The sequence below is a fragment of the Gymnogyps californianus genome, chromosome 2 (assembly GCF_018139145.2).
Source record: "Gymnogyps californianus isolate 813 chromosome 2, ASM1813914v2, whole genome shotgun sequence".
Classification (NCBI taxonomy): Eukaryota; Metazoa; Chordata; class Aves; order Accipitriformes; family Cathartidae; genus Gymnogyps; species Gymnogyps californianus.
This window is the reverse complement of record NC_059472.1, coordinates 150,272,926-150,417,104: the sequence shown is the minus strand read 5'-3', so window position 1 is coordinate 150,417,104 and position 144,179 is coordinate 150,272,926. Positions and strand designations below refer to the sequence as shown.

The 144,179-nt window shown below is 37.5% G+C and overlaps 1 protein-coding gene across 1 annotated transcript; it reads left to right on the top strand.

The window, feature by feature from the left end:
• Positions 1 to 24,695: 24,695 nt before the first annotated feature.
• MPP7 (MAGUK p55 scaffold protein 7) lies at positions 24,696 to 143,813 on the top strand. Its single transcript, XM_050892318.1, has 17 exons — positions 24,696 to 24,742; positions 27,155 to 27,321; positions 41,038 to 41,156; positions 73,031 to 73,108; positions 77,640 to 77,720; positions 96,008 to 96,139; positions 104,541 to 104,622; positions 105,564 to 105,649; positions 107,477 to 107,551; positions 108,166 to 108,362; positions 108,889 to 108,953; positions 127,564 to 127,734; positions 134,625 to 134,705; positions 136,553 to 136,646; positions 137,721 to 137,829; positions 139,358 to 139,501; positions 140,891 to 143,813. Exons 2-17 carry the CDS (start codon positions 27,285 to 27,287, stop codon positions 141,068 to 141,070), a joined length of 1,731 nt encoding a protein of 576 aa, XP_050748275.1. The 5' UTR covers positions 24,696 to 24,742; positions 27,155 to 27,284; the 3' UTR covers positions 141,071 to 143,813.
• Positions 143,814 to 144,179: the final 366 nt, after the last annotated feature.

Below are 144,179 nucleotides of genomic sequence, written 5' to 3'. Positions count from 1 at the left end.
AAAATGCAGTGGAAGGTTTTATATCCCAGGTTTAAAAAGGAACTTACGCTTTCTAATGTTCAACACCGCAGCTCATAAAGATTAGGCTCCTGGCTAAGAAAGTATGGAGGCCGGCACCTAAGGACCATGTGCTGATGAGATTCTGATTTCCTGGCTAGAATTTGAAATCCATAATGTGGAGCGCTGGTGCAGTGAAGCTGGTTGGTAGGAAACTAGGATATACCTTAGACTTTCATATAACTCTTACATTAATCAGAAAATAAATTCTATACCACTTTCTGCAGTTTTCTCTTAGGAAGATGCTTTTGATACTCATCTTATATATAGCAGACTCGCAGTTAATTAGCTTATTTGTCCAAGAAGTAGGAGGCCTTGATTCCAGGTCCTTCGCAACCTGAGGGAGCTCAAGCCCACATTTTTCTCTTCTTACGAGAGTGCCATAACTCAGTTGTTTGTGCTTAGGTAAGTGACCTAACCACCAGACTGCAAATTCAAACTTCTTACCTACTGTCTTGCATCCATCAGCTTGTGTTTCTGGCTGTATTAGGGTCAACTTCATCAGGAAGGATGGGGCAGTCCTGTGCAAAGTACCCTGCAGGCTGATGAGTTAGGTATTCTCTTGGAACACGCATTCATTTCTTCTGTTTTCTTTCCAGAAGAGGAAATTCTACTACTGGAGAGTAGTAGAATCTACATCTAAATAATTTGGTTTTATTCTAATTTAATATTCTTAGCAATTGTTTGAGTACTGTTTTCTCCTTAATATTTGACCAGAAAAGATGTTAACAACCTGAGATACTGTAATAAGGAAATGGAATAATAATGGCTGTCATTGATCTCATCACTTCTGGGGATGAAGTTTTAGTGTTTCAGTTCAGCGCTTTTTTTTTTCTTTTAAAACTCGTATGCATTTTTTTTCTAAGACAGACATTGTGATGGCATAACATCACAATGGCATAAATGGTGGCATAACACTTGTGCAAAAAAATCCTTCTCTCTTCAGATAAAGAAGGCAAGATTACAGAAAATGGGAGATCTTAGAAGGGGATAACCTAGTTGGGAAACTTACTGGCGGTTAAACTTCCAAAGCATTAAAAAATAAACTTGCTCTATGTGTTTCCATGTTGCTTGCTCCCTCTGTGATAACCCTCAAAAGTTGTGCTTCTGCCTGGGCAAAGTTGTAAAAGAATGAAATCTAGCCCACTTTGGCTCTTAATGAGTGAGTTACCTTGAAAGTGAAAAAACAGTGAAAAATTTTACTCAAGGAAACAACGAAAATAATTATATTAACTGTTGCTTTTTAGCTTCAGCCTGCTAAATCTTCTGGGTTTCTCAGTGTGAGACAATGGTTGCCTTCACACGTGAATGACTTCTTTAGATATACAATTCCTGGGTGCTGTTGCACCCTTTTGGGGTTGGCTGCAAAGCGGAAGGAAAATATGTGTGCACAGAGGGCCATTGTGGGATTGTTTTTTGTGCCCTGTATTGTCTGGAATATGAAGTACGTTCAGACCATACATCTGATCTACAAGACATCTTACCTTAAAGTGGTTTAGTTTTCATAGTTGGCACAGTTCACTGCAAGGAGCACATGTGCAATGTCTTAGATACCTCAACACGTTAGCTTCTGCCAAATTTCACTCATGTTTCCAAATGTAATATTATGCTTATGTCCTATCCGCTCTTTGGCACTGAATTCAAACAGCACCTGTTAACATTAAGAATAAATGAAGTTACTGTAATGTTGAGGATAAAGAGGTTTTGGTGAAAGAAAATTGGATATGAGATTTAGATTTCCTGCCTAATTAAATATTTCAAGTGGAGGTGTTCTACTTCAGTTTTATTTAGAAGTCAGAAAGCAATATTATAATGTTAGCACATGCCTTTTTACTAAAATCTTCTTTCATGAGCTGGTATTTACTGATATTCAGTTCAAATGCTTTTAAGTACTAACCTGAAACACACTGGAACATCACTTTTTTTGCTGGGAGATAAGTGGTTTTTTCCGGAAGCTTGTAATGCTTCTGCATGTTGGCTGATTTTCATTTGCCTTTAAATCAGCTTTTAGAGAGTGGTGTAGCTTATTGGTATTCCTCTTCAGTTTGACAGCTGAAGAATAGCAGCCGTAAGTATGAGCATTAGGCTAAGGCTTACATTATGTAGCCAACAATCATTTGTTCTGGTACTCTGCAGTAGAAAGGTAAAACACATTTCTTGCTGCTTCAACCAGCGAACATTACTGAGCTTGCCGTGTTCAGTACTGCTTTTGGACAGCATTGAAACTACTAAAAGCAGTGAACATCTGTTCTGTGAATGTTACTTCTATGGGCAATGTAGGGTGATGTTATAGATGCATAATTGTTTTCCTAACACCATAGCTGTCTTTTCAGAATATTGTTTCAAAATAATGTGTTTTCTTTAAGACTGAAGAATATCTGGGGAGGGGAAAAAATCTGTTCTGGACTCTATAACTGAATTTCTCTGAAGAGCGGTAGATAAAGGACCATGATGATTTAAGCACTTCTATTTCTAATGGGAAGAAAGAAGTGTGGGGTGAAGGAGATGGTGGTACCCTTATTAGGATGTAAGCAAGGAGATGACTGGGGAAAGGAATCCTCTGTATTGCTGCTCAAAATGTACGGTGTGCAGCTCCTTGGATGGGAAAGGAGGAGTAGCTGGTTGTCAAGGACCAAGAGATCTAAAGGGATCATAAAGAAGTTGGGCGGTGTCTACCTTGCACTGAGAAATGTGATTAACATGACAGGTTCTCCAGTAGATTAATTGTGGAGGAAGTTGTCTGGGGAGAACTGAGATAATGGAGGAGAGCCGATTGTGTTCCTTAATATGACAGTTCAATACCTTCATCTCTTAATAACCATAATGAAAAGCACTTGAAACTATCAGAAAAGGAGTAGGAGAACTAGTGATTTTAGTTGAAGAACATTGTTTTAGAAGCTCTTGTGAATGTGCATTCCTTTCATTAGAATCAATGGAGTAGAATAAACCTGTCTCTCCCAAATTTTATGTGATGATAGAAGTACCCTTCTTGTCTTCATCGAAAACTAGGCTTACTTCAGTTTGATTTACTCATGCCTGGTTGTGTCTTGTTCAAATGTCAGTCCTAACTTAGAAGCTACAGAGGCATTCTCCCCAATAAATCATTACTTGAAAGTAACACAGCACTAGGATTTTTTTGAAAATGGAAATGGATCATTCTAGGCAGATACTATTTTAAGATTATTTTAATGGAAGGGCTTCCTCTTCCTATTTTTCAGTTGCTCACTCACTAGAGACAATAGCAGATGAAAGTATTGTATTAGTTGATCTGTTGGAGTACAGAAAAAATAAGAAGGTAATGAATTCTAGTTTGATCTGAGGGAAGTAAAAAACCTTGGTTTTTATTAACCGTGTTGTTGAGTTCAATGAAAAGTAAAAAAGAGTATTAATAATAATAATTATTATTATAATTTTGTGCACAAAAATAAGTTTAATTTAGAAAGGGTGAATTATTTGTGCCTTGTTTTCCTGGATCAACACTATCACTTTCACCTTTTTATATGTGTTTTTGATGCAGATTGTGAAATAATTTGTTCAAGATTGGTTTTTCTACATTGTCATCTTGCTTAAGATTAATTCTTCTGACATACAGTCACTAGCTAAAACTGTGATTATATCAATTACAAAAACTTAAAGTAAATTTTTCATTGCTTGCAATGTCTGAATATATATTGTCAACTTTTTTAAAAAATTGTGTTATTGTTAAATTGCACTGGTAATTGTTTTATTAGTTTTATTACTATTAGTTTTCAAGTAAATTATTGGAAACTCTTAACTTGTAATTTTAAAAAGCGCATTACTTTTTCTTGAATAATACAATTCATACCATAATTTCATCACCATTTCTAAAATTCCTCTATGTCCTTTCTTGATTTTCTGTGAATGATGCCATTATTCTGTCTCTCACTTGAGTTCATAAACAGGAAAATATTTTCCAAATTTAGCATCATGTCATGGCTATATTTAAGTCTTAGTCATTTCAAATCCTGTAATAATAGCTGTGAGAGACATTCTTTCTTACGGATTTAAACATTGAAAATATTTTGGGTCGCATAATCTCTTTTGTCAATTACTGCAGCATTCGTCTCTCTTCTTGCAATACATAGCATCTAGTCATGCTTCTCTCTGCACCACAGTTCTGCTGCGAAGATTTTACAAGGCTGTTGCTTGTACCATGTCATTCTTCTTTTTCTTTTCTTCTGCAGGATTCCTCTTTCTTATTGAGTTATATACAGGGTACCAGACCTCCCTTTGAAGTCCTTTCATTGTCTACTCCTATCCTGCCTGTCATTAACTCACCAGCAATATGTTGATATATAGGGGTCCACCTCCAATCAGCCCTTAGTGACTGCCTTTAAATCTTCATATGAACATCTTGTAGCTTTCTCTCATGCTGCCCTGAGGGGTATGTTCCTGAGATATAAGTAAAATGAATGCATTTCTTCTGATAGTCCTTCTTAATTTTTTTTTTTTCCCTTTCTACATGTAAAAAGACCTTGATGAAGGCAAGGCAGCTACTGTTCTTAAACCAGAAGGCAAGCTTGACTCCAACTTAATGGTGGTCTTGTGTTCTACAGCGGAGTGCTGAGGGAAGATCTCTGCATCTTTCCAAAGCATCTGTTTTGTATGGCAGTCCCAAAATCATGTCACGTAGCTGGATGGTTGCTTTCTAAGCACTCAGAGCACACAGGTATTTTTGGATTGCAAGTAATGTTGCACCGTAGCTTTTAGGGTATGTACCTTAATTTTGTAGTTCCAGTTAAAACTTCTAGCTTTTCAAAGGTGGGCAGCATGTAGTTTGTTGGCCTGGAATTAGATCTTAATCACCAGTAAAATTCTGAAGGAGCTGTCTTGAAACTGTTGACCAAATGCACAATATTTTTACAATGTGTCCAACCCGAATCTTTCATAGTCAAGGGATCTGAAGTCACAGGCTGCAGTGTTAGTTACAGACACTAAGGGATTAAGAATCTGAATGTTTTCTTACATAGAACATAACTACTTTAGCAATACAACTCCCGAATCTAAATTAAATTGCTCTTTTCAAATAGTCAAGTTGATCAGGTATGGAGAAAATATGTGAAAGTATGATCGTACTAGAAACTATGATTATATAAGGTCCAAGAAACAAAACAAGAACCAAACCCAAGAATTTTCTAATTTGTTTTCTAACAGTCATATAAACAATTAGCTGGTTCTTAATTCTTTTCAGTGTGCATAAACTTCTACCAACTTATATAGGAATTGGTCACAAATTTAACATAGGTAAGTGTGTAGGACAGATGAAAGAACATGCATCTAGAGAAAGGCAGAAGTAGTCGTGTTTCTGTGCCTCTGTAAATATATTTGCAAAGACAAGACGTTCCAGTTCAAAACAAAATAAAAATGGATACAAGTGCATGTGCAGACTTCTTTTGCATCATGATGTCTGTATATTAATAGAATTCAGAGAAAAGAAGGCAAACTTAATTTGCTAATTCCAGTGAATAGTTGTATTCAGCTTCCTATTGAGTAATCGCAGAAGGCATTTTTCATTTTAATGGGCATTATAAATCCTTTCTATCTTGTTTTTCTCTGTTTTCCATTAGATATTTGCTGTCTTAAATGTGTTTCTTAGCACGTTCATCAATATTGCATTTATTTCTAGATCAATTAAGAAGTGATTGTAGTGTGTAGCTTGTAATGACTAGCTTAAGGAGGTGTTGAATTGGAAGGACTTTATTATGTGATGGAGAGTTGTGGTTTAATGTGTGAACTTATTAACATTTTCTTTCCTAAAAGGGAAAAATCTTCTCTGGCAGAAACATCTTATAGAAAGTATCAAATGGTAGCTCTAGGGTTTTAAGTTAGTTAGATATTATGTGTTTCAAAACTTAATTTGTTTCAAAATAACAATTTTCCTGTTATGCCATGAATAAAGGTACTCCTGGAAAGATAGCTTTTTGTAATAAATGATCATGGTTGTTGCATTCTAGAGTGTTCACAAGCTGCAGGTGGGGATCTTGCATTTTCTTTGCCATATTCAACAGACGTGCCTGGGAAAGTAGACTTATACAACTATGTTTAAACATGATATCAAAATATATGTTTATTTCATAGCTGATGACTGATTGTGACAACCTGTATGATGTTATTCACATGACAGTTTTTCTGATTGTGATTACTTTCATATGCAGTTTGGAGTTACTGCACTTGGCACCGTTATGCCACCTCTCATCCTGCTGTAAATAGTTTTGTTTCACTTTTATCTGGGATAAGCATAGAAAAATGTTGTGTATATGCATATGTATTAGGCTTTACAAACACTGTTTTCTTTTAACATATATTACTACGAAAGCTTATTTTTGAATTGCACTATGAAGAAAAGGCTCACTTTTGAGGTTTGGGTGACAAGAAATAGCTTGGCTTAAAAAAATTAGAGGCTAGGAGGATAACTCTGCAGTAGAGTGGTGAGGCTGTGGGTTCTTTCTTTTTCCCTAATCAAGAAAGACAAAAGAGATACGGCATCTTGTAATCAGAAGTAGAGCATGTGTCCCTGTTCCATCACCCAGTGCAAGTCATATGGTGTGATGGGTGTTGAATTTTGTGACCTAGTTATTGTGTATGGGCAGGGGTTGGGCCCTGACTTCTACATACTTGCTGAAATGCTGGGAAGTTCCTGAGCTTCTGTACAGACAGAAAGGAAGTGGAAAAATCCACAGCCTGTTTCTAAAATCCTGGGCAAAATTATTTTCCCCCCAAAATTTTGTGAATGCTTGAACATTTGCTTCTTTTCTGGGACTGATGTAATTCTAAATCTCCTGGGATATTTAGCCAGTGTAATGAAAAGAGAAGTAACAGGGAACATCAGAAATATGAAATGGCTTCCCCATTAAAAGAGAAAAAAAGTAAATAAACTAATTTTTGTTTGGAAAAGAGGTGCTTGAAGGAAGACATGAAAGATAATTACAAATAGTGAGAGGAAATTAATAGGAAATTATTTATTGACTGTTTCTGAGAATCTGGGGTACCAAACACAATGCAAAAAAGCACTTTACACTTGGCATAAGTTATAGAACTTATTTTCACAAGATATTTTGAAGATTCAAAACAAGAAAATGGGCTCCATAAGGAACTTTACAAGTCTATTGGTATTACTGGTGATAGTCCAGCGTCCCTCTGACTCAAACAGATGCTGTGCTGCTGGTCGCTGGGCTAGGAAATAGTTTTTACTTGTGTTATCTTCAGTGTGTATTAGATATTCTGTCCTGGCTCTCCTGAAGATAGGATTCTGTACTACATGGACCTTTACTCTGGCTAAGTATTGAAGGGTTTGGGGTTTTTCTTAGTTACTGTTTTTCTCTCCTATGTGAAGTTGGCTGAAGAGCAGGGAGGTGGTATCAGGCCTTTGCTAGCAGTGGAAGAATGTGGGTTAGTGGGCTTGGCTCATCAAACAGTTATAGATTATCAATGGCTTGCTTTCATGTTGAGGACACAAAGCTAACTTTCAGGCCAGGTGCATGCTATTCTCAGGTGGATCAGAAAGCAGCAAAACAGAGACAGAGTAGTGGTGACATTGCAGATACATTCTGGATTGATAGAAGCCTAAAATAAGTGACTGAAATTAAGTTCTAAATATCTATAATTTTATACTAAACTAGAAGTCAGGTACTTTCCCAGGTGTTTTACTTCTCTTTACCTCCTTTTCCATAAAGTATCACATCAAAGTGTTATAAGAATGATTGAGATCAAGCATTTCCACAGTTGACATGGAATGGAGGAGTCTCTTATCCCTGGGTTCCAATTGTCCTGGTGGGACCGAAGAGGTGGCTGTAGAGTGTGCAAGCTGGTGACAAGGTTTTTGCTCAGCCTTTCTACCGTACACACCCTGTGCTGGGAATCGGGACAGGCGAGCCCTCAGGAAAGACTAGTAATCGTTGTTTCAGTAGTTGCAGTTCAGACTTGATGGTGGCTAATGAGTGCTGCCTAAACAGACAGTGTGGGTGTCTTACTTAAAATATTATTTTAGTGAGTGTATTGTTATAAGAAGTTTTCATTCCTACAGGCCAATTATAACACCACTGATTTGTGACAAATGACCTTGTCCTGAATGACAGCTGAGTCCCTCTACACAACCAAATACGACATAGATGAAAATGTTTAGGAAGTGTGAAGAAGTCTGGTGGCATCATTGGGTGAGGTGTACCTTTTTAAGATCTCAGCAGAACGTTTTGTGGTGCTTTTATCAACTGTTAAAGCAAAGCTTGTCATGTCATCCTGAATTACGTGAAATACAGAAGATTGGGACAGCTGCTTTTAGAGTACTAAGCAAACTTAGAGCCCCCAAAATACTGGAATATGCCTATGTGTTAAAGACAAATTGAGCCAAGGAGTATTTTAATGCCTGGCATAGCAGCAAGAAGGGAGAGTAGAGACTCCTTTTAAATAATTAATATTTGGATCTATTTTGTAGGGGTGATTGTTCAGCATGTAAAATGTATATTTGTTTTTGAGGGTACTTGAGATTGTCCTACAATAAAAACATCGTGTTGACAGAAAATCCAGTTATTCTTATTGAGTAGCCTGTCTGCAATGCAATGTAGGAATCTTTTTATGCGGCTGGATTCTGAACTTTCTGATTCTGCCAAAGGGTTGCCTTAGTGGGGAAACACTTGATTCGTAGTAAATCGACCGGCAGTACTGAATTCAGTTCTGCTTCCATTCTACTGTATCTTCAAATTGAAATAAAAATGCAGTGGAGCATATGAATGTGGTTGAAGGTAGCAGCAAAAAGGCATACAGTGATTCTATTCATGTCAGATATTTTCTGATAACTGGAAATTTTTTTTTTTTTTTTTCCCCTGGGGCAAAGTGGCAAAATATTTGTCCTTTTTTACCATGATTTTAGAGAATTATTTTAAACAGTGCTTAGGAAAAATGCAATACATGATACAATTATTTTAGGAATTGTTTGTCAGTGGATTTGTAGACTTCTCTGTCCCATGTTTATATAAGTAGTCTGATCCCGTCTTTAGGTTGTAAACTGATCTCTCTACTTACAAAACTAGAAGTAATGCCTTCCCCCCCCCCCCCCCCTGTGAAGTTTGAAAACATTTTCAGAAGGTGGATAATTTCACTCAGAGAGGCCAACAAATTTTTTTTGCTTAACATCAGCAATTGACTGGGAATCAAAATGTTCTCATATGCATCTTTAAAGCCAGGAGTGAACAAGTATCTTTCCTTCCTTTTTAGAGGATTCAGGTTTCTGCTGTCTGATATTAAAATATGGAAATTCTAGGCGGAATGAAAACTCAGAGCAGGTCATGATTTTGTCTCTCCATTATACTCTGATAATTTAAAAAATAAAAGTAAAGTATTTGTTGTTTAGATCATGTGAACTTGCTGAACACAATAAGCCATTTTTGTCCTTAGAAGGTGCGTGGTAGGGTATTCCAAAAGCACTTATAACCAGGGTGCTGCTTAGTTCTTTGAAGTTTCTGTTGTGAATTCCCATCCTGTGATGGGAATGGGGACCGCAATAGGATTCCTTGGGGAGGCTCCACTTCTCTGTGTTCATTACACGGTTCCATCTGGTGAATTAAAGAGCTTTTGAAATTATAGCATAGAGCTCTGAAATACATGCAGTTTCTTAATGTTTTCCTACATGGTGTTTCCTTCGATGTGTAAATCGAGTGTTGCTCCCTCAGGTCGTCATTAACTTGTTTGTGTATTTGGATTAACTAACTTGGCAGCCTCCCAGTGCGTACTGCAGATTAGTAAGACAGCAAGTTTCACCTTGGTTTTTTTGGTCCTTTCATAACTTTACATGTGACTGACTTTCTGCTGATTGTCCATGACTTGTTTTTTCTGATCTGATCTTTTAAAGAAGACATGCAGTTTCTTGAAAGTGAGGAGAACATTGTGTGCTGACAAATAAGACAGCACATTTATGGCATATAAACAAACCTGGATATAGGTCTTCCTCTCCCTCTGGTATTAGGCTGATTTGTGTATTCTCTCCTGGAAATACAGGAAAAAAATTTGCATTTTCTCCTTCAGTTTGGAAAGTTTCTCGTTTCTAGTGCAAGAAGAGCTGTGGAGACCGAGGGATTTACGCTAAACAAGTTTTGGAATATCTGTGTATTGTTTAGCAGTGGGCCAGGGAAATTTTGTCTTTTTATGGTTCAGATTACACTGTATTTCTCTCTTTCTGCTAAGCTAGGTTTGCATCCATGGCCTGCCAAATATCAATGGGCTTAGAAGGTCTTTAAGGATATACAGCAGAGCCAGTAATGCCAATTTTCCTGCGGTCCAAGTGTAGTGCCCTCTTGCTGCTAGTCTCTGTAGGTGGTGGCAAATGACTGCTGCCGGTTACCGTAAGCTCCAGTGGCAAAGATTTGTGCAATGTTTCAGAAAGCTCTGGTTCATTCAGCTAATGAACCATGTAGGTGTTGATGATTTGTCATGATAACATATGTAGTTTTTGTATGAAGACTATGGGAAACTCTGTTTCTTCACAGCCAAATTTGGAAGAATATCGCTAAAATTGTTGTCAGGTGTGCTAAAATTGAGCAGTTTTAAGATTTGCACTTATAGCTTAATTTAGTTCTTTTTGTATAAATGTTTTGATGGTCCTACATGACACAATATGCTCTTTGAACAGATGCCTCAATCTCAGTTATTGTCAAAATTGTGAGGCTTATAGCTATTGCAAAAGGTTGTGGGAAGGGGAAGGTCAGGTATCGTTAAGGCAGGGGAAAACTGGAATGGAGAATTGCGTTGTGTTCCTGCCTCTGCAACTGAGTTGTTCTAGTGAGTTTAATCACACTTTAATTAGTGTTTCTAGGTAATTTAAGACTTTTCAAGAGGTGCTGCTAAATAGACATACTTGAGTTTGAGTTCCCAGTGTAAGTCTTTGGAAGCTGGCTTGCAAAAGTTCTCCCTGTCTGTTGAGCAGAGGTTTAAGTTAGTTGTAACTGTGCTGTTGCACATATAGGTCTTCGTTAAAATGCCCTTAAATATTAGAGCATCTCAAAAAGGGCGGTACAGATTAATCAGTACTCCTGACCTAGGCCCATCTGTGCCTTTTCTTTGAACTTGGGGATTAAGTACAGTGAAGCTTTCTTGCATGACTATTTTGAAAATGTATGAAAACTGTAAAACAACAGTATAGTGCAGAGAACTTATTTAAATCAAATTATTTTGTAATAACCAGATTTCACAACAATTTATGTAAGAATCTGGAAATTTGTTTTCTAATTTTATTTGCCCTGGAATATCTTGGCTTTTTCTGAAGACATTCATTCCTGTTAGTTAATACCACTTCTTTGCAAACAGGACTATACAATGTACTTCTATACATTTTTATTTAAGCAGTTGGATAGCTTAACATTAATTTTCTTATCTTCTGTACTTTTACTGCTAAGAATAAAGGAAAACTGTTAATTTTTAATATAATAATATTTTTGCTCTTAATCTCCATGCAAGTAGCCAGTAAGTCATTGCTGAATTGAAAGTATAAAGAATGTAATAAATAATTCTATATATCAATTAAAATTCAGATATGCATTCCTATGGGAATGTGTATCTAGTATATATGCAAATATTTTTATTAAAAAAGTGAAATACTAATCTCCATGATAATTTAGAGGAATACATCCCATTTACTATCTTTTGAGAAAGTAGAACGAGCAGATCTTCCTGTCATGCTTACTTTTTCATTTGTATGCAGGAAAATGAAAACAAGCATTCCTATGTTGAAGTTCCTACTTGGTCACTTGGATTTTAGGCTAGTTATTGAATTGAACTGGTTGAGTAATTTAAAATCAAGGAAATATTCTCTGCATATGTAAAAAGGGTGTTAGTAATCCAGTGTGATACTCCAGAAAACTCTGTCAATTGGAGCCTATTTTAATTTATTCTAGTGTTAGACTTTGAAATTTAAACAATTATATTGTATGAATATTTTTATAGATTCTTACTTTTTGTCAGTTTTGTCCATGACTAGGTACTTGTAATAACAGCTGTCTTTTGAAATGCATTTATTTTTAGATTTTTTTTTTTTTTAAAGTGAGAATTAACTTTTATAATGTTTCAATATCTTGTGGTATATTGGGCAAGTGTTGTAGAGAAGCAGAAGAAGGAAAAGATCATCCTGTCTTCAGAGCAGTGTTTGGAGGGTTTGCAGCAAATAAGGCAAATACGTCAGACAGTAAGGGCAAATCACATATTCAATAAGCATGATTGGTCCTGTACAATGAGTGACATGAGGTGTACTTTGGGGAGTGGGAAGGGAGGTAGAATGATTACTTATGATTGTAAAATATGGGCTTACATGTGGGGTAACTCCAATGCTAACAGAGAACATAGCTTGTTTCAAGATGTACTTGCTAGATTTGTTTTCAGGGCTTCCTTTAGCTCTCAGTGAGGACCAGGACAATTCCCCCCCCCCCCCCCCCCCCATTAGCTTCATATTCTTCTCTTCCCCCTTGCACACATAAAGACTTCATTTTGCAGATTGCCTTAAACCCACAGGCAAGAGTGGGTTTATTGGGAGCTGAAAGATAAGACAAAAACTATTAAACATGCATACTGCTTATCACAGACAGATCTTCCTATCTTGATTCAGCGAAGAGGCCCGAGTCACTGGCCTTTGGAGTCCTGCTAAATCACTTTCAAGAAGTGGCTGGTTAGGTATAGCAGGGTGGCTGCTTTCTGGTGTTGTCAGGTACCAGAGATAGTGGTTGGGCTGGTCACTACTGGCATTTGGCTTCAGGATTCAAGCTGACCAGCTGATGCTGATGGGTTGTCAAACTCCTTGGGTCTCAAAAAGCAAAGGGAGGAGAGTGGTGGCTAGCTCAAACTCAGCCCGCCTCCTTCTCCACCCAGCGTTGAACAGCATGTTTTGGTGCTTTTAATGGTTATGAAGAACTTATTGAGTGCCTAGTTGGTGTGTTTTATTCAGAGTTAAATTTACAACTAGAGGCTTTGTTATTTCTACAGGCTTTTTTCCCCCCACCCCCTTCCTCTTTTTTTTTTTTTAAGTTACCCCTCATGCAGCAGTGGTATATTTTTCAAATACTTGTGCATTTTCACATTGGTAACTATTGCACAAGCACCATTGACATTACTAATAACTTTGATCTTTGACATACTGTAGATTTTACAGCTTTTGTACTAGAAGTGATAGTGTTATCACAGGGTGTTTAGTGAGTTAGATATTTTGAAACCCTGTTGTTACTGCTGCCTATGCCTGTGGGGAGGTTAGAGGCTGGGCGGTGCCCAGTGTGGTTATTCTATATTATTCAAACAAATCAGTACAAAAGAGGTTTTTTGAAAATCACCTATCAACACTGTGTTTTTTGCATTGCTTTCTAAGCTAGAACGCCTAGTTCTGATTTTTTTTTCAGTAAGTTTGTAGTTCTTGAGGCCCTGAAGGGGTTTTGCATGTGGCCAGAAGAGGAGGGGGAAGATTAACAACTCTTGTTCATCCTCTTTTGTGTCAACATATATGATATATTTTCAACACAGAAGCACACTCTGCTGATCTTCAAAATGCACTATTTGATTATTTAGATGTACTTACCTGTACATTTTATTTGTGATTAACCCTTGGTTTTTTGGGTTTTTTGAATTTGGTTATTATCATTTATCTGTTCGTTTTTGTGTACACTCTCTGCTTGAAATAGTGTGATGTGGCACTTAAAAAAAAAGTTATTACTTTAGTGAGCTGGGATTGTATCTACAAGCTGAGAAATTATGAGTCTCTCTTATTCCTACTTGTTTTCACACTAGAAAACAGTGTGAAAAGAGTTTTCTTTCTTCCTCGCTCTGCCACCTTACTTTCCCAGCTAGGGGCAGGGCAGAGGCAATGGCATTGTAGCAGAGACTGTGATGACCAGAGGAGATGACCTTGGAGAAGCACAGCCTTGGGCTTCAAGAATGTCTTGAATGTATTTAAAACTGAGTTTTTTGAAAAGAAACTAATTTTTTTTTAACCTATGCTTGACATTTAAATGAAGAGAAATTTCCTTTTGAACAATTAATTTGAATCTCTAAAGTTTTGGTCAAAACATTAGCCAGTAAAAATCCTACATAAACCTTTTATCTGACCAGCACTAATCAAACTCATTAGTCCATTTGCCTAACAGCAAAGACCACTGGATGTGTGTTGTCGTTCTATTCTCTGTGTTCAGTTGATTTTTCCATTGGGCTGTTGGATGCAAGAATTTAGAGCGCACTGAAAAGCTCTTCCAGAGTGCTTATGTGCATTTGTACTTCCATTTCCTTGCCACTCCCTTGCTGATGATGGTTATATTACTTTCAGTTGAAAGGTGGTGTTTTGTTTTGTTTCAAACTGGTGGGCTACATAATGATGAAATATCTTCTGGTATCCACTTAATAACTTTTAGGGAATTAACTTCTAGGTCCTAATGTTTGTTTAAACTAGTTTGTAATGTTATGAGTAACAATTACAATATTTGTGAAAATTAAGTTGCATGTCAAAACCCTCTTAGTATACTTTAATCATAGTGCCATACCTGAAATGAGCTGTGACAGTGATATTTTGGCAAATAATATATCATGAAAAATAGAGTTTATAGTCTAATATTTTCCACAAATCTGAAGCCTACCGATGAGTGAGAGAAGAGTAGTTATGAAGCTGTATGAAATTTAGACTACATAATTATATTGCTATTCTGTAAAAGCTGACAGTGATGTGAAATTTGGCAGCAAATATTACTGCTGCTTTTGCCCTGCTTTTTATCTTTATCGCTTTTCTTCTTCTCCTCCTTCACCACCCTAGTTGAAGGTCATAGTAGATGCAATGGGAAAATTCTGAGCATCATTTTTCTCTATCATGAGGCCAAATTTCCAGATTTTGTAGAACAGACTATTGCAGTTAGACTGACTTTGTCACTGATGAGTAGATTCTGCTGTATATCAATTCTGTTTTTAAGCACAAGTATTAGTTCAAGAATATTAAGATTGTCAAATTAGAAGTTACATAGACCAGATGGCTAATTGGTTGCTGGAATATGATGATGCTAAGTTTTATATTTCTGATTAAGCTGAGAGTTGTGTGGGAAATGCTAATAGAGTCATCAGTAAGGAGCAGAAGAGATTTGCTTAATTTGCTTTGGGAAGAAACCCAGAATGTTGTCACTTTTACCATGGGGAAAATGAAACCATATATCAAGGTCCAAAGCACTGGCCTGGGAACCTGGAAGGCTAAGAATCTTCATCAAAATAGCAGAAAGGGATGTGAAGTGGGAAACTGGGGTACTTACCTGGAACTCAAACCACTGGAAGATGGAAATACGTGATTTCCTATATTCACCACAAATTGCGTCTTACATCTTAAGACATCTTTCCTCTTCAAACTGGCATATGCTTTCCAGTGAGAAGTTTTCACAGATTAACTTCTTTCAATGGGAACAAATTTCTTGGACATTCTTTACTAGACTGTTACAGATAGAAGTAAGGACTGGCTCAGTCTTGGACATTTTCACTGAAAGAGAAACGCAAGTTATCTCCAGGATTAAGGTGTGTTAGTTCAACTGTAAAACAGGCAATTCACTATGTATGTGTACTTTGAAGAGAAGTGACTTAGAAATTCACTGTAGCAAGATCTTTTAAATATCCAGTCCATTTTATTCCATGAATTTTCCCTCAACCTAGAAAATGTAACTGGTATCACAGTGATGAATCTGGTATAAGGAATGTGTTCTGGTGAAGCATGCTATGAAAACTTCTGTTTTGTCCCCCTTTACTTTTTTGTAGTCTACTCTTACTTTGGGTAAATATTGCCTTTATAGTAAGGCACCAGACCACAAAATCTGTGAAATACTTGTCATTTATCTTTATTAGAAAAGTGGAAAAATAAGTGCTTTATTAATAACTTCTGGATTGAGATGTTTTAAAAAACACTACTTTCAGACAAAGATTGATTGATGAAATACAACTGCAGCAATAAATTGCAAATATTTGTTTTAATTGGCACTTCTCCAGTTTCCTAACTTTCTTAAAATTATCAAAATCCAGTTCCTCATTTCTTGTAATTCTGGACAAGATATGTGTTCAACTTACTCAACTTAAAGAAAGATAGGAAGAACACCCCTTCAGTGTTAGGAAATTCAGTGGGTTTTCATACCTAGTGTGTCATCGTTTATAGATCATGTAATTTCACTTACTAAACAGTTTGCAGACAATTATTTCAGTTTTATGTTTATGTAATGTGAAAATGATCACTTTTATGAGGAGGGGAAATAAAGCTAATTTTAACCGATTTTTTTAAAAAAATCTATATCATTCATGTATAATTAGAGCATTATATATCTTAAAGTTTCATATTAGATTCTTCCTGTGTATTTGCTCTTTAAGCAACCAGATGCAGACTTGTGTGTGGCATAAGATGAGGAGAGCTGCTTTCTTATTACCAAAGACAAGATGAAATCCATGTTGACTTATTTGAAAAGTGCAGGAGCTCCCTCTTCTGGCGTAGAGCGCTTTAAATTGAAAGTTTATGGGAACGTTCTCAATTCATCACGTTAAAAATATCTTATTTTGAATACTCACCTGGAGAAATGTTTTTCTGGTATCTTGGCAGTCATGGTAAAATTTGCTTCGGCCCTCAGATGCCCGTTTGGATTCTGCTCCGAGTGCAATATCTATGTTTCTATAGCCTTGCTTTGTACCATCGTAGACAGCAGATGTCCTCTCTGTCAGTGTGGTATTGCTGGTATGGTCACAACAGCAATGGTTAATGTAGGTGTAAGTTGCAATTCCAATATGATCTCTTCATTTAAGTCTCACCTGAGCTTTTTACAACTGTTAATAGTAATGTGAGTCCTCGATGGTCACTTCGTACAAAGCCCTATAAATGAAAGGAGGAGAAGTGGCGTCTTCTACGAACATTGAAAGGGCTTTACGGTTGATGTATACATTGTGACCCCTTTCCTCCCCTCCCCTCCCATCCATCTAGGGAGCGGTACGAGAGAGGAGGCTTCCTTGCTGTTTGTGTTTATTCAATCATTCTCCTTTCATAGCCTCTTCAATGTTGCAAATCCTCAAAGAAATGTTATAGTTCTGTAGATATTTAAATTTGGTAGGGCAGCACCTGAGTCTTTCATGCGACATCATTCCCAAAGGTAGGAACCTGACTGGAAAAGGTGGCACTGGGGACAGATCTCCTACCTTAGCTGTTTTTAAAAAAAAAAAAAATAAAAAAAAAATCATCCAGTGAATTTCTTAATTCTGCGAATGGAGGATGATAAAAAATAAGTATTCAACTGACCTCTATCAGTGTTGTGCCTTTAAATCATCTGTCAAAATAGGAGCCAAGAGTGCCAGATGAGCCCTAGCCACTGTTCAGTTCCTTACCATCTCAAGGATACTAATGCAAGGAACACACATCAATACCTACTTGAAGAGACCAGTTACTTTGCATTGACTATAATTTTTGTACAATATATGTGGTTCCTCAAGTAGCTACGCTTAGCTGAATTCAGTTACCTGCCATCCCTCTATTTTTTGGACTTCCTAGGTATTTTAGCTTTTGAATTCAGAGGGAAGATTGAACTGCCTCTGGTTACACCCTCTCATAGGAGCATAAGGGAGTATATGACATGTACAGGAACAGTGCACGTTCCTGTTTTAACTTCTCCAGTGCTATTAGGGAATCTTCAATTATACCATCTCAAAGAAACATTTTTACTGTAGCATATTTTTCCATTGCTTCATCAAAACTTCTGTATTCACAATATTTTATTTTTCAAAGCATCAGATTTTTTTAAATGTTTCTACACTTTTATTTAGCTACGCTTGCTGGGGCAGGTATGCTTACTGATTTGTATAGCATCACCTTTGTCATTACCTAAAACACTGCAAGATATGTAAGTTGGAGAGGCCACTATGAATAACAAAAGATGTCAAAGGTTCACTGTCAAACTGCTTAGCTCTGATTTATACAGTTTCAGACAAAATAAGAAAAAATACTTTGGTATTTGTAGCAAATGCCAAAATAGAATCAATGCAGTATTGTTCATCTAGTTAAAATTGCAAAATCCAGGAAGTGCAAACATTAAGTTTCCAACAGCAACATTAACTTGGACTCTTTGCATATCCTGTGTTTTCCTGGTATACATTAAGACATGAAGAATGTATTAAGCTGTGAGTTGAACAAGAAAAACAGAAAAAATTCTTCATGTAGGTAACACTGCCAAGTTAAGTTCTGTTACCGTTTGTGTTTATTGACCTTTTATCAGTCTAAATTATTTCCTTCGTAAAGATTGAATATGATTTTTTTGGCCAAATGAAGTGAAATCTGAGAGCTTGTCTTCACTGCAGTGTGAACTTGACATACGGTTTACCCCTAGCCTTGAATCTGACTCTTCTTCATCCATCAGTATCTCAGATTTGAATTAAGTGGCTTTTAAACTTGAAAATATGACTTCAGTCTCAGAGGCTGGCACTCTGATTGCAGTGGGAATGTAACTTAGGCTATATAGGTTGACAAGACAGAACTTACAATTAATTCTAGTTGATCTATTTTCTGCTCATTAAATTTGTACAGAACTAAAATGTGCAGTGACTGTACTCATAGAGTAAATAAAGCTTAAAGTGTTGCAGTAAAGATGAACTCTAACCATACCTCTTTTGAATTATTATGTATAATTTTGGAAACTATATATATGATTGGTTCCAGAATTTTTAGGGAGTATTCCAGATGTTATTGAGCATTGATTATATGCCACTCAGAATACGGGAAAGTCCTGCTCTGAGGGTGGTTCCAGCCTGGAGACGGTACAGAGCTGCAGGCAGAAAAATTTCCCAATCTGATCTGTTCTTATCTGCGACTGCTTGCGTGTGTCATAAACTTAAGGTTTCTTGCCTGTGTGAACTAGACTAATCCATGTTCTAGAAGAAAGGGAAGAGCCTTAAAGGAGATATTTGGAGAGTAGTAAAGCAAGGACTTGCTGGTCAAGAATAGATTTGGAAAGCGAATCTAGGTTTGGAAGGCAATGGTGTGAAAAATAGAGAGGGTCATTAGGGCTGCGGCAGTGGTGGGACAGGAGTGGAAATGGAGACAGGAGAAAGCGAAAACTGTAAGGGAAGTAAAAGCAAAGTGTCAGGAGGTGTGGATGTTTGTAAAGAGAGGGGTAAAAGCAAGTTTTGTTAGTGGAGGATCATGAATTCATGACAAGAATAGTGAGTACATACCAGTGTTGCACAGGGAAAGGGTAAGATGAATATAGACGTGAAGCAAGAAACTGCAAAGTGGAATGGGGACAGCAAGGTCTGAGAGGGGGGAGCTTCACTCCTAGAAAGAGGGAAATGGAGAAAATGAAGATAATGAAAATAAAACTGGAAGGAAGTGTGTCCTGGGTGACAAATCACACAGTGGGCTTGATGCAGTGGTGCTCCCAGAGCTTGCCAAGGAGGAAGAGGAGGAGGGGAGGGTGTGAAGCAGGAGGAGAGCTTTGTGGTGGCATTTGGGAGTTAGATGGAATCGGAGAATTCAAGGATGAAGAATGGCCACAGGGAGCTTCCAGGGAGGAACAGAAGACTGCAAGGAGTGTCTGGTGTGCTTGATGTACCAGCGGTGCAGAAGCTCTGGAACGCGTCATTGCCTGGCTATTTAGCTTCACCTTTGTTTTCTTCTACAAACTTAGCATCCCAGAGAAATTTGGCTTGCAAAGCTTGTAAACTTCTGGAAATCAAACACACGTACTTCCTCTGACTAGCTCTCTGTCCATGTGCAGTACTTTGTTTTTACTGTGCACATGTACACTTAAGGAAGTTTTTTGTTACTTATGCTCAAGATGCAACTAATAAATTGCCACTTAATAAATCAAAACTTTTTCCAAAATTGAGCTAAAGGCATATACTTTTCAGCTTGCTCATATTAAATTTTAAAACTTCACATTAAAGAAAGCAATCTGAAACTGATTAAATGAAAATTATTGTAGTGAGGGTTTTTTTGATAAAAACATGTTAAGAAAGTGGGGTTTACTCTGCTTTTGCTGTCGGAAAAAAGAATACATATTGTTTAATTATTCATTCATTCTTCTCTTCCCTTTACCCATCTTCTCCTCCATCAAAAAAAACAATCATCACATTTTGACAGAAGTGGATTATGGAAAGTCATGCTGAACAAAGGAGAAGTGTTCAGAAGATTAATTAATCGGAAAGAGAAGGGGTGGTCAAAACTTCTGTAATAAAATATGGAACCATTGTAAAATATCTGCGCCTTATTCAGCTCTAGAGGTCTATGAAATTTTGAGTTTGAAAAATAACATTCTAACATTGTAGGGGATGTTTCTGACTTTGAAATAATAGTATTTGAATATTTATATATTTCTGAGGATGATTTTTGGACATGGCTGTTTAACAGACCTCAGAATTGGTGCATGCATGTTTTGTTGAGCCACAGGACTATGAAGTAAATTATGCTGTTGACTTGGCTAAACTATTTAAATAAATCAATTAAATATTTACTATTTTATTAAGCATGGCCTTAATCCTGGTTTTATTTCTATTGGAGATTTTTCCATCAGCTTTTGTAGATGTGGGATCAAACTGCATTATAATACTATTAAAATACAGAGTATATTTCTAAAATTGGAGTTGCAGAGCCCTTTGGTGCTAAGCATGTATAATTGTCTGTTAGGGAGCATTGAGGTTATCGGATGACTCATTGCAGCAGGGTTTGCTGAACTTTCTCATTTATAGAAAATGTTAAATTTGTCAATTTTTTCAGTATTTTGGGGAGCCAGTAAGGTTTATCATTTACTGTAGTTACTTACATTTTTCAAACAGACTTGTCAAGAAACCATGCCAGAACAAAACTGTTTGTGCAGGTAATTAATGGAGAGGCTGTGGTACTTGCTGACAGGTATTTTCCAAGAAAAGGAATGGTTTGCAGCTAGGGGAAAAGTGTTAAAAGTGTGCCCAAACCAGTAACTCAAACCGAAAGAGCAACCTTTGATCTGAGACATAGTTTAGGTCACATTTTAATGAATAGCTTTATTAAACTAGTTTATTAAACTAATATTATTCTGTCAGTTGGTACATTTTATTTGCAGAAAATTGGATCTGTCTAAGGGTATCTGACATCGACTACAGTGATGCTGTTTTAAATTAAACTGTTAGCTTTAGTGTATGTATTTAAAGGAATGTTTTCATGCATTTAAAGGAATGTGCTCAATTCCAACACTGACATTTAAAATCTGAGTCTGGACAGAGCTCATGTAGGGATTTTTGTGTTAAAGACAGGGAAGGTGCAGGTTGCAAACAGTCTTGCCACTGTTGCAATATTGCTGCTTATTGAATGTATTTCACTTGTAGCATGGCTATGTTTTAAGGCAGCAAGGATCTGTCTAAAACTTTTAATGTACAATAGATTATAATTAATATATAAATTAATAACTATATTACCTAGAATATATTTTACATTTTAATATATTCTATATTTTCTTTCTATTTTTGTTCTACATTAGATTGACTCATTACAAGAATGTGCTTCACAGTTGTATTTAGAGAAGATTCAGATAAAGGTGGTATCTAGATAAACAGGTTTTGTGTTATGGTCCCCATCTGGGTGAAGGAATATCATGGGGGAAAACAGTCTGGAAGAAGAAAATTGGGATATCAATTTCAGTGTTGCTATTGGAGTGTCTAGGTAAGTGAGATTTTTCCAATTGACACAGGGTAAGCTCTTTAGGAGGAGGAACCTATTTATTGCTGAAGTTGTGAAGGAAGCAAATCGTATGCTGTGCTCTCTTTTCCCTCTCTTGCCTGTCTTCTGAGCCCTTTGAACAAATTCAGTCAAACATGACAGAAGAGAAAAGATCTCAATATATGAGTTTCTGGCATGTTTTTTGAAATGGGTGGTCAGGTAGTGATTGGAGTTGTATGTCTTCTGTTAACGATCCAGCGAGGGAAAGGTCTAGTGGGAGCTCATCCTTGAAGAGGAAGAGAATAAAATTATCAAGGCCCAAGTGTCTAAATGCTCATCTATTATTCTCAAAGCCTTTTAACAAACTGAGGTTGTTTCTAACATCCTCGTGGTGTAAGCTAAAACTTTATGTAAGCTAAACAAAATGGAGAACGCTGATAGAACATCACACAGAAATATTATGCAGAAGCCTTAAATTCTTCTGATAGCTGAAGACTGATATGATGGCAAGACCAGAAGAAAGTTAGTGAAGGCAGCTGTTGTCCTTTTCAATTTGGGATAGTCCATGTTCTCTATGTTGGTGTGTTAATAACATTTGGTAGTTGCCATAGATACTCCTTTTTTTTTTAATTGGACTCTCTACCCAGAGTTTTTTGCCACTCTTTTCATTTCCATTATACCCACAGTTGAGTGAGTCAGAGGTAGCTTCTTGCTTCTGCTGTGCTTTTGAAGTCCCATCACGTTTGTGTGCTGTGTCCTCTATGCAGTAATTCCAGTTCAAGATTTTTTTGAAGGTTCCTGTTGACAACATGCATGTACCGCCTGTAAGGGTGGCTGAACAGCTTTGGAAGGCTGTCAGGAGCCACAAACAGGTTCCAGTAGCCTGTCGGAGACCCTGTGATTGAGGAGGTGGAAACTTCCTCAGAAGAGTTTAAGGATTCAATAGATTTCATTACATTACAGCTTCCAAAAGAGTAGACCACCATTTTCAATTCCAATTTTGTCTACCAAAACAGATTTACTTCTCCCAGTCTAGAAAACCTCCTTTGGCAATTTCCTGTGCTGACTAGGTTTTGGAGACTTGTATACATGTCCCTAGTCAATTACTTGAGGCCTCATGATGAATATAAGACTGAATGGCTGTCAAATTTCCTGTCTCCACATGAAATCTCTATCTGGTAGTTCAAATACCATTTGCAGGCATGCTAGTTTAGTTCTGGAAATCAAGGTTATAGTCTTCATAACTGTAGCATCCTTTAGAAAAACAGGTTGAGTGTTTCTTGTATCAACCTGGTTTTATATTTCCCCACCCGTAGTCATCGTGTGTGTGTGTCCCCTTTGTAACATTGCTAGGTTCATATATTTTATGTTTTTACCTGGTTTAAATCAGTCAAAAGACTTCAGCCTGCTTTTTAAATGTGAAAAAAATCAATTTATATTCATTAAAGTGCCAAAAATATGAAGTAACTTGTAAAGTAACCTTTCAGAAATAAATATTGTGCAGTTTATTGAGGTTTAGATGGGGAGTCAAAGGTAGAACCAAGACTTCATGCATGCTGCCTCCAAATGCATGATGATTGCCATAAAGACAAATTTTAATCAGTTTTCCTACCTCATTTTCTGTAGAAAAATGAACTTGACTGAAATAAAATGTGTGCATGACTAATGGAGTCACTTCCATTCAAAAGTAATAGGATGCTAGAAAGAAGCTAAAATTATGTGGAAGGCTGTTCATCCTGGCACTCTTCAACTGCCTCCCACTCTCTTGTTTTATCTGACTGCCTCTGTCCATCGTTACTAGTCCTCCTGTATTGACAACGTGGGTGATCGGGAACACAGTTTATCCCCTCATCCCTTGGTAAGGGGCCTCTCTTATTTGTGGGATATGCAGAAGAACGGTTCCCTTGGAGAGCTGTAATTCTAGGATTTTGCAGTTTTGGAAGCGGTTCCCAGGAGGCTTCTGCCACGATCCTGGCTGTTTATAACCGGGGGATTTGGCACCCCGATAAGTTACGTCACCTTAATGAACTTGGCGGTGAAGCTAACTAGAACTGCGTCTGGCTTGGTGAATGCGCTTGTATAGTGTGCAGGAGTTATCGAAAGGTACGGAAACATCTCTGTTCCTTTTACAGACGTCTAGTTTTATTTCTTTTTACTATCTGTCGTTCAAGCGGAAAGCCCTAGAAATAGAAAAGCCTTTCATTATGCAAGTAAACGCAGGCAGAAATAATTAAAATCACGTAATTTATTATTTGATTTTAATTAACGATTTGGGTTTTTTTAATCGAAATAATCAAAAGCAGAAGTAATCGAAGCGCATCCGTACCTTTCGAGAAGCTCCTTTCTGGAGCTTTCAAGAGGCGTGCAGCATGGCGGGGGCGTGGGGGGGTGGCAGGTTCAACCCTGGGCAGGCGGGGCGGGGCGGGGCGGGCCCTCCGCCCCGGGCCCGGCGCCCCCGCGGCCGCTAGGTGTCAGGCGCAGCGCGGGAGCCGCGCGGGGGGCTCGGGGCCCGGGGCCCGGTGGAAACTCAGCGGCGTATCGCGGGACTGCACGTCTTTCCCTGTTTCCACATGGTGGGTGCCAGCAAAACCCGATACGGTGTGATATATAGAAGCAAGGTACAACTGGAATAATGAAATTTCAAAAATAAGCCCTTTTTAAAGGCTGGTTGTAACAGTCCTGCTGGGTATTGTAAATGCCTCAGGTGCACTTGATACTGCTGTTACGTTCCTGGCGTTGGCTTCTAATTTTTATGGAAAGATGGATTGAACTTCAATTTAAGAATATTCGGTAATCCCTCTCAGGACATACTGTAACAGCTGGTATTTCTGTGTTGCAGCAAATCGATTCCATACAGCAGTCAGCAATGCCTATGGCTGGGCTCCGGCAAAAACTTCCAAAGCATTTTAAATAAAGTGAGCCAAAGAAAATAACATCATCACTGCAAAAATGTAGCTTAATTTGCAAGTTAGGAAAAAAAAAAAAAAATCCCTGTTCCATTCCAGCAAAATATTAAGCATTTTACTGGTAAGGATTTCATCAGGTCATTTATTTTTCATTAATATATATTTAGGATCTGGGGGGAATAACTTTATGCCGTATATAAGTTTCTTAAATAATAAGGAGCTTGAATTTTTTTTATATTGAATGATTTACCGTGAAATAAAGAAAAATAAATAAACTGATCGAGTTTAAATACGTGACATGTATGTAGATCAACAAGACTTTCCACATTTCACAGTGAACTTTTCTTAAGGAACCTGAATTTCTGATTAATAATAATGCACCTATAATGAGAATGCCTTGCATGTTTGGGGGGGTTTGGGGTTTTTTTTAATAGATGAAACTACTTTAAGCTGCATATAAATCAAAGATGTCCCATTAATAGTAAATCATTTTGTTTTAACCAGTTTCTTACACATGTGAAAACTAAAAATGCCTCCATCCTTCATATGCATGTAGTGGTGTGCTCATGCTGGGGACTGTTAGTGAGCTTAGAACCTGACTTCTCCTTTATGGTGCATGTATGTGTTAAAAAGAAAACAAGCAGAATTAATGCAAGGTGAATATGTTCTTAATTGGTACAGCGTGTCCTTGGCTACAGTGTCTTTTTTTTTCTTTTAAACTGCACCGTGACTAGCTTTGCATATAGATGTTTTACAACTTTGTCATCATAAGATGAGCTTTCACTCTGAAATACTTAACTTCCTTATCTCTGTTTTAAATTTTAAGTTAATGGACTTTGTGCTGTTTTGATGAATGTCAAAATATTTTTTTGGAAGCTGATGCTTTTTTAGTGAAAACTTACTTTTTTTCTTCACCACAAACTTCTATAGCTAAAAAAACCCCAACCCCCTAAAAGAATCTTAATAGATAGTTTTTAAAGTTTTACTCAGTCCTTTTCATCATAGAAGAAGTTATCCAGGGCTGTAACTTCTGCTGTATTTGCCATCTTAATAAAAAAAACCCCAAATTCACTGGAGTTTGAAAGCTGACATGCAAAATCTTTTTTCGGGTAAACGCTTAGGGGAGGAAAAAAAAGAACTTTAAAAAGTTGCCAAACTATTTAAACTATAGGCTTATGCCTAGGCACAAGTTAACAACTAGCTTATATCTAAGAATTGATTTAAAACTTACTAAACAAAATCTTGTGGATGGTCTTTAATATGTTGCAATACTTTTAGCAATGTGGGGATTTTTTTTTGGTGAAAAACAAAATTTTGAACAGCATACAGTGTTTACAGCACCTGTATATTACTCTTCCACAAGACTTGCCAAGTACAAATGTGTCCAAAATATGCACTTTCAGAGCCAAGATGACTTCAAAAGTAATTCTGATTAATATGAATGTGTTTTAAAAAAAACAAAAAACAAAACAACAAAAACCACACCAGCAACAGCAGCGGCAAAACGCTCTTCTATTTGTTTATTTTCTTATGCTAAAGCAGAACTATGCTGCTTGCTTTCTTCAAGGATCCTTTTTGTTTACTGAAATCTGGAGAAAAATCTTGTTTTCTGTTAGCTTCTACTTCCCCCTCTCCCTTCCTTCTCCCTGCAAACACATCAGCCCCTGCCCTGCTATTAGTAAACATTTCCAGTCTTAACTCTGAATTTCTTTTCACAAGTTTGTGTTCCAGTTTCGTATTTTAACATACCTGAATTTAAATACATTCACTTATATTTGAAATTGGTTTTTACTTTTGTTACATTTGCTCTGAGTTTTCCTCAAGAACTGGTTAAAGGAAAGACCCAAAATTTAGTATCAGTAGGCCTGTGCAATTAATAAAAAATGTCTTTAAAAAAAATACTGACTTTGTAGTAATGAATTACAGAAAAATTCCTTACATGGTCTGCATGATAATGGCTCCATCAGCTCCACAAATGAAAGTGCTATTTACCTTAGAGAAGTGTTTGCCCCAGTCCTGCTTTTTACAACTTCAGTTAAAATTTAGATTATATTTCCAGATTACAAATAAAAATTGCATGTCAGATCTTAAATGAACTGAAAACTGAAAATTGAAAGGAGGTTAAGTAGAAACACTGAATAAATTACCATCCTAGTAAGCAATTTTTTTTTTTCTGGGATAAATAGTTGCAAAATTTGAGTGACTTAAATTTTTCACTGTTTTAATAAAATAACCCTAGACTTTATTTGCAAAATAGCTGACACGCTAGAGTTAGAGAGTATAAGTTACATGAGAGAAATGTGTTAAATTATTTTTACAGCAGAATGGGATTATAGGCTAGACTGAAAAAAACAAAACTTGTTTCACCTGGGGGGGGGAAATCTTAACAGTCATAAATAAATGCAAAGCACTTTTGGTTTGAGAGTCTTAAATCGAAAGCTTATTTTGTGATAATGATTGGATTTGGTTAGCTGCAGTAATTTACAGTTTAACAATGTTCTTAATTGTAAAATTCTGTTTCTGTTCTTTCTAGGAGAAACTGGGAGATAGCATAAATCTTTGTAGACAACTTGGCTGCAAGCAGTTAAAGTGAAATTAAATTCTGCCTTCTGGCTGCAGAGTGCTACTCTGACGTTCCTGCGTGATACTCTGCAGACTAAATCATGCCAGCGTTATCAACTGGATCTGGAAGTGACACAGGTACGCAAGCCAAGGAGGACTGCATGTTTCCTCCAGATCTTATTTGTTAAGTCTACGGTCTCTATTTCAAGAAATCATCAGATAAGATAATTAATTATGGTCTCAACAGATGCTTAATTTAAGACTTTAAATATAACCTTTTCTCCCTGAAGTTAATTTAGACATATGAAACACCACAGGTAAAATAAATTAATTTTTAAAAGCCCTACTGCCACCTTCTTCCCCTCCATCCTCAACCCCCCAAAAAGAAAAACTCTGAACAGATATTATGTATGGATCTGAAGAATTTGGATTCATCTCTAAGCGTGGTTTCTACAATGTTAACTTGAAAAAGGAGGAGGAAAAACAAAGATGATATCATACATGCCTTAATATTTGCAGCAGTCTAGACTATCCCCTCTGTGAGTTACAGTTATCAGTGGAGTTATTTCTGAACACAGACTATTTAGTTTTGACACTTCTTTAACAAATTAGGAGAAGAAAAATACTGCCTCAAATTCTCTTCCTTCCCTTGCTTTCCACGTCATCAGAGTCCAGTTCCTATCACTGACTGCGGGCAGTGGGAGTGCAGATATGTAGCTTTCCAGTTTTCACCTTCTTCGTTGCAATATTAGGCTATATTCAAAGGTTAAATCTCATCTTGCTGTTATGCATACATTCTCTCTGACAATATTTTTGTCCCTGTTTTAGGGACAACTAAAGTTAGTGGTTTTGCTCGAGGGTGTTTGGTAAATAGGTGATTCTGCTGAGGTTACAATACAAAGATCCTTGCTTTCCACCCCTGTGCTTGTTATTCTAGATCACATAGTTTTATGCACAAGAAGTAACAGCAGGATTTTGAAAACGAAGAGGGAGATTTAAAGTCAGGAATCCAAAATATATGTATATAAGGAACTGCATTTGATTCTTATTTTAAATAGACTGTACAGTGCAGTGATTCCCCTCCCCCCCCCCCCCACCTCAGGTCCATGTAAAACTTCTCTTAGATGAAAAGAATAATCTTTAGAGTTGGGTGGGTGGGTGGGTGTTTATTTATTTATTATCATGGGGAGGGAGGGTTGTGTTTGTTTTTATTTGCTTTTTTTTGTCTCCCTGTTCCTGTGTTTAAGGGATTTGACTATCATCTCACCAAACCCTACCTCTACATAACTTTGTTTTCTCCCCCTTCCCCCATGGAAATAAGTGCAGTTGAAGCTGTTTAGTATGCTAAAGCTGAATTTTGGAAGATTTGTCAGGGTCTACTCTGTGCTGATTTGCCACTCTGGATCTTTGCTTTCTTTATCACGCAACCTTTTGTGTCCTTCCAAAACCTGCCTTAATTTTTTTTTTTTTTTTTTAATTATTACTTGACCAAATGCTTTCTGACATTTCAGAAGTCTCAAGAACATGTTGAGATGAACAGCAGGGGGATGTGTGATGACTGGTGCCTGATGCTGACAATTTTGCTTGTTTTATTGTTTAAAGAATGTTAATATGTCCAAAAGTAATAGTCATAGACATACTCTCTGAATAAAGAAAGAAAAGGGCTCCAAAAAGTGGAAAAAAACCCTAATTTTAAAATTGGTGTGTATTAAAGTGTCTCTTAAAACATGTTTTACTGTGCTATTTAATGCATATGGTGCTCCAAATACACCTTTAATAATTATGGTGTGTGATAAAGCTCAACTATCTCCGTTCTCGCAGGAAATCTGTAATAAAATATGATACGTACCATTAATATCTTGCTGTTAAATAATACTGCTTGTTAAATCCAGTTTGTTTTCTGCTGCAAGTTGTAAATTGTTTCTTTAAATAAAAACTTGCATTTGGAGGGAAAAGAGAATTACTTATTTTCTTCCACTTTCTTTACAGTATTTCCTGATGGGGATGATAGCTATTTAAGTATTTTTTGAATGATTACATCAAACTGTGCTTCTTTCCTGGTTATAATACAGGTGGTTTCTAATCAGAGCCCTGTTTTTCTGCTATTACTCTCACTCTTAGATTAAAAAAAGAGAAACACAAAAAAATTTTGTATTTTCTTGCCTCTGGTGTTCCTTGGTGGGTAGACCAGTTTTCCTCTTGCCCTGCCTGCATAAACTGGTGGTGTGACATGTGATGAGTTGAAACTGCTCTAGTCCATGAGAAGACTATCTGGGATGCTGCGGAGTTAACAAGTCACTTGGTGGGGACCTAACAAAAATGCACCTTTAGGGTAGGGATACAACTTCATTTAGTCTGTCTGCTAAGACTCTGTTTTATTAATGCATTCAAACAAAACCCCGACCTAACTTATTTTAGTGTCTGTTATATCATGGTGAATTAAAAGTAAACCTGGATTTAAAGATGAATGAAAGAATTCATTGAGGACTAGTAAATAGAAATGCATCATCTGTGAATATCAAAAAGTTGCCAAGTCATGGGCTATTGGGAACTCAGATGCTAGTATGGAAGCATTGATGATTTTTTTTTTTTTTTTTTTTTTTAAATATAGTCTTAGGCATCAGACCACTGTCAAAAGCAGGATAGTGTTCATGATGGGCCACATCTGATCAGACTAAATGTTGACCTTCTCATGTCAATTGTACATTGCTTGTACTTTGTCAACAGACTTTGTTAGGAATGTCACCATGTCCTTGCAGCTGCTTCCTTCGTATACTTACACATGCTTTTGTTATACCACATTTTAACCTGTGTATTCTTCTGAACACAAACCATGCCTCTTAAATCTGTTTTGAGAGGCATTTACCAGACTTTAAACTATGATAAATCAAAAGCATGGCTACAGTATTTGCAATGTTTTGTTTAAAACATTTGTTTTAATTAATTTAGATTCATCAAGTGACTTTGCAATTAATCTTGTACCTTACCAGTGTGATCTGGCTTCTTTAATACAGAGGAGAAAGGCTTATGTGTGTACATGCTTCTTTCTCTTCCACTCTCCATTAGCCATATAGAAACCCTATTTTTATGTAATAATAATAAAAAAAATTACTTGTTGTTTATAACATGTGCATGATCCTGCTCCTCCCTTAAGATTTATAGTCCTGTCAGTGTCAGGTCAAAGTTATCTTAAAAGCAACCATCTTGAAAGAAAGACTGAGCTTCTGCCTGAGGCTGCATCTGAAGCTTTAAATATTTTCTGTGTTGCAAAAGTCTGCTTGAACTCTGTGTGCAAGGCCATCAAATAGAGTTTGAAGACTGAGCAAGAAGACTTGCACTTTTGCAGGTAAAGCAAGTCTGTAAGATCTGGCATTCACTTATCTGATATATTTAGGAAGATTTAAGTTTGCAGTCCTGGCTTCACAGTAGTTGATGGCAGCTTCATTGCTGACTTTGGTGGAGCCAAGATGACATCATTATGCTTTAAGTGTTGTTTTAGTGTGAAAAACATCGTAAAATTGTTACAGATTTCTTTCCTCTCAACCCTGTATCAAGCTTGCTCAGCTGACGAGTTTAAAAATGCTTTTCTGTTTTTCCTTAAAAACTAGCGCACGAATGTGCAAAGCAGACTTTGTGGTTTTGATTCATGTATTGTCACATTTATGGGCCAAGTTTGACCACCAAGTAAAACTGTGTGAGATTGCTTAAATATAATGAAAGTCAGAAGCAGTTCTTGAATTTGAATATTGTAAATTATAGAAAGAAAAAATGTGCAGGGCTTACATTAGTTTCTTCTTGAGTACATATAGGAGCTAATGGTGTGCCAGATAGTGGAGTTTTTTCAGTATTACAAGCCTGTAAAACTGAATACATGTTAGTTTTTTAAATTAAAAAAACCCAACACATTTGTTACTATCCAAATTGTAAGTTCACGTGGCCTTTAAAGTATTCCCGGTTTTGGTGTTTTCTTCTCTGTTTTGTAATAATACAAAATAAAGATATGAAATTTGTTCTAAATGTTGGGTATTTTTCCAAACTGCATTTTTAGTAGTGTATTCTGTGATTCTTTAAGAATTATCTCAACCTTTGAAGCTGCATGCTGTTGATGTGGATGTACTGAATACTGGTAGAAATATTTTACTAGAATATTATGTTGATATGATAGCTCCATAGTCCATATGGATTACCTCCCAGTGAAGTGAGACCACTGCAAGCAATGCGAAGTTCAAAGACGATTTTGCACTCATCTGAACACCAAAAGATGCTGTCCTTGCTTTCACTGTTTTCATACAGATGTCTTCCCTTTGTTTACTACTAATGCATTTTAATCAGCTTGCCAGTTTTAACATAATCTTTTCTAAGAATGCTTGATAATGAAAAGGATAAAAAGGTGGAGAGAAAAAAAGAAACAGTAATAACACGAAGAAAAAGTTGAGTAGTTAGCTGAGCTGAGAGGGGGACATCAGAAACATATGTAGGGGAAGAAGGACAAATTAAGCTGAAGTGGCTAAAGATTCTAGCCTTGTAAACCAGTTTTCAGAATGAGGAGGGAGATAGAAATCAGGGAGTTCTATTTTTACAGCCTGTTTAAAAAATGTAGTAACATAAAATGGTGGCCAAAGATCTGGGTTCATTGTTATGAGATGAAGAGAAAGGGAATTTAGGAGAGTTGATGAAGGAAAGATTTCTGGGAGTAGCTCTTCCGTCGGAGGCTGCCAGGGCAAAGGCTTGCAGGGAGATTGAATCCTGCTCCAAAGTGCCTCTGCTTCCCTGCTGACGTGCTGCGGTGGAAATGGAGCAGATGGAAAGCCTTCACTTGCCTGCTTCACACCGTTGCTTATGACTTAGGCATAGGTGTGCTGCCACAAGTGTAGTATGTAAATGCCTTTGGCTGCATCATAATTTCAAGGCTACTTAAATTTTTCACCACGTTGAAATGCACAGATATGGCTAGATTTTCGTGAAAACAGATATGCTAGCTGAGGCAAAACTTATACTGAATTAATAAATAGAGCCAATATTTTACCATACATTCTTGAATTCTCCCCCATTTCCAGCTGCCAGAGGCATTAAATGGCTTGTAGGCTAATGTTAATTTGAAAGATTTGGGAAAGTGTGAGATGTATGGCTAGCTCTAGTTGCTATCAGATTTACTTTTTAAAAATACAACTTGCTGGTGTTGGAAAGGGTATTTATTTTGGTATCAACATATTTATGGTGACTGTTGGAAAACTTGTTCAAAGTAAAATGAAATTTCTCTAAACTGTTCTGTTTTGGCTTAATATTTTATATTATGCTAGACTAATTCAGCAGTGTGGAATCAAAATGTGTGCAATTATATTTACTGATGGTAAACTCTTTAAAACTGTTACAGTTCTTGGACACAAATTTAAATTCAAAAGGTCTGGCAGCTGCAACAATTTTTACTCTTTTTTTTTTTTTTTTGTGAGCAATGTGTAGTTTTGTGGTAAATTTGAAAGTATGACAGCCTATATTGTTTCTAACCAGAGGCTTAAATGTACAGCTATGTTTGTTGGACCAAAAGCTGTAATTACACAAATGGTTGACAGTTCCTAGTGATGCCTTTGCCAAGAGCAGACTGCCATGCTGTACCCCTCAAGTGTAGCTGTGCCAGCATCCAGGTTAGCTAGCAGAGCATACATATTGTGTGCATTTACTGTCAGATGAAAGGTTCTGTGGCTTCTCAGCCCAATATCACGTCAAGTATTGGCTGATTTAATAAAACTAAAGCTGTTAATCTGAAGGAAATTTAGTACTACTAAGAGGTAGTAAGAAGCTTCCCTGCTAGCTGTTAGTTGCCTGTTGTGGAACACAGGGGTTCAAATATGATTTTGCTTTTAAAATAACACATTGGTTTAAAAAAAAAAAAAAACCAAAAAACACCATAATGCAGCATATTAATCTTAGGGATAAACTATGAAATAGTTAATTATTTCAAATAGTTTAATTTTCTAAACTTACTTTAGAGAGAAGGTGATGATGTACTTGACTCTAAACTTTTTTATATTCCTGTATACCTCTGTAGACTTTTATATCGAGTGTATGTGTCTGTATGCATGTATGACTGATTGATGTAATGGGATAACTTGTTTTGAGTGTTAAACTTTAAACTCAGTCATACAGTGAATCACAATGCTGAAATAATGTACTGGCATGTTTTTCGGCATCAGTACTGCCTAGGATTGTAGGACTTTTTCTTCTACTCTCAAGATACAATATGAAAGGTTGAGATACGTGGTAATCAAATGGTGTTTCCAGTAGTTTTAGGTACAACTGAGTTGAAAATAGCCTTGGCTGCTGCTGTTAGAAGTCTTTATTCAGTCTCTTAATGAGATATTGTGTCCTCCTTTTGCAAATGTGAAATGCTACTTTTAGTATTCCTTGCCACCCCTCCCCAGTGCCAAGTCTCTTAACCTTGCAAACTGTGACTAAAGAGTTAAACATGGTAAGTGTGCCCAGTGACATCCTAGTGCTGGAATGAGTTTTTTCCTGACTGACTGCCAGGTACTTGCTGTTGCCTCCTCTAGTGTTGATGAAGATGTAGATAGAAATACTAAAGACTCACCAAGCTGAGTCTATACAAAGGACCAGTCAATTAGTCAAGGTTATTCAAGGTGTCGTAGTATGCAGGCTTCGTTAGAGGAGCCAAGAGTTTTCAAAAACGAAAAAGAACATCAGATCTCTATGAGCTTTCCACAAGCTGCTTATTAATTTGCGCTTGATAAGTCACTTTAAATCAGTTTTATATATGTGTTATTCTTGCAGACAGCAGGAGAGCTTTTGAATACTCATGAAAGTACATTTTATGAACTTTCAAAGTATCCTTGCTGACACAGTGTCTAGTTAACTACATTTTGAGGGGTTTCGATTTTGAAGCAGCTTTGATGAGCCGTACAAGCAAGAAGTCTGCAGCAACAGTCTTGCCCTGTATGAATGCAAATAGGGATCAACTATTTAACTCGCATCAGAACATAACGGTATGTGGTATGCTAAATCTGAAATACACATGTTGAGACAAATCCTAAAAGACCAATAACTGTTTCAAACAACTGCGGATTCTTTAGCTCCGGGAGCCAAGTTCCAAAACTAAAGACTTTTCCATTTTGAAGGAAATAATATTTTTAAAAGTGGTGGGCTTAAATGATTGCTCACTTTCAACATTTTCTGTCATAACGTTGTTTTAAGGTGGGTTAACAAATTACTGTAGCTTGGAGGAATAAAAATTAGGTACAACTTTTAGGTTAAAAGACTGTATTGCCCTTAGTGAGTATGTAATCTTGGTTTTTTTGAGGACACTTGCGGCAAAATTCTTGTTTTCATTAGGAAAAAAATAGAACATTGACATTTCTATTGCTGTGCCATCCATAAGGATTTCAGCATTTTACTTTTTTTGTGAATTAGCAAATAAATCAAAACAGGTATTTTTTTCAAAGATGATGATCACTTGCCTGTCATGATTATCTAGTTACTCAGTATTCTGTACCTTTGAAAATTAGATTAATCTTTTTTTAAAAAAACTAAACTGCAAAATTAAAAAAAGGTACATGCTGGAATGAGTTAATCGCTGTGGTTCTGCAAAGAAAAATTATTAGTCTTTAACTTCTTGCAGTGTCAGGAAGCCCATATATTCGGTGGAATTACTTAAGAGAACATAAAAAAGAACTATTTGTAACACATAAAATTGAACACATAGTCTTTTTACAACTGGAGTCTGATAGGACAGTGCAGTATGTCTATCCTAATGCATATGTGTACTGCATATGTTTTTATTTGAACCTGTGCATAAATACTGATCTCAAACTTCAGAATGAAATAATTTTCAATATTTGCTGTAAGTGACTGATTTTATTATGCAGCAGCAGGATGTCAGAATGAGTGTTTCTACTGCAATGCTGTTTGCTTTTGTGTAAGGCAAGTGTTGTCTGAGCCTTTATAGAACTGTAAAGTACAGTTCAAATGTGAAAAAATGTCAGCTTGTTATAAATGGCAGCAAATGGTGCTGATTATTTTACCTTTGACAAAGTGGAAAATTTAAAGGTTGATGTGTCCCATTTTATTAATACAATAAAATTTTACAGTGTTGTTCTGGGCTTAGATATATGTTCTTTAGTGTTTATTATCCCTCAGTTACTGTAAAAATTTTTGATTTGAAGTCTGGCATCATTGTTGTGAATGCTAATTCAGGAAATTAATTAATATATGAAAGCAAATGCACATCCATTTGTCTCCATTTCTTTCCTTACGCTAACCAAAACAAAGTTGGTGTTTTCTTGTAATATGCAAGAGTGATGGAACGCAGAGACCATATTTTTTATCATTTAGCACTAGTTTATAGCTTCCACAGACTTGTCCTAATAATGAAGCTATGAAGGATATGACAAGAATGGTGATATTAAATTTCTCTAGACTAACAGTAAATTTTTCCATTCTGATGTCAAGAATGTGGAGCATCTGGAATCTGCAGTGTGAGTGGTTCAGTACGGGAACACTTTCATCAATTGCTTAGCCATTTATTCTCCTCCTAGGAACAAGCAGTCTTCTATAGAATATAACACTATGAAGGAAGCAATTTTCTAGAACTGGAAAAATTCTTTATGTCCCGTTGTTTCTGACTTAAAAGCTTTCCATTGCTGCTTAGTCTTAAATCTTATTGCATGTGCAAATTTAGCCTGCACATTTTAAAATTGGAATTGCCATTGTTATACACTCTGTTCTTCAGATCGAATAAAACTAAGTTGTATTAATAAGCTTAGGAAAAGCTGAAGATACTCTGAAGACAGGAACAGCTTAAGTGTGTTAAAAGAACAAATTGGAATTTATCTGTTATCTTTTTAAGCAGGAACAGTGCTGCGTTGTCAAACATAGCTGGATTTTCCCTTGAAATTGTTTCCTTAGTCCAAGCTGGCAGAATGCTACAAGCCTTATTCTGCAGCCATTTTATCTTACTTGGTCTTGCAACAAGTCCAAAATCTTTAGAGTAGTTTATCCATGACAAGCTGTTGTAAATTTTATTTTTAGATTATGTATGTGTATTTAGATTATCTACATGCGTATGGATTATCTACATAGTTTACATGGACTATTTCTGTAGGCCAGGTTATCTAGTCATTGGTTTTTAATTCCCTGTGTCACTTTGCTTGGCTGAACTAAATTTCATGAAAAGTGTATTGTATGTCCAGTATTAATTTATTACTTTTAGATTTCTTTATTCTTGAATCAGGTAATCGGATTTAATAGACTATATAAGTACCTTCAAACAACCCCCTCCCCCTTCCACTCTTACAAGAGTTTTATAGTATTCCTATGTGCCATGCTTGTCTCTTTTTATTAATATTTCCATGCTATAGCTTTTACTTAGTTCACATAAGTGTTAGATACTGTACCTAATTTATATAATGTGATGAATGTAAGTAGCAGCATACTAGTATCTAAAACTAGGAGCTCCCTTGTTTATCTGGAATTGAGTCCTATTACTGCCACTGGATTATGTGACCTTGTTTAATCTAGAAGGGGCCCTTTTTCTTCCTCTGTTTCAATGATTTGGAATGTCCAGGGATGATTACATTGTGATCAATTCCTCCCACCCCCCAAGCTGTGGGACTGACCGGACTTACTTCCCCTCTTATAATTGCAAAATAGTCTTACATCTCCATGTTTAAGCTCATTGTTAATTTTTTTTATGTATGCTCAGGTCTTCTGGGACCTTTGAATAAATGATCTGCTTTTAAAAATCGAAGTAAATGAGTTTTTCTTGTGTAAGTCATGTTTACTTTACTGAATTTTGACACCTGAAGTATTTTGATATTAGAAAATCCCAGTGGGCATATGATTCCTTTTAAATGTAAAAGCTGGTTAAATTTAGGCAAACTAGACTAAAAAAAAATTACAAGAACCTGAGTAGAATAGCAACCGTGTATAAAAAAAGCAAAAAAAAAAAAAAAAAATTTTTTTTTTTTTTTTTTTTTTTTTTTTGCAAGACTCTTTACAGTGTTGCCAACATCAGGCATTAAAACAAACAGGATTTTTTTTTTGGCTTTTCATGATTTTTTTTTTTTTAAACACAACTTCTAGATAGTTTTTTAAAAGCTTTTTTTGTGTGTTTATTTAAATTGTGGGCATCTTCCCAAAAATGTGTGCTGAATACTTTTTTTTTAATAGGAGGCCCATGCATGTCATATGACTCAAGGAGGTGGGACTTTAAGAGAAACATCAAATTGAGACCAAGAGCACAACCAAGGCCTGGCAGCCACATGCTTACAACGGTAGCATTCGGCTCTGAGGTGCTGAGATACATCTCATTCCATGGCTTACATGATGAACATGCATTTTTAATTTACAAAACAGTTCATCTGAATATAGGGTGTATAGCTATGACCTTTTTGAAAGTTAATTTTTGTTTTTAGAAGTGGTCAAAAGTGTTCAGTATAGCATCACTTTAGTCTTTAGAATTGCTGCTGAGAAGATTAAAAAAAAAAAAATCTGGTTTCAACAGCCTGGCAGTACTAAAACCAGTGAGAAGCTTGCATTTATTTCAGTGGCCTTTGGCTCTGGCTTACTGAACCACCTGAGATGGTAGTTAGCAGTTTTGTAGGAGGTTTGAGGTTGGGCTGAAGCATTCTTTGCTGTTAAGTTTGGATTACTTCTATTGCCGCGTGACAGCTTCTCTGTACAGTGACACCTTACAGGGCTGCAGAGATTTGAGGTACCGCCTTTCAGGTGTTGGAAAGATGGATGTGACAAGTTACCGGATCTGGTAATTTAAATTAGGCCAATGTGTAGTTGCCAATGTAGTGGTTTCAACTTCATTACGAGTTTACAGTAACTTGACAAATTATTTTGTCCCTGTCCATATCACACGCACTTTCTTTTAAATCCCATTTGCTAGTAAAGTCATATGCCAGCCACAATTTTCAGTTTCTTCACACTGCAATGAATAAGAACAACACACTTTATGTAATTGAGACACAAATAAAATGTGAAGTTTTAGTTGGAAGGGGATGTGTGTAGAAGATCCACATACTGGTTTTCTTCATACATAAAAATCTGAATGCCCACCTGAAAATTTTTGATTCTGTGGTCCTGGGCACCACAGAAGGAACAAGAAAAAATGAGACTGTGTCTGTAAAGGTAAACCTTTCCAGGTGCTAGCACCTTCTGCTGCCATTACCTTCTGTTTGGAAGGAGGCTATAGCTGAGTCAGATGATCTGGAATTACACAAATTTAACTTTAGACATATATTAGATCTTTGTCTTCTGTCCTTCCCAAATAAATACTCTAAGTCCTCCTTCTGCCTGATTTTCATTTGACTCCTTGATTGAGGTTTTTTTATTCCTGGCTACATAGTGCTCAGTTTCAAGAGGAGTCTGAAGAGCAGGAGCGTGGTGTTCTCCAGCATGCTGCATGGCGTAGTCCTCGGGTTGTGCCACTGCAGAGAAGGGTGGGATTCTGATTTCCCTCTGGCTGAAAGCTATAAACACTGGACTGTAGAGCCAAAGCAGGGCAGAACTAGAAATATAGCCATGATGTTGGATAAAATCAGTCAGCACCTGTCTAATTTTCTCCGCTTCCCCAGGAGAGTTGCACAGATCAGCTGCGTTGCTGTTGAGGCTAGAGTAGCGCACTAGGGACATGGACACCCGTTTCCCTAGAAGGGGCAATTCAGCGCTACATGAATAAGTGAAGCCCACAGACACTTCTGAGCTGGATGTGGAAATCTTAATGTGTGTAAGCACCTGCAGGGTTAGTCGGTCCTGGAGTGCCGGCAGGCGGGATTTTTCTCTGGGAGTTCTGTGCATAAAACCTAAGTCTCATTATAGGCACATTCAGTCTCACCCTGTGTCACTACTGTAATAATCCATCAGGAAACATGAACTTTCATTTTATTTTCACTGGGGATTTAATTATCAAAGCTTTGAGGAGCAAGTTACAAGGGTAGAATAGTTTTATAGTTGATTGTATGTGAAATTTAAGCAGATCTGATGGATCAAGGAAAAGAAAGCTTACTCTGTTATACATCTCCTATTTGAAGGGAGTGGCTGAAGTTAATACTTACTTTCTTCTGAATGGCACATGTGAATTGTTCCTAAGCAGTTATGCCTCAGTGTAAGCTTACATTGAACTTTCTATTCCATTTTCTAACAGTCTTCCAGTTATTCTGAGGTAGATGTATTTGCAATACCAAAAGTGGCTATGTGCAGAAATATAAGGCTGAGTGTAAAGGCATTTTTAAATTTTCTAAATGAAAATGTTTTTGAAGTATAAATTGCATGATAAAAATAACCATTTTTGCTAAGTGCTGAATTTCTAATAGTCTGGAAAGTTGGAGCCAAGAGTCCCATTCAAACCTCTGTTCTCTGGGTGTCAGCTCAATCACTGACTGCATCTCGCTAGGCAAGGCTCTGTTCTTTTTCTGTCTGTGCAAAATTGTAGTGGTTTGAGTTGTATCCTCTTTTTGCAGTATTTCTGAAGCATAAACAAGAGCAGATTTAAATAAAAGCAAGATTCTAAGAGAAATGCATGTCAACCACCAAAAACACTTGGACCACAAAAAGAATGTATCTGGAAGGAACATTTTTTACCAGAATATTTTACTGAGAGGCAGTAAAAAGACAAAAATATTAAATAATCGGATCCCGAAGGTGCTGTATGTAATTTTGAAAGGGATGTGTAGTGCCTGGAAAGGTTGTGAAATTATGTTTGCTAATTAATATTCTAAATCGTAAGTTTAGGGAGATAATAGGCATAATAATGATAGGTAACCTGTAACTTACAACAATGTTCTTTACCAGTAGAATATCTTGTAAATCTGTCCTTGTGATGAACAGCAGCACTTACTCAGACTAAAAATAATAACAGGACCGTGTATCTTGGATCCCAGGAGACTATTGGTGTTTTTGTAGACAGCAGACAGGAGAAAAAGGCATTTTGTCCTTTTTACCCCAAGTAATCCCACTGGAAAATTAAACATGTGCTATGAATTGATATCAACTCATGCCAGGTTACCTCCCTAAAGAGAGCTGCTGCAAACACTGTTGCTACATTTCTTGGACAGCAGTTTGATGGCCTGTGTGCATGATGGATATTTTATGCTGTATGCTACTGTGGAACAGTGTGCTACTGTCTGCCCCTCGGAGACCGCTGGTGAGGTGTGCCACAAATAACTGGGAACAGCAATTGCTTTAACCCTACAGAGAATCTCAAATACCTGCAAATTAAAAATGTTACTGAAATATTTCTGTGTGCATGTGTCTCTGGGAAAACTGTGTTGGGTTGTTTTTTTTTTAAGATTTAATCCTGCAAAACAGAGCAGTTCCTTTTGTCTTGCTGTGGATTCCTACTGAACACGGGATAAAAAAAAATTAAGCAATATATTAGCAAGAAATATTTAGAGAAACCACGAACCTTTTTTTAATGGACCACCCTATCCAGTTTCTGTTCTTTTAAGGAAGTTTTTCCTATTCATGACTCATTTCACTCTTTGGCTAACATCAAGGGAAATGGAATAACGATTAAGCAAAGGAATGTATGGTTTTTTCTGGTTTTGTCCTTTTTTCAAAACCTTTATGAATTTTCTGCATAACCTTGTGTAAATATATATGGATGTAAAAGCTTGACAACTGTGACAAGGTAAAAAGTACACTGCTAATACTTGCTTCTTAGTAATTTTTTTTAAATGTTCCTTTTGCTTCTACAAGTTAATGTTATGCTGGATACTCCAGACTCCCTGTTCAGTTAAAATGACATGCTCCAGGCAGCCAATTACACAGAACTGTTAAGTGAAATTAATGAGATCACCCCTAGATTACACTTTGTGTTTTATTTTCATTTTATAGGTCTGTACGAGCTGCTAGCTGCATTGCCAGCCCAGCTGCAGCCACATGTGGACAGCCAGGAAGACCTGACCTTCCTCTGGGATATGTTTGGTGAAAAAAGCCTTCATTCACTGGTGAAGGTAAACCACATTTAAGTCAGATTCTCTTTGAGAAGAGCATATGGAAAAATGTTTTGAGCGCCATCTAGTAAACCAGTGATCAAACTGTTCCTCAGTGAAAACAAAACAGCCTTGTTTTAACTCTGTTTCTGTCAGGGGTGGAAGTTGTTAAATAAGATTCTACCAAAAATACATAGATGATTTCATTTAAGAGTGATGTTTTGGCAGTGTAACGCTAATGCAGCAAACATATGTTGTTTGCCCTTGTTTAGAAAAAAAGAGTACGAAATAGTAGCAGGAAATCTGAGACTTCTTTATGGTCAACATTCAAGACCTGGAGTTTAGCTTAAATAAATAAATGTTCACAGCAAAAATTAGAAGGAATATATTTTCTGAGGTCAAGTATGGCAACAGTTCAGTAGCCACATTAATTTAAAATAATTTCCTTTAACAAAGTCAACTGAAATTCTAGTAAGCTGTTTCTTTTATTGGCTTGCCTCCATTTAAAATTGTGTTTTGCGCATAAATATGTTGGACTAAAGTACCACCTAAAATAAGTTTGGAATAATACTTGAGTGAAGTGTCCTTGATTAGCAACAAGAAATCAAAGCATGCCATGGGAGTATGCATAGTTGCCCTGATAATGTTAAAATTGCTTATAGCAGAAAAATGGGACCAATCAGCTGGTTAGAAATGTTCCACTCCTACAAAATAGTAAGTATGTCTTCAGTCTCTAGTACAGAGCTAATTCAAGCTGGAAGGAAATTCTGAGGTCTCAAATGAGTCAGGAGGTGGTAGTAACCCGTGCCGTGAATATATGCAGACTCACAGATAATTGAGCAGAATTTGTTACCCTTGTCAGTCACTTATCTAGAGGAAGCTTAAAATTGGGATTATTTTGATGTAGGTTTGAAAGAGTCACCTTTTTCCATTTCTTTCAGCTATCTTATTCTGGAAAAAGATGTAATAATGTTGATACTTGGCCAAAATTATTTAAAAAATAGCTGAGAATTTACATATAAAAGTAAACACAAGTACTCTCCAGTAGTTGATACACAAAAGCAGCGAACAGGGGAACAGTGCTTGGCAATACTTGCTTGCCTAAAGAATTTCATCAAAGTTTCTCAAGTGCGGTGATTCCCAGACTCCCTATTGCTTTGCTGCAGCTGTCTGTTCAGGTGGCTCAGAAGATCACTGGAAGGGGAACAGCAGTTGTCTTTCTAATATAGGCTGACAGTGGTGTGCATCTAAGCAAAATGTTAGGTCAGTTGCTAAATTAGTTTTCTTTCTGGATTGGGAATTAAGGAAGGCTGGCTAGGAAATGAGTGTGGATCTGTGAAACGTTGACATTTCAACATTTGCTCTAATTTTTTATTGAGGCAAAACCTAAACCTTTCCAAACTCCTTCACTTGCTCCCTTTGGCTTGTTCTCCCAAAAGAAGACAAAGGTAGCACAACAGTAACTGGTTTACTCACCTTGAGTATACTCTCAGTTTGGAAAAGTTGGCTCTCCTACTGGCTCTCCTAGTTGCGTGCTCTAGTTACCATGTTGCTTGTTATTGCAGGGTGGGTTGGTCTTTCTGATTTTAATAAAAAAGAATTCATGAGAAAGCTTTCTTGAGGCAGATAGAAAATTTTGGGGATCAGTGAATGGTCACTTTATTGCAGTTACAACAAGAAGGCATTGAAGTATTCCAACCATCTTTATTGTTATCTTGTACATTTCAGGTCCAAGTATTAAATGTACGTTTAACTCTGACCCTGTGAACGGTTCTTTTAATGTCCTATTAAGTCTCACACTATCTTAAAATAGACTTAATTCTTGAAACTGCACCTTCAGTGTTCACTAGTTGCAATCCTTTAATACGCCATATTAATTTCATTCAAAAGACAAAGCCTTTTAATTATAAGAATTGAGACTACTTAAGAGCATCTGGTCTGAGCCAGTGCATATCACAGGCTATCGAACCTCACCTTTTGATTTCTGTGGAGTTCAGGTATAGAAAGTAGGGCATGAAGAGCTTTCAAAAGGTTATCTAGTTCATATCCCTACCCCAAGATGGGCTTAACTGTATCTGAAACTCATGGTATTTGTTTGACCTTTAACACATTTTTAGAAGGATTATTCAGTATCCTATCAAGTTTCAGAGAAGGCAGTCCATAGCCTTTTTGGAAGAGAGCTGTAAGAGCAGAAGAACGAACTCCATCTGCCATAGTTTTTCCCTGTTACAAGGCTTCAGAAGTGCCAAATCTTTCTTTCTGCATTCTGGTGTCTTACTTGAAAGACTGTTTTTCCTAGCAATAACTTCTTAAAGTCAACTGTACTTGCAAAGACAAATGTTTTTAATTCCTCAGGCAGAGAATGATGACAGATATTTTGTAATAAAAAAAAAAAAAAAAAGCACTAGCTTAGAGCCAAGGATGTTGCGATCCTGGTATGTGTTGGTTTTGGAAGAAAATGAGCATGGGTATACTACTAATTAGGCACTAATGTTTCTCTGTTTAAGATAGACACACTGCTTAATAAAAATTTCTACACTGATTTTCTTACATTACTGTTTAATAACTTCAAATATTAGAAAAGAGCTTTTTTTCTGAGTTATGAAATGGATAAATGCTTCAAATTGCTTGAAAGGTTTAAGTATAAAATGAACTTTCTACTTTTTCTACAGATATTCTATGTTTTATGGATATTTAATTATCGTAGTGTTTTCTGTACGGTTGTATACTATGGCATATGGTTTGCTATTCTGGCTCTCTTAATATTGAAAAGAAAGGAAAAAAAAAAAAAAAAAGCCCCAAACCTTGTCTTGGAGTTCTCTTCATTCAGTATTGTTGGACAGAAATCTCTTTGTGAACTTGGATCAGCCTGAGCTGTTCTAAGAAGTCAGAAATGGAAAAGTTGTATTAGATCATCCAGTCCATTCCCCTGCAAATACTGGATTGTTCCCTGCAGTACATTCCTATTGTAGTAAGTAAAACTAGCAAAAACTGATGCAACTGTTGTTGCTGTCCCTTTTCTCAATAAAGGAATCTGTTGATTAGATTTTAGTTTGCAAAGTATAGAGAAGAGGGAACCCACAACCGTTGTTGACAGTTTGGAAGAGAAAACTGGCTCTAGATAGTGAATGTTTAAAATTTGTCTCTGCTTCCCTCAATTTGTTACTTCCTTGTCTTATTAGATGACTCTCTTAAGTTCTACCAAAAATCTTCAGCCATCTCATTACTTTTTATATAGCAGAGATCCCAGTAATTCTGTAGAGATTTATAGAAAAAAAAAACCATGAAGAGATGATCCTTCAGGGTAATTATGAGCACTAGCATAGCTGAAACCTGAAACAGTATGCATGTGCTCTGCTTGAATTTTTTTTAGAGGAACAGAAGGGATAAATAAAGATCTGTTCTAACTACTCTTTTAGCTTATTTTTAGAGGAGCTGCAAGAATTTCCATGTGCGTTTGCTTGCTGTTAGTGCACCAGACACATGTTTTACTGTTTGTCTGTTTAGCTCCAGGATGAAGCTTCTACTTGCACTGTTGCCTTAAACATTTCTGGTTGTGGATGTAATGCTCAAGAATTGAGTAGGCTTATCTGTTGGGCTGCTACCGAAGTATTTCTTAACGAATTGCTGTTTCCTGATTGGTTTTGGCCAGCTCAGAGCATGCACAGGTCTTTAGCCAGTACTGTACTTTGCATTATGAAAAAGAAGCCACAGCAAGTGGTGTTGCTGTTCCTCTTGATAGGGAAGAGTTTGTACATCCAAAAAGCAGTACGTGGCACTGGAAAAGTAAATAACTACTGCAAAAGTAAGGAATATTTGGTGAATGTAGTCTGATTTTATTATAACTGCATAGTATTTTGGTTCCTGGCCCTGCAAAACCTTAGTTTGTGCTAATTTTCTATTAGTTTCACTTGGGTATGACTTGACTTGAAGTTTTGAGAAATTATTTTGTATGTGGTAATGTTTGTCCATGTCGATGGCTAACAACTTTTCCAAAAATACAGAATTTGAATGTATCCTGGTGTAATTTCTTTGGCATGTAAATTGAATCATATGATTACATAGCCCAAATTTTACAATCATTGTGGTGTAGAAGTATTGAAAATTTTTGGTGTGAAGACTCAGATTTTTGAATATGTAAATGTAGATGATTTCAGCCTGCTGTGGTTCCTTTGTCGGTAATGAGAAAAATAAAGATGGCATTTACAAAAAATGAGCTGACTAGGGCAAAGCAAAAGGGATTGATTTGATACATGCTTACAGTGATAAAATCAACGATCTGCAGACAGTGTGCTAAATCTTCTGTCTGGACTGGTACAAGCCTAGTTCATAGGCAGGTTTGCATACACTCATAGTTTTTACCCAGAGCTTTACACACAAACTCCATGAAAGAAGCTGTTGGTCTGTAGGATGAACGGCTTTGCATCTACAGTACAGAATCAGAGAATCTCAATAAGGTTTCATGGCTTGTTTAATGTTAGAGGATAGACTAACTCATAACTGTCCAACCTTTCACCTGGGAAGAGCTATGCAGGTTCTTTTGGCACTCGTGGAGGGGTCATGTGGTGCAGCTTCCCCTACCCTGTGATGTGTCAGACATTCTGCAGCCAGCATCCAGGTGTGTGCTGCACAGATCTTGTGTGTTCACCTGTCTTGTGCATCCGAATAGTGAATGCTCCTGCCTGGGCACGAGCTCAAGCATCCACACATTTGGATCTTCTTCCCAAAAGAACGTAGAGGAAATGGACTTCAGATTATATGAGTTGTTCTGATGAGTTGTGTGTGACAACTGATTGTTCTGAACTCATTGTTCTGAACTCATTGTTCTGAACTCATTGTTCTGAACTTTTGATGGGGATGACCCATAGACAGAGGGAATGATATCTGTGTATGTGTCAAAGGACTGGGAGGGTGATGGTGGCTGAGGAGGATGTATTAGATAGTGCAAGACCTGAGCATGACACAAAGGATATAGAATGAAGGTTGGAGATGGTACTTAGATGGAGTTGGCTTTCTTCATGGCAGCCCAATGATGTTAATGGTGACTGCTTCTGCACTTCAAGTTTGAAGCTGATATTGAAATATTTTTTGCTGAACATACAAAAGTTATTTACTGTCTCATTACTTTGTTCTTCATGTATACTTTCTCTAGAAATAATATTTATACAATCTTCGTAATTTATTGTTGGAACTGTCTGTTTTCTGCAGGTCACAAGAACTCTTTTTTTCTGCTAAATGCTATGTTATATAGAAGATGGAGAGAGCAGGGTGTGTTTGTGAGGGGATTTTGATGGCTAGTATGTTTGCACCTGTTCAGAGAATGGTGAGAGTGGTGTCTGATTTCAGGGCACACAAAAACAGCTACCTCAGAAGGAGCTCAGAGGAGCTGTGTTACCCAAGAGCAGCAAGCCTGGAAAATGCACTAGAAGAGAAAATGGGACTGGGGTTTGGTAGACCACAGGTGGCACCTAACCTCAGATCTAACAGTGGGTGGGTTGTGGTTTTGGGGGAAAGCACTGGACAGTTAGAGAGATGTATGGACCACCTCAGAGTGGGTGGAATTATTGAAACTGATAGCTCATTCACTAAAATGTTGCTTTGGTACTTGAAGTCTTTAAGGTTCTTTACTGCTGTGTTCTCAACCGTATTTATTTTTAGAAAGCTGTGCCTCCCCGGCAAAGGGAATAGGCTGCAGTTCTGTAAATTCATGTGGAGGTCTGAAGTGCTGTTTGCTTTGGAGATGGGAAAAAATGAAGGAAAAGGCGGTGTGAGTAAGCATTTACCACCTGGCCATCTGGAGGAGGAGGTGCGAGTGTGGTGGTTGGCAGCCAGTAACAATTCATGGCCAATGAAAAATAATTGTTCTTCATGCTCTAGAGGAGAATCAAGCAAGGTTGCTTCTTACGTTATAGTTTACATCTTTCAGTCAGAGAAAGCATGCAAAGCCTACTGATGGCAAGAGTAAAGCGATCACTCTTATAATGCAGACTGTCCAAACAACGCACAGATGTGGTCCGTTGTGCCGGTTTGAAACCTTTTACTATTTCTGGCAAGGGGAGAAGGAATTTGCTGTAGTTGAATTCATTAATATTGATGTACTAGATAATAGGTGGCAGTTATTTGTCATTCTTTAAATCCAGATCATCACAGATGAAGGAAATCTTAATTTTTGTAAGGTTGTCCTTGTTCAGTGAATGTCTCTTCTTGAAAGAGGTGTGGTCCAGTCTTGCCTCAAGTCCTGTTGGCAAAACATGTGACACAAAGTTTTCAGCCCTACAAAACTATCTAGCAGTCAGGTATATATGGACAGTGTTAGGATACCGAATCTGCAAAGAAATACGAAAGCTGCATGGAAGAAATTTAAGGTTTTTCTTTTTCTTATTGTCTGGAGAGGAAGCTTGATCTCCAGTTAATTTTTGAAGTTTCCTGCTTGGGTTGTACGTACAGAATATATATGGAGGAGTGCTAGAATTTCAGTACTCTTCTCATCCAAAGTATTTGTAGGTAATGGTCTAATTCATATACTGAAATAAAAACTTGCCACATGCTTTCAGCTTACCTAAAGATGAAAATTATTGGAAAAATAATACTCTGTAAGAAAGTCCCTTGATGACTGACAACAGTTTGCATTCATATTTGGAGTAATTACCACTGAAGCAATGAGTCGTTTTGCTTCCATCAAAATTGTAGCATTCAAAAAAAGTGTAATGCAAGGTGTTATTCCTTACGAAATGCCACATAAATTTAAAGTGTTACTTTTGAAGCCAAAGCGATTTTTTTGAGACTCGCTCAATAGCCAGCAACTGAAAGCTGCAAGTAAAGAGATCACTCTTAGCTGGAGGCAGTCAGCTGCCTTTAAACTTAATTTCCATGGGAACAGTGATCAGATTAATCAAAATAAGGTAATTGAAGTTTTATAGAAAATAGTACAGGATCTTTACTTTATTCAGGCTGATATTGTTTCCATGGAAACATTAGGGAAAAGGTAGTTAGCAGCCAGGCATTGAGCAAATGATTGCTTCTCTTGTTGAGATTGGGAGGGTTTCTGGTTGATGTGTGTGTGTTGAACCATTTGACTTGTTTGTGCTTTTATTGTATAAAAATGAAGTACATCAAGTAATAAATGGGCAAAAATAAACAAAATAAAAATGGATTCCTGTTTGAAATCATAGCTAAACCCCCCAACCTTCCACATATTATAACATGTAACAGGTTTACTGTTTCTTCTCTGAGTAAAGACAAAGTTGTTTTGCCATGTGTGTTCACACATACATACCTGTGCTTATTTGTGCCTTTAATAAAGTGAAAAAATGCACCTCCAATTTATTGAAAAAGTGGTCAGGCATAGCTTTGGACGGTGTAACCTTGTTTGTAAGAAAATGCACGTCAAGTTAGTGCCAAATGGATGGGTTAGTGCAGTTGTGGTGAAATACGGATCCTAAGTGATGGTTCAACTAAAAGGTATTTGTTATAATTGTAGCTAGTAGATACTTTACGAGGAAGCAGACAGCTAGTGGACATAAATAATCATTTTGTCCTGAAGTCTATTGAATGAATTCTCCTGTGGTAAATACTTTTTTGTAGTTTTTTTCATATGTTTTTATTTTGTACTTTTTGGTAGAAGTTTAACTGAATATCTAGTGTTAACTTCTTTGTCAGAAGTTTGGACATTTGGTATCTCTAGCATCTTGCAGTTTCTACATCAGAGTTGCTAATGTGTTTAGTAATAGGCACTTGCAACTTTTCATCTAGATTTTTACAAGGAAGTCCTGTTCCTGTCATCAACTCCTCCTTTGAGCCCACTTGTTAAAAATAATAATAAGAAAACAATTCAAAGATCAGCTTCCAAAGTATCAATTAAATTGTCTTGTTGACAGTTTAGTCTCACAAAAGCTGTAGAAATTGGGTTGATATCAGAAGTCTCTGCAGGTATGGTGTACCAAGAAACTTTTGAAATGAAAAATAAAGCAGATAAGCTTATTAAATCAGAGGTGTGAAGTGTTGGTCTATGACTATTACTTGAAACTTGCGAATAAATCAGTGCTTTGGAATGTGAAAAAACTTTGGTTTAGGTTAAAATCCAGACGGAGGCATTTTTTTGGATCAGTTGTAATTGATTTAAAGTTTCTGCTGGGATACCTCCAAAGAGTAGCAGAAATCCAGCCAAAATGTACTGGACATAAAAGAAATAAATCAATCCTTCTAAGACAAATAGTTTGTAATTTCATTGTTATCAAGGGGCCAATGTACCAGCCTGGTGACAAAACTGGTGCAGCAGTTTGAAGAGAAGTTTTAGAACCCAAATCTGTGCTCATACCCAGATTTTTCTTGTCTTATGAAGCTTGTACAGTATTTATTTAACCAAAGTGATACATTTTTTGTCTACGATACTGAGGCCAATCAAAGGTCTCGTAAGCTGCTCAGTAATAGTAGTCTGATAAATCCAAGACATCCAAGGATAATGTAATTTTAAACTGTTTTTCTACAGTGTTCTTTTCCCTTGGACCAGTAGTTTTGTGGCAGAACATGTGAGGGAGTGTTTAAAACAATTTTTTTTGTTACTGTCTTGGACTATTTTCCTTTTAAGAACAGAAAGTCATAACTACCCAAACAAGCCTCTGCAGTGCAAAAACATTGTAAGAGTTAAGAAGGATGGGATGTGATAGTTATAAAATCTTTCTGAAGCATGGAGACTGATACAATAAGATTTAATAAAAATCTTGAAAATAAGATTTAGCAAAAATGTCTGCCTGTGTTTCCTACCAGCAGGTTTTGTTACTGCTTACGTTAACTTTCCTTCTTTTTTTGGAAATCTTGGTTGTATCCATTCTCCAGCTAATCCTCGTGAAGTTAATTTGTAGTGTTCAGTAATACGTCTAATATTGCACACATCCTCACTAGCTTTCCTCATTTGTATGAAATACAGGCATACACGCAAATACAGGCATACACGCAGTTTTTATTCATCTTTTCTTTCTCTGTTCCCCATTACTACTTTCTTCTGTGCTGCCTTAAGCACTTTTTTTTTTTTTTAACTTTTTTCAGTCACCTCTAACTCTTTTTTTCCTTTTTAAAGCATGGAAAGAAGAGAGCAACATAGCATGCTACATGTGCGCTATTCCTTTAGGCTTACAGATACCATTGTTTGTATAGCAGCATTCTCTTAACCACAGGTTGTTTCTCTAATAGCCATTTCTGTGTATCTTTAGAATCCAGCGCTCACTTTGCAGGTGTGGTGATGTCAGTGGAAGTTCACTTCAAACATAAGTTACATTAAGTTGAGAGCTGCAGCATGTAAGTGCTTAGCATACCGATGCTATCCACATGGTGCATAGTCACTGCAGAGTAACCAATAAGGTGCTGAAGAAAAAAGATTTGAAACCATGCAAAGCATAAGGCTTACTTGTCTGTGCAAATCAAGGATGAGTAATTTACAATGGGCAATTGCTATAATTTGACTATGTCTTCAATGCAATACTAAAACCTAAATGTACAGATTCACTTTGCTGTAGCATCTCCAGTACGGTGACATAGTCCGTTTCCATGCTACAGAGAGAAGGGTTCCATGCTTCCTTGCTCCTCTGAACCATTCTAAGGTACCTACGGTGTAAAAATCTTTCCTATTCCTGTAGTGACAGTTTTAAAAACATTGAATTGTCTAAAGTTAGAGCTCTTTTGGATTTGTTTTCAAAAAATACTGGTGCCTTAGTAGGCCGTTTAGAGTTGCACATGCATACATAATGGTCATGTATTTTGCAGCTGTCTTCCCCCCCTCCATTTTTCTTACTAAGACCAGTTTTTCCCGCAGTGTGTCCTCCCATGTATGTCTGCAGGCTTCTTCTATTTCTCATCTACTCAATAAGGATTGGATTAATTCCTTGTCTCTTAGGGAAATTAAGACAGTAAGTGTATAAAGGTAAAATATTTGTATGCCATGTTAATGTGTCCATATAAATTCCTAGGGAAAACATTGCTCTCACCTAGTTTGCACATATTTGCAAAGTTATGCTATTTCATACATGCAAACTAGATGATATAGTTAAATCTTTTGTACTGCATCAGTGCTGGAGTTTGAGGGTGTTATGAGAGTTGCCAAGTGTAGCTGACCCCAGGACGTGAGGACTCCTCTGTCTCGGTTGCAGAAGCCCAGTCTGGTGCACTGAGAAATGGATGCAGCCGCTGCTGTTCTGATTTGCAGGTCCAGCCAGTAGCGAGGCTGAGTGCCTGTGCCGCTAGCCCAGCTGGCCAGAAAGGCTACCACAGGTAGAGCAGTGCCTTTACCCACGTAAGCACCAACGGCACTCACATGAACAAAAAAGCAGATAGCCTGGTCCCGTTTCTCCTCTCCAGCTGATCAGGGCTGAGGTTCACCGCTGAAAACACACACACCTTCGCTCTCCAGATTTCTAAGCAGAACCATGTTTACAGATTCCTCAGATACCAGCACAGGCTCTAAGTCTGACTAAATAGCCATGCCTAGACCCTGGGCCACTGGTTAAGACTTTGATTCCTTCCAGATATGGGTCTTCTCTTACTTGCTGGCTACTCCAGCTTGAAGATTGCTAGCAAAGTACACACATGATTAAATTCATTAGGGAAATATAAACACACCCTGCTCTCATCAGTTTCTGGACTTGGATCTCACACACACAGACATACACCCACCAATATTATTGATGCAAAGGAATAAAATAATCCATTTTGACTTCTGAATTCCATTTCTTATTTTAATTTCATTACCTGTACTTTCATTCACTATACTAGATGCATCAGTATGCCCCTCTTGATGCATCTGCTGGTCAGCAAGGACACATTTTTGCTTCAGAACTGTTTGTTTCAGAGAATGTTATGCCAAGTAGGCACTTCGTGCTCTCCCTTTCAATTTTAGGTTGTTTTTCCTCTGATTTCTGTCCTGCTGCCTTTCTCCTTCACCCTGTTTCATAGACCTCTAACATGAAATCATTGCTCCCAAGAGGAGGAGATTTTGAACCTTGGAGGCACTGACTCTCTTCTGCCCCAGTGGCTCTGGTACAGTGTGATCCTTCATGAAGAACACAATATTTACTGAGTGGTGGGGATGGTGAGGGGTAAACAGTCTTATTTTGTCCATTGGAAAGTAAATCCGTGTTGTCTCCCTGTCTCTTTCTAACTTTTTTTGTCGACTTTTGCTAGAAATCACAACCTGCACAAGGTGAATGCCAGTGATGTCAATTATTCACAAACACAACTGCCTCAATTATTTTGACATTTAAGAGTTAAAAAAACCCCAGACCTGCCAGCTATAAACGCTAGGGATTATGTGTGGGATAGCTTCAGTACTGCTTTACATTTAGTATGGATATCATCTTCATAAAGTATCTTCTATTTTAATGTGCTTTACAGATTGGGTTTCATGGAAAAGAACAGTTTTTGTTGAGATTTAGTGATTAAATAATCCAGTAATGACACTACAGACATACATGGCTTTAATCAGGATCAAACCATAAATCAGGGTGCAATTTTGAATTTTCAAGTTTGAAACATTCTAGGAAAAAAGTAACCCATGATTGTAATCATGTTAATCGGCATCTGAAATACTAAGCTGGTCATATTGAAGTTTGGTATGTCATTAAAGGCTAACTACAAATCATACCATAGCACATGCCAAGCAACAAAATATTTGTAGTTGTGTGCCTATGCTCTTTCATCTTGAAACATCCATTTTCTACCAATTTCTAACTAATTCTAACTAATATCTGACCAAGTTTCATTATTGTCTTCTCCCAAAGGGGAAGCAATATTTTCCTCTTGTTGCATACCAGGTAACCACTGAGTAAGACCTATGTCTTGATCATATCTTCTGTCCTGCTTCTGCTCTGTCTCTGTGTTTTCTGAGTATGTATATAGGTCTTTTAACTTACTAGAACTGGATTATTTTCTATTTATTTTTCTACTGCTAAATGAATTTTTAATGTATGAAACACCTTTAATTCCCTTTGCATTATGTGTATTTATTCTCCTTTTATTACTCCTATTAACACTTTCATAACCATTCTGTCATGGCTTCTCTGTGGGAATATCGTGCTGGTTTTTACTTATTTCAGCTTTTCCACTGAGTTTCCAAACCTTTAAGAATGTAGATAAGAGTGACCTCTCATACACTGAGGTTGATCATCCGAAGATGGATACAGTTAGAGAGTACTTCAGTGTATTTCAGTTGAGCTGGGGGAGCTCTACTGAGTTAAGCTGGATCAATATTTGTAATTTCTTGTTCTATCAAGTGTAAATTGACATTTTTGCATGATATAAAAGGAAATGTGTTGCCTTTTGTTTTTGTTAATGTTATAACTCATCTATGGCATAAAAATGTAAAAAAAAAATCCCTGGTTAATGATACTTCTTCCTGATATTATTTAAAATTTTGCTGATTTCATATTCAAATGCAGTGTAAATCAGGTTAGGTCATGCTGGCTAATGCTTTGGTTGCATCCTACTTGAAAAAAGGGGGCTGGGGGGCAGTTCCTGGTTGGAAACTCTCAGGAAATCTCTTAGCATCCCAGTAGTTGATACTTTGTATCGCTGGTCTGTGTTTTCATAGATCCTTATTTCTTGAAGAATAAAATTGCTAAACTTATCTCTGTATTCTTTTTTATAATAGTAGGAGTGCCAGTGCAGCTCCCTTATCTTTGTTACTGTCGTCTCCTCTGTCATTAGGCAATTTCTGCTGTTTTCTGCCAGCTTTCCAAAATGTAAAGATATGGCGTGGCTGTAATTTTGTACACCTGAACAAATACATTTGTGTTACCCCTTCCAATATAAAAAGAAATGAATATGTTTGCTTTGATTTTAAACTTCCTGTAAAATGGGTTTGCATGTTTGGATAATTTAGTGCAACAGTCTGAAGTGCAGTGGTCTGAAAAGGTACGGGGAAATGGCAATAAATCTCTCCTAAATTACTGCAGTTTTTTTCCAATATTTTGTCATTATTTTTCATACTCCTCTTTATCCTACAACACACATTCCACTTCAGTGATGGTGTTTCTCTTTTCTCTGCAGGGAAGGTTGAGAATTATTTGTATCCATTAACACTATTGTAATTACCTGGTTGTACTTATTTGGGACATTTTACTCCTAACACATCTCTCTATCCTTTTAAATAAAATTCAGATGCTATCTTCATCTTTTTTTAAATTAAAATTCTTACTATAAGTCTTGTTTGTGGTATTAATTAATTTATTAGAATCTCTCTGTTTTGATTTCCATTTATTTTAAATTGTAGCCTGACACCTGGCTGTAATGTGCAGGCCTCAGCATCTTCTGCTCTGACATTGTGTGACTTCTGAAGTACTCACTGCAAGTCTTCCACTGCTGGTTTTTATTGATCTTAATTTTCCCCCCATACCTACATATTTTCTCCACATTTTTCTATTTTTCTGAATTTTCACCTACTTTTGCCATTATTCCCAGAAACGAAAAGAAAACTTTCACCTAGTGCCAAGTGTAGTAAGGAAGAACAGAAGATCATCCTTTACTAACCACCGTAAAGTGCTTTTCAATTTTGCTATCTATTTTTTAAGAGTTCACAACTTTGTATTTTCATATTAACTTTAGGTCTGGGATTTCACCAGAGATGTGTCTGTCCCTCATTGTCCAAGTTGCACTTGATTTGTTGTGATCTGTTTGGAAAGTAGTGCTAACAGTCAACCACCTTTTTTAGAAACAAGGGAAGACCTGAATGCAAAGGGTTTTTTCATAGTTTGCATGCTTCAGAGTAGCTTCTTTTAAAGAGTGGCAAATTTTTCTTGAGGTGTGTGATAAGGAAACAGAAGAGTAAAAATAGAAAATAGTAATGAAATTTGAATTGTGTTTTGCATGTGTATGAATGCCTAAAAGGTGGGGTGTTTTCTTCCTGTCAATAAATTTTGACTATATATATTATATATATAAGCTATATATATATATATAAAAATTTTGACTAAATACATGCAGGTTTCAGTGTCAGTATTTTTCTTAAAATGTAATTTGTAGTGGAATAACATAATGTTATGAATTAAAATGAGAGAGTTGGGGGGTTGTCTGGGGTTTTTTTTACATCTGAATTTTATTAATTACTTGACCTGTGCTGTATCATAACATGTTGCACAGGATGTAGGAAAAACCTGAACAGTGAGCTACGTATTTCTCATATCGCATAAATTGTACTGAACCCACTAGATGGTGCTAATTGATAAATGTATGTCTGTGTGTATATATATATATTTAATTTTAACTCAAAGCACAGATGTCCCTGTCTGTGATTAAAGTTTGGGTTTTGAATGGGTTAATTCTGTATCATTGAGCTGTACAGAAGTGACCTCTTCAATATTACTAGGAACTGCGGGAACCTGAATTGAATTGGATCTTGGACTAAGTTGCATTGAGTAGAGACTGTAAGGATGATGTTTACTATACTAAGCAGGAATAAACCAAACTCTTAATGATTTAAATTTAGCAGGCTCTGCCTGAATAGCGAAAGTGAAAAAGCACAAGTCTATGCCAAAGTTTCTCAGTCTGTGTGCAGCGAATCCTAGTTTTTTGTCTATTTTCTTTAATTAATGTCTAATTGGCATTTCTGTAAAATCTTAGTTATGTACAGAATGGAGCTTGGTGAAAAAAAAAATCTGTCTGACAACCAGAAGAGCAGTTTAGCCTTTGTTCATGTTAGAAAACTGTTTACTTGGTGAGCAGGGTTAAGAAAGTTCTTTCCTTTGGATTTATATTGTTAACAGAACAGTGGAAATAACTTGGTTTTGGAAAAATGTCTGGAAATTAGGTTCTGTATAATGACGTAAAAGTAAAGACCTCGACTGAAATTTGTGATGAGTGTTTAAAAACAGTAGTATCAGGAGAAATGAAGATTACAAAGCAAATTGTTTACAAGTAAAACATACTTGTGGGCAAGTGAGAACCTTTTAATATTTATATAAGTTTTTGCGTTTTCTGAAGGAATGGACAAGGCATTATTGAGAGGAGTATTAAATCTAGGCACATATTTGTTTTGTTTCTAGCATCTAAATGAAATCTAGAACTTCGCCTTCAAGGAAGTCTATTAGCAGTAATTGGAGACTACCTGCTCTTACTGTGCAGTGCTTCTTTACCTTAGCAGATTTCCAAAGACAACTCTCATCTTTCAGTTCTGTCTCACTTTAAATCTTCTTCTTCAGCTGTATTTATTTGACAAAGCAGGACCATACAGTTGTTCATTTAAAACGTGTCCTGATAGCTTCTTTATTTGGAAAGGTGTTCTTTTGTTTTTGGTTTGTTGTTTTTTTTTTTTTTTTTTTAAGTGCTATCTCCATATTCTTAGCAAGTTACCTCTTCAGTCCTCTAATTCGGACTCTGGGAATAATTTAACATGAATGGGTATTAGTATTGGCACAGAAGGTATTGTAAATTTATGTTCGAATTTACTTTATGGCTCTTTCTTTGCTAATCAACATACCAGCATAAAGCAGTGGGAAATAATGGAATATTGGGGTGTTTTTAAAATTGTTGAATTAGATAATCAAATTTAATCTTAAGTCATGAAATGTTCAGGATTGCAGTTTTCCTAGATGTCTCTCACCAATGAGATGACAGTTGTTGCTGGTATATTTTGTGCTTAGAAGGACTTCAGGTAATGATAGCTTCCAAAACCCAGTCAGTCAGTTGTTGACATGATCTTTGTTCTGTACATTCTAGCTTCATCCAGTCTGTTTCTTTCCTTTTCCAGTTCATGTTTAGTACTATAATTATTTTTATCTCTTTTGGATAATTTTTTCTTTGAAATATTCAAATCTGATATTCAAGAGCAAGAACGATTATGTTTTTCTGTAGTACAGAAAGCTGACTTTTCTAAGAAAAAATCCTCCTCTCAAATTCATAAAGATCTTTAAATTTAAAGTACCAAACCCCAAATGGAGAAACACTTGCTAGATAAAACAGTAACATTATACTTGTGCTGTTTAAAAAAGGTTTGTCATAAAGCTAAAGAAACTTTTACATTTCTTAAAATCTGACCAATACCAAGACTTCAAGTTTTTAATTTCTGATGTTTCAGATCAGTTCTTTGGATTATTTGTTACACATAATAACAATTCAAATTAGTTAGGCATACATTTTGCAAGTCTTTGTTGCATTACTTACACACAGAGTCAGGTGATATCTAAGGAAGTATCAACAGAGTATTTAAGTGGGGAAAAAATGGGAGATTTCCTTAAAGAAAGAAAGAGAAAACAAGTTTATTGTTGGAATGTGGGATTGAAATACTATAGACATGTATATATTTTTTTTCTGATCAATCTAAGTTCATTAGTGTCTTGAATTAAATAAGTTTTTCCTCAAGTTTTGTATTTAGAATCATTTTGAAACATTGGCTCTTTAATTGTTGCAGTAAGGATTGTTTCCATCTGTATTTAATTACAACTGTGCAACTTCACTGAGTACTCTTGCTCAAAACTGAAGGGCTTCAGCGGGAGTTGCAATTCCTTTCTTGCTTGCATCAAGTATTCTTTAAGTAAAAGTATATTTTAAAAGTAACTTAGACACATTTCCTGATATAATTGTCATATAAACAAATATTGCAATTGGTTATAAGTATCTCAGTAGTTGGAATACCAAAAAATTTAAGCTTACAATAATTTTTTTCTGATTAGAAGTCATTTTAGTAGTATTGGTTTGAAAATTAAGTACATTTTGTGTCCGTGATTAGTCCTTGTCTTCCTTTTAGTGATGAGGAAACTGATGCTTAGTTCCTTTGGTAATGTGCTTTGAAATCTTTGGAGAAAAGATGGTGTCATAATCCTGAGTATTGTTACCATTTTGAGTTGCAGTCTTTATATATGACTTCGACAGTTTTGTTGTATGCATGATCAATTTGCTATGTCTGCAGTACTGCCCAGAAGAATTTCCTGACAGTTGGGTCAGGATCTTTAACGAAAGATTTGGTCTGTTGTGTTGTGAATGATGAATCCTTATTGTCTTCATGAAAGGAAGAGAGAGAAATAGACACTTATATGAGCCCACCTCAAATTCTGTGTTTCATTTAAATCTGATTGCTTCATTTCAAAAAGTGTGTTTATTAAAGTAATAATACTGGGGGTGGGTGGGCAAAGATTGCCAGAGTGGGAGTGTATAGACAGAAGGGTGAAGAGCCATAAATTGGAAAGAGCAGTTTGTGACCTGGAATCCTGAGTTCAGTATTGGCCTTCTGAAATTTTTCCCTCAAACTTTTACCAAATTTAAGATGGTTTTATATAAGTTAGTGTGTGCTTTTGGAGAAAAGAATTGCTATACTTTTATTTTAGCAAATTCAGACTGGTACAATTCAGACTGGTACTTGATGGGTTTACTGCTCAGATTTTGTTTTACTTGAAAATGGGTAGTGCATTAAAATTGTAGGGATCTTTCAGCATCCATGGACTCCAGTTTGAAGACTGCTTGTTTCAAAGGAGAAAAAGTTTGATGTTGTTCTGTTCTTTCTGTTCGAGGACTTCATGTCCTTACCTCACACAAGAGAGCGGCTTCATTCAAATTTGGAATTGTTCTGCTGCTCCTTCCTTTGGAAATGGGGTTAAAAGTACAGAAAAACAATTTTGAAAATACTGTATACAGTAGCCATGTAGGCTCTTTGGCTCTAAAGGGGCAGGGAAATTTATTTTGGAGCAAGCACAACTTGTTTGGCTTTGGTCTGAACTTCCTCTGTCTACCTAGGGATCCTCTTCCTATAAGCAAAGTCATCAAAACCTTTTCTTATTACTGACAAAAAAAAGTGCATTTGAATGGAGTCTGTGAAATCTCATATAATAGCAGCTTTATTTTATTGTATAAGGAACAATGAATTCAAAGTGAAAAGTGTTTCTTACAGAAAAATAAACATTTTAAGAAAGTCTGCAAGGAATAACTGGGTTTGTAGCCAGTATTTAATCTGTTTTGCTTAACATTGCAAAAATAAAATAGCTAATACATTAGTCTTATTACCATATGCTTTCATATTCATTCAGACCAGGATTTTCTTATTCTTGAGTCCTTTCTCTTTTTTTGTGATACAGGCTAAATAAAATAAATGTCAGAGGTATTAATTTAAAAAAAAAGCTTTTAAAAATTAGGGAAGAAAAAGGGCAGCATCTCACAAGGTAAGCTATAAAGGGGTTAAAATCACAAATAAGCATGTTAGAGTACTCTGTAAATGGGAATGAATAAGGAAATGAACATTTCATATATTTGCTATTTTAATCTTTAACCTTCTAGTAGTTTTAGGATGCTACTTGAATAATAGTTATTAACTGTATGAAGACTAGATGGCATGCTGTGGATTGTCAGTAGATAAGGAAAAAATGTGTTGCTCGTAGGCAGATCACAGGTAAGGCCACTAATTAAGTAGACTAGAAATTCCAGAAAAGAGCAGTTAGAATGATGAGAGGGCTGCAAAACATGATCCATGGGGGAAGACTGAAAGAGTTTGGGTTTAGCTTAAAAATGACTGGAGAAGTACCTAAGTTTTCATGCTGAAGAGACCATCACAAAGACAAAGTGAATAATTGTTCTCCAGGATCGGATGAGCAGTCAGGAAATCAATTTACAGCAACATGCAAGTCCAATGCAAGGCTGCTGCCCCTATGGCTGTAGGATCTCCAAAGGGGCTGGGAGCCAGGTTAGAAGGCACTCCCTTGCAGGCGCTAGACCAAACCCTTGGTCTGTTGAGCAATGGTTTGATTCTGCGTGTTGCAGGGACACCTGGCTCCTGCTGTGTTCAGGTGCCCTGCCCGTTCTGTGCACAGTACTTGGCTCTGCTCACACCCCTGAGGAGCTGCTTACAAAGGACTGTTGGCAGAATACAGTTTCATGAGCAAGCCTTACCTGGAGCATTTTGTATCATTAGAAATCTGTAGAACTTACCTCTTGTTACTTCGCTATGGGCAGAAGGGGTTGGATGGGGTGTTGCCATTCTGTATATGGCCTCTCATTTTCTCAGATTGTTCTGTTCGGTTTCTATATGTGCATATAGAGAGGTTGTGTTAGTCAAATTTCCACATTAAACAAAAGCTTCAGGATACATTTGTTCCTTTCTGCCTGCTGAAAGTGTCTGGTCTTCATCATCTGCCCCAACGAGTTCCACAGCACCCAAATGAATTTAAATATGTGGCACACGATTTTCAAGGTACTTACCTGGTCTTGCTTTTAACCACACATTAAACAAGGAAATGCTACTTTTCAATTTTACAAATAGAGAATGGATGGACTGTCATTCAGTAAGGTGGTAGTGAGGCAGGAAATTGGTCGTTCACCATGTTATGGTAGGCTCATACCCTAGAACCTTTGCTTTAAAATGACTACGTCTGGACTAAATGTTACTGCTGACCTTCTGTGCTATTAATCCCACACTTAACTGCACTCACACCTTTCCTTTCTTATGTGTTCTTGTCTCTTCTCAAAATGGATAATAAAAACAACCTCACCAGCCCTCCCTGTCAGGTGTATTTTTTATGCATTTAAATCTTATTGACAGATGAACAACTGCTTGCTTACAATGTGCTCTCCAGATTAGGAAAACTGATTCTCTGGTGCTATAGCTGTTGCTCTGAAATGTTCCCAATGAATTTAATTTTTTAAATTTAATTTTAATGGTTCTCTTTGCTTTTGAGCTAAGGAGAAGGCATGGTATATGAGCATAATGGAGGCATTTACTAATTTTCTTTCATACGCTTTTGTGACACTAGCATGAAGACAGGAAATTCTAAAATTAGAAATATTACAAGACACAGATCTAAGACATAGATCTGCAGGCATACCCCACTGTTCATGAAGGATGTGTTTGTTAAAAGTGTCAATAGCTAGGTATTTAACAGATAATGAAGTACTTTTTCCAATAAAAAAGAAATGTGACAGGGAGGTGCAATTTAAGTACACAGAGACAGTGTATATGGCACAGACAAGCAAGAGCAAGATCACCAGGCTCATCAATTGCTCACTTAATGTCTGTCTTGGTTTTCTCAGTACAGAAAGAGTGGAAGAGATGCTTTTTCATTTTACAATAAAAATCAAGAGATGGGTCCTTACAGGCCTGAGACTTTGATTAGATCTCTTTAAGACAAAATCAAATCTGGCAATGCCCTTGTGACCTTGTCAGACTAGTCTCAGAACTGCTTCATCTGTGAGACTGCCTCAAATAAAGCCCTGAGTGCAGGTGTTCTTCCTGCCTCTTCTTGAAGCATTGCATTTTCTCTGTCATGATCATCTTCCTCAGACGACCCCCGCTCATCAAGGTCGATCAAGGGTGAAGGACAGACAAATGAGGTAATGAGGCACAGCGCTAAATGATTGAGGAGGAAACTCTGAAACCACAGATTAAGAAAAAAAAATCCATGGAGAGTAGAATTTTACTGTACAACTTACTGCAATGTGCACAGGCATTTTTTCTATCTTGCAATTTCTGGCTAGACAATAAAAACTAGTTATTTGTCTGGAATGACTAATAACTCATGACCTGAATTTTTAGCAAGGCTCTTCTTTGTCTTTAACAAAATCAATACATCATTTGATTTTTCCAGTTGAGAAAAGCTGCCTTCTTTCCCCACGAGGTTGCTTTCTTTAATTTCTAGCATGCTGTGCTGCTTTTATTGGCTTTATGAATCTAATTCATAATAATTGCATGATACTTGCCATCGCTGTTAACTGGGCCCTTCTGCCGTAACAACTCTGTCTTACATATAAGCACTCCATAACCAAGTTCTTGCTGAATCAAAGTTCAAGCAGCAAGTGCTTGTTGAGAGTGTAAGTTGAAGCTGTGGCCTCTCCAGGCAACACTGCTGATTTGCATTGATAGCACCTGATTTAAAATAATGCTGCTCCAATAATTTTGTAAATCTGTAGATAACACACCATTGTATAATTTTTACAAAACATAACCTGACAAGAAAAATGCCCTTAAATATGATCTAATATAACTCTATTACTGCATTTTGTAACTTAGAAAATTACTGTAATTGTGTGTTCGGTTCTGAAAATTTATTTCTGAAATTGCAATGCAATTACAAATTTCCAGAGGAGTTCTATTTTGAATATAGGTCATTCTGAATGTTGGGTAAAGAACGCTTTTTAAGTGTCATCCAGCACAATCCTGGACTCTTAGCAACCTTATCTTTAAGGGCTGAACAGATGCTAGTGTAGATTTAGATTGAACATAAGGAAGAAAGTTTTTACAATGAGGGTGGTGAGACGCTGGAACAGGTTGCACAGAGAAGTTGTGGATGCCCCATCATTGGAAGTGTTCAATGTCAGGTTGGATGAGGCTTTGAGCAGCCTGATCTAGTGAAAGATGTCCCTGCCCATGGCAGGATGTTGGACTAGATGATCTTTAAAGGTCCCTTCCAACCCAAACCATGCTATGATTCTATGCTTGGAGCCTGGTTTGCATTCTTGTAACACAACTGCGAAGATTTTATAATCTTAGAGCACTTTGATCTCAATATGCATGTTTGTTTGTTGGCTCTTTTCAAATAATGGACTTCAAGTACGCATATGACCTGGAAAAGAGAGTGAGTGTTGGCAGTTTCTTTTGTTTCATGTGTTCAGCTGTAGCACAAAAGTGAACTCAGCAGAAATCACATCCGTGTTTTGCAATTTCAGGGCCTTGATAACAGGCTTCGTTCCTGTGATATCTGGAACATTCCCTGCAGTGTTGACATGAGTGGGTTTAATCTTCAATGGGTATAATGTTTTAAGCTGACAGAAATTAACAAAATCCCTTCAAGTTCACTCTTGGGCCTCATTTCGTTTCTATGAATGAGTTAGTTGCTTAAAGGAGTACCAAATGAACTAGTTACCAAGTTTTATCAGGGCTAGAAACACCTCCTTTTTCAAACTGTATTAATGTCTCCAGTTATAACCCTCCTCCTCTCCCCCAAAAAGAAAACACCCTTTAGCAGCAGATGAGATAAGGCTCAAGCTAAGGAGTCTGCATTTTGGGGTTTCCATCAAAGAATTTAGATGCCTTTGTGGTGGGTTGACCCTGGCTGGATGCCAGGTGCCCATCAAAGCCTCTCTATCACTCCCCCTCCTCAGCTGGACAGGGGGAGAAAATAAGACAAAAGGCTCGTGGGTCGAGATAAGGACAGGGAGATCACTCACCAATTACTGTCATGGGCAAACCAGACTCGACTTGGGGAAAAATTAGTTTAATTTATTACTAGTCAAATCAGAGCAGGATAATGAGAAATAAAACCAAATCTTAAAACACCTTCCCCCCACCCCTCCCTTCTTCCTGGCCTAAACTTTACTCCCGATTTTCTCTACCTCCTCCCCTCCCCAAGCGGCGCAGGGGGACGGGGAATGGGGGTTGCGGTCAGTTCATCACACGTTGTTTCTGCCGCTCCTTCCTCCTCAGGGGGAGGACTCCTCACACTCTTCCCCTGTTCCCCCAGTCCGTGAGTCCTTCCCATGGGCTGCAGTTCTTCACAAACTGCTCCAGCGTGGGTCCCATCCATGGGGTGCAGTCCTTCAGGAACAGACTGCTCCAGCGTGGGTCCCCCGCGGGGTCACAAGTCCTGCCAGCAAACCTGCTCCAGCGTGGGCTCCTCTCTCCGCGGGTCCACAGGTCCTGCCCGGAGCCTGCTCCAGTGCAGGCTTCCCACGGGGTCACAGCGTCCTTCGGGCATCCCGCTGCTCCAGCGTGGGGTCCTTCACGGGCTGCAGGTGGATAGCTGCTCCACCATTAACCTCCATGGGCTGCAGGGGGACAGCCTGCCTCACCATGGTCTTCACCACGGGCTGCAGGGGAATCTCTGCTCCGGCGCCTGGAGCACCTCCTCCCCTCCTTCTTCACTGACCTTGGTGTCTGTGGAGTTGTTTCTCGCACATCTTCTCACTCCTCTCTCTCGCTGCAGCTGCTACTCCCCTGTAACTTCTTTTCCCTTTCTTAAATATGTTATCCCAGAGGCGCTACCGCTGTTGCTGATGGGCTCAGCCTTGGCCAGCGGCGGGTCCGTCTTGGAACCCGCTGGCATTAACTTTATCGGACATAGGGGAAGCTTCTCGCAGCTTCTCACAGAAGCCACCGCTATAGCCCCCCCGCTACCAAAACCTTGCCATGCAAACCCAATACAGATTATTCCCTGTTCTAGCTGTTTGCAGGGGATAGAAACAAATGATGCAAAAGCAATCACCACCAGCCAACCAATGCCCATCCAGTCCCCAAGCCATGGCTGCTTTGGAAAAACATGGCATTATATGGTGTGGAATATCTCTTTGGTCAGTCGGGGTCAGCTGTCCCAGCTGTGTCCCCTCCCAACTTCTTGTGCACCCCCAGCCTACTCACTGTGGGGGACAGAGCGAGAACAGAGAAGGCCTTGAGCAGCACAAGCGCTGCTCAGCAATAGCTAAAGTACTGCTGTGTTGTCAACACTGTTTTGGTCACAGATCTACAACAGAGCACCATACGGGCTGCTATGAAGAAAAGGAACTCTCTCACAGCCAAGCCCTTTACAATGGTTTATACCAGACAATCTGCAGGCTTTCTGATTTTTTTAAAGTAATTTCATGCTACAGTGATAAAGAAGCTTATGATTCTTTTATTATAGTGCAAGTTTTTAGTTCTTTTGTTAAGGTTGTCTAACATTGTTGTTCTGAATGACTTCTGACTACTTAACTGTTTAGGCAGAAATATTTCCATGCCATTAGCCTGCTTTTGAATTCTTTTGAACTTAATGCTTCTGCTTTTTCGAACAAAGGCTTGAAAGAGAATTGCTCATCTGTTGTGATGAAACTTTTTGCTGTGGAAAATTGGGCCAGAATCGACGTATCTGAATATCTGTTTTTATGTCTTCAGAGGGTTGCTTTGATACTTGTAACATTCTCTCAAAAGCCTTTCTGCACTGTGCAATCACTTAATTTATATTTGAAGCAATTTAATGTTACTATGGGGAATGAAATTCTCTTTCCAAACTTTGAGTAGTTAGCTATGATTTATGCATTTTTATTTTGTTTGTCTTTTGTAAGATACATAATGCTAAATTCTTAGCAATGTTCTATGCCTCTAACTGCAATTCAAGTCAATTGGCCTGAATAGAATGTGATTTAAAGGCTGTATGTGTTCTAAGAAAGTCAGTTTTCAAGATGTTGCATTGGGTATTTGAAATTAGTTGGCATTCGATTTGCTGCTCAGTTTTCCTACACCTCATGTGTTCACCACGCCATATTACTGCAGAGTTGTTCATATATTTAAGTTCATTAGTGTGCCAAAGCTGCAATGATAAGTACTATAGGAAGGTTTGGGATCAAATGAGTAGTTTTGCATTCAGTCCATATTTCTGTGCTGTTTAAATGGGCTTACAGACACCCGCTAAATGATGAAAATAAAGCAAAAAACTGGCTATTGTTTCTGGTTCCTTTAATCTGATACACTAGGGATCTGGGAGGAGAAGAGGAGGGAATCAATCTTTTAATTAAAATTCTACATCAAGCAAAATGCGCATACTCTTTCAGCGTAGATGATGGTATGCAGTTATAATTTGCAAATGTTTTTATGGTTATTTTCATTTGTTTCATTGTAGCCCATAGTTTCTTTTTTCCTTCCAAGTACTTTGTTTTACCTTGACTCAAAGTTGTTGGTCAATTTAGACAGTGAACTCACTGTCTAAATCCCAGAGTTAAGGTAGTACCATTAGTGATCAAATGAAAACCTTAATTCTCATCTTGAAATCTCACTGTGTAAATGTTGGAACTATTCATAAATATCTTTGCAGTCATGAGTGCCTTGGAATGATTTCTCTTGTTCCAGATATTACAGATGCAGGACACAAATTGCAGATGAAGCCAAAACTAGCACTTACTGCCTCACCAGTTTCTCTTTTGCTTTCTTTTTCCATTCTCTTCATCTGTTGTGGCTTCTTAATGTAAACATGGTCCTCTTTGTAGTAGCATCTCCCCGGTTTGTGGTGCCACTAGTGGAATTAAAGACTTCTTTGCAAACGGTACGTGAACCTGAAACTTTGGTGGACAGTTAACAGCTTCTCTATAGAAGAGAGTCTTTCATTATGCATCCATGCAAGTGACTAAGCCAATAAATACAGAAGCTGCATGGCTTTTGTCAGTGCTTTGATTTCAGACACTTTTGTTGTTGATATATTATGAAGAATATAATGAAGAGAGCAGTTAGGGGAAATGTTCTGCCTACTGTTATGGGCTTTCTACAACAATATGCTCAATGCCTGTCTTCTAGACATGTCTTGGTGCTTCGTATGTGTGTTTATATTGACATTCTAGTTCAGATTAGGAGTGCATTTTTTAAAGCTGTTTCCCATCTTCTCAACTTGTGCTGCTTTGGTTTGCATCAGCAAGCATGAGCAGTCCAGTACATGAGATGGATTCCTTTCTGCTGAAACAAAACAATGAGATTAGCTGCTAATGGGTATTCAGCAGACGAGACTAGACTAGGCTAGTCCAGAGTAAAACCCCAGAAATGTACATGGTGTGGTGATTAGGTCCTCAGTGCCAATTGTTCTGTTGCATTAAACAAAGATGGTGTTGCATGTTTTCATGCATGCGTGTAATTAGCCCAATTTTGCAGGTACCTTATCTCCATACTGGGAGATATCTCATCCGGTAAAATCGTACCCAAGTAAGGGAATGTTTATATAACTAATAAAAGGATATAAGCCTCTGATGTTTCTCAAAAGGTGATGCACTCTGTTCCAGAATTACTGTCTGCCTTAGAACGATGGTCAGTACAAACTTATCACAAGATCCTCTTCAGTGCGTATTGTCAGGATGGTGTCATTGCCGTAAAAAAAGCTCTTATCCAGAGGTGTTGACATGTCTGAGTAGTTGGTGACACCCCTGTGTGGTTGGCAGAATATTTTCACAAATGTGTGTGATGTTTCTTGTGTTTTATATGCTAGTATGGCTCACTGATGTTGATATAGTGGTTTTGAGGTTATAAGTGTTTGCATATATATTCTTACATACACTTTTTCTTTACCTATGCCAGTTGTTCTGTCAAAAAGACTAAGTTTGTCTCCTGTTAACTTTTTGGCACCTTATTCCTCCCCTGCTCTTGATTATTACTAAAAGCTTTGTTTTGATTTGGGTCCTTTCTGCATTTTGCTACCTGTTGTTCTCTCCACCACCAATGCTTTTTGCATATGCTTTTCAAACAAGGCCTATCTGTGGGCATTAAACCTTGCACTGGACCACTACAGCGTAATACATCTTCACAGTCCAGTTGTCGGGTTTACTTTCTTTGCTAGTTCCTCCTAAAATTTAGATTGATCAATCCATGTAACAAGTTAAATAATCTGGAGGAAAGAAGGTAAAAATTCTTTTAACCTATTCTGTATGTAAAATTTAGTTTTAGTGCTTGCTCAAACAATTGAGAGGTGTGGAGTCATTCAGTATGTACCCACAGAGTAGAGTATTCACATGAATATAAGCATATGAGCAGCAAGGTAGTTCCAGGTGACTTAAATGTGTTGATTGTCAATAATCTCTATTTAGAAAGTAGAAAAAAGAAAGTGGAAGCAAGGAAGCTGAAAAAATACTTTTGAGATGGAAAAGAGGAGGGGAAGAGAGGACAGAAAGACAAAGCCAATGTCATGATATAGAGAAGCAGGGAAAGGAATGGAGAAGGCTGTGAAAACTGAAAGGCAAAAGTCTTAATGTTATGTTTACATCTCAAAATTATTTTTCATAAATAGGCTTCTGTCTCTGTTTTGGAAATTTATTTTGCTTTGATGTATAGAACATTTGAAACTCCATTAATTCTAGCAGTTTTCTGCATCTTTAATATAGCTCGTTGGCATTGATGGGAAGCTATTTTTTCAAAGCAGTTACAGAGAACTCTACTTTCAATTTGCTGACACTTTTAGTATCTCCTTTAAAAACATTCTGTTCCTATGCGTGAAGCCGTAGGTACATCAAGCAGTTTAAAGACTATATTTCTTCAAGTTCAGAAAAAGGAGATAACGTGTCTGACATACTGCATTTCTTGGGTGGCATCATCTTATGAAAATAGTCCATTTTGGAGCTCTGTTTTAAATTTTCCAGAAACTTTACAGGTGGAGAACTTTCTAAAAGATTGCTAATAAACCTTGGACTGTAATACTGATACAAGCTACCCTTTCTGAAGCCAGGTATTTAGTTTGTAGGTGTGTAGTATTGTTCTGTAGAGCCTTTCAGAAAAGTCCTGCTTACACAACTGTACCAGAGCCCACTAAATACTAATAAAATTATTCTTGTATTAAGGGGATTCCTTCCTAGAAGGAGCTGGGGTATTGGAAACTGACAATATTATTCTGTGTACATGCTTATCCCCCTCCTCTGTGGTGTTTTCAGCCATATGATATTGGAACTGTACCTAGAAATTAAGGCATCTAAAAGGAGAAATTAAGCTTATTTTGTAGGATACTTTGATTAAGATTTTGTTTTTCTGACTCAGAAAGCTCCCTGTGGGTTTTGAAATAGTCCAGGCTGGGGACACTGCAAAAAACGTATTTGTGCTATATTTTGTTACAGAAAGCTTTATTCAATCTCTCTGGGAAAGTCCAGAAACAATTTCCCTTGCCTACAAATGTGCCAAAAATTGTATAAATTTGCAAATGATTGTTTTTCCCTCTTGGGGCATATCTTCACTGTAGATTGTCAGTTTGCACAGAACCTCGTAAGTCTTCCCAAAGTACCCTACAGTGAAAAGAATAGGTAGTCATAAAAAAAAATAAAAATCAAAAAACAAACCCCCAGCAACTTAGTCATCTGTTCAGCAGAACAGCTTTATATGTTTTATTTACAATACATAACTCTTGCTTTAACAGACTCGGTCTCATCTGTGAACAGATTTTCAGGGTTCAAGCTTTGCACTTAAATGTCAGAAGAACTTAAAACAGATGTACTATATTTTCTATTTTTTAAGCATGATACAGTCCTATATTCTCCATACGTTCCATACGTTTCTACTAGAGAGAAGGCAATGGTATTAAAGTTACTGGACATCCGGTATAGCCACAGAATGTAAGATAAATTTGCCTTTTGTATCAAATAGAATTCTTTAGAATGAAGCTCAAACAAATTGTTGCAAATATGAAATGTTTTATCTTGAGTACATAAGTGCTCTCTCTTCCACTACTTTGAATCCACTCTCATACTTCTCTCAAAGTGTTTCAGGATGGTTTTAATTTCTGTTCCAGTTTAATTTCATTGAGTGAGATTTGTACAGGGGCAAAGTACTTGCACCACCATGTCCTGTTTTGCTTTTCATTTCTGTGTTTGCCTGGCTCACACTGTATTCATTTTCATCAATGTGGTCACTTAATCTAGATATTTAAATTTCAAATTCTACTTGTGTAAGAATTGAATTTTGGAAATATAATGCTAGTTGTGCGTGTATTAGCATGATTTACAAATTTCAGATTTGGGAAAATAATTAGCTGAAAGACAGGATGTGGAGAACTTGCCAAAACGTTTGGCTGTGTGCACGGTAGTTTTTCTAAAGGTGCTTGTCATAAATGCAGTCATTCATCACCCTGAAGTCTGGGAAATTCAAAGGCCACCAGGTGAGTTTGCAAGAGTGCTCTGTCATCCTTGAAAGGCAACAGAGATGACCTAGTCCCCAGTGACTAGGGAAAGGCAAGTGCTGTACCCATCTTCAAAAAAGGCCAAAAATACAATGTGGGGGAGTAGAGGCCAAAAATACAATGTGGGGGAGTAGAGGCCAGTCAGCCTTACCGTGATCTGTGGGGAAAATTACGGACCAAAACATCTTGGAACACATTTTTAGGCTCATGGAAGTTGCCTGAAAATGCATTTTTGCCTCACTGAAATGTTTGCTTTATCAGTTGAATTGCACCAAATCTCCTGTCTTACTGCATTCAGGAAGCTATTATATATAAGTGCTGCATACATTATGAATACATTAGTTATCCAGAAGTTAGAGGTAGGTGGTAACCGTAGGAGAGCAGTAGGAAGTAGCATTTTTATGATGCATATGATAATTTTATACTGATATGAAAGGTAATCCTTGTATTTTGCGCTGATTGCAGCTTTGTGCACAGACTAGTGCTTTTTAAATTTTCTTAGGTAAATGCTTTAAATTACAAAGAGATGGAAGACAGATACTGTCATATAAAGATCTGATTAAAAAAATATTCAGCTAACGAACAAGGCAAAATACTATCTGTTAAATAAAATCAGATTTTTTTTAAAAACACCGTATTGCATCTCGAATGGAAGCGTGCTGAGTTTGCAGTGTCTGTTACTATAGAACATGTAATGTTTATCCCTAGAGTCACTCATCGTGCCAGTACAGTAAATTAATAAAACTTCCAACCTGATGTAGCAAAAGCTAATATCTAGAACTGTCTAGTAATAGTTAAATTTTCCTGCTTACTTGATGAGCTTCTGTTGTTTGCTCCAGATTTGGTTAGGCAGTTACTCTCTACAACTCCTCCATAATCCAATAAAATCTTAATGATTTTCCTTAAATGCTTAACTGGATTCCAATATCCACTGTTAGGAAAATAAAAATTTGTTTTCAGCCATTTGCTGGTTATAGGCAGAGCCAATAACTTGTTAAAGTTACACAGTACCTCATCTTAAAACCCTATTTTTTGTTGCATGAATTTACAATTTTATAACATTTTTTCAAAGATGGGTTATGCAAGAATGTCTCAGCATTTTTTTGTTTGTTTGTTTGGGTTTTTTTTCTTTTTTTTAATTTCACTGGTAAAGACACCTGCAGGTTGTCCAGGGTAAAAACAGCTTCATTGGCAGTGGCACTTCTGTTTTCTTTCAGAAAGCAGAAGGTAGCATGGGCAACTGCTTTTAACCTCAGAGTTGATGGAAGCTCAGCCTGGATAAAATCAAGATGTTGGCCAAAGCAACCAAAAAAAATGATGGATTTGAGACTTTTTGATTTATTATACCTTTTAGTTATTCAAGTTCACAGTCTAAGTAAATCACAAATTTCTGCTAAACTCAGGGAGCTGCAGCTCCTTGTTTTGTTTAGTTTCTGTGCTTTGTGAGCTAGAAATATGAAATTGTCCAGTCACTTATACTTTTGGTGACATCCAGTATGGCTTAGTCTTACTTTGCTGAGTAAACAGTATCTACATAAGCTATGTAAAATTCAGACTCATGTTCTGGAGATAATAGTGCTTTGCATTTAGTTTCCGGATGAGGTACAAATACTTGCTGTTCAGAACAAATAATTTTACAGCTTAGCAAATGAGCAACTGTGGTGTCTTCAAGCTTCACCTTGATGTTTCAGCACTTCGGTATCCTTTAACCAATGACGTACAGAAATAATCATATTTCATAATCACAGAAATGATGAAGGAATTGACCAAGACTTAGATCTTGCTATGTCATGTTGCATTAACAGCGTATCGTATGGCCTTTACTTCAAAGAACCTATAGTCTAAATGAGTAAAAACAGGCATGGACTTAGAAAGTGTTATGAAGCACAGCAGAAGACGGGAAGAATGGCAAGCACAAGTGTCATTGACATGGCATTATCTTGTTATGGGTGTAGTTGTTAGGAGTTCAGTTTAAATTCAAAAGAAAGGGCGGGGGAGAAGGCTGAGGGAGTCCTGAGCAATGAGAGGAGTGAGTGCTGCCAGAGGTAAAAGTAAGCGGAGAAAAGCAAATGTGGAAGAGGGGGGAAGGCTGGAGGGAACAGTCAGGGCAAAACAGATACGATCCAGTCAATTCCAAACATCTTCAGTGTGCAAAGACCACTGGTTTGGTTGCTCTTTAAAGCTGTCCTTGCTGCCTGGCGTCTGTCCCATTCCTCCCCCAGTAGCGTGCTGAGGAGAGGTAGAGTATCATCGGGGTTCCCGTACCCCAAGGACACGAGGGGCTCCTCAGCCAAGTTCTGCACCCCACGGCCTCTGCCAGACCTCGTCTTCGCCTCCTTGCCAAGCGCAGAAGTCCCTGATTTAGCTCCTTCTGCAACTCCTCCAACCATCTGGAGTCCATGCCTCCTTCAGGGCAGTGGAACTAAAGTAGAAATCTAAGAATGGGGTGTGTTTTCATCAGTTCAGACTACTGTTGTCTTTTCTTAAATTTTAATTAATACTTGTATGTCTGTGTATCTTCAGGAAAATAATGCAAATAAAATTGAATGTTTAATATAGTACTTTATGCCATTCTGAAATAACTTTTAAGAAACTTATTAGAAGCTTTAAAATATTTTGGCTCTAAAGCTTTCACACTGGAAAAATCTGAATTTTGAAACGCATAACTTGCGGAGGAGGGAAGAGGCTGGATATTTAAATGATGGTGTATCCTTTCCCCCTTTGAAAGAACCAAAGCACACTGCATTTTTAATGTTGATAACTCCCCATTAAAAACTTTAAATGCTCCTAAATGACTTTAACTTGCTGAAGGACTGCCTTTTTCTTTCAGATGTGTTAGAATTCATATTAGCACTACTTTGCCCTTGTTTCTGAATTATTTTAATGACGGCAGCCACTCCACCAAGCTGTCTGTTAAGATGTGGGTGGCAGGCTATTATTTCACTTCATAAATCATAATTTACAGGGTTTTTTATATCCATCTTGGGGATAAACACTTTATGCTTTGTGTTTTCAGCAGCAATATAAAATGTAATTGATACTTAAAGCAATATGTTAGAAATATGGACAGAGAAAGCCAGGAGAGAAAAATCACAAATGTTTAGTTTTTCTGTGGGTTGGTCTACATACTGAGCATTTTTTCCATCTGATTTCATATTCTTAGCACTTCAGCAGAGGATGATGATGAATTACATTTACATGATTGCTGCCTGTACATTACTATAAGGATGTTTCTTTAGTTACAGACACTCAACAGATCAGTTAGCTCAACAGGGTCGTTTTGTACCGTTTCTCGTGCTGCTAAATAAACTTACGCTTTGTGCTATTGTCTTCCAGATTCATGAAAAACTGCATTATTACGAAAAACAGAACCCAGTGCCCATACTACACGGTGCAGCAGCCTTGGCAGATGATGTAAGTGTCCCCTGCTGAGATCACTGGTACCAAGTCTCCCAAAAAACTGTCTGCAAGCAGAACTCCTCATAGTGCAAACATATGAATGTAATCCTCTGAGCTGAAATCATAAGAAGCTGCAAATGTTTCCAAAGGTGCTGTCATCACTGGGCTTGTTGCTGATACTACTTTGATTTTTATTCACTTGCCTGTTATAAAAACATTGCATCTAGATAGCGATAGCCTCTTGTTCTGCTTTAGTAACTACGTAATAGAAATTACAGGTTGGAATTCTACTGGGAGGGGAAAAGCTGTCAACTATTACTGTTTTGAGAAAGTCACAGACAAGAGGAATGCTTTGGAAAAATAAAGACAAATGAGATAGCAGCACTGCTGACAGAACATGAAAAATGACAGATAATACTACAGAAATGAAGCATATGAAATGCCTAGGAAGGAGGCTTGTTAAAAAAAGAATCAAAAACTGTTTAAGAAAAAGTACAGTAGTGATTTATTGATATTGGAGCTTTCCAAATTACCTTCATAACCAAAAAATAAATTGTAAAAGTGGTCGGCATTGATGGAGTAGTTAATTTCCTGTTGCTATAATTTTTATTTTAAAGAAAAAAATCCAACCTGCCATTTCTTGCTATTTGGTTAATTCTAGGATTCAGATGAATTGTGCACACACCTGTATAAACTATGACTGAACCCGAGGTAGGCCAGGATAGAGAAATGTTTAATAAACTGTGGTTTAGGTGAAATCCAGAAATCTTTGTTGCAATTGATGATCTCAGGTTGTTTTTTGGAAAAGGCAATATGTATTAGGATCTGTTTCAAATACAGCATGTTTGAAACTTCACATACTTTATAGATGCTTTAAAATCTTAACTATCTTTTTATATAATTAATAGCTTTTGATTTTTAAATTTTACAAATGATTAGATGTTGTGAATTGAGAATGGTAACATTTTAACAAAAACCTAAATTAAACATATTTGAAGTCTATTGAAAAAAGGATATAATGTAATTTAATCATGTTTCAGTAGGAGGAGAGCTATATCCTGTAACATACCAAATATAATAATGCATTAGCTTTGACATCAGGCATATATTAGTAATATTTTTTTAACCTTCAAGTAGCTTTGAATAATGTTGATAGTAATTTTGAAAATTAGAAAGCTGGTTGAAATTCTCTTCATTAAGTTCTTGGTGACATATTAATAATCCTTGTTAACATTTGTGTTATGGATCTCTGGGCTAAAATTCTTAATAAGAATAATTTCTTATTTTTGGATGCACAACTTAGTTCTTGATATTTTCAGAAATGCTGAGCAATCGCATTCTTTGTTCAGCCCCATTTAAAACGTATACTTTTGGAAATCCCCAAATTAAAGTACTCTGTCACTCAGTTGAGAGGGGTTGGGGTTTTTAACCCTATGAATGTATTATTATGTATATATGGTAGTATTTTTAAAATGTACTTATGTTGGGACATGAGTGTCTCTAGACATCCGCCTACTTTTTAAGCATGGCTTCTTTTTAAAGATCCTCTTGCTGGTTCTTCATTTTTGCTTACGTGTAGCTGAACAGCTGGTTTTATGCGCACTGTGCCATAGAATGAGGATGTCCTTTGGCAGCTGAAGTCAGGCTAGCACACTGCAGGATTTTCTGTGTCTCAGTAGTTATCAGCAAACTTTGAGGAAGCTAATTTACATGCAGTGGGTTTGTAACTCTAAAACCCATGAAGTTCCAGGATTAAAGTGCTATTCAATTTTTGGCACATTTGTCTGACTAGCTGTCAACTTCAGGGATTTAAGAGCATGTTGGTGATATAAAACACACTTTTATTTCAATAGTCTTTAAATTAATGTTTTGTCTTCCTAGTGATAGTAACTGTTCTATAGTTAAACAAACAAGGAGGTATTAGCAAGTGAATATTTCCTGTTTGATCTAAAACCCAAATTTGAGGTGCTGCTAACGTAACTAAAAACTGTTTAAGGAGTGTGTTTTTATTCTTGTGTTATTTTTTTAAAGCAATTTTAGAGGTAACAATTGTCATGAGGCTTCTTTTCTAAACATTTTCATATTCCTAGCTGCCATACCTTCTCTCTCCTCACCCCCAGTGACTTTTAGGCTGAATTTCCTGTCAGAGATTCTGTTTGCCTCTTATTTTGGAGCAACAGTGTCAGACAGAGGACTCTTGATTTCAAGCAAATGTTCTAAACATCGCTGGCAGTATAGGTATATACGGCAAATAGGGCCTCTAGGTTATTAGAAAGACTGTTCTGGTAAAAGAAGTTTCAAAACTTTCTCCAGAAGCTTTAAACCCCCCGGCCCCGGTGCTCCTCATCTCGCCAGCCTCACTCCACATCTGCCCCTCTCCCTTGCTTTGTCTTCCCCTCTCTATAGTGGCAGCTCTTCATAAAGAACGTAGTGAAATGTTATGGTTCCCTCAACAGAGAATCATAGAAGAGGTTCTCAGACAGCTTCTCCTGCAGTCTTTGGCGTAGGAGGTGTCGGCATGGTATCAGTGTGCCCGAAGTATTCCATATAGTTTGTACTGCTGCTGGTAGCTGTCACAAATCTTGGCACTTCAACAACCACCAATAAAAATCCAGCCCAAAACTGCTAGCAGCACAACAAGCAGCTCTGGTGATATCTGTTTGCCAATCTGGAAACAGATTTGTCTTCCTCCTTCTCTATCAATCTTTGTCTTCCTCCTCCTCTTCTATTACAGGGTGTTACATATTCCTTTAAGACTTTTATGGAAATATTTGGAAAAACCTTGTAAATTATATGAATGAAAACAAATTTTTAATTGTTTCATTTCTGAACAAATATTTTCTAAATTATGAGATCAAAAAGTCTGTTAAAGCAATAACAAAATATTCTGTTTCTCACTGTTCTAGACCTTATGTGCCTGCATTTATATTTGCACCACCAAAGCAAATGCAGATTCCGCTGAAGTTAATAGATGCTTGTGCACAATTCATCTGAGAGAAATGCTGAAGTAGTCGTTCTTACTGAGGGATTACTAGTCTTTATCAATGAAACACGAATGAATATCTTTTATTCTCTAGTGATGAGTAGTACAAGCTAAAGAATGAAAGGGGAACCTGTGTCATATACCTGCTGTCATTCTTATCACAGATTATTTTCAGCTTTGCAGAGCTTTTCCATAGAAAATTCAGACTAGATTGCAGTCAGATTACCTCAATACTTGGCTTTATGTGCCTAAAATATTTCATTCTGACCTTTCCTACAGAGATCGTTTTCTCATCTTTTGGTATTAAGACACAAATACTGTTAAGATTAGCATTGATGTATTTGATGGACATTTTTATCTGTGAATTATAGTTAAAAGACTGTGAGACTGTAGGTGATGAATTTTTGTTTCAGTCCTGTTACCCCTGTATTAATTTGAAGGTTAAAAAAAAAAGTATTCAAACCATGTCTGATGTCTATAATTGCTTCTAGAATTTTCTATTATATATAATTATGCGAAATATACTTGTATCCATTTATCTTGAAAACTTATAAAAAATGGAAGTACAAATTTAAAATTAGGCTAGACGAATAAAATTACTTGCTGCAAATCTTTCTTTGAGACATTTTTATGATACTGATTTAATGCAAAGAAAATAAGTGATTATCTAAAATCATGTTTTGGATTATGAGCCATGTAGCTTCAGAATTTTAAACTAAAGTTCAATGTTGTGAAATATGTTTTAGCTTTTCCTTCTCTGGAAAAATAGTTTGAGTCTGAAATCCTGCAGTAAAATATGCCTCTTGAGTCCACATTAGTTGAGAATGTCGTGATAAGAAAAACTCAAGACATGAGCCAAATAGCCGTGGGATTAAACGTTAGACTGCTGCTCTATTGTTCACCAAACCACAATTTTGTAGTATAACCAAACATAAATTACTGATCTTGTTGTTAGGACATAGTTTGTGCATTTTAGGGGCTTGAATTGCTGATGACCTGTTATAAACTATATTATGATTAACCCGCTTCACGTTTAACAAGCTCCTTCCAGTGTATGTGTAAACATAATAAAAGGTTCAGATTGCTTGCACTGTAGGGGCACTTTGCTTTCTTATCCCAGTCCTAAACAGCACAGCTACTGTGGGTTTTTGGAAGCAGTGTGGATTTCACCACCTCATTCGAAACTGTTTTTTATAGACAGTGTCAAAGTTTGATCCAGTCATTTTTACAAGCAGTCCTTTGTCTGCACGCAAAGGACCATTCACTTAAATGAAGTGCTGGGATTTGCCCCCATCGCTATAAATCAGAATGTGATCTGGCTGCACCCTTGCCAGAAATGATTACTTGTGTTAAACTGAGCCAAAAGGCCTGGCTTAAATCTGGTCCACTGAGGGCCAGAAAAAGAAGCGTGGTGATTGATGGTGTTTTTCTTCATGCTGGCTTCTGTTTGAACACACTGGAAAGTAATAACCTTGAACAAGATAGATTCTGGGTTGTCACTGATGCACTGGGTAAAACAACGCTTTGCTAATGGTCTTTGTGTCGATTCCATCTCCCACCCAGCTGGCTGAGGAGCTGCAGAGCAAGCCACTGAGCAGTGAGATCAGAGAACTGTTGAAACTCCTCTCAAAACCCAACCTCAAGGTGAGGATATGTTGGACCTGCGAAGTACTTTCTGCATGGGTGTCTGCATCTGCTTCCTCAGGCTGCATGGGGGTTTGTCTGCTTTGACGAATATGTGTACTTTTAAGAAGGGACGCAGTGTTAATCAGAAATACCTGTTATGAAGAAACACATTTAATGTTGCCTGTAAATTATTATGCTGTTACTGATATTTATAAAAGGAATTCAGTGGAAAGCCATCACTTATTTACAATGAATATGCCAAAAAGTAGATACTTGATTTTTTTTTTTTGGTCTTTTGCTAAATTTTATTGCATGCACTTCATAAATTTATTACAAATGTGTTTTTACTAAAAGGTTTTCAGTCATACCATTGATTTAATTGCACCGTGCATAAGTAGTGCAACCTGGTACTTGGAAAAAAATTCCTGATGGATATTATTTTTAAAAAAATCTAATTTTGAAAACTTTCTGCAAAACTCCTGGGGTTCTCTGTGGTGCTTTTGGGGAACTTGATACATTTTAGCTGACAGTAGACTATAGAACCATTGAATTGCTCAGGTTGGAAGGACGTTGTCTAGTCCAAAGCAGAGTCAACACTGAGTTCAGAGCAGGTTGCTCAGGGCTTTCTCCCATCAGGTCTTGAAAATGCCTGGGAACAGACATTCCACAAATGCTCTGTGCAGCCTCTTCCAATTCCTAATTATCCTCCCAGTGAAAAGTGTTTCCTTATATCCAGTCAGAACCTCCCCTGTGTGTCATTGTTAATGCACACTATTACATTATTTTTCCACTCTAAAGAGAAGGAAGACCTTAGTGCTCTAGATGCATATTGCAACGGTAATTAAATGCAGCAGTTGATAAGTTTAGAGGAAAACTGTAGAGTGGAAAGGAGCCCTTTTTAAGACAGTTGCTTCTTTATATTCCCTGTAAAACACTGATCTCAAAACCTGAGACACTGTGATATCTTCAAAGTGCTACAAAATTTTAAAGATTAATTATTCCTCCTTTTTACAAATTTTTGCACAGTTGGTTATTCCAGTTTGCAAAGTGACAAGCTGTTTTTCTCTGAAGGGGTAGGCAATGCCAGTGGCGTATTACAAGAGGAACTGTTGGTGCATCAAATTGCAGCGATCCTAAGCTTCACTGTAGGTATTTCCTTAGTGACTGTCCACGTGTGTTTCATACTTCTGAAGCTTTAGTGGATTGAGTCTGAAGACAGCTCATTTGCCACAACTGCATCTCTCCCTCCCTTTCTTGCTTTCTCTTTCTCTCTCCCCCTCTTGCTGTCTTGCTCCCCCTCCCTCTCATTCACTCACTCTCGCTGTCTGTTCCTTGGAAGCGGTTAAATGCAATGTGATAATCTTAGTGGGATTTCAGGGAAACAAGTGCCTTACCCTCCGCGTGGTTAATATGATTGAACAACTGCAGTAACTTAGCAAATGTCTGTCTTGGCTGCAGGGGGAGATGGCCAGCTGCAGAGTACCCAGTCCTTTGCATGGCTAGACTGCCTAATCCTGCACAAGGCGCACGTGTTTCCCTGCCCTGCATAGCTTGCAGGCATTTGTGTGAGTTAGGAAAAAGAACTGACAGTATGCGTGATATTTTTGCCTATCCGTTATCTTCTCCATCTGCCATCTCATGGCAAACATGCCTGGAAGAGATGGTAAATTATCACTGCTCCCTCCTCCATCACATTGACCAGACAACTGTACTGCATTCAGTCAGAGGCTGTTTAATTGAGATTCCTCTATTGATTTCCCCTGCTCTCTCTTGGGCAGAAAAGGAAAGGAAGGAAGTTGCTGGGACTGAGTATTTCCAGTTCCTCCCCAGAGATGCCCTCGAGTCTGTTCAGCTGTATCTGAGCTTATGCCATACATTGCATAAGACTTTCTAACCCTTCACTATTAGGTTGATGGCTGGAGAGGGATTCTTTGTTTCTTTCCTTCTAGAATCCTGGGGCAAAATGATGTCTAGAACAACTCTTTCCCACACATCTGAGATTACCTGGGATAACTGATCCGTCTTTTCCAATGATGTTGCATAGGCTTTATCTAAAAACTTGTATATGGCTTAATTTGGGATTGACTTAAGTTGGCTGTATGTTATTCTGCAGGGGAAACTTTCCTCTCCTGACCTGGCTTATAACTGCAGTGTTAGCTGGAGCCAGGAGGAGAGCTTCCACTTTCCTACAGCTCTGCTCTAATGTTCATGGCACGATGAAGGATGGTTAGGATTAGTTTACTGCATTGCATCACTGCTTCCACAAGTTTGGTGGTGTAAAGGGACAGGTCTAGCAAGGTGATTATAACTTCACAGGTTTGGTTAACGTGCCAAAAAAGGCTGGGAGAGGTTTCCAGCAACTGTCTGATTAGATGAATATTTCTATATTTTCATTTTGTGTTACAAAATTGTTTTGTTGAATATATTTCTGAGTGTTTGCATCTGATGAGTAAAGCTTTGACAAGTTTGTGGTGTTCATGGTTTTCATCCGTAGAGAAATGTTTTAAAGAAGAAAATAATTTCTCTGAGGCAGTTATATTCATCAGACCTGAGATTTTCAAAATGTCCTAAAAGTAATTCCAAGGTTTTGTCAGGTGCATTTTCTTTTGGGAAAAAAAAAAAAAAAAATTGGGCATTTCTAGTCTTTTAAAAACTGGATGCAATATCCAGTTACACTGAGTGGTTTTTTTCCTGCTCTAAAATGTGGCATCATTTACCATAATCAAATGAACTAATAATGGTTGTGGTTTATCTTTTCTGATTAAAACAGAACTCTGGAAGTAGAATAGAGCACGTAGCTCGGGGAAATCAAGTGGATTTGCTTATCTGTGTGTGAGATACTGCATTTGCATTCTAGATTTAAAATATAATTGCAGAGTCCCATGGATGCAGGCCAGCCACATCTGTTGTTTTTAATTTCCAACGTTGAATAAAGACTTATAGTTTACATTCTGTAATCCTGCTATACCTTGTTAAAGATATCAACAAGTAGAACAGTATTTCCATACCTTAGAACCCAATCCAGTTGAATGCAGTATTTGATTTTTATGCAGTCCAGAAATTAGCTCTTTGAAATGCATCTTGTTATCTCTCATTCAGAAAGTGTAAGTACAGCAATGTATATCTTCAGCTCTTTTCCATCATAACCTTAAGTGTGCAATCAAATGTTTGCAATCAGTTGAGGAAGATAACTGTTAATAAACACTTACACTTCCAGAGTATACGTATGCAAGTTTAAAAGGTCTGCTGAATTGGTTGTTAAAAAACAGCTTAAGAGTTTAACATGTCAAAGTTAGAATGATGGTAAATAACCAGAACTAGATGTACTGAAACTTACATTGCTGTGCTTGTGTTTCTTAAAGCTGTGAGGTATGTGGGGATTTTGTTTGATTGGGTTTATTAAGTTGCAATAAAATATATACCTCAAAGATGCCTTAAAGATATAAAACATAAAGATGTATAAATTCACGGTCAGGCCAGGCCAGCCTGCAGGCAGTGCTTCATGGCTCTAGTCTGAATGGTGTTTGGACCTAAGCGAGGACATGCTTGGGTGATTTGAAATGCCAGCCGATCAGGCTTTGATCTGCCTGCCGTAGCTCTCTATAAACATATTTTAGATTTCTGAAAGTGAAATTTCTGTCTTCCACTGCTGTCTGTGTTTCCTGGGTATTGTAGCAGCAGCACTCACCAACGGTTTCTGCGTTGCAGTGGGACAGGCTGTGGAGAGCCTGTGTGCTGGCAGCATTGCCAGGTCTTCCCCTCTCCTGCTCAGGTCTCACAAGGCAGACAAGAGCTTGATGCACCTACTCAAAACTTGCTCAGCACAGCCCCTACCTGCTGGCCTTTCTTCTGATGGATGTTTAGACTTTTTTTTAACCCTTTCCATTTGTTCAACATAGGAGCTGGTGCTTTAAATTAATTGCATATTCGATAATCTGTGTAGTGCTACCACGGTGTGGCGGGTTGACCCTGGCCGGATGCCAGGTGCCCACCAAAGCCGCTCTATCACTCCCCCTCCTCAGCTGGACAGGGGGAGAAAATAAAACGAAAGGCTCGTGGGTCGAGATAAGGACAGGGAGATCACTCACCAATTACCGTCACGGGCAAAACAGACTCGACTTGGGGAAAGATTAGTTTAATTTATTGCTAGTCAAATTAGAGCAGGATAATGAGAAATAAAACCAAATCTTAAAACACCTTCCCCCCACCCCTCCCTTCTTCCCAGGCTTAACTTTACTCCTTATTTTCTCTACCTCCTCCCCCCCCGAGCGGCGCAGGGGGACGGGGAATGGGGGTTTGGGTCAGTTCATCACACGTTGTTTCTGCCGCTCCTTCCTCCTCAGGGGGAGGACTCCTCACACTCTTCCCCTGCTCCAGCGTGGGGTCCCTTCCACGGGAGACAGTCCTTCACGAACTTCTCCAACGTGAGTCCTTCCCATGGGCTGCAGTTCTTCACAAACTGCTCCAGCATGGGTCCCATCCACGGGGTGCAGTCCTTCAGGAACAGACTGCTCCAGCATGGGTCCCCCGCGGGGTCACAAGTCCTGCCAGCAAACCTGCTTCAGCGTGGGCTCCTCTCTCCACGGGGCCACGGGTCCGTAGGTCCTGCCAGGAGCCTCCTCCAGCGCGGACTTCCCACGGGGTCACAGCGTCCTTCAGGCATCCGCCTGCTCTGGTGTGGGGTCCTCCACGGGCTGCAGGTGGATAGCTGCTCCACCGTGGACCTCCACGGGCTGCAGGGGAATCTCTCTCTCTGCTCCAGCGCCTGGAGCACCTCCTCCTCCTCCTTCTTCACTGACCTTGGTGTCTGTGGAGTTGTTTCTCTCACATCTTCTCACTCCACTCTCTCTCGCTGCAACTGCAACTCCCCTGTAACTTTTTTTGCTTTCTTAAATATGTTATCCCAGAGGCGCTACCACTGTTACTGATTGGCTCGGCCTTGGCCAGCGGCGGGTCCGTCTTGGAACCCGCTAGCATTAACTTTATCGGACATAGGGGAAGCTTCTAGCAGTTTCTCACAGAAGCCACCCCTATAGCCCCCCCCTGCTACCAAAACCTTGCCATGCAAACCCAATACACACTGTTGCCATTATAAGTGTTAGGTAGTGTGGTATGTTTGTTATAACCTCCCATGAACAAGGAACGGAGGGAGGACTGTGTTGCTGTGTGGAAGGTTTTATTCTGTATAATTCGGGCTCATGGGCTGTATTTGAAGGTGGTAATTCCTGGCCTCTGTGGGAGTGGGTACTGCACCCACTCCTGGGTTTTTCCCCAGTTGCTGGAGTGACTTTTTAAAAGTTTTATAATTCCTGAGGTATAACCATGAATTAGATTATTTTTAACCTGTTTTGAGCTTACTTTGGTTATTTTATGCAGGAAGCATTTAGAAGATGGTTTGTGTTTTCAAGATTTGGGTTTTACATTCCAATTTTGTTGATGGATTTACATTTACATTGAAGTTACACAATTTTATACATGTTTGAGTGAAACACAATGAGGAACTTAAGTAATACACTGTTTTCCATGTGTAAAAGAAAGGGAGAAATGTCCGTTAGCTTCCTTATCTAATGACAACATTGAAGTTCCTTAATGTATGTTGTAAATACACAACATATGAAGCTTGACATGACACTAAACATCTCTCTTACAGCAGGCTTAATTGTTTTTATATTTTCTATAACATGAAGACTAGAATATATAGTGGGGATATACATGAGGAAATGATGTGTCTGATTTAAGAGAAGACACTCCTGTGTGTGCTTTTGTAAAAAATATGAATAATAGCATAAAGAAATAAGTATTCTCAGCTTTAATGGTTGATAATTTGGAGAAATTTAAGGAACTTATGTGACAGCAAATGGAATGTATGTGAAGAGAGGAGTTGTACAGAATTTTGAAAATAATGCCAAAAATTTTAAAAATTATGATGCATCAGGTAGGCAGCAGTGGAATTGAGAGAGATGTCTTTATGGAGCAATTTGGCTTTTTTATGAATCTGGAAGTATTGCTATTGTCTGGGAGCACTATGCTTTTTTATTTTAAATTATTATTTATTTTAAATTAGCTACATTATCTAGAGACAAAATATTTTTCATTGTATAAATTGGAATATATAATTGGAAGACTAAGATTCAAGATGTTAACACAAAATATATGTAAAAGGGAATTTAATTCTGGATTTTTAATGCACATGTCACAATCAAGGTAGCAAAACGGTCTTATCTCAGTAGGGATGCAAACGGGAAGAAGGGAAGCGGGCACTAGAGTTACTCTGTCAGTCACGGGGCAGAACCCCAGTGACAGACACTGTAAGAAAGGAGATGTAGTAAATATGACAGATGATCAAACTAAGAATGAAAGACTTTAAGCTTCCAAATTCTCTTCCACTTTTAATTAAAGAGCTTTCTTGAATAGTAGCTCTCAGTTCCTTTTTTAACAAGCTGGAAAAAGCTGTGTTCTTTTTGGGACAGTGCCATAGCACAAGAGCGTAATTGTTATTTATTTTTAAAAGTTTTTGAAATCTGAAAAAGTAAAACAGCGAACTATAGGAATTAACATTTTAGGCACTTATTTTGTTGGTGTGGCTGTAAACAAAAAAGACTATAAAAAGAATGGACCATCTTTTAGTCCATTGAACAATGTTATCCCAATTACACTAACTTTGAGACAGCCTTGGAATATACTATTCAGATCTAACTAGCTCTTAACTTCATGTTTATAACAGCAGTTACATTCCTGATCATTACATATTGAAATGAGCAATTTAGCATTTGAAGTTAATCCCTATCAGGGTAAATTTAGTGTGTTTTAAATTCATATAAAATATGTCCTTTGTGGTCATCAGTGCAATGGGCAGAACAATAATTATTTTAAAAGCTTATGCCACTGTGCTAAAACTGTTCTGAAGGATGTTTATACCTCTTATGACCCAGAGGAAATTAAGCTTTTTTAACCTCTAAGCATGCCAATGGCGGTTCTGCCTGTTTCAGTGGAGTTTATCTTCTGTTTATGTGTGCTGGAAGGTTTGCCAGCTGCTAGTCTGAAACATAAACCAGGTACCTAAACAAGGGTACAAGGCAGGACTGTGAATGACTTTGGTGCATCATGGTACACAAGAATGTAAAGTATTTGGATCACTTTGGGCGCTGTACCTGTAGCCGTAGAGGGGACAAGCGGTGGACACACTTGAAGTATTTTTCTTGGCTTCTCTTTCATTACCATAGAATGAATAGAATTTTGGAAGTAATTTTAAGATAACTTGCAGAGTGAAGGGAAAACTGCTCTCATATGACTGGGAGTGTTTTCAGATTAACTGATCTATGGACAACTTCAATGTGCTGTTCAGAAAAAATACAGATTCTTTAAGTTGTTTTCAGGTTTTTCTAAATTGCTTTCAAATGGCAAAGATGCATACACCAGAAAATTGTAAATAGGATTTACGCTTGCTGTTTTATTTGCAATTCATTTGAAGCGTATTTGGCTTTCGGTTTCACAAAGCATAAACAATTTGCATTTGTAAACATTTTCATCTAATAAGTACCTCCTTGGCTTTCCTTCAGAACAGAACCATGAGTTAAACAAAACTAAAACTGCAGATAATGAAGCCAGGGCACTTCGTTCTTCATATAAATGTTTCCTATATTTGTTTAGGTTTCTTTAAAAAAAGAAATAGTGCTTCTTTTAGCTTGAAGCATGCCTTTTCCGTTGTCCTGTCCTGTTCTGTTTTTCTTGTATTTACTGGGAAGTTTGTAAATTCTAGCCTTTATTTGATAAACAACTGCTGATAGCATCATCCCTGCCATCTGAGGCTTGCTAGATTTGCACAGTGGCCTAATAGACTCTTCTGATCAAAGTGCTACTTGTTCTATTAAAAAAACCAAACATTCTAAGCCTTTATCAGCAGAGCCTTATAAAGCTGCCTTACAGTCACTGGCAGAAATTGACAATATAATTTACTGTGCAGGAAACAGGAGGCATTTTTCTACAAGAACTTTTAACATACAAAGCACTCAAAGAAAATATTGGGCTATAATAATATAAAACAAAATCTGGTTTTGCTTTGAAAAGTTCATGAAGCATTTCTTGTAACATGTAATTAAAAAAATCTTAATCTAAACTTTGTCTTCTTTCCAACATTTCCTTTGTAATTAGACTTGCTGAGGATTTTCCATCAGGGCTTTTTCACTGAAATATGCGGTTTCTGCAAGGTCAACATTTTCCACTGGAAATTGTTGGGATTTGCCTACAACTGTTCAGGTTTTGCATCTGGAGAACCCAAATATAAATTTCAGGTCAGTTAACATCTGAGCTACATTTGGGCTGTTACTGTATCCCAGGCACTTGGAGGACCTTTTGGCCCTGTCCCTTTAGAGACCTGTCTTCCCGAATGCACCAATGTTTTCTGTTTTTGCCCGTGTCCTGGAAGACTGTTCTGCTCCTCTCTATGAAATGTTCATGCTCACACATGGTAACACAAACTACAATATCTGTTCAGGAAGTGTAATTTCCCATGATTTATAACTATTTACTTGTCAGTGGTCTTTGAGGCTTGCTGGTAGGACTGGTTACAGGAGTTGTGCTCTTATATTAAGAGATTTTGCTATACAAACTAGTTCAACTTTATTAATATGGTGAGCTGGAGTACATTGTACTTCATATGTCAACTGAAAAGTTACCTACATAATCCTCATTTGCAAAATCAGATGCCATTAATTTGTAAATCTGCAAGAACCTGCTTGATTTTGGATGGTATGCTGTGAAATATCAGCAGTGAGAGATAAATACATATTTTCCCCTTAAGTAATGTATGCACATTACTACAACAATAAGCAAGGACCACAGCATTGATGGTTTGATAACGTTGGTTGATGGATAGCACATAGATGTTCTGAGCATACCAGCCACGAAGCTGGGGGAGAGGAGACAGTGCTGAGGAGACTTTTGTTGGCAAGCAAATGAGATCCTTCTGCCCAGTGTTTCCTGCCTTTAAACTATTTGCCACTTTGGGAAGTCCTCCATCACGCATTTTGGCAACTTTGTTAAAGGAAAAATAGATTTTATTCTTAACTCTTTCCAGCTTTAGACCTTGACTTCCTATTTCCATTTCTGCTTGCACCCATAATTCAAAGGAGTTTTTTATAGAAAACCTTTTTTGGGTGGGGAGTGCTGGGAGAATATGTTGCTGTCTTTATTTTTGGAATGTTCATGTTACTGGAATGGAGTAAGTAAAACAAAAATGTAATAGCAAAACAGTCCTTTAAAAAACAGCAAGAAAAGCCTTGATTTTTCACATCTGACAGGCAGAGAAAATCAGAAACCAGTTGTGGCACACTCTTAATGTGGTAGGAGCTGACAGAGCATACATATAACAATATACAACGTATCATAGGCATGGATATAAAATTATATAAAGGAGATGAAAGAATAGTGCGTGAATATATTTAAGTAACAACCATCATGTTACCCTGGAAATGCTCTCACGTCCGTCTCATGTGATAACTCAGCTGATGTCCAACGGACAGCTTGTCTGTCAATCTTCTTAGACGTACAGATATGAGAATGCTCGCTAGCAGCCGACATATAATAAACAAAGTGATAGATATAATAAACAAAAGTGAAACCAGGCAGGTTGGCAGCAGAAAATGAAAGATTTGAAAAGTAAATCAAAGAAATTCTTTGGTTATATACACAGACTTTCCTATATGAAGGAACCAACTCTAACCCATGTAAGAATGTTGAATTGCATACATGTAACTATAGCATTCACATACAGCGCATAAAAGTTGGCAAAATTACTAAAGCTGGTAATTTAGGAAGAGGAAAAAATCACGATGGATAAAATCACATCCCATTCAAGTAGCGATTCTATTCAGCTAGTGAAAATGGAGAAACTGCACAATATGAAGCAAATAGTCCCTTTTTTAGTTGTCATCTTTTTATGCTGCTTTTTCCTTCGGTGGTGCTTTTCCTTTGCATTTGCCAGACCGTATTCTGTTTGAACTCTCCATTCACTTATTCAAAAGTCTCCTCTCTTCTAGTTCATTGATGAATCTTCAATAGTGGTTCAGTATGGTCTCGTAATCATTTTTTCCCCCTTTGTGCTTATTCCTGGGTTTCTAGTCAGTGGCAAGACTCTCTTCCCATGATTATGTAACTTGTAAATCCACAAGTGTCTTTATCACAAATATTTTAGAAAATTGTAAGCTTTTTTCTTATACCTGCTATTTTGCTGGCCTTTTTAAAAGAATGTTACTATTTAAAAGGCGGGATTTATTCTATTGCACCACATCTATTTTAATATTTTATAAGTACTTATAGAAGATTTACTTACATATAATGGTGAAGATAATACTTACTGCAGCTTTTCAGTTCTCCAGAATGATACCTGAATTTTGTGCAATTGATATATAGAAATACTACTTCTAGTGTTCACTATGTAAAAGTCCAAAGCAGGCAAAAGTAATTACCTTAAAAACTAAACTGGTTCAATATTTTTAGTTAGGTGTCCATGTACTATGAGTACTCTGTAGCTGAATTTAAGACCTCCTTATCATAAATGAATATATGTTGTTATTTTCTGGAGGAATTAAGTATATCCAGATTCTTTTCACCTCATGGATCAGTAGATGTTTTTCTTTTCTTTTTAAGACTTTAGACATCATGCTGTTGTCAAATAAAGGCTGGGTCACTTCTAAAAGACGTTTTCAGAAAGGGCAACTGCAACCTCAGCTTTTACTTTTCTTTAGTTTATATTTTCACTTGATTTCTTTGGGGGGAAGGTGTCTTCAGATGGTTTTCAACCAAGAGAAGATGCATGCTACCACTGTAGACACTTAATATTGTCAGGATGCTGCCACTTCTCAAAAAAGGAATTGATCAAGGATTGCCAAGATATTGGAAGAGTGCTCCTGTCTCAGCATTTTCCACTCTGAAAACCATCTATTTGTGCTTTTGGAAGTTACTTAAATAGGACTTAAAGCTTCAAGAACACTTTAGCTACATGAATCACGTTGCAAATGTAAAATAGACTTTGTTCAGATTCTTCACTATTGATTTAAAATCAGAGCTTACTCTGCCATTATCCACAACTGAGAAGAAACATAGGGCTGTCATCTGGAAGAATATTAACACCTTTACCAGATGACACGGACGGGCTGCGTGTTTCTGTGAACACTGAGAATAGTTTGACTTTGGAAGCGTCTCCAAGGACTGCAAACAATGAGCCAGAGGAAGCAGGAGTCTGAAGATGCAGAAAGTTCACTTTTCTGTTGGCTATTGCCGTCTGGCTACCAGCTGCAGGTAAACCCATCAGTTCAGATTGGTGATTCTGAAATCAAGAAACTGCATTTTCAGGCAAGGAAATTACCCTTTTGTGAAAGGAAGTTCATATAGACATGAATAAAGTTCACCATAGTAAAGAGGAAAAAGTAATATATACTGAATATTGATCCAACTGAGATGTTGCTATGCTAAGAACATTAATATATGGTAGATATTAAGAACACAAAACCACACTTGTACGGTATGTGTTTTAAATATTTTGAATCACTACTCTGACCCAACTGCATCAAAGTCAAGTTGGAAGAGAAAGGGATTTAATTGCCAGCTGGACAAGCTTGAACTAGAGGGCAGCTCTGGTTTAAGTACAGATGGGACAGTTGCAAGCACAGAATGTTTTTTCTCTTTTGTACATACCTAACTGTTGTCTTCTCACACAATATATAATTTCTAGGGAATTTATAGGAAAACTATAATATTTGAAGGACGGAAAGAAGTAAATTAACCCTGATTTTTTTTTTTCCCATTAATTAGTGCACCCATTGGTTTCCCGATTACAAACTGAAAATCATGCTTAATTTAAAGGACCTTATTTCATTTTTCTAACCATCACTGTCAAAGGTTTTTTGCTTATGTCGAATAGTGTAAATGATTTTCAGTAGCAAAAGTAAAATGTGTTCATTTCTTTGGAAGTTAACTGATTTCTTTAACATTATGTACTGTACGTATTTAACTTTGGAATTTTATTCAGAACAGAAAATCTCAGATTTCTGTGGGAAAGTGATTAGATTATTGCACCTTCAGAAGGAATATTATTACTTTCCTGCCTGATAAGTGCTTACTGTAGCTTGTGGGCTCATTCACTGGTTCTACTGCCAAAAAAAAATTTCAGTTCACTGTTATCCCAGCCATCCTCTGGTTGCTTCAGGAGCACTACCGAGTTTCTCCTGCCTGTAGTTTTATTGCTTGGTTCTGCTTCTAGATTATGCTTCATGCTTTAGCCAAGCTGGAGAGTTCAGGTAATGTAGTTGTTCTTATCTGTTAGTTGAGATGCCTGTTCTCACCTGCCCTCTTGTTATCTTGTTAACCCTTATCTTGCATCAGGATTAGGGTTGCACATACTCTCTTAGCAGGCAGTGTTGGTGGTTAAGAGACTGCCACATGCTGCCCTTTTCTGATGGCTGTTTCACCACCCGTTTGCTGGAGAGTGGAATTAGGGAGGTGGAAGTCATCAGTACATCAATATAAAGTCTAGCTTATGTACTCAAGACAGTAGGTTTAAAGACTAATTCTCCTGTAGAAGAAGAAAGATAGTTCTCTCCCCCCTGCTGCCTTATCTAAATTCTTATCTCCCTTTTCCCCTGTTAAATTTTGTGCTGTTTACCAGTTGCTCCTAAATGTATAGCTTGATTCTGAATACCTTATATTTTTATTCCTTCCTTCTCCAAACTGTTCTCAAGTCAAATTGCTTTTCTGTGCCTAGAGCCTGTATGCCATCACCATTATGCTACAGCGTTCTGCTGGTTTTATTCTCCTGCTTTCTAAATTCTTGCACGTTTGGCTGTTACATCTCTTATGCTTCTCCTTCCATGTTGATGTTCTGATGGTCTTTCCTTCAGTGGGTTCAGTCTCCTCCCAGCTCTTTCAGCTTTCCTTCTTTGGTATCTCACTGGATGACTTCACTCACTTGATTTTAACTTTATGCAAGTTACTCATAAATCAGTCTTTCCAGTCTTAAATAATTTTCTCCACCAACATCTTTAGCTTGTCTTTTTGTATTTCTTCTGTAACCCTATCACAAAGGAAAACACAATATGGCTAGAGCTCTCTGGAGGACAAGCTCTGCCAGGTGAGTTCAGGGGCATGTTGCTGCGGTTGCTGATGAGGTTACTTTTCTCCTCTGGTGTTAACTTCTCTGTGCCAGCCTCAGTGGAAGTTATTGTCACCATAGCAAAGCAAAGAGGTGGGAAAACGTCTCTGTCTCACCTGACAGGGTTCAAGTTCAACTGCCAGTGAAGGTGGCCGGTGCTAATGATTCAAGCTGTGGACTGGGACAGACAGCAAAGTCATGGGCCATTTTGTTCCATTTTGCTGACTCTGCTGCCAGGGCAGTAATCTACTCCATAGGCAAGGTGACCAGCAGCTGTACGGGTTGGCAGTATCACAGTCTGCTGCAGCTGTTGGCTTTCATAAAGGTTGATTTGAGTCCCTACAAATTTTATGTCGATAATCTTGACTATTAATAATTTAATTTTCTAATCTTGTTTTTTCAAGTACCGTAAAGAAAGAGGCTGCTTTTGTTTCTTTGTCCATTGTCTTGCTTCTTTATTTAGCTTACTGTTTTCTAAAATGTTTTTCTAGACTAGTAAATGCAAAATATTTCTGAAAAGTAAAGCTTAAATTGAGATTTTTTTTTTTTTAAATAATGAGAATTTAAAAACATAAGGAGCTGTGTTCACAAGTCAGGGCTACTTGGGGTATTTTTACTCTTACAGATCTCAAAATATAAACAGAAGCAAAAAATAATATGAAATTTGTCATTGTTTTAGAGGAGCAAAAATGTAGTCAGTGTAGTTAAATGACGCATTTTTCAAAATATAGAACTGTTTTCATTAACAACATTCTCAATTTAAATAAACATTTGAAGTTTCAGAACAGTTTAAGAAAAAGAACTTTCAATGTTTCCAATGTCAGATTTTCTTTGTGTAAGTTGATAGTGTAAAATTTCAATTTATAAACTGTGAAATGATCAGTGATAGCTTTAATATGAAAAATACAGCACTAGTTATTAGACATTTTAGAGGTCTGATGAAAGTATTCATTTCCAGCTAGATCATGTCTAAGAATTTAGCTGAACATCAATATTTATATTTAGGTAGTGCAGGAGTTTGAATCATACCTTCTTTCAAGTTCTAAATATGGACCGTGTTTACATTAGTGAATCATAAGCATAGAACATAGAGCTGAAATAAAATCTTTTTCTCCAGAGGTGCTTAAATATACATGACCCAAATCTTGGATCATACGTGCATAGTTCTGAAGAGCTGTGTATGTGAAAACAAAAAAAAAATTAAAAAAAAAAAATCATCTGCACTTCTTGCAGTTTCTTGTGATAGGTAAAAACTAGTGTCATGGAAATGAATCAGTTGATCACTTGTTATGTACAAAAAGAGAACATTACTACCTTTACATTGCCTTGTGCATTTACTGCACAGTTATTCTGGGTAAATCTTATTCATCATAGGATCCAAGTTTTATTTCTTTGCACTTGTAATTTGTTTGTTTTTAAAAAAGTCCCAACCTTTTCTATGAAAGTCTAGTCTGATACATAGTTTTTTGGACTAAGCATACATTATATTAATTGCACGGTACAAAGAAGCTGATGAAGAAATGTCCCTTTACTCTGTGAATATGGTAATTTCTTCATGTGTTCAGAACATATGGAAGTTCTCTTGAGGACCTGCTCTGATCACTTCTAGTGAATACATTAAGTGAAATCAAAATGGCTTTATAAGTTTTGTTTCCAGATTTATTATTGCCCAATGTCTATGCTGCTGACTATTTCACAAGCAACTACAGTGGACAGAGTAGTGTGTTAAAAGAAGCGATGATGGAAGACAAGCAGGAAAGAAATCTTAGCATGTTAAGTGTACAGCATAAACAAGTTTGTGATGACAGAAGCTCTTCTGGAAGCTTGACTGAGAAAAGACACATAATTTCTGGCATTCATACTCTTACCTAAAATATGCATCTTTACACTGAGATAAAGTAGTACTAGAGTTTGGGGAAAAGATCTTGAAAACTGTAGTACATTGTGGTTTAATATGTTTTTTGGGAGGAGAGGGAAGGGGTTGATAAGTTCCAGTTGTTGTGAGTGAAGAAAGGCATCATAAATACCAGACATTGATTGGCATTAGTTTATAATACTTGGGCTGCATCGTTTTGCGTGCAGTGTCCAGGAGCCTGATCTGGCAGTCAGAGCAGGGAAGTATCTTATTAACACTGACAGCATAATTCAGTGTAGTAGTGGACAGAATCCATTTTGCAAGTTTCATTGTCAAAGGTGGATTCTTTTGAACGTGTTTTAAGTTGCTGCCTTTTACTATGGAAGTGGTGCTTTAGATTATTTTCATCTGTTTTCTCTATCTGCCTGATTGTTTTTAAACTGCAATATAGAACCTCATTAAATTGAACCAGTCCATGACTGTGCCCTAGCTTTATGTGGAAAAATGTAATTGCAGAAGACTAGTTTTAGAAGTCTTAACTGTAAGTAGCCTGAAGTAAAAGCAAACACCACTTTCGTTTTAGTATATCTTTGATATTTCACATACATCTTTAGAGGACTGCATGTGATTGCATGGCTTTTACATATGTAACGCTTCATAATACACATTTCCAGCAGGAACCATAATTGCTAGCCTGAGGTTTTTAGCTTAGATCTAAAGTAAAACTAATCTTTGGTGGGAGGGAGCTGGTAATTTCTGATGGTAAATAGTACAAATTCATACTGTGTCTTGGGAAGAAAACCAGAAATAATTAGTGTTGAAATGTTTTTATCAAATTGTACAATATGCATAGAAGTTAGTAAGACTAGCAAGTTCTCATGAAGCAGGCATGATCTTTCCTCTCTGTTTATTTTGTTGAAGACCTAACTTCAAATTTAAACTTCAGAATTTCAAGATTACCATACACTTTTTGCCTTCTGCTTTTGACGTGATAGCTTGTAGCATTGCCTGGAAATTGTTTTCTATTGTTACAGTCTCCTCCATTCAGGAAAAAAATCCCGGAATAGCGTAATGGAAGCGTCATGCTTTTTTAAAACATTTGCATTATCCTTGAGAACATACAGTTTCTGGTAATTTGTATACTCAGTCTAATATTATCTACCTTTTCTCTGATGCAAATTTACTTGCTACTTAATAAATGTAGCCATTTTCTGTTCTTCATTAAGGAGTTACTTCTCAAGAATTATTGCAATTGTTACAGTAGATTCATTATTACAGTCATTGATATGGTACTTTCCAGGTGCCTACAAGGTTAATGTGTTCTGCTTTATCCTAAACATAGAATCATAGAATGGTTTGGGTTGGAAGGGACCTTCAAGATCATCTAGTTCCAACCCGGCTGCCATGGGCAGGGACACCTTCCACTAGACCAGGTTGCTCCAAGCCCCATCCAGCCTGGCCTTGAACACTTCCAGGGAGGGGGCATCCACAACTTCTCTGGGCAACCTGTTCCAGTGCCTCACCACCCTCATAGTAAAGAACTTCTTCCTTATGTCTAATCTAAATCTGCCCTCTTTCAGTTTAAAGCCATCACCCCTTGTCCTGTCACTACATGCCTTTGTAAAAAGTCCCTCTCCGGCTTTCTTGTAGGCCCCCTTTAGGTACTGGAAGGCTGCTAGAAGGTCTCCCTGGAGCCTTCTGTTCTCCAGGCTGAACAACCCCAACTCTCTCAGCCTGTCTTCATAAGGGAGGTGCTCCAGCCCTCTGATCATCTTCGTGGCCCTCCTCTGGACTCGCTCCAACAGGTCCATGTCCTTCTTATGTTGGGGGCCCCAGAGCTGAATGCAGTGCTCCAGGTGGGGTCTCACGAGAGTGGAGTAGAGGGGGAGAATCACCTCCCTTGATCTGCTGGTCACGCTTCTTTTGATGCAGCCCAGGATACGGTTGGCTTTCTGGGCTGCAAATGCACATTGCTGGGTCATGTTGAGCTTCTTGTCAACCGACACCCCCAAGTCCTTCTCCTCAGAGCTGCTCTCAAGCCATTCTCCACCCAGCCTGTATTTGTGCTTGGGATTGCCCCAAGCATCTCGATGTTTTCCAAAATGCTTTATTTTTATTGTAGAGAAGGTTACCAATTTGCAAAGTACTTCTGCTGTTCAAACTATAACTTCTGTAATATTGAATCTTTGGGAAAAAATATCAGGTCAAAATGTAAAATATTCAAGTATTTAGGAGCAACTACTTGAAAACAGAAGCAACTGAAAGCCATAGATGAATTATATGTATGGCTGTTGCTCATATTCCTGCTATAATGCATAGTTTTCGCTACAAAAGTAAAAGCATTACTTAACCATTTTTCACCAGTTTAAAAGGTATTACAAATAATGAAGACTTTTCAAAATAGAGAAGAACTTTAAGAGTTCTGTATCTAGCAAGAGCTGTGAATTTTAGATTATAGCTGAGATTTTTTTAGAGCCTTAGAATGAGCTTTCTAACTTCCTTTGACTTTCAAGATTTTTTTATTTCTGCAAGTTCATAAATTTTTTTTTTTTTTTTTTCAAAATTGAACCTTTTGTCAGGCTTTGTTAGGCTTTTCTTTGAAAAATCTATTGTTCAAGCTATGTTTGAACTGGAGAAACAACAGAGAAAGGAAGGAGGCAAGACATGCAACAGGTGGTTGATAAGCACCTGCCTGAACCAAATCATTTCAGCAATATGTTCCTCAATCTCAATCATGAATTCCACAATAAATTAAAAATTCCTAAGATAATTTGGAGCTCGTATGAAAGGGAGCTAGTATGAAAGGGATCCAGTAACCAGGTAAGCTTCCAGAGCCCCTCTGAAGGGAATGGTTGGGCAACAGCTTAATGTCATGCATCTCATGCTTGAACAGAAGTACTGGAAGATGCTTATTTTGCTTATTTGTTTCATAGGACTGCTTACAGTATCGAAGAAACTTTTTATCTAGGACAAGTAGAATGATGTTCTTACTTCAGGAGACTTAGGTTTTCTCCTGTTCATAATTCTTGTAATTTGAAGCTAATGTGCAAAGCACTTGGTATTTTTGTGTGTATGAAGATACTGTTCTGTATCCACAGTTTACTAGATGCATACATTGTGTATATGAAAACACATAGTTTATGGAGTTGTTTCATCAGTTTGACGTGTTAAAATTGTATACAAGAATTATATTCAATCTACATGCATCACGCTAGTAGAGTCAGACTATAAATAACATCCTCTGCTTTGTCTTTCATAAACTTTTCAGATGCCAAATAATATACTGACTATTAATGTTTCCAGGCTTTGCTCTCTGTACATGATACTGTTGCTCAGAAGAACTACGATCCTGTCTTGCCCCCCATGCCTGATGATATTGATGAGGAAGAAGATTCAGTTAAAATAATCAGGCTCGTCAAAAACAGGGAACCATTGGTAAGTAACTCTGTCTTTTGTTTTGGGGTTTTGTGTTTGTGTGCAGGGTGGGGAGTGTTCAGATTATGAACGTGAATGGGTCACATTAACTTGAAATGTGGATAGACATTACGCATGTTTATTCATAACATTCAATAATACACTTGTGACTTCCATTCACAGTCATTATTAGTAAAGCACATGAAATGAATAATAAGAATGTATTCATTCATGGTGTTTGAGCATTATATATGTGGGCCAGTCTGAGTATTTAGATCAATAATATATTCATCTTTTATCTTGAATTTGAATCATGAATTTGTTTTAAAATGAGAGAGGGAGAATGAATCCCCAAAGAAATCTTGACCTTTGTTGTGAACTGTGCCTGTTAGTGTTCATGTTAAAAAATGTGACCTTTTGATACACTGAAAAGAAAGCATAAAAACATATTTTAAAATACTTGAATTGAAATCTGGGTAAATTTAAGATGTCTGTTGTTGTACTTTGGATTATGAGTACTAGAAAGTTAATATCTTCATGGGGATATCTGGAAAAATGAAAGGACTAAACCTAGGATGTATTACAAGAATATTAAAATGCTTTACTGATTTGGTTATTTTTATTTGCTGTAGAGTGGGAGTCATCTTCTATAAAATTTAACTATATTCTTTTTCTCCTGCAAACCAGTAAGAGCTTTGTTTTATGTTATACTGGATATTTGTTTTAATGGATAGCAATCTTGAAGAAATATCTGCAAAGTTACTTTGAGAAAGCCGTGATTTTGTACTTGAGATGACAGTGGGAGAGTGATGCCTCTGGTAGATGTACCGGGGTAGCTTGTCCCACAGTAGATATCTTACTGTCACTCCTATTCTTGATGGATTTCTGGCATCAGTAAACAAGAAATAAGTTTTGGTATTGACTGACTGTAGGTGCCCATGAGCATAATTAGAAGTTTGACCATATGGAAAGTTTTTACTTTGTTTTAACATATTAAACCTTTTTTTTTTCCCCCGACTATTTAAATCACAGCTTTAAGCTTTCCTTTTTTTTTTAATCAAAGAAATTCTTTGAGGAAGAAAGCAAACTTGCTTTAGCCTTTAGTATCAGAAAGAGTATTAATTCTGAAAGGTGTGAAGAAATTTGAACATATAGCATGAAATGAGTTCTAATTGAGCAGCTTATTTTTAGTGTTAATGAAAACACCTTTGTTGTTTTTTCTTGAATTTGTCAGAAAAATCTTAAAATCTTAATTTTACATAGTTTCATGTTTCAAACATGATTTGCTACTAAGACTTTTGTGAGTTAAATACTGTAAGTTAATAGTATCTCAAAGTGGGTTGGATAAATAGCAACTCTGAAAACAAAACTGAGAGATTTTCTGAAAACTTGTATGAGATACATACATTGTATATTGGCTTTTGAGATTTTAAGCCCTCTTAAAGGGACAGATAGAGTTGCCTAAACTGAAGGTTATCCTTGGACTGTTCCTCAAATTCCACTCTTGCCCATTCACTCCAGTGGGATACTAAACTCTTCCAGATACCTGTGTGTCTGTTGTGGTTTAACCCCCGCTGGCAGCTCAGCCCCACGCAGCCGCTCGCTCACTTTCCCCAGGGGGGATGGGGGAGAGAATCAGAAGGATGAAAGTGAGAAAACTCATGGGTTGATATCAAAACAGTTTAATAGGTAAAGCAAAAGCTGCACGTGCAAGCAAAGCAAAATAAGCAATTCATTCACTACTTCCATCGGCAGGCAGGTGTTCAGCCATCTCCAGGAAAGCAGGGCTCCATCACACTTAACCGTTACTTGGGAAGACAAACGCCATCACTCCAAACATCCCCCCTTCTTCTTTCTTCCCCCAGTTTTATTGCTGAGCATGACGTCGTATGGTATGGAATATCCCTCTGGTCAGTTGGGGTCAGCTGTCCCAGCCGTATCCCCTCCCAACTTCTTGTGCACCCCCAGCCTACTCGCTGGTGGGGTGGGGTGAGAAGCAGAAAAGGCCTTGACACTGTGTAAGCACTGCTTACCAGTAGCTAAATCACCTCTGTGTTACCAACACTGTTTTCATCACAAATCTAAAACATAGCACCATATGAGCTACCATGAAGAAAATTAACTCTATCCCAGCCAAAACCAGTACAATCTCTTAAAAGGTGCGTCCAACACTTAGCACAACTCTTGTGCTAAGGAGGTGACAGAGAGGGTTTTTTTAGAACTTCCTTTTACTAGACAGGATGGCAACCATGGAAAATATAAAAAATGTGAGAGAACTCAGTTCTTCAGTTTAAGACTGCTTAGTTAATTTACCAAGGCGAAAACAGCCTTATAATGGAATCTGTGGTAGACCTATTACTGGGAAGAGGCAAAGGGCAGGAGCTAATTGCAGCCTACAACTACTTGACAGTGGGGAGCTCACAAGGACAGTAGAGTCAAACTCTTCTCAGCAGTGAAAGATGCTAAAACACAGGGCAATGGCCATAAGTTGCAGCCCTGGGAGGTTTAGACTGAGAATTAACAGAAGTATTTCATTAGGTGGGAAGTCCAGCACTGGAGCAGACTAACTGGAGATGTGGAATCTCCAACCTATACCATAAGGCAATGGCTGACCTGATCTGGCATTGACAGTAGTCCTGCCGTGAGCAGGAGATTGGCCTGAATGACTTCCAAAAGCTGCCCTTTAACCAACATTTCTAAGATTGTACCTTATCTGTATGGGAAAGCAGTATTTGTGGTCCTTCCAAATCCCCAGCCTATCTTGATGTTTTATTTTTGTGGGAGAAGAGCTTATGGTGAGTTCTGTTTTGCATGTTACTTGTTCTCCAGGAAGACTTCGAAGAATAGTGTATAGTGTCCTCCTCCTCTTCTATAACCCACCTTCAATCCATTTTAACACTATTAATGTTAACGTCAAACATTAATTTCTTTGTCGCAGATTTATAGTGACTTATTATGACACCATCACCACAATACATAACAAACCTATTATTTGTGTCTTTGTCTTCCCTAGATTTTTTTTTTTTTTCTTCCCCCTTAGGTTGGGGAAAAGAAACATGGATAGTAATTCAGATAAGGTCTTACCAAAATCTTACCAATCTTACCAATATGGCATGGCAGAATAAATAAAGACAGGTTTATACTAGGTATATTAGATCTACTGCATTCATGCTTCCTGAAGTTATTTTACTAAATAAAAGGATATGCCATGATCTATGTTTACTAAACTATTTAAAATTTCATTTTCTATTTATTTCTATGTCTTTTTAATTGCTTTTCCTTCAGAGTTTGTTCTAAAGTCTTGGATATTCTTAGTACAGACCAAAGAGTCTCTACTTGTTCAGTTTATCTGTTCACTATTCTCCGGTCAAAAAGTCTGACTTCCACTTGCATCGTTGTATCAGGATTCTTGCTACTGAGCTTGAGATGGAGGTACCATACAATATTTTTTCTGGGATGGAGATTGTCTGGTTTCTTGACTTGAAGATACTGAGCTCTTTGAACTTTTCTTTCACCTTAGATACATTCTCATTCTCTATTTGTACACACAAACAGCAGAGATTGTTTTTCTGCAAAGCAGTAAGATTTACACCAGTTGCACACCCTGGATGTTCTTGAATTGGATATCTCCTTTGGATGACTTTCAACAGTACTCTCTGTGAAGCAGATTAGGCACTCTCAACTTCTTTGGACTATATCTAGTGACCATTTTTATATAAAACTGCACCACATTTCCTCTTTTATTTGTTCGTGCTTTTCTTTGAGTTAAGCACCTCACCGGTGTTCTGAGCTGGTGTTAATCACATATTAATGAAGCCTGAGTTCCCAGGAGTAATCATCTCAAAAGAGAGGGAAACACATGGTTTGTGGGAGGGCCTTCTGTTTGCCAGATTTCATCAGTTCAGAAGTCAGTGCTGAACTTTCCTCCAGTTTTTTTGAAGAGATGATTTAAACTTTTTGTTAATCCTTCAACAGGTTTTTTTTTTTTTTTCCTAAATGCTCAATTAGCAAATGCCATTCTAGCAGCATCTCGCTCAAGCAAGGTAAAATTGTGTTAGGAGGTTTTATCTGAAGAAAGTAATTTAGAACATCTCTGAACCTTACATAAAGACAAGTAGAAACATCTCTTTTCAGAGATAGTCCAAAATTCACCTGGCTATAATTAGGCTTTTTATCAGATATCTTGGAGGGTTTTTACTTATGCCTACCTCTCCAGGGCTTTTTCAGCCACTGCCATGTTCCTGGTTAGCATTCCTGATATCGGAGATGTACAACCACGCTACCAGGAGTTCAACTCCTGGCCTCTCACGACTTCCAGCTCCCAAATGATATTCCAGGTTTGTTACAGCTGTCATGCAGTTATTCTGAATAGGATGCTTATTCACGTTAAGATGGTCGCTTCTTCATCACACAGATTCATTTCACATAAATTTAGCCATTTGAAAACTAATCTCTATGCTGTGTCTACAGTCAAGAGAAAAATAGGCAGCTCCAGAGAATGAACCATGCCATCTATCTAAGATGCCTACCTTAATGAAAGGATGATTCATTCTCCGGAGCTGCCTATTTCTTTTCATTAACTATAGGAGGAGCCTAGACACCTAGCTTGAACTAGATACCTGATTTCCATAGCTGAGCTTGGGTGAAATTAATTGTGGTGATTTAAAAGAGTCGTTTACATGTTCTGCCCATGCAGATTCTACAGCTCTTGCTTGCCTCTCACTCTGAGTCCCTGTAGCTGGGTTCTTACTGGTGAATGAACCCAACTATTTTACAGGGGGGATTAATTTGGGCGTAGGGACAGCTTTAGTGTGCATAGTCTACGTGTATGTGGGCATCAACTTTTAAATAACTCTTCACTGTAAGGTCGGTAACTGATATTTGTATTTGCATTTTCAATAGAGAATGAATTAAAATAAGGCTTGTTGAAGTATTTATTTGCATTCAACATCTGCATGTGTTTTTGTTTAACTGAAAGGTATGCAAAAATATTACTGATGTTTCAAACTCTCTTATTAGTAATTTATTTTACAGGCTAGTCTTTCTTTAAAAATAGAGGCTTATAATGTTTATATTCTGGAACCAGCAGATAAATGGATGAACTAATAAAGCTCACATCTGTGAAACCCTAAGTGATGCTCACCAATCAGTGTTACTACATTAAAAATGAAAAAAAAAACCCCAAAAACCCCAACAACCCAAAAAACAGTGAAAGAGCCTTGCTGAAGGAGCTTGTAGTATTTTTAGTGCTTTTGCATGGTATACCTTTAAACATTTTCTTAGTCTGATCACCATATGGCTCCCAAACTCCTTATTTTTCCCTTTAAAAGTATTTTAAACTGAGCTATGCTATTACATCTGTATATGTCTCATTTAGGGTAACTTACACTTTTGGCTAGCAACACTGAAAATATTTTCCAGCTCTCAAGGTCCAGTCTAACCTTCTTCCATTTTTAAAGCTCTAAATGAGGAGCTGCACTGCACATGTAACTGAAAGTACTGGAGCTGAACATCTCATAAGGAGAAATTCTTGCCAGATTATATATACCTCATAGTTTAAGCAGGGCTGGCAGCAGTACAGGAGAAGCTGCTTTTTCAGAAAATCAGCTCTTCGGGTTTTCAAAAAGAAATCCACTTGTGTTTGATGATTTCTTTCTAAGTGTTCTAAATTGTTAGGGAAGGGGAATTTAAGGAACACCTTTTTTTCTTTGTATACTCTAAGTACAACAAAAATACGTAAACTCAAATCGTGCTTTTCGTGGGCCTGCCCATTCAGTTTGAGTTTGCCATAGAGGAGTTATTGACAGTGAGCTAACTTGGGTTAAATAATTTCCCTGTAAATTCGAACTTGATTTTGTGCTTTGTTTGAAAGTTCCAATTTACCTGTTATCTTTACTGGGGCATCTTTCAAATCGGCTAATCTGTGCTAGGAAAATTCATTTTGTGCTAGTAGTGATAATTGCACAGAGCATAAAGTGACTGTTCCACTTGGACAAGAGCCTTATTGTTACTTCTAGATGCCGTCTGGGTCAATACTGTGGTCTTTGATCGCACACAAGCTTTTTTCTAGGGTCTGTCTGAAAACAAGGGGAAGTGAAGTACCCGTTTTCAGACATCAGTGCTGGGGTAGCTGGGTGGTCACAGTGGAAGGCTGTCAGTCATCGCTTGCCTTTTGCATTCGGTAGCATTTAATAGTGTTGACTCCTAGGTAAAAGGCATAAAGCCTTTCCGTTCAAGGCTTTTTCCCTAATTAATTAGGAGAGCCTCTGTTTTATATGGACAATATAGTGGAAATGTCCTGTATTTATATTTGGCTCTAGCATCCTAATGCTGCTTTTTTTCTTTTTGATGGATATATTCAGAAAAAAGTTGCTTTGTACTTTTAAACAGATGTAACTTTCCAGGTATTAATAATAAACTTCAAATTAATAGCTGTTGCTGCAAGGTCAGAACTTAATATTGAGATATAGGCTAGAGGGGTTAATGCTTTGTTTAATATATTCCTAATAGTATACAATTCTTTTTGCACAGAAGTCTAATTGTGAGTTTTTGAAGTGAGATTAGCTGCAGCTAAATCTTTATCTTTTTGAAACTCTGAGACTCATTTGAAACTGTAATACAAACAAATGCTTACTGATGTAATTACATTATAAACAACACAAGAATAAGGCTGGCAAATTGCAGAATTACTTTGCTTATGGATAGAATTTCATACTAATAAATTTAAGATGTAAAATAAAATGCACAAACACAGCACATCAATTTTGCTGTGGAGTGCTGGCTACTGTTAAAGTTTCAGCCAAGGATAATATTGTGTGGTGACTGTTTTAATTTTTCTCTATTTGCAATAAATGCAGCTTGCATATAGTAAAATATAAATTAATCTCCCATTTTTGTCTTGTGCTGTATTTCCATCTTAGAGGCAGAGGGAAAGGGAAACAAGTTTATTTACAGTCAATAAAATTGTTAACTGTAGTAAAATGTCACCTTTGTTATTTACTTGTACTTGTTTCAGCTTCACATCCATGAAACACTTAAAAATTGAAGTAGTGATAAATATGATGTTCATGTTTAATCAAAACAGAGAAAGCTAGCTGTAAAAGCAATTTAATTATTCAAGGAACTTTATAAAGTACTTCTGTACCTTACTTCAAGCACAACGCTTCTCTGATGGAAGGGAATTCGAACCAGTGATGGCAGAGTGCACATAGAACTGTCTTGTACTCAGAGGTGAAGTAATACTGTTCATTCACTAATCACAAATATGCAAATTTTCAGAAAATTGACTTACCTGCCAGAGTCCTAAACATCTCTGTTAATTAACAAAGTTAGCGCTATCGCAGGTAACTAATGACATTAACAGGGCAAAGTAATCACGTGCAGGTAAAAAGCTGTTGGCCAGGAGGTGCTTTTTTTGTGTTGTTTTTTAAAAATACTGGATCAAATAACCTTTTTGGAGGTGATTATACAGTACGACTTATCTAGCTAAAATCCCCCTCGTTATTCTGTGGATTCTGTCTTCCAGAGCAGGGCCAGCATTTCCCCCCTCACTCCTTCCCATCTGCCTGAAAGGACTGGCACCACAGCTTAGGCAGCGGCTCCGTGCCTCCGCGTCCCTTCCCTTCTCACTTGTCACTGCTGCTGCCTGCTGCTTCCCCATCACCTTGTGCCTCTTTTCAGCGCACCCTCGTAGTTCTAGTTACAAAGGCATTTTTCTCATCTGGACAGCTGTTCGCTGGAAATTTAACTACATGATGTCATTTTACCTAAATGCCTTGTGGTGTGTTTGTGTAATGTATGAAAACAGTCATGACTAACTCGGGAAATGTTCCCCTCCTCTGCATTTCTGTCCCGCGGGTATTCCAGGTAAGCCCTGACGTGCAGGGGCATTTCTCAAATTTGTGTTTTATTTACTGATAATGCTGTAAAGCAAAATGATGATCAGTGGGTGCACAGGCAGTTCTGAGCATAAAGTGCAACAATTACGAACACAGATAAACTTTTTGTACCCATAGTCTGTAGCATGGCCTGTTTTAATGTAGGAACAACAATTTATCAGTTTTCAGCAGTAGTTTAGTACAGTTTTAGCAGCAGACTCAAGTAAGGTACACTGCAGTTAACATTAAGTTGAAAAGTAAACTTTTTCTGTCATTCATCCTTTTTTTTAAAGCTGTGGACATACAGAATGCATGAGTTACTTCTGAATGGAAAAGAAGTCACATTTTAAGAGGATGGTAATAGAGCAACATATTTTGTATATTCTTTTCATGACCAAGTATCATTTCTGGCTTATTCACATATCGGTACGATGTCAACTTCTTGCAGTTTTACATAGCAAAGTTTTTTAGTGTAGTGAATTAAAATTATGGTGAGATTAACAAAATAACTGGGTTTTTTTTTTTCTTTTTTTTTTTTACCCAAGGGAGCCACTATTAAAAGGGATGAACATACTGGTGCAATTGTGGTGGCCAGGATAATGCGTGGAGGAGCTGCAGATAGAAGTGGTAAGGTGTTGCTGCTTGGCACTAGCCATTCAAGTTCTAGAACTCAGAACTAGATGAGATAAAATGGCATATTTTGTAGAAATGAAATACATCACTATCACAAACAAAAATATTTGGGGCCTGGACAGTTTTCCGAAGTGATATTTCAATACTGGTGAAAGTATTCATGCTGAATTTTTTACCCAATTCAGTTGCAACCAGGTATCTTTGAGTTAGCAGATACAGGGGAGATTTTTTAGATATATCGTGGTTTGTTTCCAGTTGAAGACATCTACTTAGAAATGATGGGGTATGCCAAGATTACAGCCTGCTGATGGAGGAACTCAGGATGGTTGCATTATTTTATATTAGGACATCCATTTGGAGTTTCAGCTGGTAATTCTCTAAAATACCAGCACATCCTTGACTGCCATTGTTTAGTTTGGGATGCTCAAAGTCTGCAACAACTCAAGCAAGAGGTCCTGAATTATACTCTAAAGTGCCTCTTTTCACTGAAGAGAATCTAGGACAGCTGTGTTTCACACTTGGATGGGGTAATGGAGTAAATCTAGATAGATATATTATTAAATTAGCAAGCATTTGTGCCACAAATTAGCACTCACAGCCTAAGTGATCTGTTCAGTACTTGCAGCTGTGTAGCAATAAGAAAGTAGTATGAGTAGAAAAAGAATTGGCACAGACGTTTTTCAAACATCTGCATAAAAGTCTGGAAAAGTCATAGAGAAATGGTACTAATTTTTGGGAGGAAGGAAGGGAGGTGAGTAAACCAACCATCTCAAACTTATCTGTGAGGACAGTAGCTGCTGTTGTGTTCACCATATATTCCTGCTTTTAAGTTAGAGCTTAAAGTGGATGAACGAGGGAGAAAAAAGCTGAATGTTAATGGCATTTTTTGTGTAATACATAGCTACATTTTAACAACTCCTCTTTGTCTTCTGTAGGTCTTATTCACGTTGGTGATGAGCTGAAGGAAGTCAATGGGATTCCCGTAGATGATAAAAAACCTGAAGAAATAATACACATTTTGGTAAATACTAAACATTTTGAAATTAATTTAGAGGAGTCAAGAAAAAGTAATTAGACTTATGATTTCTGGCGTATTTCTTAGAAAAAAAATATTCTACAATAATGCCTTTTCTTTCAGTGCCATCATTTACAAACCTCTATTTCCTTTCTCTTAAAGAATGATTTTCCACACATTACCTATATATGCAATTACAGATTACTTGTAAAGAGTTAACGACAGTAATATGGCTATAAATATGTTGCAGAATGTTGCAGACCTCAATGTATAATCTACAGTTTTTAAGGCACACCATGATCTGTTGAATTCAAACTATTTTAAATGTATTCATTAATAACATGTTAACTCCATGTGAAAATTAATTCATAATACATGTACTTGATAGACTGTATAACTGGTATATTAAGATTATATTTTATATGGATTTGCAGTATATAGCCATGTATATGAGTATGTTTGCACTCCTCTGAACTACACAATCTCTAAAGCCAGCCTAATTAGTCACTTACGGGGACCACTATTACGAATTAAGTAATTTAGACTTTTTCAGAAATATTTCATATTTTTACAGCAAAGAAACCGATGAGGGTCATGACAGCTCTTTATATTCATGGTGTAGGCATTACTATATACATAAATACCTTGCTGTCCTGCTGAATTGAGTGGCTGTCTCACAGTTTTGGTTCAATAACCGAGATGATTCATTTCAAGTGTTAGCCTGCTGATATTCATACTTGCTTTATGGTTTTGTGTTCCCTACAGAAACATATTTTCCTGCAAAAATTAATATTTAAAAATCTCTAGAAACACAATAGCACTAGAAAAGGTGTGAACAATTTCCCCATTTACCTCCTTGAGGTACAATATAAACATCAAAAGCTAGTTAGAGCTTGTTTCAAAAGTAACAGAATTATTGATTCCAGTCCTATGGCTGGTGAAATAAGAACTTGGCTGCTGCTTGTCAAACAGTGAGCACTTGGATCACAGACATGCCAGCAGAAGTATGTCTCGCTTGGTAGTGGACAGGCCTGTTTCCATTTTGCTTAAATCGTTGGCTGTCTGTTGCACTCTGCTAGTTTTATGAAACTTGTCGGCTGCATGCAATAGTAGCAGAGGCTCCAGCTGATTAGCACTTCCTTCAATAGCAAAATGTTCACTGAGGCAGTGGGAATATATTGTGGTTAATAAGTAAAATGCAGCCAGACACACTTTAAGTGGGATATAGGGAAAGATGAATGGATGAGGTGGTTGATGATGGCTAACTTGTTTTAAGATTTATAGTGGAGGGCTTTTTTTCCATTTAGTACACGTAGTCTATTCAAATATGTTTTTCTTTTCTAGTTTCTTAAAGTTGCCAAAAGAATAAATCCCCCCAATAGTTTTATATGATAAATATGGCACAAGCCTGTTTGAATTTTTCTATCAGTTTTTTTTGAAAAATGAAATGTTAGTTGGATTTTTCCAGGGATGTCCAAACTGTGCCAGGAGTCCAGCGGTTGCTTCTAATGTGTATACATTTTAGCTGTAGCATTTGCTCCTGCTGTCAGTACAGAAGCGGGACCTCTGAAACATGCAGGTCCCAGTTTTTAACAGTCCATCTCTGCCCACCAGTGAAGCAAATAAAACTGAGCATTTCAAGTGGGTATTTTAATCTTTGCAGTGCAAAGTTTGGTATGGTGGAGCTGTCAAACTCCATGGATCATGTTTGGGAGAGGATAGACTCATTATATTTGAGTATTTTTAGATTAATTTTAATTTCTTTTCCTTTTAATATTTCTTTGAAATGTACAGCTTAATTCTCAGTGCATTTTCTTTTCAAATGTTCACTAGGCTCAGTCTCAAGGAGCAATTACATTTAAAATTATACCTAGTGTGAAGGAAGAAATGCCAGTGAAGGAAGGCAAGGTAGGCAAGACTATTTCAGAGCTATTGCAGTAACTGTTATGATGAGGATATATATTGTTTGCTTGGATGACAGAACCAAGAATGTGATTTATGCCTCCGGACTCAGTTTTTCTAATGTGACAATGTGTAGTGCACTGTACACTTCAATACTCACGTGCTGGATTTACAAGTGGGTGTAACATGGTTCTTAAGCCCTAACTCTACAGCCGTGAAGTTGACACAGGTAATCTTCCGTCTTCTGCGAGGACCTGGCTTGTACTCCAAGTACTCCTTTTCTTCCATCGTACACTGGGTAGAAGACACTTGATAGCACCTTGGTTCAAAAGTATCTTCTCTTCTGTCCCATATGGGCACACTATTCACTTGCGGAGTCCTATTTGCCTTGGATCATAGAGCCTTTACTACATTGGGATTGCGGTTGCAGAAGCAATGAATTTAACATTCCCATATGAACTTCTAATGTTCGACGTCCATAAGGATGTTTTACAGCAGTAAATGTTTATTGGTTTACATTATTTAGTTCAACGGTTTTGAACAGTAAAAGCAAAAAAGGGAGATACCTTTGGATTACATTTAATATTTTGATTCTAAAGACAAAACACGGTTTGTTTCAGATGTTTATCAGAGCCCTATTTGACTATGATCCTAATGAGGATAAAGCAATTCCTTGTAAAGAAGCTGGACTTGCTTTCAGAAAAGGAGATATCCTTCAGATCATGAGCCAGGATGATGCAACCTGGTGGCAGGCCAAACACGAAGGTGATGCCAATCCCAGAGCAGGCTTGATCCCTTCAAAGCATTTCCAGGAGAGGTGAGCTACTGAGAAGCATAGTTACATTATTTTTTGTAGTAAGAGAAGACACGTATTTGCCGAGTTGTTAAGTTAGCATAGTTGTCATATGTAATGCTCATCGATTACATGGGTATGATAAACCTGCATTTGCAGCAAGACAACTGAACTTGGAAACCTGTTGCTGAAATACTTTGGATTTCCTTATTTGTCTGGCTAGAATTAGTAATGGCAAAAACTGATAGGATAACACTGATCCAGATTGAACGAAAAAACATATGGAAAATAGCACATCAGTATCTGTATCCACACTGATGTACTATGCAGGAATAGGAACTGCAGCAGGTTTTGGAGAGCTTACAAAAATTTGAGGCTGAGGATTTAATTTTTTTAGATTGTGAATAGATTGCATTGTTTTAAGTTAATTTCTTATAAAATCTTCCGGATATTTTGCAATAGTCTCATGATGTTAAGTGTTTATTAATCCCAAACTTGCAGTGAAAACTGAGGAGTTTGTGTCTTTCCCCTACCACCTCCCATTTTATAGGAGATTTGCACTAAGAAGACCAGAAGTGCAGATTCAGCCACTGAAAATTTCCAACAGAAAATCATGTAAGTCTGTTAACCTGGAATAAAAATCATATTCTAGATCTCTAACCTTATAAAATAGCAGTTTGTTTCAGCCCTGTGACTACAGGATGCATTTCTTGTGGGCACAATAGCTTCTTGATCACATTGTATCAGTAGGAAAATAAATATAAGAGCTGAAATTAAAAGCTTTAAAAGCAGCTAACAATTTTCCCCAACCCTCTGACTTTGTTTTTGAAGCACTGAGCCCAATTAATGTTTTGATATATAATATTTCAAAGGTTGAAGAGTGTTCTTTTCCTGTTGACATAGTACAGAATTGACTCAACAGTTTATATAATTTGGACTGCATCAATACAGTGAAATTTCTATTGAGAGTGAGATAAAAGGTCAGATAGTGTCCTTCCCCATATAGTTGGTGATTTTTTGTGTCCTATGAAGCAGCACAAATTTTCAAAAGTCAGGACATTCAGTTCTTTGACAGGCTTTCACAGAAACACTTCTTACTGGTTTTTGAACAAATTCATTCTTAATAGTCTCTGTTTTTAAATACAGTAGTTGCACAATATAAGAAAAATAAGCTCTAAGAAAGGGCATACATCGAAACAAATATTTTCTTTCCACTGGAATTTACATCAACATCTGTTTTAAGTATTATTGCATATTTTACTTGACCTGTTATTTCTTTCAGTTGTACAGACTCATAACAAAGTGAGTACAATGTAAGAAACTATCACTCTTCAGTAGGATCTAAATCTTAAATACAAACATGTTTGTGAGTTCAACTAGAAATACTCAGAAAGTGGTCTAAAATTTCCAACCATCTTTCATTATCCAACATTAAAACAAAAAGTATGGATACTATGGCAAACAGTGGATGCTGGCACACTAAGTGCAAAACTCAATGCTTTTAACTTTAAAACTTCTCACCGAGGTTTCTATTGCAACTTTCCTAACTTTTTGCTATGGCTTTTGTGTTCTGAGGTTTGACAATTACTGTTAGTTTTCTAATAATCTGCATTTTCTATCTTTCATTCCATTTCACTATTTGATTGTGTGTCCTAATGCTATTGTTAACTCCAAAGCCCTTGATTAGCTTTGTGATTACAATAACAGACTATATGATTGCACTATAGCTTTTCTAATTTACATAGATCTTAGAAACAAAGAGGAGCTCCTCCAGCTTGTAGTAAATCTGTTGTTTTTCTAGGTTCTAGGTCAAGTTGCTCTGCCCCAGTTTTGGAAAAGTGTCTGATCCCAGGGTATAGCTATTTCTCTCTGTCCACTGTTCTTGAATCTGGATAATACCCTCAACAAGAGCCTTCAATTAAGGTGGCACTGGTGCTTTTGAAGAGGTAAATCAGCTGCTGCAGCAACACTGCATGATTCCTTTTGTAACGGACTGCATCTTTTTAGTGACCTTCAAGTGAAAGGTTTTACAAGATGCATCTCACCCTTCCAAATAGGCAGCCTGAACTTGATTGGGAATTGCCAACATTACAACCCAAAGACCCACAGTACAATGTCTACTATTGTTGTCTCTGCTGTTTCCACTGACTTTGCCTTAACTAGCTTAAACAAGGGAGAAGAGTTCCTCTCTTCCTCCCCTTTCCTTTAAAACATGACAGAGCCTTAGGGTCAAGCAGTATGCCTATTATCGTTCTCTTTTAGACTTTCTTTAAACAAAGCAAGGTCCAGCTAAATACCATGTAGAAGGCAGTGGTGCCTCTTGAAGGAGGAGAGACTGCAGAGTAATGTAGGTTTGTCATTTTCTCTCTTCCCTATTTCTTAGGACAATCTGCTGCTACATCTGCCAGATTTCCATGGGAAGAGGGGGAGTGCTGTTCTGAGTAGAGGTCCATCCCTTAATCCAAAGACTAAACATGTCTTTAGTGCTGGGAGGGAATTCAGATCCTTCATAGAGGAGGCATTTTAAGGACCAGAATTCAGCTATAGAAAAAATGTTGTGACGAGGTTGCTTGAGTTGCTCTCAGGAAAACCTTCCACTTGCTTGGCTTTTCAAGAAGATTCCATGTAAGCTGGGAAACTCCGTGCCCTTGTGATCTTTCTAAAGTTAGGCAGCTTTTTCATGTTACCAAGCACGGCAGTGAAGCTGTGAGATGTGGAGGCCGTGTCTGTATTTGTGCACAGCAATCACCTTGCCAAAACTGGGAGATGCTGGAAAATCACGCATTGCTCAGCTGAACAAACAGCATACTGCCAGTATCAGAAACGTGTAAGGAAGGTGACATAGAGAACAGAAAATTGGAAAGGACTGCTGGGTCTGATTTTTTTTTTTTAGCCCTTTTCTGTATTGTGGGCTATGGCCCACTGATTATTGTCCTCTAAAGTTTTATTTAACAAGTTCCCATGTAAGGAGGTGGGAAATTGGTAATGCTTGATTTCATCTGATTCTTTTTTAATCCTGTACTACAGGCCTTCAGCTTGATATAGGGTTCTCCAATGTTTGGAAGGGTAATTGTGTGGGGAAACTGATGTTCTGTATATCTTCCTGAACTAGCTGTATATTGAGAGGTTGCTTGCTATTGCAGTTGATCCCATCCAATTGTATGACCTGAATTTCCTTAGCAGTTTGGAGGGAAAGGGCAATTTGCCAGCTAATATTCTTATAGCTTCCCAAAGATGAAAACCTGTTGACTTCAACAGAGCTGCTAATGAAAGTCCCGTTCCTGGCAGGACTGGGAGTTGCACTAGGAAGCTTTCTTGAAACATGGTAAGTAGCACTGTATGTCGGCCTGCTCTGTTCAGTCAACTCATTCCACAGATCCCATGTTTTGTAACAAGGGAGAAACCTGGGTACATGCCTTTGTTCTTAATAGGGAGAATCAAGGAGAAATATTCTATTTTCCTGGATACCCAGAAAATGTGAGTCAGCTCTGGTTTCTTAGGTGGGCTTCCAGGGTGGTAGTGTCCTTCTACTTGAAAATTAATCTAAAAATTAGTCAAAATCGTATAACATATGAGAAGTATCCTACAACTTCTTTTTTTCCTCTCTTCTCAAGCCAGTTCTGGAACTGGGAAGGACTAGAAAAAGAGCGCTCTGAAACATAGTCAGTAACTGTATTTAAAGTAACATTAACATCCATCAGGATTTGTTTTGATAATTAAGTATGTTTCAAACGCTGCAAGGAGCTGGATTGGATTACTTTGGGGAAGCCTTCTTTCTGTTTCCCATTTTGAATTTTTTACTCTTTTCAGCATAGCAATGCATGTTGTGTAAAGTTGTTAATCTGTGCACATACTTGTGTATCATAAATTTGGAAGCAAAATAGAAGTGGGCTTTTTTGGTGATGCTTGTATGTATACACATATTGAGAAAAGAGAGTAGAGGGTACTTTCCACAGAACTTTTTTCAGTGCAAATAATTCTTGCTGAAAAACCAGAAACCCAATGTAGTTCTAAATTATTAAAAGGATCAGTTTATAGTGGAAATGCCAATTCTTAGTTTCACTTTAATAGCCAAGTCAACTGTTTCATTGTGTCTATATGTAAAGTGAATATAAGTACAAGTAAATACTTTAGCTTTGTGGAAGATACATACACACACCTCTCCCAGCATTTAGCCATTTTCTTGAAAGACAAAACAGCATCATTCTCACATTGCACCAGTTAAAATGAAAAACCTTTAACATGTCAGGTGTACACTGGAGGAGAGGGCAAACCAGTGTACAGTCCATATTGAAAGGTAAGTGAAATCACACTTTTTCATTTGCAAATGGAGAAGGTGCATAGTTTGGTATCTGGGAGTAAGGTCAAAGGAAACTGATAGTATAGGTGGAGCCTATGCTGACAAGAGATGGTTTTACATTGAGAGGAAGACGCAGAAAAAGTAGGAATAAAGAAGTAAAGGGAAAAGCAGGGAAGTGAAATTTTGTATTGAGGATGAAGAAAAGGAGAAAGTATTGCAAAGGCAATGGAAGAACAGATGGACAAAAGCTGCCCATAAACCCCGTTAGGCAGAACCCCACGGCGGATGGGCTTTGAAATGATTAGATTAACGCAATGAACAGTATTATGCAAGAGCATTACTATAGTCAGTGTTTGCACTATAGTTCAGTTGTTTCTTGATTACGTTTAAATCAAACACTAGCGTATTTGTTTTGTTAAAGTTTTTGAAATGGTGAATGCAAATATTATCAATAGGAACTCTGACCTGTTTTGTTATTATTGGTAGAAAACCTCAGTAAGTCCAACGTTAATATTTGATAAGTTTTAAAAGCATGAGATAAGTGGCAGTTAGATGTGCTGACCTGCTGATAAGATTGATAGTGTTACTTCCCAGGCGCTGGGGTAGTGCAGAAATGATGGAGGGATAACAAACTTCTCAAGCATTTTCAGCATTTTTCTCAATAGTTAACAGCAATGACTTTTCAGCAAAAAGCAATGTTGTGCATTAATACTATGGGAAAATTATACAGGGGAAAAAAATTATAAGAAAAAGCAGCATAGAAAAGAAAACCGGAAAATGGAATGAAAGTAAAGGAACAGAGATGCATGAGATTGTGTGAGTAGGACTAACACTCCACGTGTTGGGATGGTGAACGTGCAGTATACCTGATGCAGGGTGTGAGGGAGCTCTGTAGGACGCAGAGGGAGGTACAGTAGAGGTGTGTGGGGGCTGCATGCAGTCAGCTTTAGTGTGTCTGAGCTTGTGAGCCACTGCTGAATGCCAGCTCCGCAGAAACCTGCTCACCTGGTATTCCTCAATAATGCTTAACAGCATTCCTGGCTTTAGGAGGTCACCTTAGCTTGGGCACAACTTTGTAGCCAGAGCTGGCTCTGTGAGTTCTTGTGTCGCTGCATCCTGGCTAATGAGGAGTGACGTGAGACTCAGTACAGGGAAAAATTCATTTGCTTAATAGCTCTCAGGCTCTTAACTTGAATACAAAGGCTACTCATGCTCTGACTGTAATAGTCATTGCCAACAGACATGGTCATTCTTGCATTTGTAGCTTGCTTTAATTTGTAGATAAAACAGTGATCACCTGTTTTTTTTTTGAGGGGAAAAAAAAGTAAATTTCTTTGAATAACAACTAAATAACTTACTGTTCTGCAGTTTTATAAACTACAATAATCAACCAAGACATTATATTCCTTCAGCATAATTTTGCTTTCACAGCGGTTACTGTGTTTATTCTTATCTTATATATGTGTTGTCTCTGGTATGAAAATTACTGGTAATTTTATATTTTATGCTAGTGCAGCCTGTAACTTCTGTTAACTTGTGCAGTGCATGCATATGTGTATGTGTATATCCATACCCTGTGTGTATAGTTATATATAAATATGTATGTGTATGTAGCATATACGACAGAGCTGTTCAGAGATGTCTTTTCCATGAAAATACATTTGTTCTATATATTTAATGGTAAATGTAAATACTTACTGTGGCAAAGCCATCATCATATAGTTTTTCTAGGGCTTAAAACCGATTTTACTTTCAATTTTGATTTACCATATGTGATTGGCATTGTATGAGCAAGAGGAAATATTTAACTGCAGCCAAATGGTGTTCATTCAAACAAGATGTAACCCAGTTTATCCACAGATGAGCGTCTTGTGAATTGAAGATCGTGTTCTGCCAACAAAAGAATTTAAACAGGCTAAAAGAATGAATGCTTTGTACCACTTGTATTTGAAGACCAAACATTTAGGATAAATGTATAGTAGGACTCTTTTGCTTGTTATAATTGCTGCACAATCTTAACTCTGCCTTTCTTCTCAGTATTTTTCTGTGTTCATATTTGAAACTTGATTGCCCACCTGCAGGTAGTTATGAGTAAAAACAAAAAATAAACCAGACCTATAGAGTTAAATTAGCACATTAGCATCTTTGTTCAGAAGTCTCCTGTCCTTACAAACATTAACTTCCTGCTACCACAGAGAAATTAAGGAAACCTGAAGCTGGATGACATTTCAGTCAAGGTCACATGAGACAGAAGTGGAAACGGATCTCATAAACTCTTGCTCTGTCCTTCACCACAAGACTGTCCTTCTCCATTTTCCAAATTATCTTGCTAGAGATCCTGTTATCTGATGACGTTTTGAGAGGATTAAATTAGATCACCTTAGATTTCCTATAGCATGAATGTATATGTATCGTTCGATCTACAAAACTCTATAGGATAAAAACCTGCAAAACAGTATAAATGTCGATTGCTATGGGGGGTTGTTCACTAAAAAAATCATATATTCACTGTAATGCAGATTGTTGTACGTCACAATTTCTTGCTTACTAGAGTGAAATAGAATTTAAGGGATAATGTAACTTGCTTGTGATAAGAAACTAGAACAGAGCTGCTGGATCTAATTTCAGACTGAGAAATATTGAAGTAAGAATCTTTGATGGAAATATTGTTGAAAGAAAGTCAGCAAAAGCTAAAAATTTTAATCTGGTGCTGGACTGTTCCAAAGAGTTGAGGAGGACCCTGGAGTGGCACTGGTTTTCAACTTCATAAGTAATATAATTTAGGTGAGGCCCCCAAAACCAAATTTTAATATATTTCGGTTAAAATACATACAGAAATACAGTGTATGTGATACTGTTTTGCATTGTTATAGTTTAGCATACTGGCTACACTGAAATCTTTCTAAAATGAATAAAAACACCTACTTACTAAGCTTCCATTGCGCTTCTGTTTCCTATTTCTTTTTTCCCATTTATGTTTTGGTACTGCTTTGTTGTTTCATAATCCTCATCCATGACTATTTTCTTCGTAACTTCCTCTCCCTTCTTACCACACTACATTTAATTGATAGTATTTCTTCTCAGTGTTTTATTTGCTCCATGTTGCCTTATGTTTTTGGGTTTTTTTTTTTCATTTTGTCACTGCTTTTATTTTCCTGCTTCCCATCAGATTTCCTCCTCTTTAGTCTCTGTCCTCTTTTAGTCTTTTATTTGTTCCTACCAGATAAACACTTCTATTTCCTTTCTCATCCCACTTCAATTTAGTGAAACTGTATTGGCCTGAGGTCTACCCCAATTTTCTATGTCTCTAAACTTTGGAACTTTAGGCATGTATCTGCACATATCTGCTGCATGCGTACAACTGCTTCAAACACACAGAGCTGTATAGTGGTGAATCACAATACAAAGTTTCCTGACAAATAACCTCTGGCTTTACTAGGGACAGACAGTAGCCCTGGTAAAATTCCTGGTAAAGTTCAAATTGGGAGCTACATGTTGATGACTGTTTCATAGCTGCATTAAGCTACAAAGACCCACTGATTTCCCACATCTTTTCATTATAGACTGTTATCTTCAACCTTAGGAGTAGCCCAAGAAAGCCAAGAGCAGTATTAAGAAGGAAGACTTTTAACAAAACACAGAAAGTTCAGAACTCCTTCACTTTATCTCAGCATTGAACCTCAGCTTGTAGACATTTTGGCTTGTGCTCTCTAGGATCAGCTGGCTCACTTGGGAATCCTCACGTCTTTGATTTATGGATAAGACCATTCCCTTTCCTAGCAGGGGTAGCCCAGAAGCCTGGCTTCCCTTCAGCTGTTCTCAGCCTTGCTGCTGTAGCTCCACCATCTCCCACACTTGCAGGTCTCCTCTGAAGGTCTGCAGTGGTCAGGGTTGAGTGAGTGTATACCTGTGTGTACATACAGACCTCTTTTTCTCCTGGTCCAGTCTTCATGTTCATAAATGAGGAGTTGTCTGTTTCCAATGATAAAATAACAAACAGAATACTTTAAAATGCATAGTCACTAGTTAAGTCAAATAACTTTGTAAAGTCAGGAGACTTTTTAGATGTATTGATGTGAACTCGTTTTGAGCATTGGTGACTTGTTTTCAGGAGATACATTGCAGCCTATTGAAAGTCATGGAAATATAGAAAAACTTGTCATATATATCAGGAAGTGCAAGAGGTCTCTCAGCACAGAGAAGGAGAAAGAAATAGTACCTGGAAGCCAGCCTGCCATCCTAGGTCCAGCTTTAGGGTGTTTGTCACTTCAAGAACTGAGAGCTTTTAAGGTCAGGAAAGGAAAAAGGATCCAACGCTTTCACGTTCAACTCACAAAACTGTCGGCACTCTTTTAAGGCACCAAATGCGGTCAACCAAGCAGTGCTCACCTTAGAGGGCTTTCCAGCCTACTAAAACCATATGGTCACCTCGAGTGTAGAAATAAACTTTAAATAGGATTCAGAGAAGTCTTCCAAATTAATATTTTAAAACATAAGTCCTCAAGAAAAAAGATACCAAGAAATGATTCTGCTAAACAGTATTCTTCCCCTGGCAGAAAAGACTCTTGTATCCATTTCATGACATGGAATGGGAAAAGCTCTTCTGTGTAGTCAGATAGGCAGGAGAGTTTTGACCTAGCCTTTGTTTGGTACATCAGTTACGCATGAAAGATTGTAAAATATCTCCTGAACAATTTCTTTACATTCCGAGGAAAGACATGCTTCATGGAAACTTTTTGAAATATTTATATTTTATGCATATTTATCCAGATTCCAAAGGAAATTTGAATGAGATGTAGATTGTAAAATCTCTATATAAATCTAGACCTTAGTATATAATATCTTTGTGAACAAAAATTCATTATCTTTATCTTGCTTTTTTGTAAAAGCCCAAAGATGATTGTAAAAATGTATGTTTTCCACTATCAAGGAGGCAGAATTATTGACTTGCTATAGGTAAGCAGAAAGTCTTAAGTAGATCTGTTATATTAGGATAGTGTCAGAGAAAAAATGACAAGAGTATATAAATTCTTTCAGCATTTTTTCAGCTACAACTATAGACGTTCAAAAAAAATACAAAAAAACTCTCCAAAACCCAGCTCCAAGGGCAGTAGCAGCTGTTACTGTAAGTGCAGAAAAATACTGAGATCATGTTCATAGTAGCGATTCTTAGAAATTCTCGGTTCAGACTGATTAAATGGAATTAACAAACTTTGCATTTAATACCAAAGAGATCTTCCATGACAACTGGGTAAGGTCATTGCTACCAAATAAACAGTGGAAGAATCTCATATAGGAAATTTAAAGTGCACATAATATTTCAATGTCTTTTTAGGTTCTTTTCTAACTGAGTGTAGTTAAACATGTAAGTTAAACTCGGTGCCGGTATGTTGGTATATGCCTCAATATAATAGGTGCTATCAAGAGGATTTGAGAGTAGCTTACATAGCTAAATTTTTTCCTATTTATGAAGTATTAAACAATAATCTTTGTTTTTTTGGCTGTTCTAAGATGAGGAAGCGGTTGAGTGTGGTAGGTGCATTTTTCTTCTTCGATTTAACTTTTCTTTCTTAAGTTATGTTTTCACTCCATTTAATGATTTCCTTTTCTATTTTTCCTTTGTGCTTCTCAGAGGAAATTGAAGGTACATGTACAAAAGTTTCCCTGCATAGCCCAATAATTTTATTTAGAGAACATGTGTTTAGAATTAAATTGAATGTAGTCCAACGTTTCTAAGAGATGTTATACATATAATGCTTTTATATTGCCACCAAATACATTGAATCATCTTTTAAAGTAGATAAAAATACCAGAATATTCCTAGTTGCTTCACGTAAAGATCAGTAATTTGAACTACTGTTTTAAAGTGCTTTCTCTCTCTTGAACTTCTGGAAGATATGTATAGAAAAGTAGTATCATAAAATAATATTAGCAAAACTTGGGTGGGCTAGGATGGAAAGAGATGGTTCCAACTTAATTATATGGCCATGAGAGGTCTTGCATTTCTAATTAATACTGACGAAGTATTTCTCCGAGATGGTAGAAAGTTCATCCATGTAGTATCATCTTTACTGTTTTCCCTCTGAGTGTAGCCGGTTACTGTTATGCTTGCAGCATATGTTAAAGTAATAGCAGCTGATCTCTTGTATTCTTTTTTTTTAACTTGAGGCCTTTGTTTATAAAGGCATTAGAAATTGTAGCTCATATTTTTGATCAAAGGGCCTCTGGCATGTAAAAATATACATTATAGCTATTTTATATCAAATGAGAGGATGTGTTTTTGATCAAAAACCTTTCTGTCTAATCCAGTGAGCCAAAACTTAAAGCTAAAGTCTGATAATGTATAATTTACAAAAAAAAGCTTGATTTACATCAAATACGTTTTGCTTTCTTTTAAGTGGCATCATATTTTCTATTAACTGATAAGGTGTGAATAATACAGTGTTAGAATTCTTTTTAGAATGTTTGCTGTCATCACAATTTTTGCTTGAAAGGTAAAAAGATCAGTGTGCATGCTGCAAAATTCCAGAATATCTCCAGCTAAAATATAAAACAATAAATGTTGTTTTATGTTTTTAAGAAAATGGCTTATTGAAGGCTTTTTAATGCTATGCTTTGTACAGTTGTCATTTTTAAAGTAATTTCTTCTGTATTTTTTGCTGGGCTTCTAACTATTCTGCTTTATTTCTTGGCTCTTATTCTGTATGCTTTTACCCTTCGTCCAGAAGATGCTGAATGTGCTGGTCACAACAGTGGATCCTATCTAGGTGAGCAATTGGTTACAAAAGACAATTTCTTCCTTTCTTTCAGCTTCTTTTCCCTGGAACTACTGTGTCCACTTTGCTTTTGGGGGTAATCTGCATACAAACGTCCTTACTCTGCATGAGAAAAGCATGAATATTAAGGTTTTAAAAATGGCTCATTGGATTTGACATAAAGGGTTTACGTAGTGTATGCCTTTATCTGGTTAAACATAAGCTACTAAAATACTGGTTTGATTTTTTAAGTCAAAATAAAAAATATATATAAATTTGGGAAAAATATTGACTTTTAAAGTACATTAAGTAAGCAATGTGTTTAATGAAACAAAAAGGTTACTGTATCGTGAAAAGTTTGAGTAAGTCTTTAAAGACACACTTTCAAGGTTTTATCCAAGTTTTGCTTACACTTTCTTTGTACAAGTCTATCTAACAATTTTGGGAGGATTCAGTGAGAGTACAGAGCAAATTTGCAGGCACTGGTTCTTTTTCCACATTACAAAATAAAATAAGTCATAATAACTCAGTAGCTTAAATTTAGCTTTAAAGCTAGTCTGAGCTCAATGTATCATTGCGAGGAAGGGGGAAGGGGAGGGGAAGGAGCCCTTTGGCTTCAGCTTCAAGATTCCAAATTTCAAACAAAAGTAACATTTAAAAAAGGTGAATGTTCCATGATACATTTCAACTTTTTAATTTGTGCCATTTTAAAAGCTATGTAAAAATATTTTACTTGAAACTGTCCAGAATTCCTGCCAGCTGAAGGCTCGCTGGAGCAGATTTTGTGGCAACCAGCCCTTTTCCCAAGGCTTTCATCCTCCTACTACAAGAGGAATGGGAAGAAACTTGTCAAAGTGCTTTAGTACATCCAAGCGCTGGGCTCACTGAAAGACCCTAGACCAGTACTGTAAATTAGAGATTATTTTCATATTGCACTATACTGTTTTTAAATGTGGTATATAAACTACATCAGGAACACACAAACTATATAATTGAAAGAACTTTGACCTCTTTCCGAAACGTTAGTGTGGTATAATTTCATCACGTATTTGTGGAACTAGCGGTCATCTGATCATGCTGAAAATAAACTTCTTACCCTTGTTAGTTAGTCAACTAAATTAATGTTGAGTTGTAATTGTATTGAGAGATTGAAGTATGCTTGGAAAATGATACTTTGGATCTTATTCCAGATGAACTGCATTTTCCTTATCAAATCATCTCTTTGAAACAGAAAAGACATTTCCCCCCCACCCCCCATCAGATCTTAGTGGGCTGCTGCTTTATTTGAGAATGAAGGTGGCAAAACAGAATCTACCTTTTCTTGGTGCTGTAGCCCTTTCAGTGACAAGGCTCAGTCATCTAGGAAGGAGATGCTTTGAGGAAGAAGCTACTGTTGTCCCAGATGCAAAGAACAAAAAATCAAGATGGGGTGTAGTTTACTTAGGCAAAACTTTCCAAAAATTATTGGAGAACTACTGTACAGTTCAGGCAGTGGTTTATCTCTTGAGAGCTTCCACGCAGTGGAGTGCTGCCATCGGTCCAGAGATGGTGCCTTCAGCCTTCCCATGCTGGGTCTGTGCTGTTGGAAGTGAGGTGTCGGAGAGGAGAGCCAGAAGACAGAACAACAGGGAGAAAAAGACTTGTCTAAGGTTAGGACTAGTTTTGGGGTAAGAACACAAGTATATTCACTGGTTGTGAATAATTAGCTATTTGGTTTAGAAATTAGAGGTTCCTTGGAGCTCTTCACTAAGAATCGTTCATTAAAAATTATCCTATCTTAAGATCAAGCAGGTAGGCTTTTGAAAGTTGATGTTGTCATTCTTTTGCATATGGTAACAGGACACAGTGATTTGTAATTCAAACTGTCTCATGCACTCCAGTGACTCCTTGTTTCACTAACCATCAGGAGCCCAATCCTACTCAGACACATTTAGGGTTACTTTTCTCCTAAATTATTTTTCAGTTGTATTTTCTCAAGGAACAAACTGCTGTGGAATAGCTTCCTGGGCTGGACAAATGCCACTGCCTAAAGTGTAATAATTTGAACAAAACTTGCTGACCAGCTGCAGGGAGGACACAAAACTCTTACCTATGTGCTGCAGAAGGTATAAAACTCGGATGGTCTATAAGGTAAAGGAGTCCTGGGCACAGACACTTTATAAACCCTCTGTTAGGTACATGGGAGCCAATAGCATATCTAACTGCTGCAGTCCACCTTCCTGCTTAGGAGGGCTTCTTTCTTTTCCACTGGTCTGAGTATATATTCCTTCAATCCCAAGGGTAGTGAAGGCCTTCAAAGGTACTTTTTTCCCCTGCCTTTTGCTTTCTGAGAGAGTGGGAAAACAAATATGTCTGATTTTTGAAAACAGCTTATTCTGAATGTCCACTTGTGTTTTGCAGTACTGTTTTTTGAAGTGAATCCTGAACATCTCAATTTTTCTGAATGTGCATGTTCCTGAAAGATGACAGACATTTATGGCACCCTTGATTACTAAGTAACTAAGAATTTCTAGGGAAGTCTCTTCATTATTATAACATAAAGTCTTGATTAAACATACTACACTGAAAACAAAACCTAAAGCATTGTCACTGAAGGGCTTGGATCACACCGACAAGTTCAGGGTGTTTTAGTGACACCTGAGTAACTGTCTATATGTTGTAACCTGTTACAAGAGCAAGGTAGTCTGAATTAGCTTAACCGCTGATGAAGGAGTTGACCTGTTTTACCTTGTATGTATTCACACATGTGGACAGTTAGTATAAGGTAAGTAGAAGTATGGTAAATCATTCATATGTCTGAATTCTAGAAACAGTTTTCAAAGTATGGATACACCGATTACTTCTTAAAACTAAGTCATGTTTCATGCTGCTTTTGATAGTATGTAATCAAATCAAGTGAACTACAATTCTAATATCAATTAATGAATTTTCAGTTGATTTTATGGCTCGTTATGGGTTTAGGGCTCTGTATTTGTTGGCATTTCAGTCCGTGAACCAGGAAATTCTGTGAACATCTGACCCTCTCTGAAAGGATATGTACTTTAGACACACACAAGGTGGTCATGAAGAGCAACAGAAGAGGCAGCTTTCAGAAAGTAGAATGTCTGTACCATTTGGGGTCAGACCTTTTATGTCCAAGGTTATGCTGCTATTAATTTGAACCCTCCCCTCTAAAGTGACTCAGATAAATTTAATGATTTTTCACCAAATTCTAATATTTAAGTCACAGTATAGTAATGTACGTTTCTGCAGTAATTTCCTGAGGAATTGCTGGGGAGAATGTTAAGAGTTTGCCTTTGCCAAGCTTAAATTCTAGTTACATTACTTGAACCTTTATGAACATACAGTAAATATAGATGAATATCATCTGTTTACTATTCTCAATTTTGTCTTAAAAATCCAGACATAATCTAAATTTTTATTAACCCTGTCTAAATGTGCAAGCTGGGAATCAGTCCAGAAGCAAGCAGAGTAAGAAGTCTGCTCTGTGTTTGTGCAGTTCCTGTGTAACAATAGAAATACTCGGTATACGAGCCAGTATAAAAAATCCCAATATTTGGGAGGAAAAAAAAATCCAGAAATATCTAGTAAAAATATTGTGTTCATGCAAACCTAGATAATGACCATGGTACCAAACTTACTTTTGTCAGTAATATGAATACAAAAAGTCCTTGTAAATGCATTTACATTTAAACAGCATTTTTTCACTCTAAATTCGGTAAGATTAGACTAAATTCAGTGAAGAATATACATAATTTAAACACATACTTAAGCACTTGTTTTAATGAATGAAAATGAACAAAAGCATGCGTTAAGTGCTTTATAGCATGCGTTAAGTGCTTTATAGCATTCTGGAGCCTTACTGGTGAATTTATGAAGCGTAGGTGAATTTAAATTATAATATTTCCTGTTAGTGTAATTTCTCTGAATTTGAGAAATTAACTTTCTACTTCATGAATATATTTGGATTTAAATTCACACAACATAGTTGCAATCTTTTGTTCACTTCTTCAGAATTATATAATTAAATCTAAATAAGCACAGCTTTTTACATCAGCATCCTTTTAAAATATTTTAAGGGAGGCAGGTTCATGCATTGCCTGTTTTCAGTTTGAATTTCTGTGTGAGATCCAAGTGGATTTCTCTATGTAAATGTAAGGATGCTGTTCTGAGATGACCAAATGTATATTGCTAGTGGTTAAAAGAATAATCACACTTTTCTGCTAGGGGTTTTTTTTCATTCTTTTCCTTAGAGATGCAAGTAGTTTCTCTTGGATTGTTGTTAGGCTTTAATTAAGTTTATTAGTAGTGACTTTTGATTTTTATTTCACGTTGAGAAGTGTTATAGGGTTTGGAGACATCTGTAGTTTGCGAACATTTGTTCTTTGTATTTTCTTCCCAGAGGCTGTTCTTATTTCACCAAATCTGTTACATTCCAGCAGTAGTTTATGGGTTTGCATGTTCAGTAAGCTTCTAGTCATGTAGCTGAAACCGGTGAGCTGGTGCAAGCTTCTCAATGTTCAGAATTTTATGTTGCTTTAGTGACAGAATTTTCCCCTTTTATTTTATAGTCGGCATACTTGGCAACTAAAGTTAATCTCTGCTGATACCCATATTCCACAGACAGTGTAGCCTGCAGCTCCTTTCATATTCATCAAGGTTTATATTATCAAATGTTCTGGGCAAGCAATGCTTTTTCCCTTTGTTCTTTATAGGTATTTAATTTTAAGCTTAATCGTGTTACAGAAACTTTATTTTTCTATTGCATATCAGTATGGGTTTTGTTTTTCCATAGTGATTTTCACTATATTTTTAATAATGCTCTATTGTTAATTTAAATATATGAAGTTTGATTTTCATCTTTCCTAAACTGTAAAATATGCAAGCATTAGCAGAATATTTTTTTGCTTGTTCATAAATGTTTTTATTCCTTGCAAGTATGATGTTGTTTCCGTTCAGCTTAATCTTTTTGCACAGTCATAGCTCCCAACATATAGTGCAACTATAAATGCAGAGTTCAATAGACAATATTTATTAACGGTTCTTTATAAAATAGCTCTGAAGGTCACAGTAAAGTTAAGCCACATATGTGAGGACATATAATGTCAGATGTGAGAGTGGAAGAATCATGTTTCCAGGAATGCAGTAGCAGTATCATAAAAATGTTGGATATATTTGAAGCAGTCTCATCCTTCCTTTCTGAACTGTACGTTTTCCTTGGTTTTGAAAGCTGCTTAAAGCAAGCTTTCTTGGGTTTCTGTATAGGGCTATTCAGACGGGCTTTGAGGAACAATTAAAACAACTTTCAAGTTGACAATAATCTTAAAGTGGCAAAGCAATCAGCATATCACAGGTTCTTAATATTCAGTAGTTTTACAGAGCGTCTTCACCAGCACACTGCAGAGAAATCAGCCATACTGGAAATCTGTGTCATTATCTCTGGCTCACATGTTTGTTCTTTTTAAATAATATAATAGCTTTTCTGTAATGTCTAAGTCCTAGTTGAACTTGTTGTTGAACCTTCTTAACATACAGGACAATACTACTATTTTCAGTTTACCAGTGAATTTCAGTCACAGAAATATCAAATGTTTTAACCAAGGAAACCCATGTTAGCAGTGGAACCATATCACCTGAGTCTTTGTGATGCTTCATATGCAGCCTGTAAAAGTGACAAGGGATGAATCAGCCTGAAGACAGCACTGAAAGATTTTCTGCTTTTTGATACAAGAAAAAAACAAATCTGGTTTTTTTCCTCTTTTAAGAGAAGAAAGAATGAAAATTCTTAAATACCCCACCACCTGGTAGTTTGGTAATGAAATCTGAATAAAGTGGATGGAGAAAAGAGGAACAAGTTACAAATGGTCTTACTAAAACCTAACAGCAGAGGTTGAATAGATATGAAGATTTTGCAGAAAGAATATTTTTCCTAAAGATTCCGCAGTTCGACATGTAAGCCAAGGTTAAGAAGCTGGTGGTAATGGCTTTCTGAGACAGCTACTCAGGGGCCTGGAGCTCTTGGTATTTGTAAGGTCGACACCAAACTGGAATGGAAGCGATTCGTTTAGCTTCATTTGATCGCTACCCTTACTATTTACCTTTTCCAGATATGTGGATTCTGGGTTTTGTGACAAAGCTTTTTATTCTGTAAACCATTTAGTAGCGAATGGTGAAGAATTATTCTTTTTCTTTTTTTTCTTTTCTTTTTTTTTTTTTTTCCATAAAATAATTACACAGAAAAATATTCAGAACAATTTTCAGCTTGCTTTTAGGGCAACTGATTTTTTTTTTAGTCTGGAGCCTTTTAGATGAGGCCTCAGGAAACTTGTAACTCACTTCATGTGTGTCTGTTGCTAATGTTACTTTTAACCATTCATTATATAACTAACTATACAGGTAGTTGTAGTTATGTAGCAAGAAAACATCCTAGTGTCATGACGGACTTCACCCTAGGGCAGACAAGATCTCCCAGAGTGTGTAAGCTCACAGCTATCAGCATTCCAACAGGGCTTTTTTAACTGCAGTCACTTCAGTGTTAGTGTTCTTCTTTAAATAATAAAATACCATAACTCAGTTTATTTCATTATGTTTTCATATCTCATATTTTGGTCCCTTTTCTATCCCAGACCATGTCCTTCTCAGTCTAGACAATACTGTAGCTCTTAAAAATGTCATCAGCCTTTTCTGTGGATGCTAGCTCTTCTCCTTTTTCATTGATTTTCATTTTACTTATTCATATTTTGAGTATGAATGGGTCGACATCACTGTATTCTCAAAGAAATTTTTCTTCCCTTTTTGTGTGTATGCATGTGTTGTAGATTCCCATAGGTATAGGGGCTCACAGCAATAAAATAACTTGGTTAACATCCTCTGTGATCCAGGTTCTGCAAAGATTTATGCTAAGTGGAACTGTGTGTGTGCAAAATGCTATGCCTGTAACTAAGCCTTGTAGGATTTTGCTTCAGATCTGGTTCTATATATTTGCAGAACTGAGTCTTGAACCTGCCAGATACTACCTTTGAAGAAGAAATTGTAATATGATTATTTCTCAAACACCTAAACATAAGTGCTATAACAAGTTTATGAAAACATATTGCTGAAAAATCTGGGGTCACCAAAAGTTTACATGTGTTTACTGTCCTATGAAATGTTCTGGGCAAAAAAAAAAAAAAATGGTGTTGGGATTTTTCCAGTATTTAAAGTGTAGTTTGTGTTTTACTTTATTACCCCCAAATAATGAAATCAGCTTTGCAGTCCTTCCTGTAGTTCCTTCTAGAACAAAAGTGGTGCCATAGAGATACCAGTAAAATGTAATATAATGCAATGCAAAGGATTTATTTGAAAAACTGTGAGGTAATCATTAACAGAGGAGTAAATTAGTTTTTAACATAATGTGTAGAAAGTTTTTTTTGTGCTGTTCTGCTTGAAAATGCCTGTGATTATCTCATTTGAGAGTACTTAAAAGCTATGTGAAATTTCAAGTCTTCTAAATAGGCACTGTAGATGTCACACTGTTGATGCAATTGTAAATGCAAATTTAATAGGAATATTAACTTTTAATTTCATGCTAACATATCCATATCCAATACTGTATTGTCTAAGATGTTTCATAGTGGTTTGGAATTTAACTAACAGTGTTTGGTTTTACTTTTAAACATCTTTGGGAAAGGTTTTGTGCACTCTTTTTATACTGTCAGCATGGAGCTAAGCACAAAAAAATTGTTCAAGGAGTTAATTCTCATTAACCCTTTCAACCACCAGATGTATTCCTACCATATGTTGTATTTGATGTCTGTGTGCCATGGTGATTTAATAGAAATGCATTAAGTATAGTATGAGAGTCCAGATTGCATGAATTTCCTTGTGTATGTATATTAATGTATAAGATACTCAAATTATCTAAATATGTTAACAACTTATTGTAATTATATTTTACAGCTTGTTGTTGCAACTGTTATGATTTTATTGGTAATCTTAGTTTTGCAGTTTAAATAGGCACCTGCTGTAGTTTAAAACTGCAGGAAAATATTGTTCTAATGACCTGGCTTATTAAACATATAATACATTTTTTCTTCCATGCACCAATCCTCGAATGTTTGGAAGAGACTGTTTTCAAATGTTTTGAGAAGACTTATTTTCTTACTTTGAAAAAATCCTGTTCTTATTGCAGCTGGTTTTAGAAGAAGCTTTCGTCTTAGCAGAAAAGATAAAAAAACAAACAAATCTATGTATGAGTGCAAGAAGAGTGATCAGTATGATACAGCAGATATCCCAACATATGAAGAAGTTGCAAAATACAGACGACAACCTAATGACAAATACAGGCTTGTAGTCTTGGTTGGTAAGTTGTTTTCTTTATTTTTGACCTGGTAAAACAGAGGACTGCTGATTAGCACAGTGCTTACCACAAAATCATTTAGATTGGAAGAGATCTCAGGAGGTCACCTGGTCCAGCCTCCCACTCAGCAGGATTAACACTGAATTCAGAGCAGGTTGCTGATGACAACAACTTTGGGCACCTGTCTTCCCACCATGTCTTCTCTTGTCTCCCCACCTCACACCTCAGTAATGAGGTGGCCTCCATCTTCTCAACGGGTATCAGAAGGGTGCTGGTGGGTCCCCCTGAAGACATCTCTTCTCCAAGCTAGACGAGCCCAATTCCCTCAGCCTCTCCTCACAGGTCATGTGCTTCAGCTCCTGACCATCTTGGAGGCCCTCCGCTGGCTTTGCTCCAGTTTATCAACATCTTTGTTGTAGTGCAGGGCCCGTCGTGGACAGGGTATTCCTTACAGGGTCTAACGAGTGCTGAGTAAAGGGGAAGAATCATTTCCCTCTATCTATGGCCTAGGCTCTTGCTGATATAGCCCAGCCTTCTGTTAGCCTTCATTGCTGCCAGCGTGCACTGTGGAGCTCACTGCCCACCTGGACCCCCAGGTCCTTTTCATCCAGGCTGCTCCCCAGCCAGTCAGTCCCCAGCCTGTACTGCTATGGGGCTTAGTCTGTCCCAGATGCAGGACTTTTTATTTGTCCTCATCAAATTTCACAAAGTTCTGCCAGGCCATGCCTGTAGAATATCAAGGTCCCTCTGAATGGAAGCCCTGCCCTTGAGCAAGTCACTTGCATCACTCATTTTGGCATCTGCAAACTTGATAAGGGCCCGTTCTGTGTCCTCCTCCAGATTATTGATACAGATATGAAACAGTATATGTCCCAGGATTGACACCCAAGGAACTCCACTTGTAATGAGTCACCCAGTAGAGTACAGACCAATAACCCCTTCCCTTTGAACATGATCATCCATCCAGTTTTTCACCTATCTAGTAGTCCACCTATCTAGACACGATGTCCCAACTTGCATATAAGGATGCTTTAGGAGATCATGTTTAAAGCCATGCTAAACCAAAGGGAGATGAAATTAAAATACAGCTACCATAGTTACTAGTCTAAACCTGGCAGTGAAGCTGTACTAAAACTCAAAAGAATTAGGTCAGTGTTCTGCTCTTAGAGATCAGTCAATATATCTATATGGAAAAAAGAAGGAAAAAAGACCAGAATAAATACCTGTGGTCAGCGAAGACAGAATATGTAAGTGGAAAGAAACAAAACCATCTATTGTGTTAGAATAAGTAAATAGACAGTAGAGAGAAAGGTGGATGAGAGGTGGACTTCTGTAGGCCAAGAACGGATGTAAGCAAAACTGCAGAAGACTCAAGATGTCATCCTTAGTCAGCTTTCTTTTCTTCTATAATTTGTCACTGCCATGGCTTCCCCACAGCATTTATTATCTAATCAAAATGCATTGCTTCAGTCTTCTAAAAAAAGAGAAAGTACATTATCTTAAATTTTTCAAAGGTAACCATTGGAGTACCAATAAGTAACGAGTAACCATTCCTACCAATGAGTAATGTTTCATTGCTTATTGTTTCTTTTGCAGTAGCACATAGGCTGATGCTTCATTAGTAAAGTTTCCTCCATTCTGAAAGCAGCAGAGCAGAGAAATATGACCCTCTATCAGGGACTGTTATGAACTGTTGAGTAGCTGTGTTTTTATATCACTCATATCCAAGGGAACATTAAATGTAGTTTTTAATAAACAGTTTTGTCACTCTCCAGCACTAAAATTCAGCCACCTACTAGTGTGATCACTGTGAGATTGTGGGATATATACAACAAGTAATAACATGGTTGAGTTGATTTTACAGTTACATCAACAACAGTGCAGTGCAAAAGTGTGATAAGTAGACTTTTTATAACAAATTGCATATGTCTGATCTAAGGAATACCTAGAGATTTCATTTGATTTTTGTTGTAATAAATCAAATGAAGAAAGTGTGCTTTTTCAGTAACAAAAGCAGTTCAGAAATTTATTGCAGACTTCAGTAATTCTAATGTTTTTCTCTGGATATTAAGAGCAGCTTAAGTCTGGCCAATACCATAAAAATGTCTTGGGCAAAATGTGGAAAAACTAGCAGAGCTAAGCAATGCAGGTATAGTAGAAGCGAACACATTTAAAAAGCTTTTTGTGTGCCAGTAGCAGCATTCAATATAATCTGTCAAATATAATTTGGATATTAGTACCAGGAAACAAAGGGACAGATAATTAATTTATAGCTGTAATTGGTGGGGGCACTAAATATCTGTTGTGTTATGCTAGGCCTAAATGTATAATTTACTGTTGGAAGGGTTTTTAGGTTTTGTTTTGCCCTTTTTTAGGGGGAGGGAGTTTGACAACTTTGAAATGGAAATTTCTTTTGGCTTCATTTTAAATTGGTCTAGTCTAATTTACAGAATGCAAATTGCACACACAGTAATTTTTAGCGCCCTGTAGTGTGATATATACTAGCCTCAGGTTCAGCTAGATGTATTAGTTTGTCAAGATTTTACCTTGTCTGCAAATGTAGGTTCATGAATATGAAAGTATAAGTCCTGCATATCCTTGGAGCTAAAATAACAGATCATCTGAAGCAGTAATGATACAGATGCTTCTGCTGTGCTTTTAGTTGTTATGAATGTGATGAGTCTGCTAAAACCAAAATTATCCAATATCATGTCACCAGTCGTCTTCTGGTAACTTACTGTTCCCAGGCAGCCAACAAATCCTTGAAGTCTTCCTTCACAAATATTGCCTGCATCCTGAGCATGATACCTTGCAGCTCTGTCAAGCAAAGGCAGAGTATTTTAATATGAAACATGGTTTAGACACTAGAATTTTCATTTACCTTAATGAGGGAAAAGTCCTGCTCACAAAGGCTTCTGCTTCAGTAATTGTGAGGGCCAGACTAGCACAAATTTTATTTCCTAAGAGTCAGAATGGATGTGCCACATACTATACCTTTACACAACGTAGTTTCAGCTAAGTCGGAGCTTTCTGAAGGGGCAGTGCTAGGATAAAGCAAGGTCAGCAGTAACAGACCATGAGCACGTGTCCTCCAGAATGCACGCAGTTATGTGCATGCAGTGTTATCACCAGAGGCATGCAAAGCCTTTCAGGTTCTGTGGTCAGCCATGGTGATGCATCTGTCCTAAGTGGGAAATGGTGGAAGCAAGGACCAGAGGTGTGTAACCACAAAGGAGCCGTTATCATTGGTGTGTGACATAATCAGAAAAGTCTCTCTGCCTCTGAATTAGGCTGTCAGTACTCCCCACAAAGGTATCCTGGTCACCACTGCGAAGAAAAGGAATCTGGGACTGGAAAAGTTCTCTATTGTTATATTGCTTACATTTTTTAAAAAATCCATCACCTCTGGTTTTGTCATGAAGGAGCTATGTGGTGGCCAGGTCTGTCTCAGAGCAGGGGAGGATGAAATGGAAGTGGCTCCAAGGTCTCCACATCTCTTGACTTACTTTTAACATGTGTTCAGTAGTGGCTTGCAGAGACTTACTAGATCTACAGCAGTAGTGCAGCAAAATGGCCTACCATGGCCGTACTACTTCAAGTAAACTATGTGGACAATGAAGAAGGAGACCTAGAATTGCTATCTTCATTAAACCTTCCTGGTTGAAGGCATGGGTAGGTCAGCATGGCTCAGGAATGAATACATAGGATGTAACATATTGCCTAGCCTTGCCCATGAGAACACCAGTATGAACTCACTGATCCTGCTTCAGTGAACAGCCAATCTTGAAGTACACTCCCACTGCTAGTTATAATTTACTGTAACACAAAAAAATGAGGTTCTACTTTCCTACCGCATATCTCATTGAGCTACAGTTGGGCATGCATGTGCAGTCATTGTATTATAGTGATTGGTTGTACTAGTAATTGAGCCACAGAACCTCTGTCAAGGCATGTTTTCTACAGGGTCTTTATGATCCCAGCAGGGATATTGTCACCTAACTCCCAAAATCTTTTCTGAAAGACCGCTTTCTTTTTTTTTTTTTCTTTCAAATAGACTTCTAGGAGCTCAGTGTGTATCTATGGGTGAAGAATGGCTGATTGGGTTAACCCTCCCGAGACCTGAACTTACATCAAACAATTTTTTCAGTTTTCTTCAGACATGTCTGAATGGTACAAAATTTAATGCAAGTTTTAATGACTGGTGGTTTAATTCTGCAAGTGTCCCTCAATAAAGTGAGATAGGCACTACAGTCCATTTGTGCAGGATTCAACCATTACTTAGCTTACGTGACTCAACATCCACCAGCAAGGAACATAAATGTTCCTTTAAAAAAATAAACAAAACTTTCTAAATCTGTCGCCATAACTCTAAATATTGCTGCCTGGGGTGATTTATAGTAAACCAAAACTATGCTACAGTCATGGATCCTGCATGCCTGGCATTTTACTATAAGAATCTGGATTGTCCTTTTCAATCCTGATGCTTTGTTCTCTTCTTTAGTTCAAAGAGTGTTCGGATTCATAATTATTAGAAACTGGCATCTTTCTCTGCTGCATCAAAATGAAAAGAATATTCAGAACAGAAGTGTACATTACACTTGGGAGATGTAGTGTAAAAATCAGCATAATGGATGGCATTGCTAATTAGAAATCAGCCTTCAGTGTCCATATGCTACAGTTACGAGAACTCTGCGAAGACGGCACTGAAAAAGAAGAACCTACACCTTTCAGTAGTTACATTTAAAGATGATTTTTAAATGGTAACCTGGAAGGGGAGACAGAGTAGTAGTGAGGTTGTGGTCTGGAAACAGATTTGATCTAAGTTTCCAAAGCATCTGTCGCAGGAAGCGAAGCCTGGATTCTTTACATATAAATAGAGCTAAAAGCATATTGTTGATTTGACAGCATGTAGACTGAGGAAATAATATTTGTGTAGATTTGGTGGGAAAGATTTTTTGCTTGAAAGGAATACAATGAATTTGTTAATTTGAATTCCACTTGTTTCATTCTACTTTGCTAGGATATATTGAGAATTTTAATTACTTTTCTTATAAAAATCCATATTTGCCTTAAATAGCTAAACTATTGAAAAGGAATTTTTTTAAAATTTTTTTTTTAATAAAAACAAAAGTAATGCCATTATCTACATAACACATTGCTTTCCTCTGCAGACATGCACCAGTAGAGGCTGCTGTACACCATATTAAATAAACATTTATACATACTGATAGATTAATTTACAGGCAGGTCAGAGATGGAACTTGAAATGTAGTTGTGTGTTTAACTTATGTAAACATATAAAAATTATAAATGCAGAAACTCTAAGATTTTACAGAGGGACCATAGTCTGGGGGTAGCAGCAAAGTAGCAAGCATTTGCTTTTCATCATTATGTGTTTCTAACTTCAGACAGGGCAGATAGTCATTTTTACAAATAGGCACCTGAAGGTGCTGAAGCATGTGTCTTTGCTTTTTGACTCTCACTAGTAATTAACCAATATATCACTACTTCATTAAAATGTTTATTAGGTTTTGTATTTCTAATGTCTAAAATGTCTCTGTTAAGAAACACTCCATGCATAAATGTGTCACTTTTACTAGAAGAGCAGAATTTTCCTTAAAACCACATGTATTATCCTTGTATTATTTGGGATATGGTTCCAATGACTCACTCTCCTCTGCGTTCTGCTGTTGACCTGGCTCTGCAGAAATGAAGCCGCTGCACTATCAGAAACACATGAGCATGCAGAGCTGAGCTCCCTTTACATACACACTGCCATTGCCGCACCACAAAAGGGACCAGGCAGGCTGGAGCCCTGCGTGGAGGGCTCCTGGAGGCAGGCAGGGGTTGCCCATGGAGCCTTTGAGACCTCACAGGACAGAGTGCCCTCACTGAGACCTAAAGCACCACTGGCAAATGGCTAAGAGTTAGGGACAACCCAAAAGCCAAGAGTAACGTCTGCTCAGTAGCTTCTAGGACAGCAGTACTCAAGTGGAGGTGGAGGAGACAGGTCGAAAAAATTCCGTGCAGTCTTTGTTTCTTCCTGCCATCCTCTTTCAAAGAGTGGTCTCTCTTTGGCAGCTGTGTGAAGAAGGAAACATTTGCTTTGGACCAGTTCAGGCAGCAGGCAGGAGGTGAGCATAGTTTAAAAGAAAGTCAACAACAAAGAAAGAAACCCAAACATCCCAAACGGGTTGTGACCTGGGGAGTGCTGCCCTTCCTTCCTCTCCCCATGCGATGCCAGCCTCACACAGTCAAAAGGTGGACGGTGACAGCTACAGCCAGCCAGAGGCCGGGCGGTATTCCTGCCTGCAACCGGGGCTGGAAGGAGCAGTGCTCCCAGGACGTGGGGAGAAGATGGGAGCAATGCTTCTCAGGAGAGTCTGGTGCAGGCAAGGGATGCAGCAGCTGGAGTGAGGAAAAGGCCATGCTGACACAGTGAGTGCAGAGGCTTTGGGAGGACTTTGTGCATGCCAGCTGGGGTCCTCTACTCTGTGAGTTGGGGATATTCTGGCAAAATGAATAGCCAAACCAGTTTTTGTGCTGGAAAGCTGCAGGTTAGGGTGCAGGGGTCTGCAGTAGGGCTGAGGATGGAGATAGGTGCGTATTGAGGGTAGTTGCTGTAGAAAAGAAAGTTAGCTTTGCTGTCAACTTTTTAACTGATTTTTCCTCAGTAATAAAGTCAGAGCAGAGCAACTGCCAAGTACATCTCCTGAAATTTGTCAGCACTGTGTATTCTAGGAGAGGCTAGAACCACGCGTGTTTCCAAATGACTGATTAAAAGCCAGTATATATTATAGCTATATGCTACGTAGTCTTATCTCAGAGAGTACTTGTACCTGAAGACGAGTGAGAACTGGCTGCTGGGAAACAGCACGATTTTTTTCTTTCAGGTCCTGTAGGGGTTGGACTGAATGAACTTAAACGGAAATTGCTGATCAGTGACACCCAGCATTACGGGGTAACCGTGCCACGTAAGTAAAAATACACTTCTATTCTCCTAATGCTATACTTGCATTATTATCCTTTATTATTGCATTACCTTAAGGCACTTTCAAATTTGGGTCTCTAAATGCATGCTTGGCATCCAAATTACTTTTCTAATTTTTAAAAGTGCTGCTGCAGTTGTATTTTAAATAGCATTGATTAAACTGATAGGACATTTTGGCTCAGAGGCATTGCAGTAGACTTTTAGTACAAGTTTAACATGATTGATGTCAGTGAGGTTTAGTAAATGAAACTCAGCTGAAGAACACCCTGGATTTGGCTGTAAAGCAGTGAAATGTACTCTGTTACCAATGCTTCCTTTCAGCAAAATGGCCTTTGTATATTGGACAAGCTGAAAAATGAAGACTGATGATAAACAGTTTAATCCTGTGAATAAATGAATTAAATCCCTTTGATTAGCTTTAGAAAAGTTGTTTTGGGGATTTTTTTCCTCTTTCCCTCTATCTGACCAAGTAGTGTGATTTTTATAACATTGAATAACATTGTGCTATATTAACTTCTACAATACTTTATTGGGTTTTCTTTAATGTGGAGGACTTTCCACGTTAGAAAGTTTTAGACTTTCAATCCTTGGTTTGCTTTCTACTTGTACTTGTGCCTCCTATAGGGATCCTTCAAAAATATGGGTCCAACATTCTGAATTTGGGAGATACTGTCACATATTTTTTGCAAGTACAGGTATTCTATGAAGCATATATATGAATGAATTTGCTAGGTAGAAAAATGAATACATTTGGTTTTGGCAAGTCATTTCATTTGCACATATTTGCTTCAGCTGGGTATTGAAAACAACAACAAAAAAAGCCAGATGTTCCCAAATATTTAACACATGGAAGCATATGCAATCATTTGCCCAAAAATATTTCTCTAAAAATTGCCAGTATTCATCAAGCTGCCTTCTCTCTTTTCTCTTCCAAATTTGTGGTTATAATTTAAAACAAACAAGTAAAGAAATCCCTCTCCCTGAAATTCAGTAAGTCAGGACTTGGAGGGAGAACTGGGGTTTTTGTCTTGGAAATGTTCCTCTTCGTGTCAACCTAAAAGCAGCGTGATACCAAGTGGCATTTAAGACTGTGTTGCTGCAAGCAGGTTGTGTATATTTGTATGTGATAGGGAATACATGATGCTGTAACATACAACTTGTATTAAATAGGACTTTTGAATGGGTTCATTAACCATAAGTGGCAACCCCGCAAATAAGTTTCATTTATAAGCAAAACCTTTATACCTAGTACTTGAGGGAAAGTAAGAAGTGCAAATACTACAAGGCTACTGAAAGAAAAAGGAATTCGATTTTGATCACCAGAAAAAGAAAAGCACTAAAACATAAAATTCACACCCCATTTTTTTTATTATCATGCTTCACATACCATAGCTACAAGTGTTGTTAATGAACGTAACATGTTATAAATCAAGTTGGTAAGCTTTGTTTCCCTTTATGGTCTCGTATGCTAATAAGTTTAACAAGTGGCGAGGCTTGGGTAATTGTTATGGACTGCTGCTCCTTTTATTATTCAGCTGTCCTCATGTTATTTGATTTTTTCCACTAGTTAATAAAAATGATAATCTGATACTTGTCCAGTAGGTTTTTTCCTGCTTTTCCTGCATGCTTTTAAAACTCATTCCTGTCATGTGCTTGTGTGCTGCCTACTAGATCCAGAGCAGCCTTACGTCCGTCAGAAGTGAGGGAACTGCCACGCTTAGTATTGCACAAGGGTTGCGTGCTTTTCAATGTTTCCTGAACTGGTTTGCATTATGTTGTTTTGTGCATCTTTCCCTTTTTTTTTTTTTTTTCCATTTAATGAAACTGCAGACACTACCCGTCCAAGGAGAAGCCAAGAAAGTGATGGTGTCGAATACATTTTCATTTCCAAGCACTTGTTTGAGACAGACGTACAGAATAACAAGTATGTCGAAGAGATTTTAAGTAGAACTGCAGTTAAAACAATGGCTTTATTATAAAATGGGCCTGGTTATAATTTTAGCAATTTAGTCAAAGTGGATATAAGCTGCAGTGATTTGAAGATGTGTTAAAATTACATTTTGATATATAAGCAGCTGGCAAAAACACAGAGCAAAAAACCGCTATGTGCAAACACAACTGTTTCTAAGCTTCCAACTAGTTGCAGTACTTCAGCTCCTCAAGAAGACAGTGAAATTGTAGGTGCTCAGGATGGGGGAGCACTCTTTTAATAGAGCATCGTCTGTCATAGCAATAAAGCATTGCAGCTCTATGAGGGGGGGCCCTGGAAGTGCTGCAAACGTGCCTGAGTCAATGTTTGCATAGTTCTGCTCTCTTTCAGGCGACGCACTTCCTCTGCTTTTGAATTGAGAGATCTACAGTGAAGCCCCTGCCTGTAAACCTGCCAGAAATTAAAGACAATGGTAGCATCATGCTCTCTAGCAGCCTGTAAAATACTGTAGCTTGAAATTCTGCCCCAGTGTTTCAGAGGGCAAAAGTGTATTGGACACAAAGCTGTGGGTTTTATTGAAACTTCAAACTGTGCTTTGCTTTTTTGGCAAATAGCGCTTGTACTTTTATAGCACATAGCCAGCCGCCTTGGTTCCATTAGCACCATCGTCGCTCCTCCTCCTCTTCTGAGACAGAGAACTTGGATATTCTGTAGTGTACAATGAAATTTCAGTAGTTTCTATTGTTTAGCTTATCCACTGTTTTATTGCATTGCATTAGTTCAGAAAAAGAGGTGATGGAAAACATTAGTGGGCTGTTGGACTACAGTACTTTTTTCTCTTTAACTGTAATACAAGCAGGTGTTACTGATTTGAAAGTGGTAAAGTAGAAGATTTCTTAAAATTGACATGCTGAAGTACTTGACAGCATTTCCTTTATAAAACATGGTAAAACTCTCATGTAAAGTAAAATATTTTTGCTCCTGAATTAGATCTTATAAACTGAACTGATAAGTTTTTTTTCTGGAGAAAATGGAAATGATTCCAGTTGTTTTCACCTTCTGCCACAGGTTTATTGAGTATGGCGAGTATAAGAACAACTACTATGGTACAAGTTTAGACTCTGTTCGATCAGTTCTAGCTAAAAACAAAGTTTGTTTGTTGGATGTGCAGCCTCATGTAAGTAAGCGCGTCTTTTGGACTCTTGTAGTTCCCCATATTGCATATTGGGATTCCAGGAAAAAAATTGTTTCTAAAAAAGTATATTTTATTCCACACTGAATGACTGTAGAGTGGGCTTGCTGGGTACCTTTATCACAGCAAGGCTTTCTGAAAGGAGAGGAAGGAAACTTTAATACATATTGGCAAGTATTCAGCTCGGTAATTAAGTGAATTGAAAGCCTGCAGCATAATATCAAATATTTAATTACAGAATGCTCCTATATTCCCATTCATCTTTCTGCTGGTTTGGGTTAGAGGTTCTCTCTGAAACTTAAATTTCAGAACGGCTTTGAGCTATCACCCAGTCCAGCAACTCTCTCTCACACGTTTAACCAGATCATTCGTGCCAAGGGTTTACATGCAGGGTGGACATGAATCAAGGAACGCACTAAATGTGATGTTGGCTGGCTAATTGTTAAGAACATTTCTCTCTCAACCATTTGTTCTTGCATTGACCTTGTCTTTCAACCCCGCTGAACAGCTCCACTGGGACTTTTTACGCTACTAATAACCACGGTGCTTCCAGGAGCTGGACTAGTTTGTTTAAACCCAGCCAAAGTATTTCTTCTCGAAGGGTGGCCAGCCTGGGACTTCTGAACCCTGCAGCTTGTGAACAGTTCCCGGGGCCGTTTCGGACATGAGGCTGTGCCCTAGGAGCAGGGCAGGGGGGCTGCGCTGGCAGAGGAGTGGCTGGGGAAGCCAGACCCCACGCCAGGGGAAAAGGGGAGCTGGGCAGGGGCTCCTGCTCTACGAGACCGTTGCCTCTCCAGCAAAGCACTAAATTCTCTCGGGGACCCAGGCTTGTGAACCATTCTGGGATCCCGCTCTCCAACATGGCATTTTCCTGTGGGCCCTGGCAGTATGAAGAGGACAGAAAGCTTCTGGCCATCCCTACTTCACCCTAAGCTGTTGGCCATCCCTGCTTCACCCTGTGCTGCAATCCAAATCGTAGACCTATCTCTAATTCCATACGTAGCATCACTCGACTCGCTCAGGAAGAGTGAACAGCAGGGGGTTGTGTGGTGGACACACAGTATTGAAGAGAAAAATCATTGACCCGGTGTGACCGAGTGCCACAAACACCTTTTTCCACTACTTTTCATGGGTGTAGAAAGTGTTATTCCTGCTAAAATGTGTTGAACTTTTCCTCCTCTCCTGAATGCCCTGCTGCTCCGCTCCATCCTCCCGCTGCCAGTGGCACTGGTGTGCACAGCCCAGCCTTTGCTGGACTGATGGGGGTTTACCAGCAGCCCACGTGGAAATCAAGAGAAATGGTCACCCTTGGAGAAATGGTTTTCTTACCATTCACATGAAAATTCTCCTTACATGAATCAATGCCGATCAGCGGAGCAGGATGGCAGTAAACAAAAAATAGCCTTCTAGGAGTGCTTTATGGGTTTATTTTGGTTAGTGGAGAGTTTCTTTTATTACAGTAAATTCCATTGTGCGAAATAAACTAATTAATTAAAATCTTTCCTCTTCACAGACAGTGAAACACTTACGGACATATGAATTTAAGCCATTTGTTATATTTATAAAGCCTCCATCACTTGACCGTTTGAGAGAGACCAGAAAAAATGCCAAGATTATTTCAAGTAAAGATGATAAGGGAACTGCAAAACCCTTTACAGTAAGTATATTTAGACATGGTAAAACATGAGAACTTCCTAAGAGTTTTGTTGTAGTGGTTCACCTTGAAAATAAAGGTGATCATTGGCTCTCATTGACAGTACGTGTCAGGGCTTACACATAGTATCTTGTTGTTTCCCAGCCTCTCTCACATCACAGATTTACTGTGGTGTTTTCATTGTTTGATATCCTCATGCGTATTTACATTTCCATGGTCCTCTGATTTTATGTCATTGAAGAACCTCCACAATGCAAGTATATTTTTATGAGAAATAATGCTGTGGATTTCCTTTAAAAAAATTGCTTCTGGGCTTAAATGTTTCTATTCAAGTATAAGAATTTCCTTGTTTTATCAAGTGTACTATTGGGTCTAAATTTAGGCAAAAGCTCAAATATAAAGCATCGATTAAATGCTGCTTTAAAAAGCCCGTATTTGTGGATAAGAGAAACATTTTTTTAAATGTTAAGGAAATGAACACTGTAAGAAAGAAAGAGAAAGATCTAAGCAAGTAACAAATGCTGCTTTTTTTCAATAATCAGAAAATATTAGTTATGTTACCCAACAGTAACTTATTTACTTCCTTGAAATATAATAAAATCATATTTTAATTGAAGCTAAAGCAAAGCTGATCATGGTTAGACTTTTTTATCTGCATTTACAGTGTGCACCATTTTCCCTCCTTCAGATGTTATTTAGGATTTTTCAGATTTTGTTTCAAACTGAATCACGGATATAGTCACAAACCCTATCTGTGTAGAATATGCATTTGAAATAGTTTGGAAATAAGGCACTATAAGAATACTTTCTATGGTATATAAAATATAAGAGGAGTTCATTCTTAAGAGCAATCTTCAGGACATTGCTTAGTTAGGATGGGTTTAATCTCTCAGAGTTATGTAATCAATTAAATTCCTAAGATTTGTTCCCTCCCCAAACGTGAAGAGAAAGCCACTGAGCTAGGTCGAACCACGCATTGGAAGACAGCTCCTACCAAGCTCTTAAAAGAATAAAGGCTGCACTGTAATATATCGCATGCTAGTAGCAAGCTGAGACTTAAGTAATGAAACTTTAAATGTATCATCAAAGTAAACAGCAAGAAACATTTTCTACTGGTACTGCTAACAGAAAATGTCTCTGTAATTACCATGCAGTGACTAATTGTGTCACTGCAAGGGGAGAGATGAAAGAATTGCCTGTTGAGCAAAGTCTACTCATGAGAATATTCTCTGAGATCATTTGAAATGGTAATTTCTATAATTTTTTTAAATAAAAAGTACAGTTTCCATCTCCTGATGAGATGAGAAATAAGCAAGTAGCTTTGCATTTACCTCAGAATGAGTTTATGTGATGTTTCTATGGACTGACTAGGCCTTGCACTGATCTTACTAGGAAGAAGATTTTCAAGAAATGATTAAATCTGCCCACGTGATGGAGAGCCAGTACGGGCACCTTTTCGATAAGGTGATAGTCAACGATGACCTCGCTACAGCTTACAGTGAGCTTAAAACAACTTTTGACAGGTTGGAGACGGAGACCTTCTGGGTTCCCGTCAGCTGGCTACATTCATAGTAATGTTTTAAATAGACGAAACATCTGCTGTTGTCTCAGCATCTAAATATGGGGCATGGTTAGGCATTACTCGATGGCCGTTTTCTTGGTAGGAGGGCTTTCTAATTCTACCTGAGCAGCAGGTACACTCTTCATGCACTTGGAACTGGTCTGGTTTTCCTGTGTCTTCAATGCTGCTGCCCACCATTTTGGGGCAGAACAGTCAGATTAAACTGAAGTCTTACTGTGCTCCATAAAGTGAGCTAATACTAGTGTAACAAAACTGCCAAACACCTCTTTATCATCATCTGTGTATTTCCAAGGTAAGCCGTTTTAACGGAGAGTTTGCAGAAGATACTAATTAATACTGGAGATCAGCACTTTGATGGTTTAAGCATAACTGCTCCCATAAAGAGCACATCAGCACTTGGAAGTTATTACCCCTTAAGTGCTTGAGAGAACTGAAACAGGCAAAAGTGACCAACATTTTTATGAGGAAGACATCGTAGTTTCAATTACATATCAAGATAAGTGTTTTTACTTTTCTAGATGTGAACCTTGTCTTATATGTACAGAGTGATTTTAGTATTCCTTTGCACTTACATAGTCATGGAAAGAAAGATGTATTCAGTGGCTTAATTGTGAAATACTCTGCTGTAAGCATGCACGGATTGAAAATATTTTCACACATGCTTTATGACACCACAAAGAACACTCACAGGAATATTTATTTAAATAGGGAAAAATGTGAGTTACTATGTATATAATTTCAAAATCTTTGGGATTAATCTTCTGTAAAATCAGTGGCAAAGTGATATGAATAGCAACAAAGTAGAGTGTAACTTTTTTTTTTCCTTTAAATTGATGTCAAACATTTTTGGCATCCTTTAGAACAATTTTCCCATCAGAAATTTTCAAACAGTTAGTGAGGAAACCTTGGAGATCTGGGAAGCAGTTGCAAGAGATTAATTATTTTTATTGTTTAGTATGTAGTGATACTTTTTAGTAGTGTAACATATTTTGTCTCCACTCAAAAATAAATTAATGCTGTAGACTTCACTGTAAAAAATATCCTTGTCACTGGTCAGACACAGTTGGAAACCTCATTTTAAAATTTGATGTGGCAGTATAAGCAAATGTATATTAGATGATGTATTTTTAATATAGATAATTTAGTATTTTTCTTTATTTACTACTGATATGCAGGAAATGAATACAGCTGTAGAGACCAAGTAACACCTGTGTGTTGTGTTATGAATATGTCTTGTAAGAACAAAATGTGTATAGGAACTTGCTGACTTCAGATCATCCCATCTGTGGAATTCAAACAGGAAACCGTTATTTCATGTTAATCTGTAAAGAGAATATAGCTGTCTTGTTTAAAGAAAAAAGAATTTAGTGAAACTTTATATATTTATGAAGGGGTTGAAAAGGGATGTTAAGTTTTTAAATTTCTTGTCAATGTGGTCATTTACTAAAGAGATTACTAAGTCTGTAATTTGAAACACTCTCTCTGTAAATGGAGCTCAACATTCCATGTAAATATTTTATTTCAGTTCATACGCTGATAAAGCCATCAGATTTTGCAGTTTTATTCTAAATGCGTATTTAATGTGTGGGTCATTGCATTTGGCTTAGAGTCGTATAAAACAAATGAAATGCAAGCAACAACAGCAAAATCCCTAGGAGTCTGGAAACGTTTATGCAAGAGTTACAGATGTACTGAATCCCAGTACGGATACACGCTCTGCTTGAACAGCTATAATGTACCTTTTGTCAAATTTCACTGTTTTTCTGGGGGACTTAAACTTTTTTGTAGCATAAACAGAAATTTGTTGATTAAATTAATGGCATGGAGATTATGTGAGTTGAGAAAACGTTTTCTATTTTTCTTTAATTACTGAAAATCAAACTGTTTTTCAGGGAATCTGGAATTCAGCAGGTCTGTTTGCCTTTGCAAAACTCGGCAAGACGCCGAGCGCCCTCGCCATCTCTTGCAAACAACCCAAACTGAGAGGGCACTCGGCGCCTCTCAGGATCTGGCCGTTTCCAACAAGAGGGGCTTTAGTCCTTACTGAAACACTCTAAACACTGCTTCTAACCTGGGCTGTCTCAGAACATTAGCGTACAATAACGGTCACGTAAGGGACCTGCTTTTCTCTTTAAGAAATAGATGCTAGAATGATCTGCAAACTCCCTGGTAGAAACAGTTCTGGCTGTCCTGCAGGCTGTTTTTCTTGTCCTTTTGAAATTAATTTAATTCCCATTCCTGGGTCGGTGTGGTCTACGAGGACCTTCTACGCAGGTTTGCTGTGCTGGGCAGCAATAAGCAGCGCGCTGCTTTGCTGTGTTTACAGAGACACTGACCCGCTGATCCTCGGCACTGTCCTGGCAGCAGTTTCCTAGACGGATGGCTGCCTGCCCCGTCTCCAAGCCAGGAGCTAATTCCTGAATCGTAACACCTGCAAAAGAAAGGGAATCACAAAAACATAAATCCAGCCAACAGAGTAAAATGTGCACAGAGTCTTTCAGGACTGAGAAATATTTTTAATTAAATTACTGGATTGCTCTTGAAAATCAACATTATGGCAGTGTTAGCTTCAAAAAGAAAGAAAAAAATCGAAGCCACTGGCCTCCGTGAGGCAGGCAGAGATGATAGTAGGTCAAGGCAGAAAAAAATGTCTTAGCCCAACAGTTTCAACAGGACAGGAGCCTGCTTATTGTGATGGACACTGCGCCCATGTGCTGAATTGTTCTGGGATACCAAGGCGGGGGCGGGGGGGGGGGGAGTTCCTTTGACTCCTAAGAATTTGGGAACGAAGATGACTAAACATGTTTCCAATATTCCACATATTCAAGCTGTGCTGTGTGGGTTTTTAGAAAACTGTACGTTTTGACAGTCAAGTCCAGATGTTTTTATTGTGTTTAGCTGTTTGCCATTGTCAAATAAATGGTAGTATTTTTAATATTGTACCAAGCTCCATACTTGAATTTGCCATCAGGTCCTTGGTTGATGTCTTACCTGAAATCTGATCTTACCTTCTTATGCAAAACAATAAATTATTGATATATCACTGAAGGTGGTTTTTCCTTTATTGTAAATTGCACCATAACATATAGGCTTAATGAC

Coding starts and splice junctions, on each gene's coding strand:
- MPP7 (XM_050892318.1), top strand. CDS start 27,285: ATGCCAGCGTTATCAACTGGATCTGGAAGTGACACAG. Junction 107,552..108,165: donor TGCCAGTGAAGGAAGGCAAG/GTAGGCAAGACT, acceptor GGTTTGTTTCAG/ATGTTTATCAGAGCCCTATT. Junction 108,954..127,563: donor AATTTCCAACAGAAAATCAT/GTAAGTCTGTTA, acceptor TTCTTATTGCAG/CTGGTTTTAGAAGAAGCTTT.